The sequence below is a fragment of the Pinus tabuliformis genome, chromosome 5_2, assembly GCF_031772625.1.
Source record: "Pinus tabuliformis cultivar Carrire ecotype Pingquan chromosome 5_2, CPIR1, whole genome shotgun sequence".
Taxonomy (NCBI): domain Eukaryota; kingdom Viridiplantae; phylum Streptophyta; class Pinopsida; order Pinales; family Pinaceae; genus Pinus; species Pinus tabuliformis.
The window spans coordinates 929,671,673-929,815,851 of record NC_142306.1 but is presented as its reverse complement, the minus strand read 5'-3'; the positions used below and the strand labels follow the sequence as shown (position 1 = coordinate 929,815,851).

Here is a 144,179-nt window from a genome sequence, read left to right as displayed (position 1 = left end):
ACAAGATGGGTGTGCCACCTTTTTCTTTGTCATCCTTTTCTTCATGCTTCTTCTTTTGTTCCTTCTTCTGCACTGTGGTCGGGGTCTTCTGGCCTTTTTCTCTCTTTCCCTCGGCCACTGCTTCTTGTTCCTCACTGCTGGAAGAACTCGTTTCTTCAATCAACATTTTAATGTCTCCATCTCTTGTCAAATTCCTGAAGGATTCCCATGAGAGGGGAACCTTATATGAATGCAGCGCATCCTCCACAAGAAGCTTGATTAACCCATGGTGGGCTATTTGATCTGGTATGCCCTCTTTTAGCTTTGTGGCACACTCAATTAGAGACTGCAACAGGAAATAAGGGATGCTCAGTTTTTGTTCTACAGGAAGATCAATCCGGTGCCTCAATTCAGTGAGCAACCGAAAGTGATATGCATACACGATGCTAAAACGGCCTTCACAAGTTATATATTTCATGATTTGCAAACTGAATTCATTCCATGGTGGCAACAGACTCATTCTTCGCACCCCATTTTTGTCCTCCGAGAATTCCTCCTCAGGTGGAAAGAATTCTTTCTTGGCCTGCTGGCTCAACTTCCGTTCTTCCTTATCCCATGGCAGACCCATTGGAAGTTCAGTGATTCGACTGATATATTGCGGGGTGAGCTTGAGGCTTAGGCCCCTGAAATTCACTGTGGCCAGTGTATTGGATTTCGGCCTCAGAGCCTACAAGAATTCTTCGGCCACTTCATCATCATAACCCTGCAGCTTATCACAAAAAGACATCCATTGTGCTCATGTGAAGAGCTCTACCACTTCCTGGTTTTCCCTTAATTTGGCTGAATCAATGGGTTCTCGTCTAATAAACCCACCCGGCATGATAACACAGTTTTGTTAACCAGAGGTGGTGATTTGTGGAAGAGGTTTTGGTTTACTGAGACAGAGCGTAGGATATCATGCACATAACCCACAAACTTATCCCTGAGGAACTTTGACACAATTTAATTACTCGACATCCTGTAGAATGACAGTATAGGCACAGCAGACAACAATTTCACCGTTTTTCTATGACCGGACTGTGGACGACAATCTTGCCACCTTTAATAACCAGTTGCATGAAGAGTTCAAGATTACCTCTTTAATTGGCCACCTTTTTACGTGAGGCACCCGCTTTCCTGTAGAAAACTGCGTTCCTGTAGAATGACAGCGTTCCTGTAGAATGCAGCACGTAGATTTCGGGAGAGATTGCAGTCGGTTTGCGCCTTGGGCGTGCTTCTCAATCGCTCTGATAGCCAAAGGCTCGGCGTATCACACTGCAGAAGGATCAGGATAGCCGCTCGAGTTCAAACTGGTGGGTGATAAATGCATGAATGCGATTGAGCTGATTAGATTTCAAATTCGGCGGAATCCGTGGCGCGGGGGGTGAGCTGTCCCCGCCGGACCGTTGGGTGACGTCACCCCATCATTCAACTGTGCGTTCACTTGCTGCCGCATCAATTCCCGCGGATCTGCCGCCGCCTCTCCTGTTGAACTCGTTTCCTCGACGGGATCGTTCTCACGTGCATGCTGCCCATTCTCTTTGTCATGGCCGCCACCCACACATCCAACTAGACCATTAACTGGCCGACGTGGCCGGCCAAATGGCCACACAGTCGCTCAACCAATTCACCTTTACACTTAGCAATCAATCAAAGTAACATTCATGCAGTCTGATGGAAGGAAGGGTCGAGACACTTACCTGCGTGGCTGTACACGTTGTTTCGGCTCTTTGGACGCTGATGAGTCGATTTACCTGCTGCTGGCGAACTTACACAGGCCCGGAGGTCTATGTTCACGAGCTGCCGTCGATGGATGGGATGCTTCAGTTGCATGCGCCCACGTTTCCCTTCAGATGGCCTGCGCGGTGAATGGTATCCACTCTAGCAGGTTTAACTGTTACAGGACTCCCGCGGGATGTCTTGGAACAGTTCTTCCTCCTTGGGTGCATGCTGCACGACTATGGATGGCCTCACGATCATGCTCTCGGAGCCTCGGGCTGACTGTGATGAATATGGTGTGAGATCTCTAGCGCTTTTTCCATTTACAGGTTGCTTTTTTCCTCGAGACTCATCGATCTGCTTTGCTGGTGCAGGTACTTGGTTGCATGTCGACAAGGACGGTGGAGCAAGATAACAACAATGTGCATGGTTGACAACCGTGGCATGCATGCGTCCAAACCGATCCTTAGCCGTTAGATCGCCTCATGAAATGAATTCTGGCCCGTTCTGAGCTTCTACAGGAAGCTTCCTGTAGAAATACAACGTTTCCTGTAGAAAGGATGCGTTCCTGTAGAGAGTCTGCACCTTCCTGTAGAAGATCTGCATCTTCCTGTAGAAACTCTACATTTTCCTGTAGAAAATCTGCGTCTTCCTGTAGAAGACTCAAGCTGGAATAAAATTGCACATACCTTGGAGAAAATGAGGATTCTTGGAGGAGGTGCTGGTAAGGTGTCCTTGCTGCATGATGAGGACCCTTGGCTTTGAGTTGAGAGGCTTCCTCTCCTCCATAGAACACCTGCATGCAATTTTACATAATGAATCTGCTGACCTTGTTTTTCTTTTGTTTTTTCTCTTTTTTTTTTGAAAGATAACAGGGGTGCCTCATTGAGGTTTTCACCCTTGCCATCTGCCTTGAGCGCCTCAAAGAGGTTTTCACTCAAGGATCTTTTTCCAATCTCCTTTTTTTTTTTTTTTTTTTTGAAAAGACAATAGGGGTGCCTCAATGAGGTTTTCACCCCTATTACTTGCCTTGGGCGCCTCAGAAAGGTTTTCACCCAAGGATCTTTATTATTATTCCCCCCTCCCCTTTTTTTTTTTTTTAGATTCTTCAGGGTATGCCCAAAGCAGAGGCAGAACCCTTCTCTATGACCAACACTGCCTTCTCCATAGTTTTGATGAACTCTTGTCTTGAGGGAGGCTTCCTGTAGATATTCAATCGATGCCCATTGACAAGCATGGGGATGGCTTCCTCATCAATGTTCCTAATAAGCACAGATCCATTGTCATGACATTTTTCCACTGAATATGGCCCTAGCCATCTGGTTCTCAGCTTCCCTTTGAAATCTTTGTATCTGGAGTCATACAACAAAGCCCAATCTCCCGACTGAAATTGCTTGTCATGGAGATGTTGGTCATGCCACACCTTTCTCTGAAGTTGAACCACTTCTGAGTGAAGGAGGGCCTGCATTCGGTGCTCATCCAGGCCATTCAGCTGCAATAGCCTTTCTTGTTGTGCATGGCTGAGATCTAGGTCCAGCTGAGATGCCATCCTCAAAGTGTTGTATTCAAACTCAATGGACAGCAAAGCTTTCTTCCCATAGACCAGCTCATAAGGTGTGAAGCCGGTGGTGGTCTTCCAAGTGGTGTTGTAAGCCCATGTGGCTTCAACCAGGCGATCTGCCCAGTCCTTTCTGCTGCTGCTCACCACCTTAGTCAAGATCCCTTCTAATGCTCTATTGGTGACTTCCACCTGCCCATTTGCTTGAGGGTGATAGGGGGTGGAAGTCCTATGCTTGATCTTGTGATGAGCTAGTAGATCTTCAACCAGGTTGGAGGTGAACTGGCTCCCTTGATCAGTGACCAGCTCTCTTGGATAGCCAAACTTATAGAAGATGTTTTCTCTTAGGAACTCGGCCACCTTTTCTTCTGTTGCTGCTTTGATTGCTTTGGTCTCTGCCCACTTTGTCAGGTAGTCAGTACACACAATGATGTAAGACCTTTGCCTCGAAGGAGGGTTGATAGGGCCCACAAAGTCCATACCCCACTTCTCAAATGGCTCAAGAGTCACCTGAGGTTGGAGAGGCATCTCATCCTTTTGGGTCGGTTTCCCCATTCTTTGGCATTGGTCACACTGGCTGACATATCTTCTGACATCTTGATGAAGTGTGGGCCAATAGTAGCCTGCCTGCAGGATCTTGAAGGCAGTTCTCTTTGCTGCAAAATGTCCTCCACAAGGCCCATCATGACAAGCGAGGAGGATATCAAAGACTTCCTCCTCCCTTACACAACGCCTGAAGATTTGATCGGGGCCAAGCTTGAACAGATTGCCCCCGATCCAAGTAAATGAGGCACTTTTTTTGATGATTCTGCTCTTCTCTCTGGAAGATAGGTGCGGAGGGAACTGTGCTGAAACAAGGTAGTTGGCTATATCAGCAAACCATGGAGAGAGTACTGAAATAGCAAACAGATGTTCATCGGGCATCTGGTCATCCACGGTTCCATCCTCATCTGTAGACAAATCCAATCTAGATAAAAAGTCAGCAACAACATTTTCTCTACCTGGTTTGTCAACAATGGTCAAATCAAACTGCTGCAATAAAAGTAACCATCTAATAATACGAGCATTCACATCTGGTTTATTCATTAAATATCTAATTGCAGCATGGTCTGTATGTACAAAGGTTTGATAGCCAGTAATATAATGTCGGAACTTGTTCAGTGCATGGACCACAACCAAGAATTCTTTCTCGGTTACAGTGTAATTCAGCTCAGCTTTGGACAAGTTTTTGCTAACAAAGTAAATGGCATATGGAAGTTTTTGCTCAACTTGTCCTAAAGCTGCACCTATGGCTTTGTTCGAGGTATCAGTGTGGATGTGGAAAGGTAGGGCCCAGTTTGGACCTCTCAGGATTGGGGCTGACACCAACTTGTCCTTCAATTCATTTAAAACCCTCTGACAATCGTCAGTCCATTTAAACTCCACATCTTTTGCCAACAGGCCAAACAATGGCGAGGCTAGCTTGCTGAAATCTTTAATGAATCTCCGGTAGTATCCTGCTAATCCCAAGAAACTCTGAACATCCCTTACCTTTTGAGGAGGTGGAACCCTCTTGATGAGAGCAATTTTGTTAGGATCCACCTGCAACCCTTGGCAATAAATGGTATGGCCTAGCACGGTCCCTTCAGTCATTAGGAATTCACATTTTTCAGGACTAAGGGACAAGTTCATCTCAATGCATTTGGTTAGGACTTTTACCAGATTGGAAAATGCTTCCTGGAAGTTGGCCCCATAAGGAGTAAAGTCATCCATATAGATTTCCACTGCATCATGGACCAGCTCCGAGAAGATGCTCAAAACAGCTCTCTGGAAGGTAGCAGGAGCATTGCATAGCCCAAAGGGAAGGACTCGGTAGGCAAAGGTACCCCAAGGGCAAGTGAAGGTGGTCTTATCTTGGTCTTCCGGGCTGATTTGGATTTGGTTGTACCCGCTAAACCCATCCAGGAAAGAGAAGAACTTCTTTCCTGCCAGTCCATCCAACACTTGATCTATGAAAGGTAGAGGGAAATGGTCTTTCTTGGTAGCTTTGTTCAGTTCTCGGTAGTCCACACAGATTCTCCATTTCCCATTTTTCTTGGGAACGAACACCAGAGTGGACACCCATTCGCTATCTGAGATGGGGTAGATGAATCCTGCCTCCAACAGTTTTTGCAATTCTTCCTTGACAATGTCCTTAAGAGCTGGATTCATTCTCCTCTAGGGTTGCCTAACCGGTTTACAATCCTCTTTGATGTATATATGATGGGTACAGACCGAAGGATGGACTCCTTTCATTTCCTTATAGCTCCAAGAAAAAGCATCTAGGTGGTTGGCCAACAGACTACACAGCTCCTTTTCTTGGGAAGGAGATAGGGAGGAGCTGATCTTCAATGCTTTCTCAGGGCCAAACTCCACATTCTTGATTCTGGAAGTAACAAGGTTGGTTGTACAAAGATCCACTAAGGTGCTAGCTTGGGCATCCTCCACCAATTTCTCTAAGGGTAGTGCACTGGAAGGTGGATTCTGGATCAAGATCTCGATCAAGTCATCCTCAGTTGGGGGGTCTCTTCTAGTGGTATCTAAGGTGCACAGAGGTGCTGAGTACACCTCGTCTTCCTCTCCTTCTTCCAACCAGAGTGGTAAGTCATGCTCTAAGGAGGGTTGGGCAGGAGGGTATAGGACTAGCTGCTTGGACATGGGACCATTTTTGATGGTCATGTTTCCTGCACGACAACTTATGTAAGCATCTGCAGTAGCTAACCAAGGCCTTCCCAAAATGAGAGGATATCCAGTAAGCTTTGCCTTTGGTTGCAGAACCAGGAAGTCTGCAGGGTATTCCCAAGAGTCAATAGAGACCAAGACATCCTCCACAATCCCTTCGGGAGTCACGGTGGAGCGATCTGCTAATTACAGTACTGTCGAGGTCTTCCTCAAGGAACCCTGAAGATTGAGTTTCAGCATGGTATCTCTGGTCATCACATTAATGGCAGCCCCCAGATCAATCAAGGTGTGAGGTATGATGGTGCCATTGATGTGGACATCTACTACAAGACTTCCAGGATCTAGGTACTTTGGGCAGATGACTTGTCCTAGCATCAGGTCAGACAGTTGTCCTATGACATTAATGGTCGAAGCATCTTTCTTCCGCCTGCCTGGGTGTTTGAAGCACTTTTCCTTAACCAGTTTGTTGTATATTGGCACATCCTTGATGGCTTGGAGAAGTGGTATTTTTACACACAACTGCTTGAGCTCACCCAGAAGCTCATCCTCCTCTGGGTTGGGTTGTGTGGTGGCTGTTAGTCTCTCAGGAAAGGGTGGAATAGCCTTCGATTCACTTTCCTATTTATCTTCCTCATCCTCTGGGGGAGGAGGTTGGCGATCTGGTAGAGTCTTTCCAGATTGAAGATTGATCTCCTGGATCTCCACAGCATAGGTAGGGCATGAGGTTTCCCTAGTGTATACCTGCTGGGCCTGTCTATTATTGGGGTTCGGGTTCGGTTGAGCAGGCATTTGAGGTTGCCTTGGAGGAGCAGGAGGTAATGGCTGAGGTTGAACTGGTGGTGGAGGCAAGATGGCAGGAGGAGTGTTGTATTGGGGCCTCCACCCCGACTGAGGTGCATTCCATTGAGGCTGTGGCTGGGCATGTGAATGATATGAATGAGAAGTAGGTTGAGTGGGGTACTGAGGTGGATAAGACCATGGAGGAGGCATGGACCAGGAAGGATGAGCAGGGGGACCCCATGAAGGCATAGGAGTCGATTGGTTGGGGCTGTAATAAGATTGAGGTGCCCCTTGCATTCCCTGCTGATAGGGTCTAGATCCTTGTGGCCTCCTTTGGTTGAGGTAATAGAGAGGTTCAGTGGGAGCTTCTGTCCCTTGGTACATGGCTTTAAACCCAGGTAAGGTTGGACACTGATTTGTGGGATGGTCCTCCTCACAAACGAAACACACTTCAACCGAATGCAATGGGCATTCGTTCTTAGGGTGTCTCCTTGTGCACCTAGGGCAGAAGACAGCCAAGGCTCTCTCAGCTTCTTCTTTCTTCTGCTGGATTCTGAATGTGTCCAGTTGCATGGCAATGGTTTGTCTCACCTCACTCTTGAGATCTTCTAATTGATTTTCAAGCTCATGTTTGGAGAAAGGGACACTAGTTGAGAGGAGGTTTCCTCTACCTCGTTTCCTAGCTACCCTGGAGTGGTTTCTAAACACAGTCTTGATGTCCTCATAAGGCAGTTGGTAAATGTCCCCCCAGCTAACATGTGAAGGGTATCTAAGAGGTCTTCAGGGACTCCTCGGAGCAGGACCAACTTGAGGGATTCAGGGTCAAGTGTGCACCTGGCCCGCTTATAGCTTAGTTGGAACCTCTCCTCATAATCCTCTAAGGACTCATCATTTCCCATGGTCATCCTAAAGATTTCTCCCTTGGTTTCCTTAGACCTACAATAATCCCTATACTTGGTATTGAAAGCTTGCTGCATCTGAGCCCAAGTGGTGATACTATTCCCAGGTAGGCCCATGAACCAGCGTAATGCTGCATCCTTAAGAGTTGAAGGGAAGAGTTTCAGCTTTTGCTCATCTTCAGTATAGTCATAGGTTCTACAGAGGACAACAAACTCAAACAGGAAGGTATCAGGATCTTCAGTAGTCAGTCCATGGAAGTGAGGTAAGGCGGAGGGGCTAATGTTCTTCATTTTCATTTCTCCATTGGTCTCTCGGATGGGGAAGGCACCTTCTATTCTCTCATCTTCTCTTCTATTGTCAGCCATAGCTTCAGATGGAGTGGTCTCTAACTCTTCTTCTACTATAGGATCTTTGTATATCTCTGGATGTTCACCTATAGGTTCTTCTGGGTCACTGTCACCAAAGAAGAGAGAAGGGTGACTCAGTGATGTGGTGGGGGTGTTTGGTAGGAATTTGCCTGATCTATCTCGGTTCCTACGAGGCATGAAAGGGAAAAGACTTTCTTTTTGATTGTTTTTGCTTTTTCTTTTGTACCTGCAAAACTGAAACAGATTGATCTACAGCTAACTATAAAGATGCAGAATTAAACTGAAAGCAGGAAAGAACTAATCTACTCTGCTCAAATGAAATTGCAGAAATGAAACACTAGTCTACGCTTGCAGAAATGAAAGGCTAATCTATGAAAGCAGGAAATGCTAATCTATGAAAGCAGGAAATGCTAATCTATGAAAGCAAGAAATGTCTATGCTACTTTTGCAGAATGGAAATGAAATAAACTACTTAGCAGAAGATTGTAGTGGAAAATAGAAGAAAAGCGACAATCACCAATACTCTGACGCTTCCATGGAAACGACGCCAAAAAGATGGTGGGCTCCAGTATTGTAGCAATAATGCTACAACTCCTGGGGCTCCCTATCTCTAATTTTATCAACCCGGTAGTTCGTACAAACTTGGAAGCGACGGTGCTGTATGCACAAGTACTAGCTCTTGTCGCAGCTGTCACTTGGTCAGCTGGCACAAGTCCGCTAGGGCTCAAGCCAACTTCTATATGCTCTCAGATGAAGCTTTCTAAATGATGGACGAAGGCTATCTTAAAGGAAATTAATCTATTTTGCAAAAATGAACTGAAAGCCAACCAAAACATGGAAACCCTAGTAAACCCTAATATGATTAGCTTAACCTCTAGGATGCAATGGTGAAAGTGCAAGTGTCTGGAAATGATGCCATTACTTCTAATGATGTGAAATGCATGAACTTAAACTACTTTGATTGAAAAGAACATGTTTTTGGATTTTTGCTTAATTGGTTGGAGTGATTATGAATTTGTCTCTTATTAGGGTTTGGCTGTGCAGAGGTGGTGCGAAGGGAGAGAAAGCTTGGGAAAGGTCAGGATGGCTAGGAGAGGTCCCAGAGGGTCCCTAGCATTAGTCCACAGAGGTCTACAACATTCGGATGCTCGGCAACCAAGTTTGCAGGCTTCTACAGGATGTCTACAGGGGATCCTACAGGAAACTAAGGAATTCTACAGGAAGTCTGCTAACTTCTACAGGATGAGCTGTAAGTGGAAGTTTTGGGTGATGGTGAAGTGATGGGATGGTTTGGGTGGATAGGTAAGGTGGAGATGGAACTTGTGATGACTCAGGGGCAGAGGAACAAGATGGAGAGAGAGTGCACGGAGTTGGTTGGTGGATAGAAGGATGGCAGCAACGAAAGGTCAAAAAGATGAAGCTACGTGGCAATGGATGAGTTGGAGGGTAAACGAGCTGGACAGAGGCCGAGTAGGTGGCTTGAGGAGAGGTCAAGAAGAAGAAGAAGGAAGTCGAATGATATGGAGCAGTGTAAATGAAACAAATGACTTATGTCCTGCACCAAAAACGAGAATTCATTAACCTATGATACCTGTGCCATTAAACCTATGAACAGCAATGTAAAACCGAGAAAAGAAGCCATGCATGGAATGAAAAATGTAGAAGTATGGTTCAATATCAAAAGTGCATGGATGGATCTTCAATGGAAATGACTATGTTGCAGCTGCATGGAAGTAAAAGACTGCGTTTCTTTTTGGTGGTTGATATGGACTGCACCCCAATCCCTAAACAGAGATGGCAGTGATCTCTAACAACCTTTTCTTGGAGCTCCAATGATTACAAACCTCCTATTCTGATCTAAACAACTGAAAGCAAAGTAACCATAAGCTAATCCTACTCAATCACATAAAAACTAAATCAGCAGACTGTAAATTCGAATTGCATGTCAAAGTAAAGAAACAAAGTGCTGGAACGAAAGGAAAATAACACTACAAAACAGAGGAGGTCTATTGCTCTCAGGTTGGGCCCTAACCTGAGAGCTATAGCTCCCTTAAAAACTCAGAACTAGATCCAAATCTGCTTGCCTTTATTCATAATCAAAAGTCTAATGCCATGCCAAAACTGGCTTACAAAATAACAAAAACCGAGCTGTAACTCGTGCTCAGAGATTACAATAGTAATTCCAAAAGTCAAAAAGCTTCTAACAAAGGCTACGGCCTCCATATTTATACAAAATGAGGATCAAGCTGGCTGCCTTCATTCGTGGAGCTTGACTGTCTAACTGAAAGTCAAACTGCTGTAAAACTGCTGATCCTGTAGAACGTGTTGGCTGCCTTTGAGCTCGGTGGGGAGAGCTGTTAGAGCTCGGAGTTAAGGTGAAAAGCACGAGGGAAGTCATTTAAAGCTGTAGACAACCTCCCTATAAACATGCAAGGCCACCTTTGTTGTCTCCTTGTCTCCTTTTGCGTGGTCTTTTGCTCTCTTTAATGCCAAGAACCTGAAATCATCATGTATTAGTCACATAGATATAATGCCTGCCCTTCTTCCTACAAACAACACGAATATACTAAGAAATGAATGCATAAGTGGTAAAAGATGAATGGTTGAACAAGGTAAGTAGGCCAATATGAGCCCAAATTGTACCAAAAATTGGGGCTCGTCAATTATACCGGTGGCTAGCCCAACGTTTATTTTCCAAAATCTCTTGATCAAAATAAATATGATTACGGAACCCACCTACAAAAAGAGTTAACGCAGACCATCTACTTCTGTCGTTGCATTTTGTAATGTTGCAACTAACCAAGTGTTCCACATTTAGTAGACATAGAGAGTTTATTTTGTCGGGTCTGAAAATTCAATGGTCATTTGTTTCTTTGTTTGTTTTTGTTTAATATATATATATATAGATATATATATATATATATATATATATATATATATATATATATATATATATATATATATATATATATATTCATGAGCAGATATTACGTATTCAATAGATACAAAGTGTGTGTTTCTATATTCAAATCCTTTTGTCAATTATCGATGTTTAAAATTTGGATGATCGATGTATTTTAATTTAGCTTATGTTTTTATATTGCTATATTATTGTCAACTTTAAATATATGATGTTTTACATTGTTGTATGTTAAAATAAGTTAATTAATTTTACATGAGGAGTGAGCGTTGAGTCAAGTCAAGTTAATTCATAATCAAACTTATAGTGTGTGGTTGTATGTCAAGTTTTTTTAGGATAGTGACTGGTTGGAAAAGGTTAAATACCCTTCAGCGAGTTCATTGTAATCATCAACTTTTGTGTGATCAATAGAAGAGCCGCAACTTGTTGGAATATCTAATTCATACTTGTCTCTAGTTGTGATTCTTACTAAGTAAAGGAGTCTGTTCCTAGTAGTTAGGATATATTTCCTACATTGGTGTGTGGTTGAGATATTCTCTCAACCAACAGATTGTGTGTGCATGTATATATGTAATTGCATTTGATTAATGAAGACATAGACATTATCAAAGTTTATCATGGTATCAGAGCCCTTGAGGGCCTGGCCCCTCCTGGGCTTGGCCCATCCTGGGGTGAGGAAAATAAAAAATTTAATGAGTGTTTTGTTTGTTTTTCCATTGCTGGTTTGCCCATCATTTTGTTGATGTTATGTAGATGGAGCTAGAAAGAGGGTGGTATATCTGTAGGATCGAGTCGCCAGGTGTCGAGAGCAGTCAGGCTTCGGGAGCAGTGAAGAGCCCCGATGTGACTGTGAATTGTAGATCTATTTTTTTTCTTGACCCGGAGTGACATGCGGCTTGGCCTGGATGCGTTCAGAAAACTCTGATTGCATTGGATCTCATTTGGTGGATCGGTTCTTGGTAATCGACGAGCGTGATTGCAGATCCGAAGCCTGGCCACTGAGGAGGGCTCATTGATCTGCCTAGGCGGACTTCCGTGGGCATTGTTGCATATGCGTGTGTGTGGAGCCACAGAGCTGGTGAACGGTGGTGCGTTGGATGATCGAGTGTAATTTTGTGGAAGGGGATTGGAACCTGTGGCGTCCTAAACACATCGAGTTGCAGAGGCAGAGCAATGGCGGGCTCTGTAACTGCTACCCCCTGCCATCAGCCAACGACCATTTATTTTTACGGTCGAGCTTCAAGCCCGATTTCAGAAGGCTGCCAACAAGAGTTAAGCTGGGAAGGCTCCAGTTTAAAGTCTATGTCTCGCTCGCTGAAGGCGACAGAGTAATGGTGGACAATGAAAAAGACAATCCTGACAAAATGTTCATTGATTACGTTGGCAATGGAGGAGTGTGGAACTTTGTGAAAATGACCATCCCACAGGTCCAGAAGGTCTCATTGTCGTATCCTATCTCCCTCTCCTACATTTTGCTCTGCTCCTAGGAAGGATCTCGATTCCCTTCCCTCTATACTCTGCTCTGCCTTCTGAGATTGTAATGATGGGAATGGGAATTCCAGTGCATTTTCTGACCATTTTGTTGTTGATTATCGTTAGAGCTTGTCTGGTTTATGGGCAAATCCTGGGTGTTTATCAGCCTGGGCCTTGGAATGAAGCACATGCAACTTTCTACAGTGGAAGCGATGCCTCGGGCACCATGGGGAGTGCTTGTGGATATGGGAACCTGTACAACCAGGGATATGGAGTTCAATCCGCAGCATTGAGCACAGCTCTATTCAACAACGGGCTAAGCTGTGGAGCATACTTTGAGATAAAAAGTGTGAATGACCCACAATTATGTCACCCGAGCAACCCTTCGATTTTGGTCATTGCCACCAATTTCTGCCCTCCCAACTATGCTCTGCCTAACGAAAATGGCGGCTGGTGCAATCCTCCTCACCCCCATTTGCGAATTAATGATGCCGGAATGTACAAAGGTAGAGAGGATATACAACTTCAAAGGCATGATATTTATGCAGGAAGAATTAGGAAAAGCCATTTTTTAAATCACTCATATTATGTGTTGGTGATTTTGCATTAATGCATAGTCAATTTTAGATCATGGCTTGTGCTTTGTTTCATATTATTTTGAAGGAGAATATCTCTTGGAAGTTTGTACACATATTGAGATTAGCGACCTCAATATGCAGTCATGTTGTTAGAATTCGCTACTCTAACTGATGACAAGTAAAGCATAGAGATCCAAGACTCAAAAGTACAAAGTCCATGATGGAAATATTCAAACGAGAAAGCAGTCCAGCATATGAATGGTGTGGTATATCCAGCATAAACAATTAAAAGATGAAGGACACTCAAATTTGCTTGAGTAGTTTTTCCGAGTTTGTAGAGTAGACTCATGATTGTGATAAGGTGAGTCACACATTGTAATCATAACAAATCTACATTTCATATTTTTTTGTTTTTTGGACAGTTGTGGTCCCTAAAAAATGCTTTATGTACCTAGTATCTTCTTAAGCTTGGAGTATACTAAAAGGGCATATGACTGTAAGAACTGGAGAGGCATACATACCCCTTTGTTATGTGTTCCCTAGTGACATTAAGTTGTGGAATCAACCATTGGGTAGGTACGGGGGTGGTAGATGTACTCGTATCTAAGCTTGATATGTAATCGGAGAATTGAGTCTTCAATTAATGGGGGAATTGAGAGATGTAACATATCTCATAGTGTAATGGACCGAGTGAAAGAAAGTTCATTAAGAGGTTGGATGAACCATGTATGTGAAGGACTTCCTAGTAGACTGGCGGTTGCAACGGTTGGGAACCCATGCATTCCGGTGGATGGTTGTTCCTTTATATGGACATCGACAATTGCATAAACAAGGTACAAGGTATAATTACGAGACTGGATCAGATGTAGATTTTGTATATTGATATGGAGACAAGTACTCATTAAGGGGGAGTGTTGGAATATCTAATTCCTACTTGTCTCTAGTTGTGATTCTTACTAAGTAAAGGAGTCTGTTCCTAGTAGTTAGGATATATTTCCTACATTGGTGTGTGGTTGAGATATTCTCTCAACCAACAGATTGTGTGTGCATGTATATATGTAATTGCATTTGATTAATGAAGACATAGACATTATCATAGTTTATCTCAACTCGTGTGTTTTGGGTCAATTTTTATGTTTTAGCTTTTCTGCCTTTTCAACAAATTGGTATAGGAGCTAAGGAAAGATCAAAAAATCCGTGGTGCCTGCAGAGAGAGTGAGAAAAAAGCCATTTAATTACGTTATAAATTTGTCAAACAGTTAAAAAGCGCGCAAATTTCACACTTCATTGTGCAATTTTTGTTTAACTAATAATCACAAGCCCTGTCACGTATAGGAAAAAGGTGGATTTAGTGATAATAAGAAGGCAACGTTTGAAATTTGAAACGGTCACGGTTATACGATTTATTTTAAGTGGCTCATTACAATGCGTATGTATGTTTAACTCACGTGGAGTGTTTTCAAAAAAATAGTCATGTGGGTGGAAGTTTGTTAAGAATCGATTTTGATTAAAACATTATTTATTTGAAGGGGATCCATAAAGTTTATTGATTTATAAAGTTTTTTTATATAATTTTTTTTTTACAAAAGTTTTTATATTAAAGGTTTTTTTATATATAAATTATTTTTTAAAAGATTTTTTTTATAGAAAAAAAAATAACAAGGGTTTTATTCATAATGAGTTTTTTTAGGAGCTTTGCAAGTTTATAGAAAGAAAAAAAAGAAATAGGGTTTTTGAAGAAGGATGGTTCTCTCTAATTTTGAGTTCCAGTTCTCATTGTTTACATGGAAAGATTATAATGTGTGGGCCATTAAGATGGAAACCACGTTGCAGGGTCATGATGTTTGGGATTATATCTAGCTTGGGTTTTTAGAACCTAAGAATGAAGTAGAAGAATGATCTTTCACTAAGGCAAAGAGGGAACAATGGAAGAAAGACAAAAAGAAGACTGCAGAAGCATTGTAGTTTATCCAGTAGGGAGTGGCCGAGCAGTGTTCCAGAATATTATGATTACGTCTTCAGAAAATGAAGCATGGGATACTTTGGTGACAAGCTATAAAGGTATGGCCAAAGTCAATATTGTTAATTTGCAGAATACTAGGAGAGATTTTAAAAGTCTGCAGATGAAGGAAACAGAGGAGATCGATCCTTTCATGAATTGGGTCATGGCTGTCGTAAATCAGTTAAAAATATATGGTGATGAAATTAAAGATAAAACAGTGGTTGAGAAGGTCCTCAAATATTTGTCTACGAAATTTGATGTTGACGTAATAGCTATAGAATAAGCCAAGGGTTTGACAACATTGACAACTGTTGAGTTGATGGGATCACTTCTATCACATGAGGCATGGATAGATAGTAATAAGGATTCCACTTTAGAGACCGCTTTCAAAAAATCAAGTTTCTATTTCAAGAGACACCTAGGTCGAGGCAGAAGTAGATCGAGAGGTAGAGGAGGAGGCGGAAGATATGGTGGTCTGAGAGATGGCCGAGAAGAGCATGAACATGAAAATGGAAGCAAAAACAAAAACTTCAGAAATAATCAAATATTTGACAAGTCAAAGGTGAGATGTTATTATTGCAATAAATTTGGTCACTATGCTCGTAATTATAGGAAGAAGATACCTGATCAAGGGAACCAGAGAGCGAATGTCATTACAGAGAGTACTAACTCCATGTTCCTAGCTTGCCATACATTGCATAAACCTTCTGATATTGTGTGGCTATTAGACAGTGGTTGCAATAGCCACATGACATGCAACAAGAATTTGATTGCAAATTTGGATCAATATGTGAAAACAGAGGTAAAATTGGGGACTAACAAGACTATGGACGTAGATGGCAAAGGAGTGGTCGACATTGTAACCAAGAAGGGGGAGCCGAAGACAATCTTAGAGGTATATAATGTTCCTAGTCTCAAACATAATTTGATAAGTGTTGGTCAATTGACACAAAAATGATACAAAGTTATGTTTCAAGGTCAAGAATGTGTTATATATGACAAGCCCCCAAGCAAGCAGTTGACAACGAAGGTGCAGATGATGAGGAATAGAATCTTTCCCCTAGCTATGAATTACAGTGATGAGGTTAGTTCTTTCACAGTGGCATGTTCTGATGATTATTGGCTATGGCACTTTCGGTTTGGACACTTGCACTTTTCTGGTTTAAGATTGTTGCAGCAGAAACAGATGGTCAGAGGATTACCCCCCATCAAAGAACTTTCTAGTACTTGTGAGTCTTGCAACTTGGGAAAGAAACACCGTGAAAGTTTTCCAAAGGGAGTTGCATACCGAGCAAAGCAACCTCTTGAGCTAGTGCATACAGACTTGTGTGGACCTATAAGGACACAGTCGATTGGTGGAAGTAGTTACTTCCTCACTTTCATTGATGACTATAGCAGAAAGAATTGTGTTTACTTCTTGAAGCAAAAGTTTGAAAATTTTGCAAGGTTTAAAGAATTCAAAGACTTAGCCAAGAACCAAAGTGATTGACATGTCAAGGTATTGAGGTCAAATCGTGGTGGAGAATATGACTCAAAGGCATTCCATGATTAATGGAAACAACATGGAATTAGAAGATAGTTTACAACCAGGTACACACCATAGTAGAATGGTGTAGTAGAGAGAAAGAAAAGGACAATTATGAACGTGGCAAGAAGCATGTTGAAAGCCAAAAACTTGTCTAATGAATATTGGGTAGAAGCAGTTGCATGTGCTATTTATGTGATCAATAGCTCTCCTACAAAGAGTGTGATGAACAGAGTACCAGAACAAGCATGGTCAGGTATGTCTTGTAGCGTATCTCATCTCAGAGTACTTGGATGTGTAGCTTATGCACATGTGCCTAAAGAGCGAAGAGGCAAATTGGATGATAAAAGTGAAAAATGCATATTTACTGGTTATAGTGAGAAATCAAAAGCTTACAAATTATATAACCTTGTCACCAAGAAGACCATAATTAGTAGAGATGTTAGGTTCAAAGAACAAGAGTCATGTAATGATAGTATAGACAAAACTGTTGATGCACAAGTGCCACTAATAGAAGAATATGATGTATCAGAAAAGGAGTAGCAAGAATCACAAGTGAAGACACCAAACAGAGAAACACCAACAGGGACTCCAATATTTTCTCAGCAGCATGGATCTTCAAGAACATCAACAGATCGAGGTTCTCCTAACAATCAATTAGGTGATGAATCAATCAATGGTAAGAGAAATATGAGAAGTCTGAAAGATATTTATGATGATTTGGATGTTAGTTCAAATTTTTCATTGTTGTAATTCCAACCTTCTTCGTTTGAAGAAGCAATCGAAGATGAAAATTGGGTACAAGCCATGGTTGAAGAAATTGAAGCTATTGAAAATAATGATACATGGGATTTGATTGATTTACCAAAGGACAAAAATCTCATTGGTGTAAAGTGGGTGTTCAAGTCAAAGTTGAATGAGAAAGGTGAAATTGGCATATTTAAAGCAAGACTTGTAGCAAAAGGATTCTCGCAACAACCAGGAATAGACTTTGGAGAAACGTTTTCTCTGGTAGCCAGATTGGATACTGTAAGAGAAGTTCTAGCTACAGTAGCTCAAAACAAGTGGAATTTAGCATATCAGATGGATGTGAAATCAACATTCTTGAATGGAGAAGTTGAAGGTAACAAAGATAAATTTTACAGGTTGAAGAAAGCGCTCTATGGACTCAAGCAAGCGCCTAGAGCTTGGTATAGCAGAATTAACAACTACATGATCAAGAATGGATTTTGCAGAAGCAACATTGGCCCTACCTTGTTCACAAAGGTAAATGAGCATGGACATATTTTGATTGTTTTCTTATATGTTGATGACATGATTTTTACAAGTGATTTTGAGTTAGATGAATTTAAAGCAACCATGATGAAAGAATTTGAGATGACAGTTCTTAGTCTCATGAAAACTTTTCTTGGCATAGAAGTTGAGAAATCTGAAAAAAGGAATTTTTATTTGTCAAAATAAATATGCCAAAGAATTGTTGAAAATATTCAGGATGGAAAATTGCAAACTTGTCCCTACACCAGTTGTAACAGGTACAAAGTTAAGCAAGGATGATGAACATTCAGATGCCAATCCAACTCTATTCAAAATATTGGTTGGCAACCTCATGTATCTCACAGCTACAATACCAGATATAATGCAAGGAGTGAGTTTGATTTCCAAATTTATGGAGACTCCAAAAGAAACACATTGTAGTGCAGGATTTTTTTTTTTGAGATGCATAGTAGGAACAAGAGATTGTGGCATAATGTATGCAAGCATAGAAACAAATGACTTAATTGGATACACAGATAGTGATTTTGCAGGGCATTTGGATGACAGAAAGAGGACTTCTGGTTTTGTGTTCCATCTTGGGTCAGGTGTGATTTCATGGGCATCTAAGAGGCAGCCCATTGTGACACTTTCATTAGCAGAAGCAGAATATGTAGAAGAGTATTTGATGGACTCAAGCAGAAACAACAAGGATCAACAACAATATGTTGTGATAACACCTCAACAATTGCACTATCCAAGAATAGTGTGTTTCATCAAAAGAGCAAGCATATTGATACTAGATATCACTTTATTAGAGAACTAGTGAGCAATGGAGAAGTTCACTTGAAGCCTTGTAAATATAGTGATCAATTAGTTGATATATTTACTAAGTCATTAGCAAAAGATGTGTTTGAGTTTCATAGAAGAAACTTGAGTGTTGTAAGCCTAGCTGAGACATAGAACAACAGGCATGTTTGAGTTGTTATGCATCAATTTTATTTTAGTGGTTGTAATTAAGGGGAGTGTTAAAATAAGCTAATTACTCCCACATGTGGAGTTGGCTAAAGTTAGAGAGTCAGTTAATTGAGAATTGAGTCAAGTCGAGTTAATTCATAATCAAACTTATAGTGTGTGGTTGCATGTCAAGTTATTTTAGGCAAGTCGCTAGTTGGAAAAGGTTAAATACCATTCGCTAGGTTCATTGTAATCATTAAGTTTTGTGTGATCAATGGAAGAGCCGTAACTCGTGTGTTTTGGGTGAATTTTTATGTTTTAGCTTCTCCACCTTTCCAACTTATAGTAAATTTTAAAAATATGATGAATTGATGTTTTGTTTTTATTTAAACCATAGATTTAATTTCTGACTTTAAGTTTTTGTGATCCATAACTAATATGTCAAGAATATTTTTAGTGAAAATTACATAAGAGAATATTTTTGTTGACGTCTTTCCAACCATCATTCATCTTTAGGACAAGATGAAGAACGAAATCTTGGACTCAAATAAATAGATGTAGAGAGATGTTTTCTAGATGTTATAATATACCAACTAGTTTGACTAAAGAATTATGATTAATAAATAATTTTTTAGTAGTGATTGATAAATACTTGTAAATAGTGAATTCAATTAATTTAAAATTATAGTTATTAGAATTTTAATCAAGAGGAATGTCATATAACTAAAATTAAATAATAATATGGTCAAAATAATAAATTAATAACACTAAGAAAAAATAAAAATAAATAGAAATAATGAATTAAATTGACTGTTTTATTATTATTAATATTTAAATCAAAAGGTCTCGGATCTGGGTGTCACACAGTAAGAGCTCACGAACTATGTGGATGACATGCAATGAATGGGTAATTAATGAGGGACATCGTCGGCGTCCCTCATATCATTTCACCACCCCCCTCTAGGCTGCTCTGCGCGTGAGAGAGGTCGTGGTATGATGGACGATTGCAATATGGTGGTTGATTTGGGGGAGTGCGACTTCATGCAGACTTTTGCCGAGTTTTGTGGGAGCTTGCAGGTGGCATGTGAGCTTGCAGAGGTTGAAGAAGGATCGACAGGTGTAGGGGTTGATGAAATGGACAGGGGCAAGTCTCAGCAGTGTGGTGGAAGGGGTTCTGCCCATCATTACCCCTCTCTCCCGCCGAAGCTCCGGCGTCAAGCAGTTGCATTGGAGGAGGAAGCCATGGAGGTGGAAAGTTCAGAGGTGGAGGCACTATGTTTGGCTTTGGCATGGGTTGTCCATGAAAGGAACGAGGTGCGTAAAATTGTGGAGAACAGGGTCTCTGCTATTGATTTTCTCATGGTTAAACTGGTTTTTGCGGTTCTTATGGTGGTTGGGGCCTTGGAAGTCGACATGCCAGGGCTGGCTAAGCTGTTTTTTCCACCACATGTTGACTTTGTTGAGGGCTCCCATGCCAGCCCCTACGCTCCTCTAGCTCCACTAGACAACTCTCTGTCTGCACGTATTCGTAGTCGAGGCCGTGTTCGTGGTAGTGATTGTGTTCGTGGCAGTGAATGTGTTCAAGGTCGTGATGCTGAGAATGCTCCTCCAGCCAACGAGGATGTGTCTGTGGATTCTGAGAATTCCCATGGAGCTATTCCCAATAGCTCAGGATAAAAGGTCCTTAGTTTGGTTTTGGTCTATTTTGGTATGGTTCTGGTCTGTCCTGTTTTGTTGCTACTATATATCCCTAGTCTGTTAAGGCCCTGTCTTGTTTTGTTCTGGTTAGTAGACAATTTTGGCTTTATGTTCTTCCATGACAGTAGACTTTTCTGGCTCCTTGACATAGAGCATTGTGGCAGTCCTATCACTTGTTGTATCTATGTAAATTCTGCGATTTTATGTTAATATAATTTCTATAACATTACAAAAAAAATATTTAAATAAAAAGGAAGGTCTTATAGAACTGACTAAAATATCTTGAATTAAATTAATTCTATTATTATTATTAACATTTAAATAAAAAGGAAGGTCCTATAGAAATAACTAAAAATGAATAATAAGTTCAAATTTAATTGTCTAAAACAATAAAACTAATGAACAGAATAAAAAAGCAAGAAATAATAATAATGACTATAAAATGAAAAAAAAAAAAATTAAACTAAAGAAGATAGGGCAGGAATCCAACTACCGCTAATACTCCAACCATCGTCTCTATTCAGATTGCTATGCTTCCTTTCAGTTTCCAAGGCTTCCCTAAACTTTCATTGATGAAAATTATCAATTTTTACAATGACCTTGGCCTCCTCAATGCAGATGTGATGTTTTGTCTTTTTTGCATGTTCTACAAAAGTGGAGGAGAGAGACCTTCCATGTTTGATGTCAGTTGCATACTTAAGAATCCTCTGATTTTTTGAGTGGCAAGTTTCACCAATGTACGGAGTCCCATAGGAGCATGGGATGGCGTAAACACCTTTCCCATATTTAGGGTTCACAGTGTCCTTCACAGATATTAGTGAGCTTCGAATCATTTTTAGGGGCCTAAAAGTTGAAGGAACCTTTTGCTTCTTTAGGATCCTTACAATCTTCTTCGTGGTCCCTTTGATAAATGGAAGCTGCACCCCTGAAAACCTATCCTTAAGATCTTTTTTAATTCTAGGACCTTTTTCAGCCTTAAGTAAATTTCTAAGACCTTGGTGCCTACTATAACCATTCTTATTAAAAACATTAAGGAGATGGGTCTTTTCCTCGTTGAGACTGTTATGCTCTTGACCTGCAAGAAATTCGAGAATACCAAATATGTGAAGAAATACAACCCAGAACACAAAACAAAATGAGAAAAACAAGTATTTTATTGTTCACTTGCCTCTTCAAGGGGGAAACCTCCAGTAGAGCAAAGTTCGATTACAAAATACGACTCGATATATTCCTCAATGGGGAGTCTCTATCCTTTATATACGATTCATACACACAATACCATGGGTCATTACCATGGTTCTCTCAATACCATCTATCTAATACCATGGCTCATTTGCAACTAACTGTGGTCCCTTTCTTAAATGTGGGTCAACCACTTACAATTATTAATACGGGATTTATTGACTCTTTAACTAACTATAACTATGAATTGACCCTATTACATAAATAAAGGGTTAGGGTTGGACTCTAACATGCCCTCCCCCATAAAAAATAGCCTTGTCCTCAAGGTTGAAGCTACAAAAACTGCTTAAGAATAGTGGCTGGTTCCCATGTCGCATCTTCTGGAGAGGTGTCTTTCCACTTGAAGAGGACTTCCTTGATGGTGTGACCACACAAATGTCATTCTCGCATATAGAGGACCTGTTTAGGTTGGAGCTAGAGTGAACCTTCTTCACCCAATTCGGGTAGATTGGTTTGAATTCTGCGATTGTTCCCCATCGCTTTCTTGAGGCATGATACATGGAAGACTGGATGGATTTTTAAAGTTGGTCTCAAGGCTAGCTTGTAGGCTACTGCTCCAATGCACTGAAGTATTTGATAAGATCCGTAGAATTTTGGAGCTAACTTTTGGCAGCCCTTTTCTTTGAGCGATTTTTGCTTATATAGTTGCAGTTGCAGGAATACCTGATCCTCTTCTTGAAGTGGTGCTCGGAATGATGTTGGTTTGCCTGTTGCTTCATGCGATTCTGAGCTTGATGGTGATTATCTTTGAGACGGGTTAGCATGGCTACACAGTTCTATAGGAGTTGATCCACTGCTTGCACCTTAGAGCATCCAAGGATATAATAAGTAGGTGGTGGTGGGATTTGACCATACACTACTTCATATGGAGTCACCTTGGTGGCAGCATGATAGTTAGTATTATACCACGATTCAGCTAGAGGTAGCCAATGTACCCATTGATGTTGCTTTTCTAAAGTGAAGCACCTTAGGTATGTCTCCAAACATTTGTTGACTGCTTCAGTTTGACCATCAGTTTGGGGATCATAGGAAGTACTTAGTTGGAGTTAGGTGCCTTGTAGCTTGAAAATTTCTTGCTAAAAGTTACTGGTGAAAGTCGGGTCATGATCAGACACAATGGAAGTGGGCATGCCATGCAGTTTGAAGATCTGGTCCATGAAAGCTTGAGCCACCAAAGTGGGGGTAAATGGGTGGGGTAGAGCGCAAAAATGAACATATTTAGAAAGTTTGTCCACAACCACCATGATGACTGACTTGTTGCCTGACTTCGGAAGACTAGTAATGAAATCCATAGAAATAACTGTCTAGATTGAGGCAGGGATGGGCAATGGTTGTAAGGTGCCTGGTGACTTGACTATTTCTCCTTTGTGGTAAAGACATGCATCACATTCAACTACAAAAGTAAGAATGTCCGTTTTCATGCCTGTCCAAAAGAAGGAACAACGAGTGCGAGCATAAGTCTTCTGAAAGACTACATGGCCTGTAGTGGGAGATGAGTGCAACTCTTCCAAAACACACGTTTTGAGGGTGGATGTCGGTGATATAACTACACTATCCTTGTAGCGAAGAATCTCATCCTTCCAAGAATAGCCAACTGAGGAATTGGGATCTTCCCTCAAGATATTAATGAGTTGGGAGAGAGAGGGATGTGAAAACCATTCCTTGCGGGCTTCTTCAATCCAATCTGGTATGGGAAGAGAGATTGATAGCAAGGTTCTTTCATCCTCAAATTGGTGTGATAAAGCATCTACTACTACATTGTCACACCCTTTCTTGTAAATTATCTCATAATCATATCCCAGCATTTTGGCCAGCCATTTACTTTGCTGGGGTGAGGATAGACATTGCTCCAAAAATATTTGAGCCTTTGATGGTCTGTGCAGATTTGGAAATGTATCCCCAATAAATATAGTCGCCAGGTATCTACTGCATGTAAGATGACCATTATCTCCTTCTCATAGGTAGATTGTCCTAGATGTTTCTCACTCAGTTGTTGGCTGGTGAAGGCTAAGGGTCGACCTTCCTGCATTAAGACAACACCAATACCAATACATGAAGCATCACATTCAATCACAAAATATTTGGTGAAGTCGGCTAGTGCCAATATGGGAGTGGAAGACATGGCCTGTTTGAGAGCCATAAATGCCTGTTGTGCTGCATCAGTCTAGAGGAATGAATTTTTATTGAGAAGTTTATTGAGGGGTCTAGCAATGCGACCATAATTGCAGAAAAATTTGCGATAGTAGCTGGTGAGACCTAAGAATCCCCTTAAACTCTTCAAGGTTTTTGTTTGGGGCCAATTTTGCATTTCCTCTATCTTTTTGGGATCCAGCTGGACACTTTCACGACCCACAATGTGGCCCAAATACTCGACTTCTTCCACGCCAAAAGAGCACTTGGACAATTTGACAAATAATTTATGATTTCAGAGTAGTAGCAAGAGCAGGTCTACATGCTGAAGATGTTTTTCCTAGGTGAGGTTATAGGTGAGAATTTCATCAAAGAAAATGAGGACAAATTTTCAGAGATATGGTTTTAGTAGGTGATTCATGAGGCTTTGAAAAGTGGATGGGGCATTACAGAAACCAAAGGTCATGACCAAGAATTCATAATGGCCTTCATGAGTGCGGAAAGTAGCCTTGGGAATGTCTACTTCTTTCATGCATATTTGGTGATATCCAGAGCGAAGATCTAGCTTAGTAAAGAATTCAACACCATTTAGTTCATCCAATAGATCATCAACAACAGAGATAGGGAATTTGTCTTTGACCGTGAGCTTGTTGAGGGCCCTGAAGTCTAGACACATGCGCCATTCCCCATCTTTCTTGAGCACAATGACCACTGGTGATGAATAAGGATTGATTCTAGGACAAATGACACTGGCTTGAAGGAGTTCCTTGATGATTTTTCAATTTCATTCTTTTGGGCGAAAGGATATTGATGTGGCCGCACATTAGGAGGCTGTGCCCCTGGGACCAAAGTGATTCTATGATTATGTTCCCCTCTAGAGGGTGGAAGCTCTTTAGGCTTGTCAAATACCTGATGGTGTCTATTCAAGACTTATTGCATGTCAGGATGAATATGAAGAGTAGTGGGCTCGATGGCTTGGATGGCATTAAATTGGGCGATAACTCCATGATGGCCCTTTTTCAAGAACTTTTCCATGCGATGCGAGCTAATGATAGAAGGAACACCTGCCTGGAGTCCACGAAGGGTATGCATGTGCTCATTCTGCTTAAAGCTCATATATAACTCCTAGAAATCCATGGTGATTGGGCCTAGTGTGTGAAACCATTCAACACCCAAGACAATGTCACAAACACCCATGTTAATTGTTTAGTCAATTTAGTGTTCCTAAATTGATGTCATTAATTGTCAACCCGGGGCTCGTAAGCTGATGAAGTGAGGGTGTACTATATGTACTTAAGCAACTTTCTTAGAGCTTTTGTCGTTTGGGGGTGTTGTTTATGGTTAACTTATCTTCCTAAGATGGAGTAATGATTATAGACAGATGAGTGCAAGTGTGTGAAAAGTGAGTTCTAGATGAGTGAAAGTGTGTGATTGGTGATTTCTAATTACTTGCTGAATTTGTAAAGGAAAAGAACTTGAAAGAAATGAATAAATTGAAATGACTTGAAAGTAAATGACCACGTTCTAATGGCATTAGTCTCAATCCATATTGCTGCAAATAAAAGAAACAAGAAAATCACTTCAAGGATTGATGATAATGGTTATCTCCTCCTAACTCCCTGCTTCTACCACATAGTACTGCGTAAAACACGATTAGGGGGTAGCTGAAGACAAATCCAAGAATTGATAAAAACTCTAATTGACAAATTGTAACACTACTAAGCCTTTTCCATCATACTGCTTTTTACATATGTGATTGTGTGTAACAAGTGGAAAAAGTATTAGTGCCACAAGCCAAGACTACTCAAAAACAAGCTGCAATTAATTAGTGTTATGTTCTCTTGAAAGATAAGCCATTCATGATAAAGAGAGCATAAATTAGTTAGCATCCAACTTGTAAAACTAAGCTAAAAACTAATCTAGAAAACAGAGTAAAAAGGGCAGCATTATAAATCAGACAACTGCAACTACCATTAGATTTTAAAGCAAACACAACACACTTAATTTCCGGGTTAAAACCTGCAAAGAAGCAAATCTGATCAGTGAAAATAAAGGCTGCAGCAATAAAAAGAAATCAAGCTGTACATAACTCGAGAAAAGGAAATGCTATATGTAAAAGAAAGAAATTGTAGAAGTATAAACATGAAATACTTTACACGGCTAATACGAACAGGGGCCCTCCATTCATATTATCCACAGAAAACTCAGATGCTCTTAAAACTTCAAATCAGCACTATTTCCATTACTTCATGTCCAGAAATACATAGTCAAAAGTGCTGAAACAGCTCTATAAAAACAGAGTTTAAAAACGTGCTAAAATTCTCACAAATGCATAAACTACAGCAGTTCAAAAGTTCACATAAGCGTACGCAGACGCAAGTATATATAGGCATATGCAAGATGACCTAATACGTAAAGCATAAAACAGAAAATAACTGATTGTCATGCGTATTAAAGGTGCAGCTAACACGTCATAGGCTTCATGGTCGAGCTGGAGGTCCTGGTCGATATGGGCAATGAATCCAGCAATAGATCATGTCCCCCACGGCTTACAAAACACGGACAAGTCACCTTTTCCACCGACGTGATCAAACAGCTTACGTATCAACGTTACACTGCCTTTATTTGACCGTAACTTGACCCCCTTTGACCGGAGGTACGGATGACGTGCCTGGCTGAACTGATGGCACATGAACCTCAAGCACGTATATTCCAACATGCCCACGTGGCTCGTTCTGCAAAATAGCACGTGGAACCTTGAGATCAACAAAATGGCTGCGGGATCATCAGATAGCTGCGGAATCAGCAGATGGCTGCGGAATCAACAGATGGCTGCGAAATGCCTGTAAGTATGTCAAAAACTAAACAAAACAATCACCCATTAGCAAAGCTCACTTGATCATGTTTAATGACAACTAATGTAATGATCTGGGTGGAAAATGAGGCAAAAGAGAGGGGAAAGTGATGAAAACAGTAGGTAATGATGGATGATAAGGTGTAAAGTAGAGACTCTACATACCCCCACTACGAGGGCATTACATGTCCTCATGAAAAAACACTGATTAATCAACCTGCTGTGATGCCTCTGCCAAGACATCCAACCTCCTCTTCTTTCTCTGTGTAGACACATTGACCTTTGGCTTCTTTACTAAGCATCTGAACTTTAGGTTGATCAAGGCTCTGTTTAGCTTTTTGCATTTCTTCCTTAACTTTTTGTTACTTCTTTGCCATAGGCCCAAATGTAACATGGTGTTATCATGAATCATCTTATCCAATTTGGCTTGCTCTTTCAACTTCTCATTTTCTTGCATAATATGTCGATTTAGAACCTCAATCTCAAAAATTTCCTGTTTTAAGGAGTGTACTTGTTGCTCTAAAGGCTGAACATTGCTTGGGCCAGCAGCTGCTTGCTCCAATGTTTCCAGATAATTATACACTTTTTGCTGCTCCGGGTCAACTTCAGGTGACTTTTTGGGACTTGGTTCATAATCAAATTCAGATCCATGTTCATGCTCAAGTTCATGTTCAAACGGACTTTCCTCACGTGGAGGACTAGTCTCAATATGCTCAGCGTGTGAAGGACTTTTCTCTAAGTTAGGACTTGTAGCACCTTTTTGAGGTGAGCTTAAGTCAATGAAGAATGACTGCTTACCCTTTGTGGCCCCTACTTTTCTGTTTTGTAATCTGCTGCTCCTTCTTACAGAGATGGTACTCTGTTTTTCTTTTGGTACTTTCTGCTTTTGTTTTTCCTTCTTTTTAGAAAGGGCAGTTTTATGAAGTTTGGCCATTCTTTGAGCTAAGGGCTGAGTGTCTTCCTCATCAGAATTCTCAGGAGTGGGGTGAGGTTCTTGGACCACAGATTTACCTTTGTCTTGCTTTCGTTTCTTCCTCCCTTCTTTTCTTTTCTGAGCAATTTCTTGAGCCAGTTCTGAAAGAGTTTCAGTGATAATTCCTTGGGCTGCTTGGTTATCATCTTCAGTAAATCTAGGATCAATTTCCTGTTCAGGATGTTGTATATCAGTTTCCTCATCAAACTGTTCTTGAACAGTTTCTTCTTGGGCAGTTGTTTCAGGAATAGTGGTATCAGGAACAATAGTTTCTGTTTGGGCAGTAGTTTCTTGGTTAACCCCCTCTCCTCTTTTTCTTCTACTTCTTTTTGGTACTTGAGGGGATCCTCCAGAAGTTTCTCCTAATTCTTGAAAATGATTTCTTATGAGAAACTTCTCCCATGTGTCTCTTTTCAATTTCAATTGTTCCTCCACTAGCAATTTCACAAGACCGTGATGACATAAATGTGCTTCAATATTCCTGGGGTTCTTTTGGACCATTGCACACATTTTCTTAAGACTTGAAAATAGAAAGTAGGGGAGGTTAAGATCATCTCCTAGAAAGTGCATCATAACCTTTGCATGATAAACATATAAGACCCCAAATCTTCCTTCACAAGTGAAAAATTTCTGTACTAACAAGAGTAAAGTGGTCCACTCCTCCTTAACATAAGAAACAGGAATACCTTTGGTAAAGATACTGGTGTCCATACCTGGGTTTTTTAGAATTTGTTTCCACTGCTGATCTTGAACTGCCCGGTTCTTGAACCACCTTTCTCCGGTCTGTGGAAGTGAGGTAGCTTGTGCTATGCTGCTTTCATTGACTGTGAATTGTAAGTCTCCTATTTCCACGTGATTATCTTTTTCTCTGAAGGACCTTGCAAAGGCCTTTGTCACCTCCTTATGGTAGCCTCTGAACTTCTGTATGCATTGTAACCATTTTGCCTTTTGTAATGCCTCTTTGACCTGAGGATAACCCTCCAAAAACTTTGAACCTTCCAGTTCTGCCCTTAAGAGCTTCCCCATTGGCTCTTACAGCTCTGTTCTTTTTAAAACACGGCTTCAAAATGGCCTTACACAGTCAATTCACGGCTTTGTCTTAGAACACGGCTTCAACAAGGGTCTTACACAGTAAACTCACGGCTCTGTTTTGAAACACGGCTCCAACAAGGGTCTTACACAGTAAACTCACAGCTCTGTTTTGGAACACGGCTTCACAAGGGTCTTACACAGTAAATTCACAGCTCTGTTTTGGAACACGGCTTTAAAATGGCCTTGAATTGGTGGATTTATGGCCTCAACACAGTGGATTATGGCTTTGGCTATGGATACGGCCGTAACAGACCTCCACTGGTGTTTAGAATTTAGCGGAGAGGAAAACAGAGTATGGTGAATGCTAGCGGCGTAATGAGCACAACGTAAATGGAATGAAACAGTGTGCGTGGAAATGAAACAGCGAAAGTGAAATGATATGAGCGTAAGAGGGTAGAAGGGTTATGGAATGATGAATGGAAACGGCTATGTCCTCAGATTTCGGTTCCGGAGTTACACTTGGCTGCGTGAGTTAATGTCATAGAGACGTAGTACATTAGGTTACGTCACCTAAGTACGATATCTTAATGGAAGAAGCAGCCACAAGTGAAATTCAAAATCGTGGTAATCAAGGACTGATAGACTTGGGAGATACGTGGGTATATGGTCGCATGACTGGTAATCATTACACTTAGTGGCAAGAAACATAACCTAGAAAACTTTGCATAATGAAATAATTGTAAGCTTAGGATTTGAACCATACCTTAGATTCCCGCTTAGATTTGCCTTTGATGACTTGCCACTAACCCTTCACTGATTTTTGCATGACTATTTTCCATTTATTATTGGTGACTACTGAGCTGTAAAGAAATTTCAAACAGACTGTGTTTTTTTTTTTTATGCAGGTGCAGAGAGCTACGGAATCGTTAGATGGCTGCAGAATCTTCAGATGGCTGCGGAATCTGCAGAAGTAACCTCCGACTGCACAAAAACAACTTTAACTATCTAAAAAAATGACTTTATTGATGGAATGGAATGTAGTGGGTGGATGGATGAATGAAAAAATGAGGTGGAGTGAAAATGAATGAAATGGTGGTGATGATGAAATGAAATGAAATAAGGGAAGAAAGAGATTTTTTTTTTGGAAAACATGAGGTGTCAGGTGACCCTGATTTTCACCTCAGGTTTTCTGTATGAGACTGCCAATCAAAGATTGGTTTTCAGGCTCATACATTTATTCTTTTTTCTCTTTTTTTTTTTTCTTTTTTTTTTTTCAAAAACCAAAGCTTTAGGCTGATGGAGGAGAAGAATCCTTCTCCACCAGCCTGATTGCAGAATCTTCTTTGAACAATTTGACAAACTCTTCTTTTGAGAATGGCTTCTTGTAGATTTTCAAGCGGTGGCCATTCACAATAAGAGGAGTATGAAATTCATCGATATTTTTTACTCGAACTGCTCCATTGCTAAAGACTTCATCAATCTCATATGGCCCAAGCCAATGAGTTTGAAACTTTCCTTTGAAGTCTTTGAATTTTGAATCAAACAATAGAGCCCAATCTCCTTTCTGAAACTTTCTTTCCTTGATATGATGATCATGCCATTTAGATCTTTGGTGCTGAACTAGATCGGTCCTTAGAATTGCATCTTGTCTCATTTCATCTAGCTCATTTAGCTGGTCCATTCTGTGTCTTTGAGCTTCTGAGAGGCTCATTCCCAATTGGACTGCCATCTTGAAGGTCTTGATTTGGAACTCAATAGGAAGCAGGACTTCCTTCCCATAAACAAGTTCATTGGGAGAATGTCCTGTTGTGTTCTTCCATGTGGTTCTATAGGCCCATAAGGCTTCAGGGAGCCTTTCCGCCCAATCTCTTCTATGAAGATGAACAGTCTTGGTGATAATGCCTTCAAGAATTTTATTGGTAGATTCCACTTGACCATTGGATTGCGGATGGTAGGGAGTAGATGTTCTGTGCTTGATCTTATATTCCTCCATCAGCTTCTCCATCAAATTAGATGTAAACTGGCTGCCTTGATCTGTCACAATTTCCCTTGGGACACCAAAACGAGTGAAAATATCCTCAAAAAGAAATTGAACAACTGAATTTTCAGTGGCAGAAGGTAATGCTTTTGCTTCTACCCACTTAGTAACATAATCAGTACAAACCAGTATATACTTCTTTTGCTTTGATGGTGGATTAATTGGGCCAACGAAATCTAGAGCCCACTTCTCAAAGGGTTCGATGCATACCTGAGGCTGTAGAGGCATTTCATTTGAAGGAGTTGGTTTCCCAACTCTTTGGTAGCTGTCACACCTTTTAACATACTGCTTTGCATCTTTAAAGAGAGAAGGCCAATAATATCCTAGAGAAAGGATTTTATAGGCTGTCCTCTTGTCAGCAAAGTGCCCGCCGCAAGGTTCATCATGACATGCCTTAAGAATGTCAGGCATTTCATCTTCCCGAACACACCTTCTGATTATACAATCTGGCCCTGTTTTGAACAATTCATTAGAAATCCAAGAATAATGTGAACTCTCCCGAATGATTTTCCTTTTCTCATTAGGAAATAAGTGTAGAGGAAGTTTCCCTGTAACAAGATAATTAGCCATATCTGCATACCAAGGAGTCTTGGTAGTCACTGCAAACAAGTATTCATCTGGAAACTTATCTTCTACTGGAGAATCCTCATTAGTGTTTTGGATTCTAGACAAGAAATCAGCTACTGTGTTTTGTTTTCCAGGTCTATCTAACACAGTAATGTTGAATTCTTGTAAGAGTAAAAGCCATCTTGTAACTCTACCATTAGTGACAGGTTTGTTCATTAAATATCTTATGGCAGAGTGATCAGTATGGACAAAGGTTTCATAGCCGGTTATGTAATGTCTAAACTTGTTGATTGCATGTACCACAGCTAAGAACTCTTTTTCTGTAACAGTATAATTTAACTCAGTAGGAGTCAAATTCTTACTTGTGTAATAAATGGCATAAGGGATCAAATCCTTTTGTCCCAAAACAGCTCCTAGAGCTGTATCTGAAGCATCAGTAGAGATGTGGAAAGGGAGTTTCCAATTTGGCCCCCTTAAGATGGGTGCTTCAGATATTCTAGACTTTAAAGCTTCAAAGGCAGATTGACACTCAGGATCCCATTTAAACTCACAGTCTTTGGTAAGCAATTTGAAAAGAGGAGATGCTATCCTAGTGAAGTTTTCAATAAATCTTCTGTAATACCCAGTAAACCCAAGAAAACTTCTAACATCCTTTTGGCAATTTGGAACAGGTAACTTAGAGATGACTTCAACTTTAGATTTATCAACCTTAATTCCATCTCCTGAAATATGATGTCCCAAAACAATCCCTTTAGTAAACATCATAAAACACTTTTCATGACTTAAAGAAAGATTTGTTTCCTTACATCTTACCAGTACTTTTTCCAAATTTTCCAAAGCCTCTTCAAATGTATTACCATAAACTGTGAAATCGTCCATGTATACCTCTACACAATCATGAATCAGATCTGAAAAGATTCCTAATACAGCCCTTTGAAATGTAGCAGGTGCATTACACAATCCAAAAGGGAGTACTCGGTAGGCAAAAGTTCCCCAAGGACAAGTAAATGTGGTTTTGTCTTATTCTTCAGGTGCTACCTGAATTTGATTGTACCCACTAAAACCATCCAAGAATGAGAAATACTTTTTACCTACTAAAGTGTCTAGTACCTGATCGATAAAAGGTAAAGGGAAATGATCCTTTAATGTTGCCTTGTTCAATTCTCGATAATCAATGCAAACTCTCCATTTACCATTCTTTTTGGGCACTATAACCAAGGGAGAAACCCATTGGCTATCTGAAATGGGGTAAATGAAGTTTACCTTGAGCAATTTCTGGAGTTCTTCTTTCACGATTTCCCTAAGGTTTGGATTCATCCTTCTTTGTGGTTGCCTAATAGGTCTGCTATTCTCTTCAATGTAGATGTGATGAATACAAGTCTTAGGATCGATTCCTTTCATGTCAGTGTATTCCCATGCAAAGGCAGTGGAATGTTTTTGCAACAATTTAGTTAATTCTTCTTGTTGTGGTCTTCCCAAATTTTTGTTAAGGTTTAATGTTTTTCCTGGGAGGATTTCAACTGTAGAACTACCAAACTCTTCCATTGAGAAGAGAGACATTTGTCTAGAGGAGAGATATTCAATGTCTGCGTCTATCTGAAAATGTTCAGAGTCATATTCTAAAGATACTTCAAAATTTTCTAATGTATTTAGAATTTGACTGTCTTCACTAATCTCAGAGATAGTTAGAACAGGTTGAATAGTATCTTCATCCTCTACCCATTCATCTTCTCCTATTTCTGTTATAGCTTTTGCTGGGGGATACGAGTTGAACTTCTTGGTGGAATTACCATCTGATATATACATGTCTCCAGACCTACAGCTTATGAAAGCATCAGTTGTGGCCAGACAAGGTCTTCCTAAGATAAGAGGATGTCCTCCTAGATTTTTCTTGGGAGTTAAAATCATAAAATCAACGAGATATTCCCAAGAATCTAGAGAGACTGGAATATCTTCCAATACACCATCAGGTTTAATGATTGATCTATCTGCAAGCTGCAACAAGGTAGGTGTAAAGAGAAGGTTAGGAAACTTTAACTGATCCATGGTCTGTCTACTCATGATGTTGATCGCGGCCCCTAAGTCAATCAGAGTATTTGGGATTTCAACCCCATTAATATGAGTTTTGACAATAGGGCTACCGGGATCTACATACTTTTGCATGGTAATCTTACCCATCATTATGTCTGCAATTTTCCCAACTAGATGTATCCTTTTAGTATCTCTGGTTCTTTTTACTGTTTTCTTCAAACTCAACTCCTTTATTGTCTTCACTAGAATGGGAATTTCCTTAATGGCTTGTAACAAGGGAATCTTGATACATACATTCTTCAATTCATCTAGGAAGTTATAGTCAGGAACCCATATCTGCTTTTCCACCCCTTTATCAATTTGCAATCTTTCAGGAAAGGGAGGTGTAGCTGTAGGTGTAGGTTGCTCAACTAGGGGAGTTGTAGAGATTGATTCTTTTTCTTTTTCTTTTTGGATATTTTGGGTTTGAAGTGATACTTCAGAACCTTTATTAGCTTTGAGAGATTCCTCCTCAGAAATGCTTGGTTGTTGAACACTTGTGGAAGGTTGATCTAGGATTCTACCTGATCTAAGTTGTACTTCATTAAGAGGAACAACCATGTAGGTAGGGAATGGTTGACCTTCCATCATGTAAGCATTTTGAGGGTTCCTATTATTTGGGTTTGGTAATGGCTGAGAGGGAAGTTGATTTGATTTCTGCTGGGATTGAAGTGCTAATTGAGAATTTTGATTTTGTGGAGGAGGTTGTTGTTGTTGAGGGTATGGCAATGATAGTTGTTGACCTTGGTTTGGAAGTTGGGGAGCTTTCTGATTCTGAAATGATGGAGGGTATTGATAGAATTGTGCAAATCTCCTATAAGGATTTTGCATGCTTTGCATCCATGCTTGGAAAGCATTTTGAGGTTGAGGCCAAGGTTGTTGCCAAGGATTCCAATTTGGTTGGGATTGAGAATTCATAGAGTTGTTAAACCCTTGATTCTGTTGTCCTTGCCAAGGTCTCCTTGCAATAAAACAAAGAGATTCAAGTGTATCTGGATCCTCTTGAAAGACTGCTTTGAGGCCAGGGATTGAAGGACAATCCTTGGTCTCATGAGTTTCTGAGCAAATTACACATGTTTCTACAACGTGTGCATCTAAGGGACATTCCCTTAAAGCATGTTTCTTTCTACATTTCGGGCAAAAGATAGCCAAAGCCTCAGCTTCTGCTTTTTGTTTATTGTGAATCTTAAGGGTATCAAGTTTTTCACTAAGACTCCCTAAGATGTCAGTTTTAAATTCATCAAGCATACTGCCGATTTCAGCCCTACTCACTGATCCTGTTGCAGATTTATTCGCCCTAAGGAGAGAAGGATCTCTAGGCCCTTTTTGAGTTTTTGATTTGCCCCTTGAGAGATGGATACAAAGTTCTGCTATGTCATTGAGAGAAAGTTGAGAAATATCCCCTTTCCCCATCATGTTTAAGATGTCTATCCATTCATCCCTGATGGCTTTTAACAAGAGGGATTTTAAGGTCTCTTCATCCAAGGTATTCATTTTTTCTCTTTTCAAGTTATATTGAAATCTTTCAAGTAAATCTTCTAGACTCTCATCTTCTTTTTGTATCATTTTAAAAACCTCGTCCTTGTGATTAGTAGGCATGCAATAGTCTAAATACCTATCCAAAAATGTCTGTTTCATCTCATCCCAAGTCCTAATGGATTGAGTGAGTAACCCCATGAACCATTTCAAGGCTTGATCCTTCAGTGTTGAAGGGAACAACTTGAGTTTCTGAGAGTCCTCCAGGTAGTCATAAGTTCGACACACCACTTCAAACTCAAATAAGAATGTTTCAGGGTCCTCAGTGCTTAACCCATGGAAGTCAGGGAGGACAGATGGTGATATGTTTTTCATAGTGGCTCGGGAATCCTCATCAACAATGGGAAACCAAAATGAATTATCCCCATTTCTATTTCCTCCTCCAATGGGACCTCTACCTCCATTATTGTTATTGTTATTTCCTCCTCCTCCTCTACCTCTACCTCTACCTCTACCTCCTCCTTCTTCCTCTGCCATGATGATTCTCCTAGGGATTTCAAAATCTTCTGGTTCCTCTACAAAAGGTGAATGAGAAGAGATTTCTCCTTCTTCTTCAGATGATTCCAATTCCTCAATTACAATTGGTCTTCCTGTAGGAGAAAGAGAAGAGTCTCTTCCTGGTTCAAACTCAATAGAAGGTGTAGGAGAGTCAACTCTTGGCTCTTGAATTCCAGGAATTCTAGGACTAGGAGTTTCGGTTGGAGATAAGGGGGGTGTCTCTGGTCTATCCCTTGAAGCAGATGGACTTGTAAAAATTGAACTTCGAGCTCTAGCTAAAAACCGTCCTCTAGAATCTCTAGCTCTATGCATGTCATTTTTATTTTTTCTTCAAGTCAAGTTAATAGTTCTTTTTCTGATCTTCCAGTTCACCTCTAGGTGCAAGAAGAGAGCATACTCAAGAAACTACTAAATCAATAACTTTCTCCTTTCTGATCCTCCAGATCACTTTAAAGTGCAAGAGGAGAGCATACTTGGATAGGTTATTAACTTCTTTCCTTGAATTTTTTTTTTTTTATGTTTTTTTTTCCTCTAAGTATGGCTACTTAATTTCACTTCCCCGGCAACGGCGCCAAAATGTTTAGTCAATTTAGTGTTCCTAAATTGATGTCATTAATTGTCAACCCGGGGCTCGTAAGCTGATGAAGTGAGGGTGTACTATATGTACTTAAGCAACTTTCTTAGAGCTTTTGTCGTTTGGGGGTGTTGTTTATGGTTAACTTATCTTCCTAAGATGGAGTAATGATTATAGACAGATGAGTGCAAGTGTGTGAAAAGTGAGTTCTAGATGAGTGAAAGTGTGTGATTGGTGATTTCTAATTACTTGCTGAATTTGTAAAGGAAAAGAACTTGAAAGAAATGAATAAATTGAAATGACTTGAAAGTAAATGACCACGTTCTAATGGCATTAGTCTCAATCCATATTGCTGCAAATAAAAGAAACAAGAAAATCACTTCAAGGATTGATGATAATGGTTATCTCCTCCTAACTCCCTGCTTCTACCACATAGTACTGCGTAAAACACGATTAGGGGGTAGCTGAAGACAAATCCAAGAATTGATAAAAACTCTAATTGACAAATTGTAACACTACTAAGCCTTTTCCATCATACTTCTTTTTACATATGTGATTGTGTGTAACAAGTGGAAAAAGTATTAGTGCCACAAGCCAAGACTACTCAAAAACAAGCTGCAATTAATTAGTGTTCTGTTCTCTTGAAAGATAAGCCATTCATGATAAAGAGAGCATAAATTAGTTAGCATCCAACTTGTAAAACTAAGCTAAAAACTAATCTAGAAAACAGAGTAAAAAGGGCAGCATTATGAATCAGACAACTGCAACTACCATTAGATTTTAAAGCAAACACAACACACTCAATTCCCGGGTTAAAACCTGCAAAGAAGCAAATCTGATCAGTGAAAATAAAGGCTGCAGCAATAAAAAGAAATCAAGCTGTACATAACTCAAGAAAAGGAAATGCTATATGTAAAATAAAGAAATTGCAGAAGTATAAACATGAAATACTTTACACGGCTAATACGAACAGGGGCCCTCCATTCATATTATCCACAGAAAACTCAGATGCTCTTAAAACTTCAAAACAGCACTATTTCCATTACTTCATGTCCAGAAATACATAGTCAAAAGTGCTGAAACAGCTCTATAAAAACAGAGTTTAAAAATGTGCTAAAATTCTCACAAATGCATAAACTACAGCAGCTCAAAAGTTAACATAAGCGTACGCAGACGCAAGTATATATAGGCATCTGCAAGATGGCCTAATACGTAAAGCATAAAACAGAAAATAACTGAATGTCATGCGTATTAAAGGTGCAGTTAACACGTCATAGGCTTCATGGTCGAGCTGGAGGTCCTGGTCGATATGGGCAATGAATCCAGCAATAGATCATGTCCCCCACGGCTTACAAAACACGGACAAGTCACCTTTTCCACCGACGTGATCAAACAGCTTACGTATCAACATTAAGCTGCCTTTATTTGACCGTAACTTGACCCCCTTTGACCGGAGGTACGGATGACGTGGCTGTCTAAACTGATGGCACAGGAACCTCGAGCACGTATATTCCAACATGCCCACGTGGCTCGTTCTGCAAAATAGCACGTGGAACCTTGAGATCAACAAAATGGCTGCGGGATCATCAGATAGCTGCGGAATCAGCAGATGGCTGCGGAATCAGCAGATGGCTGCGGAATGCCTGTAAGTATGTCAAAAACTAAACAAAACAATCACCCATTAGCAAAGCTCACTTGATCATGTTTAATGACAACTAATGTAATGATCTGGGTGGAAAATGAGGCAAAAGAGAGGGGAAAGTGATGAAAACAGTAGGTAATGATGGATGATAAGGTGTAAAGTAGAGACTCTACATTAATCGCAAACATGTGGGTCTTCAGGTGGTAGTCTCCCATCTGAAGTTTGATATTTTCGTAGCGGTCTTCACATTTCATTGTCCCCGCATCAACAATCTGGACTTGAAAATTAGAGACTACCCTGACAAAACAATGAATAGCTTCAGTGACTCACTGATGGATAAAGTTATGATTGCTGCCACTATCAATCAATACTATTACAGTGTGATGTTTAATAAATCCTCTGATTTTGAGGGTTTGGGGCGCAAAAATGCCCACCAAAGCATGTAGCGAGATAACTGGTTCCTCTGGTGTAGCTGGGAGTTCATTGTGCTGCTGGGTTTCCTCAACTTCTTCCTATGGTCCCTCAAGGGGTGGGGCTTCCTCAGATGAGTTGTGATCAATAACATCAATTTGAACGAATTTGGGTTCCTTGCATTTATGCCCGGGGGATTATTTGTCATCACAGTAGTAGCACAATCCTTGTTTTCTTCTTTTAGCCATTTCTGTTGGAGACACCTTTTGAACCTTAAGTGTTTGGGTAGGGCCCTGAGCCTGGGTGGGGTGTCCCTTGGCTATGAAATTTGGACGAGGAGACTGGGCAACTAAAGCACGTTCCACTTCGATAGCCTTGTTGTAAGCGTCTATCCATGTAGGTGGGTGGTGCATCTGAACATGTGCTTGGATGGCTTCTTTGAGACCACTTATAAAACATTCCTAGTAGAATTCATCTCCTAGACCTTTTGTGTGGATGACCAATGTATCAAAGGCTGCAATGTATTCTTTTACTGTGCCTGTCTGTCAGAGCTTAGTAAGACAACCCAAAAAATTAGAGTCTCTATCAAAGCGGTCACAAAGAGATTTTGAGAACACCTGCCAAGTTATGTTCCCAGGATAGCATTTTCGATGCCACTGCCACCATTTCCATCTCTCTTGGTCCAAGTAAAGGGCTCCAATGCGTAGTTTAGTTTGATCATCCCGGATATCATTCAGAAGGAAATATCATTCCATTTGTGCTACCCATATTGTCGGATTAGAAACATCAAATTTATACATGTCCCGCTTGGGTGGGCGAGGGTGGGAATGTTGGTGATTTCCATGGAAGTGAATATGATGGCTAGATTCTCCTTCAATGTCTTCATTAAGACCATGTGCTTCTGGATGCAACCTCGATGTGCTCACTTTGAAATTTTCCATGAATTTCTGCATCTAGTCCACTATTTCCTTGAAAGAATCCAACTATTTTTCAAGGCGCTCAATCTTCTCATTGGCCATGGCTTGAGCTCTAGTTTCTACCATACACAAATCTTGGTCACTTGTCGTCACTTTGAAAAAATTTGGGACCGCCCGAAAATTGAAGCTGACAAGTGAATGGTACCACTGCGATCAACTCGTCATCTTGATTCTTATGGGCTAAGTCTCTTATAAGCGTCCTAGGAAGGCCTCAGACTTTTATTTTTATTTTTATTTTTGTATTCTCCGAATGGAGTTTTACTCCCCACTTATCAATACTGCAGTGGCCAAATTCTAGAAAACTTGATCCTGCCCAATGTCCTGAGAGAATCACCCCCGGCTAGAGGAGCCAGAAACCTCATTGCGCAAATGGTTAGATCTGCCTACGAACACCCCAACTGTTGAATGTGAGTTGGACTGCGGCAACGACAAAACCCCAACTGCTAGATCTGAATGGTACTGTGGTGGTAGAACCTCAACTGGTGGATATGATTATTGTGGCGGTGACAGAACCCCAACTGCTAGATCCGGTCTAGAAAATGACCTTCAGAGAGTCGAGGGAACTATGGTCTCAAAGGAGTGTTAGGTGCTACAGATCACAATATACATAAGGGTCCAACAATAGTACTCAAACTAATCTTTCAAGGCACTAACTAAGGAGGATCAACCGTACCCTTAGTCGTACTACCTGACTACCCTATCATATGTGCGAGTAATCTCCCCGAGTGGTGTTCTTGGTGTACTGAAGCAATAAGACAACCGATGATTTATCTAAGGCGAGGTTTCAGGTGAGCCTAGGGGGCTTCCGATATACCTATAGGGTACGTGGAAGGTGGTCCGTGCATAGTTCTGTCTAATGTGCTACTACTCGAAGGGGTACTGACAGGGGTTAAAGGGATTCCAACAAGCGTGACCACCTCTTGTATTTCCTACATGCATGCCTCCCCAAATCCACAGGTTTATGCGCTCAACAATAGATCCCATGGTTTAAAGACACCAGAACATGTCTCTAGCCTAAAAACATTTCTGCCAAAAATGGAGGTACCATCGGCCCTAGAAAGCGCTCTGATAGCACTTGTTATGCTCTTGACCTGCGAGAAATTCCAGAATACAAAATATGCAAAGAAATACAACCCAGAACACAGAACAAAATGAGAAAAACAACAAGTATTTTATTATTCAGAGATAAAAATAATGTTCACTTTCCTCTTCGAGGGGGCAACCTCCAGTAGAGCAAAGCTCAATTAAAAAATAAGACTTGATATATTCCTCAATGGGGAGTCTCTATCCTTTATATAGGATTCATACATACAATACCATGGGTCATTACCATGGTTCTCTGAATACCATCTATCTAATACCATGACCCATTTGCAACTAACTGTGGTCCCTTTCTTAAATGTGGGTCAACCACTTACAATTATTAATACAAGCTTTATTTACTCTTTAACTAACTATAACTATGACTTGACCCTATTACATAAATAAAGGGGTTAGGGTTGGACCCTAACAGAGATGATTTTCATTAGAAACTCGTAACACTCGAGTGGCTAAGGTGTTGAGAACACCTAGCTTCTAGGTAGGTAAATGATGAGAATTCACATGAAGATATTGCTCAGTTTGAGTTTTCTTCCGAAAAAAACTGGAAGGAAAAATAACCATCATCTCTTTTTGAAATAAAAACGTCGAGGAAAGGCAGACTACCATCGATTTCACATTCCATAGTAAACTTTATGGAACTAGATTGATTGTTAAGATGCTGGAAAAAGAGCTCCAACTTTTCCCAACCATGAGACCAGATGATGCAAGTGTCATCCACAAATCGTTTCCAAAGCTTAGGTTGGAATAGAGTTGAGGACAAGGCCTTGGATTCAAAGTCCTCCATGAACAAATTAGCCATAATAGGGGAAAGGGGGGAACCCATGGCTACACCACAGGTTTGTTCATAAAATTCCCCTTCAAAATTGAAGAAAGTAGAGGTAAGACAAATTTCAACCAAATAAGCTATATCTGGATCTGTAATGTGTTTGATGAATTTAATGGCCTTGTTAATGGAAATGTTAGTGTACAAGGAGACCACATCGAAACTCACCAAATTATCACCTAGGATCCAACCTTATACCCTTTAACTCGTTGACAAATGAAGATGAATCTTTGAAGAAAGATTCAATCCGACCAACAAGAGGATTTAGCTTATTGGCTAAAAACTTGGAAAGAATATATGTTAACCCTCCTATGGTGTTAAAAATGGGATGTAGGGGAGCCCCTTCTTTATAAATCTTTGGAAGACCGAAAATCCTAGGGGAGAGAAGGCTACTCTCAATAAGCTTCTAGCTAAGGGAGCTAACCGTGCTACTAGATTTCATGGTTAGAGAAACTGTTTTAGAAATCTTCTTTAAGGGATTCACACTAAGCAATATCTTCATGATAATTCACATCATTTCCTTGGTCAGAAGCTTGGTGTTCTCAAAACCTTAGCCACTCGGGTGTTACAAGTTTTTGATGAAAAATGCCTCAACAAGGGAAAGACCCATCTCCTTAATGTTTTTAATAAGAATGGTTATAGTAGGCACCAAGGTCTTAGAGCTTTGATTAAGGCTTAAAAAGGTCCTAGAATTAAAAAATATCTTAAGGATAGGTTTTCACGAGGGAATCTTCCATTTATCCAAGGGACCATGGACAAGATTGCAAGGATCCTGAAGAAGCATAAGGTTCCTTTGACTTTTAAGCCCCTAAAAACTATTCGAATCTCACTAAGATTAGTGAAGGACCTTGTGAACCCTAAAGATAGGAAAGGTGTTTATGTCATCCCATGCACCTATGGGACTCCATACATTGGTGAAACTGGCCACTCAATAAATCAAGGGATTCTTGAGCATGCAGGTGACATCAAACATGCAAGGTCCCGCTCTTCCGCTTTGGCAGAAATTGCGGAAAAAAAAAAAACATCACATTTGCATTGAGGAGGCCAGGGTCATTGCAATAATTGATCATTTTCATCACCGTAAGTTTAGGGAAGCCTTAGAAATCGAAAGGAGGCCTATCAATCCGAATAGAGACAATGGTTGGAGTATTAGCAAGAGTTGGATTCTTACCCTGTCTTCTTTAGTTTAATCCTTTTTTTTCATTTTATATTTATTATTATTATTATTATTTCTTTCTTTTTTATTCTATCCATTAGTTTTTTTTGTTTGAGACAATTAAATTTGACTTTATTATTCATTTTTAGTTATTTCTATAAGACCTTCCTTTTGATTTAAATGTTTTTTTGTAATCTTGGTACGACTACATCTTCATCATGTACAACTTCTCACCTCGATCGGAGGGATAGCACAAGATTTGAACCCAAGACTTTTGGTTCGATGAGACTTCATTTCCATGATCATTATCAATTGAGCTACCCCAAGCAGAGTTGATTTAAATATTAATAATAGTAATAAAATTAATTTAATTCAATATATTTTAGCAAGTTCTACAGGACATTCCTTTTGATTTAAATATTATTAATAATAAAATAATCAATTTAATTCATAATTTCTATTTATTTTTATTCTTTCTTAGTGTTATTAATTTATTAGTTTGACCATATTATTATTTAATTTTGGCTATATGACATTCCTCTTGATTAAAATACTAATAATTATAATTTTAAAATTAATTTAATTCATTATTTACAACTATTTATCAATTACTACTAAAAAAATTGTTTATTAATCATAATTTTTAGTCAAACTAGTTGTTATATTATAAAGGCTAGAAAACATCTCTCTACATGTATTTATTTGAGTCCAAGATCTGGTTCTTCATCTTTCCATGAAGATATACCACACTTGATGGTTCCAAAAGAAAAAATCTTCCCTTATGTGATTTTCACTAAAAAGATCTATTGGCATATAGATTTAATTTATAATAAAAAAAAACTAAATTCATGAGTCTAATATGCGATGTTGTTAGTTAATACCAATTCTTTACACTAAAATAATAATAATAATAATAATAATAATAATTTTATTGATAATTTTAAATTTATATATATAATAAACATTTGAATTAAATATATTTTAATATAATTTTAAATTAATATAATATTAAAAATTAATAACAAATTTAACATAACAATTTTTTTTATAAAAATGTTATAAAAATAAATTAAAATAAAATATTTTGATTTTCAAATGAGTTATGGCTTTGGAAAGTGGTATTGATAAGACATGGCACTGGCCCATAGTATTGTAACAAATTTTGCTTACAAGTTAATAATATCCATGATAAAATACAACTTCAAATTTCTTGATACAAGCATAATTTAAAAATAACATAATACTAGCATTTGCACCAGATGTTGCAAAGAAAACGCCGTAAGGCATAAAGTGCAGAAATCCATTATCCATGTAGTGTGTGCATTATTCAACAAGGTGGATCTCTTTAAATTTGTTGCAAACATTTATGTTATTGCATTGCTAATTTATTTAGAATCTACTACTACCTCTTCTTCTTGGAATATTAAATTTCTTATCACCCCATGATGACAATCCCTCTAATTATTGGAATAACAAATTTTTCCACTTTAGTGGGTTTACCGTCAACCTAAAGAAACATGAATTTGAGTCAATCAACTAAAAAGAAATTGCTAAATTGCTATTTATCATGTTTTGAGTAAAAACAATTAATAACTCATATTTACAACCCTTGAAATATTTACAACCTTTTAAGTCTTGTATTTATAACTCATATTTATAACCCTTTAAAATGAAACTAACTATCTATATTTTTATTAATAATAAAAAAAATCTTCTTTATAAAACTGACACTCACATGCTACTCCTATTGAAAAGGAATCAATACTCTTTGATAAGCAATATTCTTTGATAAGCAGGGGAAGCATTATACTCGACCTCAGGGAACTCAGTGGGCAAAATTATCAATAACTAGTTAATATTGATTTGCATCAATTTCTTTTGGTCCAACGAGCAATTAAAATCCATCCCCTGCCACTGCAACAATAATACACCATATATCACCTTCCCATTAAAACTGAGAATGAGCTGCAAATAATAGTGAGAACGCGGATGCCTCATAAGCATGGAGTTAAGTTTGATCCCTGAGCTTTGCTACAATCCTCAACTATATAAATATTGAAATTTTTAAGAAGACTCTGGCCATTTCATAAGCAGCTGACTTGACAACAGAGTTTGTCTGTTGCTGAGTCCCAATCATAGAGATGTCTATATGAGTTATGTCAATGTCTAAGTAGAGCTGTTGAATATGGAATGTCGGTGTAAGTCCTCATCTCTGTCCAACTTATGTCAAAGCAAGGATGCTATATAGGAAGAAAGAATTGGTTAATCAGTTGTGGATGATGGCATTTTTCCTAGAATGTTGTTTTGGAGACCAACACACCTATTCCGTATGATCTTGTTAATGATTTGAAAATTTATGAATATGGTGAGCCTGGTCATTTTGTACGAGAATGGAGGGTTAGGAAGTGGTCGCCATCGGGGTCTCAGTCCTCGATACAGGTGTAGTTCAAGTTATGGTCGTCGTTCTCTAAGACGTTGACGTTTCAAACCTATATGGGGACGAAGTATTAGCAGGTCACCTCCACCTTGTCATGATCATCGAGTTCAACCTTGCGATCATGTCTTCTGCTTCTGGTGTGTTCACTGTGCCATGAACTATCACAGAGTCATATTGTTCACTCTGTAGGAGTCCATACAATCATTTTCCAAGAGTGTGAATTTCTTGACTTTATTCTCTTGAAAGAATTTCTTAAGGATTATAGACAAAAAGCAGAACACATACTAGAAGAAGAGTGAAAAATGAAGATATTCTCTCCCGAACTTGATGATCCTGAAACTGCTAAAATCATGTATGGTACAAAGTTGAATGGCTCAGAAACTGCTACAAATTTTAGGGAATCTTTACAAGAAAAATCACTTTTAGAATTGAGCACTACAACAAAAAGCACGGATAGTATTTACTCATCGGTGCTATTAGGAAGGGAACTGAGTCAATGCATAAATCTTCCTATCATCAGAGTGAATCAGTTGATGTTGAAACATAAGTGATCGTTAACATTCTTAAAGGAAATGATGGTCCAGGAGGTGTGTCTTCCAATACAATAAAAGATCATCCAAATACACCGTCTTATTTCATGTAATAAAGTTACAGTGGATGATGTTTTGTATTGTTGCTACAAAAGGTTACTGTATCATCTTATGGTCCTGAATTATGGTCATGTGGTACTTCAATCATGCATTAATATCACTGAAGAGAGAACTCTTAACTGCCAAGTTTTTCAATGGATACACCCTGGAGATTGACCATCTGTTTGTTTAAAGTTGGACCATATCTTGGAGAAAATATTTCCTATAGAATATGCTGAAAGGAAAAAGCCAGTTCTTGTCCAAGAAGAAAAACACCAACACCAACAAATAGAGGGGGATACGACAGATGCCCTTGTGGGATAGGATGTTTTCGCCTTTGATATCAGTAACCAGAAGGCCTCTTGCTGCATCAATTTTAGTATAATTCTTAGGGACATGCTAGCGATTTTGTACGTTTCCTGAATCAATCCCTCGATGTAAATGAAATACTCAATTCTCCTAAACACCACCTTGACTTAATGAATATGGCTGTGGCTGGTCAGAACTCTGGATCCTGAAACTGGCATTGATAATGACAAATTTCTCTAATTAATTCTGAAGTATACGGGCTATTGATCTTGTCGTACCTAATAATCCTGAGGAGAGCTTAGAGATCATAGAACAGCCGTTTAAAGCTCTGAAACAATTTGTAAACTCAACCATCGGAAAAGAGTAACGATATGTTCCTCCTAATTAAACAGGATCTGAACTGCTGATAACAGAAGGAAAGAAATAGTAATTCCTTTTCACATTATCATAAGACGATGAAAATTTCATAAAAACAGAGTACATACACCTTATCATTATCTGCACAAGGCTACGCATGCAGGGAAGAAAGACATGAAGAGTCTCTGTGAAGAGTCTCATCGCCAGCAGAAGAGTCTCATCGCCAGCAGGCAGTCTCTGCGAAGAGTTGCATCGCCAGCAGAAGAGTCTCATCGCCAGCAGAGCAGGCCTGGCCTTTCATGGCCCATTACCATGGGAAAAAAACTATTTTTCTATGAAAAAACAAATTAAACGAACGGCAGAAAACACCCCAATCATCTAACACACAAAATCAATGGCTCAGTATCGCACACGTCACATTTTAGGGATGTCTTTCTCAGAAGGAACACCTTACGGCGTAAAAATGAAAGAAGAATCATATCATTATTATTTCTTTTAAAAGAAAATCAGGATTTCCTCTCCTCGAGAAATTAGCAACGCATTGATTACGCCAAGTTTTAAACACTTTTAAACCTCAAGAATCCTGCATGTAGATAAGCAATGCCATTTTTTAACGAGTTGAATTTAATTAGAATGTTGGTTTAAGAATATTTTAATATTTAATGTTTATTGAACTTAATTAAATTGTTGGTTTAAAACTATATTTTGTTGATTTAAAAATAAAAAGTGAATTGCTTGACCTGCCTTTTGTCATTTAGGATATTAAAATCTAAAATATTTTTGAAATTAGAAATCTATCAATTAAAAATATTAGTGTATTACTTGACCTGCTTTTGTCATCCTGCCTTGTCACTACGACTCTGTATATTAAAATCCAGAATATTCCTGAAATCCACTAAAATCCCTTCCAATAAAGCCATTGGCAATATCAAATTTTTTAAAATTCTAGAATACCTGAAGTCACCAAAAAAGGAACTCAAACTCTTGAGGCACAACCTCCAATTTCTCAGCTTTCAAAGCAGGTTAGGGTTGTGTGCCCTCCTGGATGTAAACACCTGTAGCCCTATATAAATAACAGATCACAAATGCAAACACGCGCGAGGACAGTAGAAAGAAGCAACTTCTATATATATATGCAATACAATGATGTGTTTCACACAGAGTGAGAGTTTAGGCAATTTATATAAAATCCATATGGAACCTGCAATATCTAAAACGAATTCAAATACTATTTTCTGCAAACCCAGCATTCGCGTATTCTGATCTTAGAAAGTGGCCTTGTTCAGCGCCGTAAACGTGACAGAGGACGACTGGTCTATGCTATACGAATTGTATTGCAGGAAGAAGTGCGCCACAAACAACCGCGCCACCATCACACCAATGTCTTTGCCCCCACACTGCTTGTTATCGACCGACGTTTCATCCGTTTCGCGGCCGTTGGACCAGAGAACGTACTTGAGCATCTTCTCCCCTTCCGAACCCATGAACCGACGGGGCACAAACTCATCCGCTCTATCGAACAGCTTTGGATCCTTGGTCGCAAAAGACATGAATAGTATCTGCGAAGAGTCTCATGGCCAGGAGAAGAGTCTCATCGCCAGCAGGCAGTCTCTGCGAAGAGTTTCATTGCCAGCGGAAGAGTCTCATCGCCAGCAGAGTAGGCATGGCCTTTCATGGCCCATTACCATGAGAAAAAAACTATTTTTCTATGAAAAAACAGATTAAACTAACGGCAGAAAACACCCCAATCATCTAACACACAAAATCAATGGCTCAGGATTGGACACGTCACATTAGGGATGTCTTTCTCAAAGGTTTACGGCGTAAATATGGTTTTCTAAAAACTTTTTAATATTATTAATTTTTTAAAGTAAAAATAATTATAAAAATATTAATGTAATCTATTTATATTATGTATTGAAATATATATACTTATATTATGTATTAAAATATATATACATGTGGTTGATAGTGTCTTTTGGATAATGGGTTAATCACTGTGTCAAAAAAGACTTGCTAATTATGAGGGCAGGGGGTGGTTTATATTGGAATTGGAGTTTATAAATCATTATTTCTCAAAAAATAATATAATGTAGAGGGCGTAGATTCCATAAAATGATTCTCAATTTAATACACATTTTAATAAATGAAATAATTTTTTTTCCTGACAATTTAATGGATGAAAAAAATAAAATTCTGTATCCCTTTTTCAGTTTCAAGATCTATTATAGATATTGGCATCCAATTGATATTTTACCAAATATTTAACTCTTCCAGTTCGGTTTGTGTCTTCCATTACTCAATTCACCATTTCAAACTATTCTCATCTTTGTTGTTCTTTAAAATCTACCTGCCAGGTGACATTATATCCAAAATTATGTGTTAAGACGGCGTTGAGCCTGTGGCCGCGATTCGATCAGTGCAAGCAAACAATAAACAAAGCCATTACAGTGCAAATCATGTTTGTCAATTGGGCTCCACTTTCTCTGGCGGTTCGCAGATTATCTTAAAAGCAGGGTTAGTTTTCGATCGCATGTAGAAATTTACGTTCATGCTCCTCGTTTGGACGTTAGATGAGTGTTTGATTGGGATGGTTTCGTTTTTGTCTGTTTTTTTCTCTTCTTTCCTCCGCAACATAGAGGTGAAATGATATCAAATTGACAGAAATAATATTAAACTAAAGGAAAATGTAATTTTAATATATAAATTAAAATGGTTTATATTTAGGAAAGAGTAGAAATATGTTAATAAACTAAAATATAATTTTTTCTGGAGATAAAACCCATCTAAAAAATCACAAACAGATTACTTTATTAGGCTAAAAAATCACAAACAGATTACTTTATTAGGTTTTTTTAATTCTATTTTTCATTTTAAAGTAAAGACAATACAATTTTCTAACATTAAAATCCAATACTAAAATATAATAAAAAAATCAAATATTTTAAACTTAATATTACTAAATTTATTAGTATAATAACCTAATATTTTAAACTCATTATTAAATCTTAATATTAAGGTTTATAATATAAAAGTTAATATTAAAATTTATAAAGTAGAGGTTATATAATAAGGTTTACAATCAATAAAGTTTACAATATTACAATCTATATATATGGATTTATGATGTCATGATTTAAAAATTTTAAATTTATAATAAAATTTAACATTAGAGTTTATAATATTAAACCTAGCCATATAAACTCTATTATAAAACTTAATATTAAATTTTATATAATAAACCCTAATATTAAAAACCTTATATTATAAACCTTAATCCACCTTACTTAGAACCTATTGCTAAAGCCCGATCCTATGAAGCATGCTATGAACTCTTTACTTATTACAAACTCTATATTTAATATTAAGCTTCATAAATATTTACTATACACCTAATAATATGGTTGATATGCCTATTTATATAAATAAACCAGATTTAATAAAGTAGTTTTGTGTTGGTATTGACTAGTGAAATATATATATATATTTCAATATTGTTTAAAAAAAAAGTAAACTGCATTCCATGAAGTAAATGAGTTGTTTTTGGACTTTTAAGTGCCACAGAATTTTCTGAGGTGAAATCTTGATTTCTATTATTTAAACTGGTTTTTTAACTGCATGTTTAGATTCATCACCCTAAAACACCCCTAAAACACTTTGATTGTGCAGGGATTACTCATCAAATTTGTGATTTCCATAAATTGCTGCCAAATTTTAGAAAAATTTGACAAAAACCCACTGTAAAAACTTTCAAAAATATCACACTAAAAACAACTCCTATAATAAATAATAATAAATAATAATGGAAAACGTTTAGTCCAAACACCATTTTCAAATTCTGAGATATATATTGTATTGAACGCAGAGCCATTGGCGGTTCACTTCTTTTAAAAACGAACATTTGCTTGTAACGTTCTTACACAAACGAACATTTAACCGAACACATACCATAGCACACTATCGCATATATCGATATGGACTCTTTTTGAGCGGGTGGCGGCATGGAACGCACCTCTGCCCTACCAACTATCTAGACAAAACTATATATATATATATATATATATATATATATATTTCCACGTAGCCCTAGCCGTACCGCTTCTAGAATTGATTTCCTTGGAAGGTCTGTCCAAATTGCCAGTCGGAGGGAGCCACGTTGTACGAAGTAACCGTTCGGCCACCGCTAGAGGTGACTTGGAAGGAGAGAGCTTGGCCCTTGAGATTGGTATTGCACTGCCAGTTCTGCCCCCAGTTCCTTCTCAGAGACACCCACCCGGTATTCGACCCCTTCACCTTCACGTTTGCCACCGCGCCGTCTCCGCCGACATTGGTAATGAGGATGAGGTAGAAGTAGTAGTTGCCATTAATGGTGAACCTCATTCCTCCTCCTTTCACACACGCCACTATGCAAACAATCATCATAATGTTACCTTATAATCATTTAACCTTTCAAAACTTAGGCGTAGATTTCTACAGAATTAAAGCAGAGAAAGTTGAATATATTATACCTTCTGTATTGGATTGGCACGATTCCAGCCTTCCAGATGGCGAGATGTTGGAATGCAGGCATGGACATGTCGAAGTGCTCTCGGGGAGGATTGCACCATCCGCCATTGTCGCTGGGGTGGGCGTAATTGGGGGGGCAGAAATTGGTAGCGGTGACCACAATAGAAGGGCTGCCTGGCAGACACCATTTGGGTTCATCCACACATTTTATCTCGAAGCACGCGCCGCAGGATGCCCCATTGTTGAAGAGAGCAGTGCTTAGAGCAGCAGTGTTGGTCCCATAGCATTGACTGTATAAGTTGCCGTAACCACAGGCACCCTCTGCAACATTAAACACATTCATATCAATAAAAAATAATCATGGAGAGCTTATCAGCTAATTAATGATGAATTAAAAGAATAAGAACCGGAAATGGTTAGTACCCATGGTTCCCGCAGCATCTGCACCTCCATAGAAAGTAGCATGAGCATACTTCCAACCGCCATTGAGATCCTGAGAAGCAACTAAGGTATTAGCGATGAATATGATAGAGACTGCTGCTAAGGTATTAGCGATGAAGCAACTAAGGTATTAGCGATGAATTTGATAGAGACTGCGGCCGTTGGACCATTGAGCATCTTCTCCCCTTCCGAACCCATGAACCGACGGGGCACAAACTCATCCGCTCTATCGAACGGCTTTGGATCCTTGGTGGGAAAAGGCATGAAGAGTCTCTCATCGCCAGCAGAAGAGTCTTATTGCCAGCAGGGAGTCTCTGCGAAGAGTTTCATTGCCAGGGGAAGAGTCTCATCGCCAGCAGAGTAGGTCTGGCCTTTCATGACCCATTACCATGAGAAAAAAACTATTTTTCTATGAAAAACAGATTAAACTAATGGCAGAAAACACCCCAATCATCTAACACACAAAATCAATGGCTCAGGATTGCACACGTCACATTTTAGGGATGTCTTTCTCAGAGGGAACGCCTTACGGCGTAATAAATGATTTCATAAACCAATACAATGTTATTTTTTATATATATAAAAAAAGACTACCATTAATACATGAGAGCGTCATATTATTACTTCTCCATCATCTTTTTTTACATTTCAAAAAAATATAAAATATTATTATTTATTGATCATCCAATCTATAAAAATAAACCACAATATACAAAATTTCAAGTGAAGTTTCTTTCCTTGCATCACCACCTACACACTTAAAAAAATATAGTAATATAAAAGAATATCGAAACACTATGCTAATTCAAAGTATTAAATTTATAAATAACATGCTAGATACCTATGCCTACAATATATTTAATACAAAAGAATCTTAAAATCGCTAATTCAAAGTATTAAAAATATGAATAACATGGTAGATAAGCTATGCCTACAATATATTTAATACAAAAAAATCTTAAAATCTGAGCATTCCAAATTAAAGATCAATTCTACATTGCAATCTTATCCTACTCTATTGTAAGCTTGGTAGGACTACATTTTCATCATGTCCAACTTCTCACCTCATTTGGGGGAATAGCACAAGATTTGAACCCAAGACTTTTAGTTGAGTGAGACTTCATTTCCATAGCGATTGCCAATTGAATTACCCCAAACAAACTTCATACTTGCAATTTTGAAATTAAGAATGAAATTAAAATATTTTATACGGAAACTATGTTTACACTGTGTACCTTACATTTCACTTAAAGTGTCTGAGCCAGTGATGTATAGTTTTGCCACGTATTAAAAAAAATAATAAATTCAATGTATTGAAAAAGTATGATGAATTCAATGTATTGAAAAAGTCAATACCATGCACTATTTCAAACGCCATTCAGTTTGATTGGAAATTCATAACGATAATGCACTAGGCCAATGATTAAGTTTTAGTGCATGGTCATTCACATCCTTCACATGATATGGTTATACTATGGTGTGGCCATGCACTAAGTCAATGATGGGGGCTTAGAGCATGGCCATTCACATGATATGGTTATACAATGGCATGAGGAATTCATCGGAATTTCCTGCCGCTTCTAACGATCGGAGGAACAAGCCCTGAGATACCATCGCCATTCATCACATCGCCTCTGCCTTTGATATTGATTGCCTCCATCATCAATTAGATCACATTTAAGATATACAATGTATACATATTATGTATGCATAATACTCATAATGAATGCGTCATTTGAATTCTAAATTTGAATTATAAAACCCGCCTAAACAAAAATTGGAAATTTTGTAGAAATTTTGAATAATATAACACTTATTCACAGAGATTATCCTGATTATACACTATTTGTGGAATGCATGCATAATACATAACCTCCTCTACTATTGATCATCAATTTGCAGTATTTAGAAACAATCGCATGTGCACATTGAAGCATCAATCACACATATCAACACAGTATATCACGGGGAAAGCATACAGTTGAAAACCCCCAACTATCTGTATATTAAATTGATTGAGAAAATGTAACAATACATAGTACAATACTCCTCGCAAGTACTCAATACTATCTCCACCTGTTACACACAAACTAGCTCAGATCTGAATCAATCACAGGTTCAAATCTCCTCCGCTACTTGCCTGCCTCCACTGCGCAATCCTGCATGAGAATAGATGAGAATGGCTGATCCAAACTCGTATTTCTCTTGGCTGAACCACACAATCCTCATTGGCAATACTCAATCCATTGATTGTGCGAATCTCATGCACAGCTATAGTCACAACTGACAGCTGTCTTGCCCTTTCAATCACCTCTAACACTTGTCTCCACTGAACTGTCCAGGCACTGGGTTAACTGATGAATTCTTTAGTTGCTTTATGAGTTAATAATTAGTGAATTAATTAATAATTAATTCACATCACTCATCACTAGTGTATTCATCAGTTAGACTAAATACAACTAGTTCAACTAAGTCAAACTAAACACAACTCCATCAACTCCTCAATCAACTCCACCAAACTCAGTCACTTGAGTTCTAACTGAAGTCCATCATGCAATAGCTCAACTAACCCATAAGAAAAGCGTATTTCCTTCTGGCAGCTGCATGTGCCACATCCGTAGCTCGAACTGAAGTGCTCCAAGAGGATAAGATAATGTTTATAGTCCAAATATTATTAAGAGCTAATAATATTCGACTGTTCTATATTTAGACTAGCAGTCTAAAAATAGACTCCGCCCATATGTCTAAAAATAGAAGTCCATCTATTTTTACCAACATGACCAATCATCCACAAATAGCATCCTGCAACTCATAGACCATGATCCATATGTCTAAAAATAGACATAGTCTAAAAATAGACTTTGCGCCAAAAATAGCCTGCGGGCCCACTTAGTGAAGGCAACTTCTTTTCACTAAGCTCCATCATCTTGTTGCATTTTCAACACTCCCTCTCAACAAGATATGGATTATCTGCAACCCCTATCCTGCAACTCTGGAATGTTCTGCATGCAACACATTTGCCCGGTCCACTTGCTCCAACAATACTTGGAACAAAAACACTCCCAACTGAACACTCTATTGGGCTAGGAACATACTCTGATGCTGAAGCTCTACCTGCTACTGACAAGTGCTCCCTCTCTGCAATCTGTGCTACTGCAACATCTCCATGCATCTTGCACCATTGCACACCTCTCTGTGCCACCTAGCACTGTGCAAAACACTTGTGCCTCTCGCATTGCTGCAACCTGCTAGCTATGCGTTGTCCTGGGATTCCCTGCACTGTTGCTCTCTCTGCCGCTCCATCTGCATCTGTCTCTACCCAATCAGTTAGTTCCTGCTACTCCACATCGGGGCTCTCGTAGCAGGGTCTCATCCAAGAGGTTGGGTACCTCAAGGATCCTGCCCCTCCTCCTTGGGATGATCAATCCACATCACCCCACCTCCTACCGGGAGGTATGGCTGCATGCGATCCCTCAGTCCACCTGGCTCGAAGTTTCCCCCTACTGGAGGTCTCTGTATGAGTAGATGTCTCTACTCGATCTCCTCTCAGCTTCACTTGTTGTGGCTGCTCCACAACCTCCTGAAGCTGCTGCACCAATCGTGGCTCCTCCACAATCGTCTGAGACTTCTTCTAGCTCTGCATGTTGAGAGGTAATATACGCTCCCTCTCAACCACCAAGTCTCCATCAGTTGCCTCGCTGCTCAAGGCTTTGCATGCATCTTGAACCTCAAGAGCATACAGGTTCTTGACCCGTGAACCAATCTGCTTCACCTGTCTAGTGATGATGTGTCTAAGGAAAACCTTTCCCTTACTGAAGACTACATCATAGCCTTTGTCTTCCAGCATCGCGATCGACACCAAGTTTCTCTTCAGTCCTGGTACATACTTGACATTGATCAAGGTAAGGCGAGCTCCATGCTCCCTCTGAAAAATAATCGTGCCTACACCTGAGACACTATACTTCTCATCATTACCCATCGCTATGAGTATCTAGAGATCATTCTCCTCCAAAGTACTGAACAAACTCTTGTCACCGGTCATGTGGAAAGAAGCTCCACTTTCAAGAAACCAACCACTTCCCACCATGGATGAAACCATGCATGCGAAGAGTGTGAAATCTAACTCAAACTGTGAAGCATGTGCCTTACCTTCAGATCCCTTCTTGGATTTCCTCCGTGGACAATTTGCAGCATAATGGCCCACCTCATGACAACGAAAGCATCGCACTTTCGATTTTTCAACCTTCTTCCCATCATTGGAAGAACTGGATTCGGAAAGAGAAACCTTCTCCTTCCCCTTCTTTGCTTTGGCAGCCAAAGCGCAATTTTCTTCATCAGATGCCTTTGATGAAGATCCGTCCCTGGTATTCTGCCTGATCTCCTCTTGCACAAGATCCAACCAAAGTCTCTCCCATCCTGGCAATTTCTCCCGACCATTGACAGAGTCCTGATAGGAATGCCAACTCTTCGGAAGACCAAGGAGAGCCAAGCTCACCAAGTCCTCATCATCGACAGTCACCCCCACACTTCCCAGCTCATCCCGACATTGGGTGAACTTCGTGAGATACTTGGGCATACTGTCTCCATTCTCACACTTAATGTTTCTGAGTTTATCCTTGAGTGCCAACTTCCTCTGGTCACTCTTGCTTTGGAATAAATCTGTCAATGCTTTCCACATCAAGTATGGAGAAGTCTTTCCATGCAGGCTGGATATAATGTGATCCTTCACGCCCTCCAACAGAATCCTTCGACACTTTGCTGTCTTCTTTTGCCAAGCATCAACGCGAGCAGCATTAGTAGGCTTTGGGACCTCAGCCTCTATGAACTCCTTCAACCCATTGTCATATAACACCGCCTCCATCCTGTCTTTCCATGCAATATAATTCGAGCTGCCTTCAAGGGAATACACCAATCGCAATCCGTTGAAATACATTTAAACTTTGACACCAAGAAAACACTGCTGCAAATTCGAATTCCACCAGATCAAAAATCAACCGCTTCTGATCTAAAATTCGTGAGAACAAAGTATTTCTCTTACATAGATTGATTGTATGGGCTTTTACCAGATATCTCACCTTCCAAAAGAAGGATGAATCCAGAGGTTACCTGGCCCGATTACAGACTCTGCCTGAAGAAATAAAATGTAATCACTTTCTGAATAATAGATCTAATGATCAACTTCCCTCTGATACCATGTAGAAATTTTGAATAATATAACACTTATTCACAGAGATTATCCTGATTATACACTATTTACGGAATGCATGCATAATACATAACCTCCTCTACTATTGATCATCAATTTGCAGTATTCAGAAACAATCGCATGCGCACATTGAAGCATCAATCACACATATCAACACAGTATATCATGGGGAAAGCATACAGCTGAAAACCCCCAACTATCTATATATTATATTGATTGAGAACATGTAACAATACATAGTACAATACTCCTCACAAGTACTTAGTACTATCTCCACCTGTTACACACAAACTAGCTCAGATCTGAATCAATCACAGGTTCAAATCTCCTCCGCTGCTTTCCTACCTCCACTGCGTAATCCTGCATGAGAATAGATGAGAATGGCTGATCCAAACTCGTATTTCCCTTGGCTGAACCACGCAATCCTCATTGGCAATACTCAATCCATTGATTGTGCAAATCTCATGCACAGCTATAGTCACAACTGACAGCTGTCTTGCCCTTTCACTCACCTCTAACACTTGTCTCCACTGAATTGTCCATGCACTGAGTTAACTGATGTATTCTTTAGTTGCTTTATGAGTTAATATTTAGTGAATTAATTAATAATTAATTCACATCACTCATCACTAGTGTATTCTGCAGTTAGACTAAATACAACTAGTTCAACTAAGTCAAACTGAACACAACTCCATCAACTCCTCAATCAACTCCACCAAACTCAATCACTTGAGTTCTAACTGAAGTCCATCATGCAATAGCTCAAATAACCCATAAGAAAAGCATATTTCCTTCTGGCAGTTGCATGTGCCACATCCGTAGCTTGAACTGAAGTGCTCCAAGAGGATAAGATAATGTTTATAGTCCAAATATTATTAAAAGCTAATAATATTCGACTGTTCTATATTTAGACTGGCAGTCTAAAAATAGACTCCGCCCATATGTCTAAAAATAGAAGTCCATCTATTTTTACCAACATGACCAATCATCCACAAATAGCATCCTGCAACTCATAGACCATGATCCATATGTCTAAAAATAGACATAGTCTAAAAATAGACTTTGCGCCAAAAATAGCCTGCGGGCCCACTTAGTGAAGACAACTTCTTTTCACTAAGCTCCATCATCTTGTTGCATTTTCAACAAATATGAATTTCGAATTCCAAAATGGGTGAATGAGTTTAATCTATGGATTTTTAGGTTCCATAATTCTATAAACTATGCACAGGGACACACATACACCTTATAACAATGGAGGAATGATTTATTTTCTTTATTCAATTGAATTTGATTAAATATTTCACTTTGATTTTGGAATTTAATCCTTTGATAAAAGAAAAATGGCAGTAGATAAATTAAGGAGTGGTGGTGCATAAATTAGTTAAAGAAGCCCTCGGCAATATTGGTCTATGTTCAAATCCTAATTACATCCATGCACTTCCCAACATAAGTGAGCTCTGCATATTAAACCCTACAATGGAAAATATTTGTTTTATTTGTTCAAAGCTTTTAGTTTTGTGAATTTTCTGTGTTATACCTTTAGGTGTTATCTCCTACATGTTTCAGGTTTGTCACCTAGGCACCAACTTTGTGCTAGGGTTCACAGGCTGCCATCTTGGTTCTCTATTTTATCATAGTGGTAAGAAAATTAACAGTATGGTGAGACCTTCCTCTGGAAGAGGCACCAAGACATGGGATGACCTGGGTCAAGGTCATCATGCAGGGATTCAGTGTGGTGGTAGTCAGCCCTAACCACGCCCTTCTCACGGTCGAGGTCATAGAATGACTTACGGGCTCCTTCATGAGGTAGCCCAGGCCTATTAGATAGGCACTCAACCTCAAGGTCGATATCTTATCTCTGGGTGGGAAGTGGACTTGAACCGACAAGAAGCTCAAGAAAATTTAGATACTAAGTAATGGTTGGAGTTAGATCTCCTCCCAGTACAAACAGACTGTTTACCTGTATTGGCTAATGAAAAAAATTGTAGCAAGAGCCCTGTCCCCTCCCGCAACTGCTTTGGCTAAGACAAGCCCTATTCTTCCATAATTTCATAAATAATTTTAGCTTATCCAGTTTCAAATCCAACAACAAAATACCCACTTTAGCCGTATTGAAAAGCATATTTTGTGTTTCCCTCAAACATAGTTACTTGGCTCGAGTGCGAAAGATCTAGCTCCTATAGACTCTGCTGATGATTAGTAGTATATTTAGTGAGTATGTTCTTCTATTTTTGTTAAGTACAAATGCAGGATAGGTACAAAATGATATTATGTATTAGACATTTAGATATTAGACAAGGATACTCAGACATACATAGCTTTAAAAGACCATCTTAAACTATTTTTCTTTTGGTTAGCTTATATTGCGGTAAAGTGGTCAAAAAATTTGGTTTCCCATTAGGTAGATTGAGGCCACCTTACCACCTGATCATGGATGTAATCTTCCCTTTTTGATGAATGAAGAAGGTCCTACCAAAATTATAAAAAAAATCATTGTTCAATTCTAAATCATTTGAAATAGAAATTAAAAAATCAATCTAATTTCATATTTAAAAAATCAAGCACTCTATTTTAATTAGCCCACTTTCACTGATTTTGATTCTCTCCTTTCTCTCCTTTCTGGGTGGCTACTAATGTCATGTTGGGACACACAATTAAAGCTTTGAGTGGGCACTTCACAATCCCTTAATTTTAAATTTGAAATATTGCATATCCACTTGCTTTCTTCATCTGACCCACCCTCACATGCATATCTTTGCTTGCTTCAATGTTCTGCGTGGGGGAGAATTATATTATACTAGTAAAAAATTAGAGGAAGGCATACCACGATCAACCCAAATTGAATGAGTGGCTCATGGAATAGGTAGATTATTTAATCACTCCCTAGGACCACGCTGTGTTTGTCAAAACTCTTGTGGAGTTGCTACCTAGAAGGGACATATGCATATGTAAGTCGTCCAGGGCCCCGAGCCCGCCACTAGCTCCCCATTGTGAAGATCGACTAGCTCCCCACTCATTTGAAAGACGACTGGATCTATACGGATATTTCATGCACTAAATTCGAGAGAAATATCAACAATCTAGCAAACCAGTCGGATGTGTCATCGCGAAAGTTATTTTACCGTGTGGAGAACATAGTCACTCGGTATGCAGATAACCCAATTCCATGTGTGAAGCTTGTGACGAATCATATCAAAATTTATGGGAGACTCTTCATTTCTCAAGTTTTCAAAAGAGGCCTCACCCATTGGTTGCAGATATTGTCTTCTGAATTTCCTATAAACCGATTTTCCTAGAAACCAATCTGTGAAACTCATCTTGAATACAATGAGAGATCACAAGTAAATTTGGAATTATTATATGCACCAAGAATCGAGTGTAGGAGGAGTATCTTTAAGAAAGGTATTAAACGACAGAGACGAACATAACTTCTCATCATCAAGGAAGAGTATGCTTGTTATTTTTCTGGGGAGGAACTGTTATTGGGGATAATTCTAAAAGTAGTTAATTATTATCTTCATACTTGGAAGTTCCAATGTCAAAATGAGACTCTTGACCTCATATTTTAAATGTGGGTACATTGTCTAGAAAAAATAGCACAATGATTCTTTCGAGAATCATGGCAGACTGTTCAAAAGTGACAACAATGTAAATGATTAGTTATCTAGGTAAATCTATTTTAACTGTTAATTAGTTTTCTAACGAGAAGAAGTTATGTAACAAAATAACCCATATTAATTGGGATTGTCTGAGAGGCTTGTAAATAAGGAGAATAATATTTAATTAATAATATTTCCAATCCCTTTCCCTGTGTAGGTTTCCTTGACACACTATGAAGGTTTTACCACGTAAAATTTTTGTTAGTTTGTATGTGATTTTTAGTTTCCTATATTTCTGCATTTCCTTCTTGTTTGTAAATTAATGACTCCAAAACCAACAAGTCATATCAAAGCCTATGTGCTGAGTTAGACTCTGTGTAAAGGGCGAAAGGAAGAGTGTGAATTGAGCTTGGGAAGTTTTTCGAGCATCAAACTGTGGTGACAGTCATAACCGTGACTATTCTGTGCAGCCCATAATCCGTCATTCATTTGAGGGAGCTTGCCGAGACCATTGTGCATGAGTCTGTTTTTTAGAAGAAACTGCAGTCATAAGCCACCATTGACTTTTAGTCACGCAGAGAGAAAGGAAAAGTGCATAAGCATATGTCTCAAGCTGTTTGAATTTTTCCAGAGAGAAATAAGTCCAAGTTGCTGTCGCCGTCAAGGAGATTTTCGGTTCCGCTGGAGAGTAAGGGAACTGCCACACCATTCCAAATTTTTAAAACGCTGAGCCACTAAGTCTGTTAGAGAGGATAGGAAAAAGACCCTGCTCGTTGAGAAATGAAATCACATTTTTCCAGAGGAGGTCGGTTCAATAAGATGAGAGCAATAGAGAGCCCCCTGTTTGAAGCCGAGCTTTCATTTTAAGTAAATTCGAGTGTTTTCTTTCTTTGACAATAGAAACAAAGATAATTTTTTATTGAAGTAGGGAAATTATGAACTAAGGATGAGTACGGTTTATTAAAAAAAGAGGAAGAAGGAATTTTTTATTTTTATTTTGTTTTTTATTTTTTATTAATTTATTAATTAATTAATTTAATTTTATTAGTATTATTATTATTTTTTTTCTAAAATTTTGAATTGAAAAGGATACAAAAGAAATTGGAATATGGTTTGAAATATACCCTGAAAATTTATTAAAGGGGGAATATAATCATAATTTTTTTGTTGTTGTAAGAAATCAGAGGAAATCAAATTTAGAGAAACCCTAGTTGAAAGAAGAAAGTGAACTAATAAACCCTAGAAGGAAAATCTAGAAGCATAATTTTATTAACCCTATAGGAAGAAATGGAAAAAATGACGAATGTTAAATTTGAGGTGGAAAAGTTCACCGGCAAGAACAATTTTTCTTTATGGAAACTAAAAGTTAGGGATTTGCTTGTGCAACAAGGGTTGCACAAAGCATTAGACGGGGTGAAGAAGAAACCTGCTGGCATGACATATTTGGACTGGGAGGACTTGGATGCTTGAGCTCTCAGTACCATTAGGTTGTGCCTGGCGGATGGATTTATTTTCAATATTGTTGAAGAAACATCGACATCAATTTTATGGGAAAAATTGAAAATGTTGTATATGATCAAATATTTAGCAAAGAAAATTTATCTAAAAAGGCAATTGTATAGTCTTCAAATGAAGGAGGTTAAAAAAATTGCAGAACATTTAAATGTTTTTAATACATTTATTTGCTAATTATCAGAAATGGAAGTTAAATTTAAGGAAGAAGACAAATATATCACCCTGTTATGTTCTGTCCCTTAGTCATGGGACCACTTTGTAACTTCTATCAGTTTTTGCACAACTGGTTCTTTGGAATTTGATATAGTTGTGGGAGCTCTGTTATCTGAAGAAGTATGGAGGAAGTCTATTATTGAAACCTCTGAACTAGAGGCCATGGTAGTCAGAGGCTGGTTAAAGGAAAGAGGGAAGAAAGAAAGGAGTTCTTCTAGATCAAAATCAAATGGTAAAAAGTGTAAAGCCAAATGTTGGTACTGCAACAAAATTGGACACCTCAAGAAAGACTATTGGAAACAAAAGGAGTCTGAAAACCCAAAGAAGGAAGAAAATCAAGTTGAGTCAGGTATGATTGATGAAGTTTTATCTATTGAATTGGGTATGGTAGATGAAGATTTACCTGTTTGTAATTTCTCTCAGAATTATGAAAATTGGTTGTTAGATTCTAGTGCTTCTCATCACATGAGTCCACATAGAAATTGGTTTACTTCATATGAAGCTCTGAATGGTAGTTCTGTGTTTATGGGAAACAATGTATCTTTTCAGACTATTGGGATGGGAAATATGAGAATTAAAATGTATGATGATACAGTTAGAACATTAACGGATGTTAGACATGTAACTGAATTGAGAAAAAAATTGATTTCTTTGGTAGTGTTGGACTTGGAAGGTTACAAGTTTATAGGTTAGAATGGAGTGTTGAAAGTTTCAAAAGGTGCCTTGGTTGTTATGAAGGAAGAAAAGATCAGAAAGCTTTACAGACTCAAAGGAAGTACTCAAGTTAGTGAGGCAATGACTGTATCAGAGAAGTAAAAATAAAGTACTTGCCTATGGCATTAACGGCTGGGTCACATGAGCGAGAAGGGCCTTCAGGTACTGAGGAATCTCAAGTTGCTTCCTGATTTGAAATCCTTGAGGTTGGATTTTTGTAATCATTGTGTGTATGTAAAACAATGTAAACAAAAGTTTAAAACTGGAAGTCATAATAGTAAATAAATTTTGGACTATATTCATTCTGATCTTTGGGAACCATCGCCTACTGTATCTTATGGAGGTGCATTATACTTTTAACATTTATTGATGATTTCCCCCGGAAAGTTTGGGTCTATATGTTAAAAAGAAAATCTGATGTATTTAATATTTTTAAGAAATTTAAAGGTATGGTGGAAAAGAAAACAAGAAAATCAATTAAATGTTTAAGAACTAACAATGGCGGTGAGTTTACTTCCCTAGAATTTGAAAAATACTGTAAGGATGAAGGGATTGTTAGACATAAAACTGCTATATATACTCCTCAACAAAATGGCATTGTTGAACGTATGAATCAGTCTCTTATGGAAAGAGCCAGAAGCATGATCAACAATGCTAACTTGCAAAAGAAGTTGTGGGCACAAGCAGTATCTATTGCTTGTTATTTAGTTAACATATCACCTTCAGTTGCAATTGATTGTAAAATTCCTGAAGAATTTTGGTCAGGTCAGTCTTATGATTATTCACATTTAAGGATTTTTGGTTGTGATGCCTATGCTCTTATTCCAAAGAATCATCGTTCAAAGTTAGACCCAAAAGCAAAATGTTATGTCTTTGTTGAGTATGATTATGCGATGAAAGGATAGACGTTGTGGGATCCTTCTTTGTGGAAGATAGTCATTAGTAGAGATGTAACATTTGATGAGTCTTCTCTTCTAAAATCAGATGTTGAAAATTGTGAATAGTGACAGGTATTGCCAAATCAACAAATTCAGTTGGAAGCTAAACCTTTTTTAGAAAATCAAAAGGAAGGAGAGACTTCTCAAGAAAGATATGAAGAAGATGTAAAGGAAACTGTTGAAGTTCTACAACCAGTTCAGTAACCAGTCACTCTAAGAAGGTCTACAAGGAAAAGGAAAACACCCAAAAGGTATGAAGATTTTGCTTGATATATTGCATTGATTACTGAAGATGGGGAACCTTCTTGTTATCAGGAAGCAGTGGATGATGCAGATAGCGAAAAATGGAAAAAGGATATGGATGAAGAAATGGATTCCTTAGCCAAGAACACACCTTGAGACCTCGTAGAACTTCCTGAAGGGAGAAGTGTTGTTGGATGCAAATGGATCATCAAATTGAAGCGAAATCCTGATGGAAATATCGAGAGGTATAAGGCGAGGCTAGTAGCAAAAGAGTATTCAGGGGTTGAAGGTATTGACTTTCATGAGATTTTTTCACCAGTCGTAAAACCTGTTTCTATTCGTATTGTGTTGGCACTAACTACATTACTTGATCTTGATTTAGAATAGTTAGATGTTAAAAAATCCTTTCTTCATGGAGGTTTGGATGAAGAGATTTATATGGAACAACTGGAAGGTTTTGTACAAGGCCGCAATAGAAGATTAGTTTGCAAGCTTAGGAAATCATTGTATGGACTAAGATAGTCTCCTACGCAATGGTACAAGAAGTTTGACTCCTTAATGCTAAGCCAGAATTTTACTAGAAGTGAGTATGATCATTGTGTATACTTCAAGAGTTTCAATGACATATTCATTATCTTGGTTTTGTATGTTGACGATATGCTTAGTACGAGAAATAACATGGAAGAGATCAGTAGGTTAAAAGCCCAACTCTCTAGGACGTTTGATATGAAGGGTCTTGGAGCTAAAAAACATATCTTGGGCATGGAGATATACAAAGACAAGAAAAATTGAAAGCTTTGTTTATCACAACAAAAGTATGTGGAAAGAGTACTTGAAAAGTTAAGTATGAACAATGCGAAACCTGTTAATGTTCTATTAGCTTCCCATTTTAAACTTTCTTTAGTTTTGAGTCCTAGAACTGATGAAGTATATGTCTCATGTACCATATGGAAATGTGGTAGGAAACTTAATGTATGTGATGGTATCTATAAGACTTGACATTTCACATGCAGTTGGAATTGTGAGCAGGTTCATGGCAAATCTAGGAGAACATTAGCCAACAGTGAAATGGGTGCTTCGTGTTGAAAAGTGTGCAACAAGAAATGCCAAAAATAGAAAATGCTAAAAATAGCACTGCTATAAATAGCCCAGCTATAAATAGCAGTTCGGCCATTGGAGGTCTTAGCAAAAATGGGTGAAAAGTGAAAGTGCTAAAAATAACTTTTCTAAAAATAGAATTTTAGGATCCCTTCTTATTTTAGTCAGTCCTTGGACTAAACATAAGAAGTAAAATTCGAATTTGATATCAACAGTAGTTTGAAAATTAATTAATTAATTCATCTTGAGTTAATTAGCTAAGGAAAATCAAACTTGAAGTCTATGTGGGGACATGCAACAGTTTCTACATAATTGAGGAATTTAACCTTTAGTTAAAGAGATAATGATGAGTTGTAATATTGAGTTGTAATCAGTTAACTTAGTTTAACTTAGTCAAGTACAGTTAGATTAATTTAACAGTTTGTTAAATTAATGAGAGTTCAGTTAGTTAATGCTTGCATGCATGTAACTAATGTAATTCAGATAACTGAGTATTCACTCATGGATAACTCATGCATGTCAGTTCAGTCAAAGACCCATTTGAGATCAGATGGAGGGACAATGTACTATCAGTTGTTAGGATATTCCTTGGTGAATATTACTTTCATACAAAAGGAATATTATTCCTTATGGATTGCGCAGTTGGACCTGAGGTTACAGTGAGTGTGATGAGGCCAATTCACACATGTGATATCATTGGACCCCAATCAAAACTGCGTAAGTAAATAGGAGGCTTGGAGGGCTTGAGGAAGATATATTCTATGTCTATTGAGTATGTGAGCTGTATTGTTTGAGTGTAGAGAGAGTAGGATAGCTTGAGAGCTGATTCTTTTTGTAACTTGAACAATATTTCCACTTGTATGATAATACAGAGTTGGGGTTTTAGGTTGGTGCTTTCCCCAGTGATATATCTTTTATGTTATGGTTGATTACTTCTCATTCTTAGTTATATTTTTTCATGCTTGATGTTGCTCATGTTCGATTAAGCTTCCGCTAAATTGTTTGTAGAAGTAGATCAAGTGTTTTTCTTTAGTACATTACATTACCAGGTGATCTACAGTGGTGAATTCTACATGGTATCAGAGCAAAGGTGATCAAGACAGATCAATATACAAGCAAGAGAAGTACAAAGTTTGGTTTATGAATATTGAATTGAGTTCTTATCACATATATTTCACCTATGGTGTTCAGTGGTTTAAGATTCGAATATGCCCTTGATGGCAGTTCAAATTATATATCCTGGAAGGATCACATGGAGGCAACATTAGAAGATAATGGTCTCAAGGAATTCATTGATCAAGAAGTCCAAAAGCCGACTGATGCTACTCAACTGGTAGAATGGAAAAAGTGTGTGGCTAGAGCAAGTAGAATCCTCTTGGAGGGAGTTCGAGATCACATTGTTTCAAGCCTCCATGGGAAGGAGACTCCGTTTTCAATGTGGAAAACATTGAAAGATCTTTATTAGAATAGAAACGATTAGAGGAAGTTGGCGCTGAAGGACAAACTTCGAAAGATCAAGTGTAAAAAGGGCGACACAATCTCTACGTTCCTGAACAAGCTCATCACCTGCAGGGATGAGCTTGCAAGTGCAGGGGTCGTGACTGCTGATGACGACATGGTGAGTCTAGCACTCCTCGGTCTTCTTAAGAACTGGCATATCTACCAGGACTCGGTTAATGGAAGAGAGAAACTGCTAGATTGGGAACGACTTTTGTCAGACCTAATACAGGAGGAGATAAGGTGGAGTACCAGGGATGGATCTTCATCAAAACAAGATGATGAAGAAAATCTAGCTTTAGCGAGTAAAGCTAAGAAAGGGAAAGGGAAGGCATCCCAATCCAAATCTTCTCATGGTGGGAAGAAGGTTGACAAGTCGAAAGTGCGATGCTTTCACTGTCATGAAGTGGGCCATTATGCTATGAATTTTCCAGAGAAGAAATCCAAGAAGGGTTCCTCAAAGGGATCTGATGTTGATGCACTAGCTTCACAATTTGAGTTGGATTCTTGCTTATCGCATGCATGGTTTCATCCATGGTGGGATGTGTTTGGTACCTGGATAGTAAAGATTCTTTCAACATGTCAGGTGACAAGAATATTTTCAGTATCTTGGAGGAGAAGGATCTCCAGATGCAGATCGAGATGGGTGATGATGGAAAATACTGTGTCTCAGGTGAAGGTACAATTGTGTTTCAGAGGGAGCATGGTGCTCCTCTCACCCTATCTACTATTAAGTATGTACCAGGTCTGAAAAAAAATCTTGTGTCTGTTGCTATGCTAGAAGATAAAGGCTATGATGTAGTCTTTAGTAAAGGAAAAAAGTCCCTGAGGCATATCGGCACTGGACAGACCAAGCGAATTGGGATTCGAGTAAAGAATCTCTACAAGTTGGAGGTAGATGACTGTGTTGCACTAAGTTCCAAAGCAGAGGTGGTGCAAAGCCAAGATGTTGGCGAGCTATGGCATAGAAGACTGGGCCACTTGCATCATGGGGCCTTGAAGATCATGCAACAAATTTCTACTGGCTTACCCAAGGGAAAACTGGAGCAAACAAATACATGCAAAGGATGCACCCTGGGTAAGTATGCAAAAGCTTCCTTTCAGGATTGGGATAGTAGAGCTGGAGCAATCCTGGAGCGAGTTCACTCAGATGTATGTGGACCATTCTCTACAGCATCCACCACTAAGAAAAGGTACTATGTTATTTTTATTGACAATTTTTCTCGTAGATGTTGGATCTACTTTATGCAAAAGAAGGATCAAACCTTCTTGAGGTTTTGTGAGTTTAAAGCCTCGGTAGAGAAAGAATTTGGGAAGAAAATAAAAGCTTTGCATAGTGACAATGGTGGAGAGTATGTTTCTCAACAGTTTAAATACTTCTGTGCTACAGAAGGAATTAAATGGGAACTGACGGCACCTCATAGCCCACAATAGAGTGGTGTGGCCGAAAGGAAGAACAGATCTATTGTGGGAGCAACTCGAGTGATGTTGCATGACCAAAGCCTACCACTTTATCTATGGGATGAGGCATGCAATACAACAATGTATCTTTAAAACAGAAGTCCTCATCGTGTGTTGGGGATGAAGACACCTATGGAGGATTTTTCGGGGAAGCAATTAGATGTGAGTCACTTCCGCATCTTTGGATCACTAGTTTTCTGTCATGTGACCAAAGATGCTCGTAAGAAGCTAGACCCAAAAACTGAGTTGGGGATACTTGTGGGGTACCGAGATATACCCCACAACTATTTTGTGTTTCTGCCTGCCAGTCAGAGGACCGTAGTGCGTAGGGATCTGAAGTTTGATGAGAAGAGAGCCATGCGAGTGTCACTTGAGAGGGAGCTCAAGTTGCATGGCGATGAGGAACTTTTACTTCCAAAGGAGGAGGAGCCCCCTGATGATGTGGATCAGCGACATGCAGAGGATCAAGTAGTGGAGACCACCACTACTGGAGAGTCTTCCAGAGACTGGTAGAAACGCTCGCGAGAATCTCACAGATTGATGCAGGATGCGAGAGAGAATGTGGGGCAGCCATCCTCTCAACGTAGACAGAGGAGATATCCTGAGAGATACACTGGCTACATGGCCCTGGTTGGGGAGTGTGTAGCAACCAAACCTTCTTCTTTTCAGGAGGCAGTTGTTATAGACATTTTTGTGTCTCACAGCATGGAGCATGAAATGTCAATAATCTGAGGGATCCAAAGTCCCTAAACATGTTGTTCTTACCCTTGGAGGAACAAGGTCAGCAAACCACAGCTCTGCAAATCAGTTCTCCACTGAAAAACACTCAAAAACAGGTCAATTTTGGATCAAAGCAGCTGCTCCATTAGGCACCTGCGTTGCAAAGCAGGCAGAACAAAGGCTACCTGCGTTGCATAGCAGGTAGGACAAAAGCTACCTGCGTTGGGCGTAACTGGACATGTGGAGGAATCTTTTTCTCAATGTGCCAGTGCCCACGAAGCTTCCAGAAAGGCATGTGATCACAAGATTCGCCTAATGATGAGTTAAGAGCTTCTAAAACTCCAAGTGGAAGGCAGGAACTCTGAGTGAAGGACTGAAGAACAACTGGAGTTGAAGAGCACAGTAAGTCACACACCAACATGACTTACCTTCACTCCAAAACTCTATATAAGGATCTCATCCCATGGGATCTGGAGGCCGGAATTTGGTGCAAAGAATTGCTGTTGGTTTGCAGTTGTGAGCATTGGGTGATTGCTTGAGGGAGGTGAAGAAGAGATTTCTCTCCGTCGGGAAGGTGATGCTGGATTGGACCTCTCATGGTTGTATCACCGCCTGAACCTTACTTCTATATATCAATAAAGCATTTGAGGTTTTTCTATTCGCATGTGTTTCAATGTGTATTGTCTTACTTGCGTCTTTGATTTATGCTAATCCTTGAATCGATTATGCATGCATGCTTCTTGTAGTTTCCTTTTCTTGTCTTATTTGCAGGATCTCATGTAGCTGGGCTCGTGAAAAGACTTGGAGCTGGGAGCAAGCGGCAAACAAAGGAGATTGGATCGACCATTTGCGCAAGACATCGGTAAGTGGATCTATCCTTTTTATCTCTTGCATGTCATAAAGAAGAAACTTTAGATAGCTTTGCTTTCAGCTGTTGCTAAGGAACTGTCACCCTTAGAGTGGGTTAGGGTCATTCTGAGTTGGATACTTTCCCCCACAACAGACTGGCGACTCCGCTGGGGAGCGTGTCTTGTTGGTAGCTTGTGTTTCTTGCTATTCATCTCTTGAACAAAGGGAGTACCGAATCGAACTGCATGCGAGTCCTTCGCATGCACAGTAGAGGGCAGCTACTCTAGCCCAGTGCTGGGCATGTTCATGATTTGAAGAGCTGATCCACAAGGACTCTTTTTTGCTCTTTGTGATAGTGTTCATCTTCCTTAATCATCCTCTAGAGTATACTTGACTGATAGCCTCTGATTTGGCCAAAAACCGTTGATTTTTTAGCAAACTATGACTCGGAATCTGGGAAGGACGAGAGTTGTCTCGTTAAGTGCAGCTGCAACAAAGGCTACCTGCACTGCAACGCAGGTCCCGAAGGGGCTACCTGCGCTGCATCCCTGTTTGACAGTGCAGTACCTGCGCTGATCCAGTTTTGCCTTGTGCAACTGGGGTTCCCCACTGTCTGTTGCCCAGTTTTCAATATTGTTTTTGCAGCTCGCTGTCAACCTGTATACCCAGCTGAGACCACTTTTCTTTGCCCTCATTCCGCCTCAGTTGTATGTTGAAACCGTGATTGTTCTTATTGTATTTCTTGCTTTCATTCACAGTTTCCCGTAGCGAAAGTGAGCTAGTCTTGCTGTGACCTCTTGGATCTAGACCTTTGAGAAAGTGTCGTTGTGATTCTAAGAGCTAGTTTATTGCTGTTCATAGCTGCTTGAGCATTTGCTTTCGTTATCTGGTTCGAATTTCAGTATTTCTTGTGTAGAAACGAGTAAATCTTAAGGTGTTCTTTTGATTGTTGGACAAATACTTGTTTGCTTTCGCTTGAAATTGGATTCGAAATCGTACAACAACTTTCTTTTTGTCATACACAAACATTAAGAGAGAAGAAAAGAAATACTTGCATTGTGCATGTGCATTTTGACAGTTTGCATGTCGATTTAGGGAAAGTGCATTAGTGTGTGCTCCATGATCTGTTTGAAAAGATGATGTCTTTCTTTTCCTTTAGTAGTTAAGGTTTTCATAAGTTGAAAGAATTGAAAAAAGCTTGCTTATCATTCTTAGACTGCATTTAGGAGTTGTATATACATCACGTGGTGATCCATAAAGGAAAACTGCTAAGCAAGATCAACCTAAAAAGAACCGAATTTATCTAACAACGCTTTGAAACATAACGAAACACAGTAGAGGTCTAGGTAGAGACGTGAACCGGCGTCGTTAAACATAGTGACTGTCGATCTCTACGAAGGTGGGTGATTCCTCCTGAGAGACGATAGCACTAATACGGACTTGTGCCCCCGCGTACCGTCGCGTATATTGGGGGACCCCTATAGGAACAAAGCCTTTATCCATAGGAAGCCGTGTCGACTGCCCTACTGATCGCGATGCAGTGAACATAGCATTCACGAAGATCGACCACTCGTACCGTAAAACGTATTCTGTGGTTTCGCGAAAGGTTTGGCACACCCTTGCCTAGAACTCCAGAGTAGTTTCTTTTGGCCTTTTTCAAACTCTATAACTGAAAAAGTCCATCCGAGCATTTGTCACTTCGGGCTCGTTAATACATCGAAGGAGACTAGAGTCATCTTTAGCTTTTTCTCGACTCTTAAAAAGTGAAAAAGCAAGTTGTGTCTAGAGCGTCGTCATATAAAATTCATCTTAAACGGAACATAATCACCCCTATTCCTGCGTTGATCTTCGAAGTCAGTCTTTTGGCATCGTAAGTTCTTGTAGAATCGCTAAGAAATCTTTTGGATAGACTAGATATGTTTGAACGACCGTCGACATCTAGGACTGTGTCGTCTGACACAGCAGCAACAGAACCTCCTGCTACTACTCCAACGATGTTCGCTGGTGTACCATCTGTCCCAGCGAATTGTCAACAACAAGCCGGAGTCCCATCAGGGACGACAATATGGTTAGTTCCTATTTCTTCATCCGGATTATCATCTGGTACTTCTTATGTTGAAACTCAACAAATTAATCCAATGTGTCTTCAAGGGCCAATTTACCCTTTAAGTACTGGATTTCCACCATGTGGAGGGCAGTATGCTCTTTCATTGTTCCCTCCTAGAGAACAACCATATGAGAGTTTACAACAAGGATCAGGTCAAATTGGGATTACATCCAGCGGTGGGGTACCATTACTGCCTCAACGATCAGGAGTTGCATATTCAGTGCGACCAGTACACCCTGTGTCGAATATTACCCCCACACCTGCTATGGCGAATGCGTCGCAAGTACAAGCGCTACCTGTTGTAATACAACAACCTCTTGTCTCAGTGGCTCAATCACAACCTCAGGGTAGTGCCTCCTTATCTGGAGCGACTCAGGCTCAAACAAGTACTGTGACTCCTCATCTTGGTCAATCATCCAGTATTGGTCAACAGCAAATGGTCCAACAACCACAGCTGGTTCAATCTCAACAACCGCCATTCCAGCAATCATATCAAGGACTTGAGCAGCAAGTCTTTGTAAGTAATGGGAAACAATGCTATAATGGTTATGCCCATCAACCTTGTCAAAGTTGTCAGCATTATGCTGGTCTGCAAAGACCCATTGCTCAGGCGATACCATCTTATCCCGGATATGCTTCGCCTAACCTGAACCAACAGTTGCCCTTTATAGCAACTCTAGAATTACCAGATCTAAACCGGCTGACTAATGATCCAATTGCTTATGCCTTTTGGTGGCCAGCGATTCCGCATAAACTTCCATCGGACATTCCTAAATTCAATGGAAATCCAGGTGAAGATCCGTCGAATCATGTGATGACATTCCACCTATGGTGTTCATCAAACACCCTGAATGATGATTCAATAAGACTTCGCCTCTTCCAGAGGACATTGACAGGTCCAGCGGCTAAATGGTACATTGAATTGCCAAGAGCCTCTTTCGACAATTTCAGCTCCTTAGCCACGACTTTCTTAACCCATTTTCAATTACCGATAAGGTATGAAACAGGAACAGAACTCCTTACCAACTTCAAACAGACAACGGCCACTCACATATCTGATCATATACATGAGTGGCGACGTCGTCGTAGGATGGTGAAAACTTACGTTCCCGATCAGCTGTTAGCTGAATGGTTTATAAAGTCGTTACTTCCGGTTATAACGGAAGATGTGGCCAAGGGAGGAGTCGTAACAGAGGAGCAAGTCATTTCTCGTGCTCAATACTTAGACTTAGTATATACTCAGTCGGGCACGCTCTACGACAAAATACCTGACGCCCCTAGACCTGCATTTTCAATTCCTCCCCCTCCTGAATCGAATACTAACTCTCACGCCAGTAATGGAGTTACTGGCAAACGTAAAATTTCTAGTCAGAATGCAAATGAGGAACTTCTTGCCTCAGAAGTAAATTCCATGTCGACCGACAAGGGCAAACAACTGAAGCAACCAGGGGGCAAGAAGAAAAAGAAAAGGAAAGGGAGACCCCCGACAGGGTGTCATATATGGGATGAGGATCATTGGACGAAAGATTGTCCACATATACCTGAAGTTAAGAAACTCTTCAAGAGTTCAAAAACCCCAGCAGTATTGACTGATCCGTTCCCTAATCCAAACCAAAATCTGGTTGCTAATCAAAATGCTTCCCGATCCCAAGTGCTTATGTTGTCCACCTCAAAGCAGCAGAATAATGCTTTGACAAGGAATAAAGGTTACCGGAATCCACAACGGTCGAATAACAAGGCTGATAAACAACCTAGCAGTTCGACAACAACTTTGAACGAAGTTGTGCCACCCATCGTTCCTAAACCAATGATAAAGTCGCCAAAGGGAGTAGTACACAAGTCTACATTTAATCCTCGTGAAAAAATAACACAGGATTATAATATAATAGAGGACCTGACCCAATCGTCGTCCGCTATGTCGACACTTGAGGTAGCACAAAATTTCACCTCCCAAGAGCAAGCTTTATTATCAGCTATAGGTGGGATTGGCCCAATGGATTCCAATCTTGTGGCCTTTGATCATAAAGGATATGACCCTAAGTTACCAGCTCAACAAGCTTTCCTTATTAAAGTGAAAGCCCTCAACAAAACTGTTCATCGAACAATTATTGATGAGGGGGCATCTACATGTCTTATGTCGATGAGTTGCTGGAAAAATTTAGGCTCACCACCCTTGTCGAAATCGTCAACGACGTTAAAAGCATTTGATGGATGATCATACACTCCATACGGGATTTTAAGTGACTTGCAAGTTGAACTGGGGGGAAAAACAGTAGAAGTTGATGTGGAAGTAATCGACGGAAACCTCGATTACAACATCCTACTGGGAAGGCCTTGGATATATGCCATGGCTGCAGTTGTGTCGACCTACTACAGGAGAATTGTATTTCCTTTTCAAGGAAAAATTACAATCGTCGACCAACAAACATTTCTCCCCAACAGTTCTCAAGTTATGGGAAGCAGCACAATGATCCATGAAAGTAATCAATCACTCCAAAATATCGGAGTAGGTCTCCTAAAAGACCCTGCCTTAATGGGTACTTTTTCCCTACCGCCGGCAAGTAATCTGGCGGAAGTAGCCACAGTGGAAACCTACAATATGAAATCTTCTATATCCAACGGATTCAGAAGATTCCTAAATATTTTGTCAGCATGGATCATCGCCCTAATGGAAATACTGTAAATACAGTGGGCCCCGAGGACGGTTCTTATCTCGTGTCAACCTCGTTAAAAAATGAAACAAGGAGTCATGAGGATAGTTCTTTTTTCTCGTGTCAACCTCATTAAAAAATGAAACAAATCCCCTTTTCAAAATTCAAAGGTAAACCTTCATTCCAACCACCAAGTTGAATGCAATGAAGCTTGGGGGGCACCCTCCTTTGACATGCATTATTACGATGCTGGGGGCATGCAAAAACGAGCAGTTTTGGCAAAGTTCATGCTCGTTAAAAAATAAACGCAAAATCTGAGCAGTTTTAGCACATAGTTCATGCTCGTTAAAAAATAAACATAAGGTTAAGCAGTGTTTTGGCGCATTCAAGCTCATTAAAAAATGAACCCAGTACCGGTAAATAACCAGTTGAGACCGTAAATTCATCAGCCATAAAAGCCTTGGTCGTGTTTGTGCACCGTCACCTCCACTTTTCATTTGGCCGATCATTCACATCCACTTGATTGTTTACCTATTTTGAGGAACAGCTGCGAAGAGTGATCTCACCTAGCCATCCTTGTAATACTGCCGTGATTGAAAAATTCCAACCCGTACCTGGAATCTGTAGCTATCCCTGTTTATCACTCGTTCCTCAAAATACGAGTCTTCTTTGAGCTCTTTTCACTGACTCGTAAAATATGAAAAGTTTGCCGAGTTTTGGCCTTCCAGCTCGTTAAAAGGATCGGAAGAGCTATCCCTCCTCTAGATTTTAATCTTTTTGGACCTGAGGGATTATTGCACAAAAAGATCGAGCGCTTGTCTAGTTCGGCTCGATAAAGCTATCGAACATTCATCCCTTCTGTATTGTTTTATACTTTTTCGGACTTAAGGGATTAGATGATGAAAAAGGACCCCTGGAGTCCACTTTATGTACCCTTTTCAGACTCTCTAAAAATGAAAAGGACCGAGCTGTCTTTGTCGTTGGGCTCGTTAAAAATATTATTAGATAAGCGACAAACTTGTCTGTAGACGAGAACGAGTTTCCCTATCGCTAGGCTCATTAAAAACATAGCGATGGGCTTGCCCGAAGGGCAGGTTATAGAACAAGCATATGTTATCCTCCTCAAGCTTGACAAAAATAAAGAGGTACTGGTCAGAAATGACTGGGGAAAAATTGGGAGAACCTCAAAGCTTTAATGGTAGCAAGTCGCTCTTGAACATGACACTTTTGCCTCCATAAATATCGGGTTGGGTTATTATCATTCACCGGTCCCTTCACCATGGTCTCGCCATACCATCCATACATGGGGTAATGCTACCGATCCATCACATCAGTGTCGTTATATGTTCAAGAGATGTCATTCAAAAAGTGTCAACCGGGTCCCATCCACTACCATGCATCATCTTTCATCCTTCCATGACCGCCACCCTGAATCATATTTCACAGATCGTTTTCACCATCATCACTAGCTCCGTTCCGTGTCATTGATGTGGGATTCATTAAGGCCCTCCTTTGACGGATCACTTCTTGTCGACATCAGCTCACTATCCAAGAAGTTGATCTAGGAACACCCCCTCAGTACTTTGAAGCTTGCATGCCTCAATGGCAAGTTTCTCACTCCCGGCGATAGGTATACATTAATGACCTTCGACCGGGGGACTTTGCGTGGTGTTCGACGTTAGATCCTATATTCACGCCACGTGAATTGTGCTGCAGTACCTTGAGGGTCATCATCATTATCGGTGATTCCTCTCGCGCTTGTTAATAGTTTACATTATTGACTGGTAATCAAGCGATGTCTTTCCATGTTCGACTTCAAGAAATTCTCACATGGATCGACTTGTACTTAGTGTGAAGATCGGAAGTTTGAAGACCCCGGATCTAGTTTCATCCATCCGGGCTGCGATATATATTCAGGAGATAAAAACATAGACATGTGCAGCAGATGATCATCCTACTAAAAGGATGATAATTAAAAAAGCAGAGAATTATCAGTCTATTATCAGACGATCGTCTGTTTATGTACATCAAATGTATTTGTAAAGCTGAGCATGGGAAATGCCCGCCTCAGCTAGATCATGAAAAGAAAGTATGAAAAGATAATGTATTGTATTGTATTTTGTTACAGGTCACCTCCCGACGATTGAATGAACTTCGGATCCTCCTAATAAAGCATTTCACCCGATAAACGACCTCATACTTTAGGGGGCAACTGTTATAGACATTTTTGTGCCTCACAGCATGGAGCATGAAATGTCAATAATCTGAGGGATCCAAAGTCCCTAAACATGTTGTTCTTACCCTTGGACGAACAAGGTAAGCAAACCACAGCTCTGCAAATCAGTTCTCCACTAAAAAACACTCAAAAACAGGTCAATTTTGGATCAAAGCAGCTGCTCCACTAGGCACCTGCGTTGCAAAGCAGGCAGAACAAAGGCTACCTACGTTGCATAGCAGGTAGGACAAAAGCTACCTGCGTTGGGCGTAACTGGACATGTGGAGGAATCTTTTTCTCAATGTGCCGGTGCCCAGGAAGCTTCCAGAAAGGCATGTGATCACAAGATTCGCCTAATGATGAGTTAAAGAGCTTCTAAAACTCCAAGTGGAAGGCAGGAACTCTGAGTGAAGGACTGAAGAACAACTGGAGTTGAAGAGCACAGTAAGTCACACACCAACATGACTTACCTTCACTCCAAAACTCTATATAAGGATCTCATCCCATGGGATCTGGAGGCCGGAATTTGGTGCAAAGAATCGCTGTTGGTTTGCAGTTGTGAGCATTGGGTGATTGCTTGAGGGAGGTGAAGAAGAGATTTCTCTCCGTCGGGAAGGTGATGCTGGATTGGACCTCTCATGGTTGTATCACCGCCTGAACCTTACTTCTATATATCAATAAAGCATTTGAGGTTCTTCTATTCGCATGTGTTTCAATGTGTATTGTCTTACTTGCGTCTTTGATTTATGCTAATCCTTGAATCAATTATGCATGCATGCTTCTTGTAGTTTCCTTTTCTTGTCTTATTTGCAGGATCTCATGTAGATGGGCCCGTGAAAAGACTTGGAGCTGGGAGCAAGCGGCAAACAAAGGAGATTGGATCGACCATTTGCGCAAGACATCGGTAAGTGGATCTATCCTTTTTATCTCTTGCATGTCATAAAGAAGAAACTTTAGATAGCTTTGCTTTCAGCTGTTGCTAAGGAACTGTCACCCTTAGAGTGGGTTAGGGTCATTTCGAGTTGGATACTTTCCCCCACAACAACAGTGCAACAACCAGTTTGGGTTGATGCAATGGTAGAAGAGTACGATTCTATCATGTGGAACAGTGTGTGGGATGTTGTCCCTAGACCTGCGGACAAGTTAGTGGTTAGTCCCTGATGGCTTTACAAGGTAAAGTAGACAGCTGATGGCAGTGTTGAGAAATAGAAGGCAAGGTTTGTTGCCTGAGGTTTCTCACAGGTTGAGGGGATCGACTAAGATGAGACCTTTGCTCTCGTATCAAGGTACTCATCTGTCAGATCAATGCTAGCTCTATTAGCACAGATGGGTTGGAAGATCCATCAGATGGATGTGAAGACGACGTTCTTTAATGGGAAGATTGAGGAAGAGGTATACATTGAGAAGCCCGAAGGATTTGAGACCTTCGATCGTGAGTCGCATGTTTGCCAACTCAAGCGAGCACTTTATGGGCTGAAGCAAGCACCCCGTGCTTGGTATACCATGATCAACACCTATTTCACCGGGTTGGGCTTCACCAAGAGTGAAGAAGATGTGAACCTATACCACATCATGGTAGATCGTAAGCCATTGATTATTGTACTTTATGTCGATGATTTGATTTTTGATAGGTGATGACTAGCTGATACAGTCTTGCAAGGAGGACCTTGCAAGAGAGTTCGAGATGAAGGACATGGGCCTCATGCACTACTTTCTAGGAATGGAAGTGTGGCAGAAAGATGGGGAAGTATCTGTGTCTCAAGGCAAGTATGCCAATGAGATACTCAGGCGCTTTCACATGAAGAAGTGCAAGCCCATACAGACTCCTCTAGATGGGAACTGGAGGAATGAGGATGCTACTTCAGGTGAGGTAGTAGCTACTACTGTTTATCGGTAGCTGGTGGGTTCACTCATGTATCTGGTGAACACATGACCCGAATTATGTTTTGTGGTGAACTAGTTGATTCAAGCTATGGTTCAGCCTACCAAGCTGTTTTGGAAGGCAGCAAAGCATGTGCTGAGATATCTCAGAGGCACTACACAGTACGAATTATGGTACAGACGGACAGAGGGAGTGAAGATGTAGGGCTTCATGAATGTGGATTGAGCAGGTAGTCCATCAGACCGGAAGAGAACTTCTGGAGGAATATTCAACCTTGGTTCAGCTATGGTTTCTTGGTATAGCAGAAAACAGAGATCAGTTGCACTTAGCTTAGCAGAGGCTGAATACATGGCTGCGAGTCAGGCAACATGTGAGGCCATTTGGATGCGGAAGATTCTAGTGGGATTGTTTGGTCAAATGATGGATCCTACAGTGATATACTGTGATAATCAGAGTTGCATAAAACTCTCTGAGAATCCAGTGTTTCATGACAGGTCCAAGCATATAGATATCTGTTACCATCATCTACGGGACTGTGTGGTCAAGAGGATCATGATGTTGCAGTATGTTTCGACCGAGGAGCAGGATGCAGATATTTTGACTAAGGCATTGTCAAAATGCAAGTTCGAGTTCCATAGAGACAAGATCGGGGTTGCTGATAATCCCTTTCTTGTTGAGAGGGAGTGTTGAAAAGTGTGCAACAAGAAATGCTAAAAATAGAAAATGCTAAAAATAGCACTGCTATAAATAGCAGTTCAGCCATTGGAGGTCTTAGCAACAATGGGTGAAAAGTGAAAGTGCTAAAAATAGCTTTTCTAAAAATAGCATTTCGGGATCCCTTCTTATTTTAGTCAGTCCTTGGACTAAACATAGGAAGTAAAATTCGAATTTGATATTAACAACAGTTTGAAAATTAATTAATTAATTCATCTTGAGTTAATTAATTAGAGAAAATCAAACTTGAAGTCTATGTGGGGACATGCAACAGTTTCTCCATTAATTGAGGAATTTAACCTTCAGTTAAAGAGATAAGGATGAGTTGTAATCAGTTGACTTAGTTTAACTTTGTCAAGTTCAGTTAGATTAATTTAACAGTTTGTTAAATTAATGAGAGTTAAGTCAGTTAATGCTTGCATGTATGTAACTGCTGTAATTCAGATAACTGATTATTCACTCATGGATAACTCATGCATGTCAGTTCAGTTAGAGACCCAGTTGAGATCAGATGGAGGGACAGTGTATTATCAGTTGCTAGGATATTCTTTGGTGAATATTCCTTGCATGCAAAAGGAATATTATTCCTTATGGATTGCACAGTTGGACCTGAGGTTACAGTGAGAGTGATGAGGCCAATTCACACATGTGATATCATTGGACCCCAATCAAAACTGCGCAAGGAAATAGGAGGCTTGGAGGGCTTGAGGAAGATATATTCTATGTCTATTGAGTCTGTGAGCTGTATTGTTTGAGTGCAGAGAGAGCAGGATAGCTTGAGAGCTGATTCTTTTTGTAACTTGAAAAAGATTTCCACTTGTATGATAATACATAGTTGGGGTTTTAAGTTGGTGCTTTCCTGAGTGATATATCTTCTGTGTTATGGTTGATTACTTCTCATTCTCAGTTATATCTGTTCATGCTTGATGTTGCTCATGTTCGATTAAGCTTCCGCTAAATTGTTTGTAGAAGTAGATCAAGTGTTTTGCTTTAGTACATTGCATTACCAGGTGGTCTACAGTGAGAAATTCTACACTTCGGTATTTGAGAGGCACAAGTGACCATTGCATAATCCTCAATGGTAGTGAAGGATCAATCTGGGTATATGTTGATGTTGATTATGCAAGTGATTTGCAAAAAAGGAGATCTACTACAGGTTATGTTTTTACTCTTGCACGTGGAGAAATTAGTTGGATGTCAAAGCTTCAAGAAACAATTGCTTTGTCCACTACTGGAGAAGAGTATATAGTTGCTTCAGATGCCAGTAAAAAAAAAATCTGGTTAAGAGGTCTACTTGATGAGATTGGAAGGACATAGGAGAAAGTGAATGTGTTCTGTGACATTTAGAGTTCTATTCATTTTGCTATAAATCCAGGTTATCACAAGAAGACCAAGCACATTGATGTAAGACATCATTTTGTCAGACATGTGATTGATGACGGAAACATAGCTCTCAAGAAGGTCCATAGGAGAATAGTGCAAACATATTCATGAATCCAGTTACAAGTTACAGTAGAGAAGCTTCGATGGTGTTTGACTTTTCTTGGCTTGCAAAAGAGATGATGAATGAGCATTGGAAAGGAATTAGGAAAATTGTTGTCAAGGTGGAGATTGTTGAAAAGTGACAAATATGTAAATGATTAGTTATGTGGGTAAATCAATTTTTATTATTAATCAGTGTTATAACAGGAAGAAGTTATGTAACGAAGTAGCCCATATTAATTGAGATTGCCCGAGAACCTTGTAACTGAGGAGAATCATCTTTGATTAATAAGATTTTCAATCCCTTGCTTCATAAAGATTTTCTTGACACACTATCACAATTTTACCATGTAAATTGTATTATATATTATTTTGTATGTGATTTTTAATTTTCTATATTTCTGCATTTGTTTCTTGTTCGTAAATTAACGAATCCAAAACCAACACAAGATCACACTCCTTTCGGCATTTTGCATGGTGTTTGGCCCACGACGTCAACAACCAAAAGTGCGAAGACAAAGAAAATGGAAGTGCCCCATGTGTTTGTGTCCCATTTACATTTGAAATTTGATATATTTGAGATTTTGTTGGACTACTCAAATACTCAGTGTTTTAATTAATTGTTTGGAGATTCACATTTCCGGTGCATGATCGGTTGATGGCACATGTGACTCCAAAGAATTAAGTGTTTTGTGTTTTAAACTACAAGTATTCAATCTTAATAATGTATTTTTTGTGTGCAGCTTTGATATTAAAGCTAGTATAAAAAATCATTATATCCTCCTTTATCGAAATAGTTATGTGCAATCGTGTGTAAATCGAACACTCTCTAGTGTCTCAAGTTCTCGGGATTTTATATGTATATTTTGCGTTTTGATTTATATGTTTTCTATGCTGCTGGTTTATTTATCTACATGGAAAACACAGGACACACAAAAAAGGTTATAATTAAATATTTTATTATATTTAATTTTTATATTTATAAATATTACTTGATTTTACTCTAAGTTAGTCAGGGTGAGGAAATGGAATTTGTGTGAATGTAATTTTTGATTGATTGATTTATTTATTTTCCATATTATTGTTAAAAGTATATGGATTTAATTATTAAATACAATAATATTCTGTTAATGTTTTATGAGATTATATGTTAAAATATATATTTTTTTAAATTATTATTCATTTAGATTCATCTTAATTATATTCCAAAATATCTAGTTTTTTATCCAATCCACTATATTAAAGTTGATATAAAACTTTAAATATTAATAAAATAAAATAAATAGAATTATACAGAAAAAAATATATAAATACTTATAAATATGATATGATAAAATTTTATTTTTAAAAATAATACTCCATAAAATAAAATGTAAAAAAATATGAATATTTCACAAATAAAATTTTATATAAAATGGAAAACAAATTAAATTTTTTTCGTTTATTTTTATGAATCTCATGTACAATAAAAATGAAATGAAGAATTTTTTTAAAAACATATTATTTGTATTATGAACCTTATGTATGTAATGACATTAAGGTTGAACAGACATTAAGGTCTCTCAACCTCAATAGATGTCTTTTAAATTTATATATAAAATTAAATTAAAAGAAAATTATATAGTATGATATAAGTTATTTTAAAACTTATTTTTATTATAAAAATAATATTTTTTTATTTGAAATATATATATATATATATATATATAATTTTGAAACTTTAAATGAGAAGATTAATTGCTTATTTAATTTTTTTTTAATTGAATAAAATGATTTATAATATTATTGTTAAGTTATTTTAATTAAATTGTATTTTAATATTTAAAAATGTAAAAGCAACAATTTTTTTAGCCGGATTCTAATTAAAATCCAAAAAGACGATTACTCCCCATATTATTATTATTTTTTTAAATATTGCACTTCAACATCTTTTCCAAAATACTTTCCATATACTTTATTAGTATTCTATAAATTTAATAAATAATTTTTCAAATTTAAAAAATATATTTAATCTTATATAAGATTAATTAAAAAAATATTAATTAAATAATTTTATTTAAATAATTTTTATTAAATTTATTAAATGGAGAAGTGCTTAACCTCTCATTATAGAAGATGTTATAGTGTTATCAAACGACCGTTAACATTTAAATATGTACTTAATATATGAAAACTCTTTGTAAGGTCAAATAATAACAAATAATAGTAAAAATAAAATGTTAGTTAAATTAAAAAACTAATAAAAATAATAAAAATGATAAATTGTTTTATTTTAGTTTATTATATTATAATATTTTTTAATTAATAATATAAAAAAAATCATAATATATATCACATTAAAATAAATTTAAATATTAATAATTTATATCTATAGGTATAAAATTTTAAAATATTATTGATGATGATGATGATAGTGGTTAACATCCACTGAGACCAAATTGAACTATCGGATCTATAATTTTCTTAGCTTTTAATATTTGGCTTCTTGTCTTTCTTGGTGAGATTGGTGCTGTAGCTTTCCTTTTTTTCTCTACGGTATTCCAACTTCCTTTATCTTGCATCTCCTTTATCTCCTCTGGTTCTTGGGACATTGGTGTCTTAGCTTCGCGATCTATTGTGTTTGTCCTTTTGAAGATAGTGAGAGAAGAAGTTTGGTCTAGGAGATCTATTTTGCTGTTAAATGAAGATTTATTTTGTGTGGTATTCGAATCCTCATAACTGTTGATGCTTGAGGGGTTGTCGGGTCCACTTTTTTGTTGTTGGGCGGGGCTTTCTCCCTGCTTGTCTTGAGAGTTGTTTTTTTCTTGCCCGATTTCTTCTGATTCAGAGTTTTCTCTAGAGTATTCTTCTTTGATGAAAATGTAGTGTTCATTTTGTGCTCCTTCCCACCATGTAGATCTATGGTGATTTTTTCTAGCAGAATTTTCTGGGAGGCTTTTGGGAAATTTTTGGCTAGATGGCCTATCTCAAAGTAGGGTCAACATCGGAAGAGGACACTTTCATAATCGAGTTTCTAGTTCCACACATCGTCTTTAATTGTTAGGTTTATTTTAGCTGGGAATCCGGTGCTAAAGTCCATTTCCACACAGATGCGTGCATAGGTGGTTCTCGCATATTCCTCTATTTCTGGGCACCTCTAGTAAAATTTCCCAATTGCATTTCCAATGGCTTTTAGCGAGGAGAGATTCCAAAGATGCAAGGGTAGGTTTGGCAATCTCACCCAAACTAATGCTGAGGTTATGACTGTTGTTGAGAGATCGAATGATGGGTTCCATGGCTTCATGAATAGGCCTGAGTTTTCCCAAAACCAAGGGCCAGAATTTAGAATACATTCTCTGCTTTCAGGAGTTTCAAAATCTACTATAAAGAAATCCCTAGCACAGGGGTATATATTAATTTCATCAGAAATGATAGGCTTCCATACCTCCAAGATCCAATTGTGGAGAGCTGTCAGCTACGGCCAAAAACCATTAAACCCACAGATTAGGTCACTTCAGAAAACTTCAAAGCCTCATCGAGTGAGGCCTAGACCACCTAGACAGTGGGAGCTGGGGCTTCGCTAATGATATGGGCAGGAGCTTGCCCTCCAGAAGCAGACGGAACTAAGCCAACAGCTATTTCGCGAAGCTGGGAGCCATAACCCAGCCGCAGAGAAATAAGGTAGAAGATTAGATCTAGATCTAGCCACAGAAGATTGAACAGGTGGTTCGTCTATGAAATTGGTTGTTGCCTTTGATAACCCCATAACTTGAGGCAGCGGAGAGTGCTGAAACACAGCGTGGAAGCCGAGACCCACTCGCAGAGAAATAAGGTAGAATATTAGATCTAGATCTAGCTGCAGAAGATTAGATCTAGAGCCCAGCCGCAGAAGATTAGATCTAGAACCCAACCACAGAGAAATAAAGCAGACACAACTTGGGAGCCGAGGCCCAGCCACAGAGAAATAAGCCAAAAAATTAAATCTGCAACGACAACTCCACAAAGCAGCAATGACGACGATTGACCCAATCGCAACAATACGATTGACCCAGCCAAAGAAACAATGACGACGATCAACCCAACACCCTCACATAGGCATTGTTGCATGCAGCTAGAAATGCAGAGTTTAATTTAGTGAATTAAACTCTTAAATTATATATATATATATATATATATATATATATATATATATATATATATATATATATATATTTCTAAACTTTATATTTAAATTTAATGAGTAAGTATGTAAAAAATTGATATTTACATTTTTTTTTTAATAAGTTATAGATCTATTTACCTATATATACTATCTAAATATATATATATCATTTTGTGGACATTAATCGCTATATATAGAGATGTGAAATTTATATAAATGTAAATAATATTATTAAGTTTCAATATATATTCATCTTAATTCATAATCTACCAAGTGCCTAGAGGAATCAAAATTCTCTTTTTTTAGGAGCAAATCTTTCCACAAGCTCTAGGAGCAAACCTTTCCACAAGTTTTTCACTCAAAGAAAGCTTCCATCTTGAAATATTTGATCACTCTAGTCACTTGGTAAATCTAAGAGTTAAGATGAATCTATAATGATATTAATGGAATTATAATAATTTCAAAATTCACTTAATAAATCGATAATAAATATACATGTCACACTTAATACTGATTTGTAAAGTTATGAATTTAAAAATAACAATACTAAATAAACTAATAATAACATGCATATTCAATTGATGTAAGCATTTCAATGAGGAAAAAGAAACTATAGGTTATGAATTATAATATCATTTACTTGAAAATATTGTCTATATTTAAGCGTATTAAATATGTTTACTTATATTATTTTAAATGTATTCTTATTATTTTTATTACAAGCCTAGATCCATTTTAACTGAGAATCTACAAGCACCGAGAGAGATCAAATTTCCTTTCACTTGAGAGATTTAATTCCTCTCTATACTTGGTAGATCCAGAGTTAAGATGGATATAGACTTGTTTAATTCTTAATTATAAATAATTATAATTATAATTATTAAATATTTATTGAGCCAAAAGGCTCATTCTTTGAGTTAAAAAGCTATTTTTACAACCCATCTGTAAGGGAGATGTGTAAGTATGTCCATGCTCAACCTCGAGTTGACATGTGTTCTTTTCATATATATATATATATATATATATATATATATATATATATATATATATAACTAACAATAATAATAACAAAAAATTTATACATGTTTTAACCTTGCTCTCAGCCATAAATAACATATTTGGATGTCCATATGAAATATCATAATCTAATACCAACTTTATAGATAAATGAAGTAATGAAAAAAAGTTTATAGAGAAATAAAGTAACTTAAAAAAATGAAAATTATTTTAGTGTTGATCATAATAAAATATTTTAATGTTTAAATAAGAGTAATTAAAAGTAAAAAAATTCAAGGAGACAATTTTTTAGTCAAGTTTTTCACTCTTAAATAGGTTCACCTTAAAGGATTTGATCCCTCTAGACTCTTACTGGATTCATGGTTAAGATGAATCTATACATGTGTATTTTAATTGAGTGAATATGTTTTATTAATAATTATAATTATAATTTATTTTATTTTACTTTTATTTTTATTGTACCGAAAGACGCTCTCTAGTTAATATAGTAGAGATGTTGTAAAATTAAAAAATAAATTATCTTAAATCAAATTAACTAATAATAAAAGTAAAATAGTTAATTTAATGTTGGTAGTTCTTGGACTTGTTGACCACGTTTTTGTCAAGAGTCCACGGAAGAAAAATGCGAAGATATGAAGATATTTGTTCAAATTTCAAAGCCGTCAGTCACCTCAGTTTTTATCGTTGTAAACCCAAGTTCTGCAAGTTCTAATGTAAATGATGCTAGTATGATCACTTATTTATGTAACAACACCTAGGTAAGCCTCTAATTTTGGCGAAAAATTTAATCTTAGGAGGTTTTTTAACCTCACCGAATTATGTATGTTTCTAGACACAGATAATTGACAAAGTTTTTCCTCCAATTTAAACCCCAAAGCTAGGGTGGAATTCATTCACAAGGTCTTATGTGAGTTTATTGTTATATCAAATTTATGTAAAAGTGGTTTGCGAATAACTTAAGCTATTTGGATAAATTATTTTATTACAAATCACTTGGCATATACTAGATCATATTGAGTTGCAGAATTGGATAATGTCATGAGGGTCTATATTTAAAGGTGTATTCCCCCTTTGAGGGTTGAATTAATTGTAATATCTAATGTAAAAAAAAATTATTGCATGGTCCTTCATATTTAGACACCATGGTTAAATATTTGAGGGTGGAAAAATTATTAATCCCCTCTAATGTCAATTAGTCAATTTTTTTGGAAAACATAAAATTAAATCATAAGTGAGAAAATTAATTAATTTAGAGTAAAAAATAATTATAGAGAAATTACTTTCTCTACAAGTGGAATATATTAAATAATTGGTGGGTCAAAGGAAAATTAATATTTGGATGTCCCCCACTAAGGAAAAAATGGATATTTTAAGAAAAATTAAGCCCTTGGACCTTGGGGGTTGAGACAAGATCATTTTTTTGAGAAAATTAATCCATAATATTTATTTTTGGATTAATTAAAAATGTGTTTTAAGAAAGAACTGAATTTTCCTCAAAAGAAAAAGTTAAATGGTGGAGATTAAAAGATCATCAAGCTATTTTCAACAGTCGAGATTATTGTGATGGGGATAAAACCAACTAGTCGTTAATTTCCACTTGAAGGGATTTCTCTATAAATAGAATCCATTTTTCTTCTCAAAATATTTTGATCTTAGGTGATCTCTGGATGATGTAAAATTTGTAATGTTTGTATTGAGCCATTGCTCTGCTGGGAACGTTTTAATATCATACTAGAATTACCTTGGGGTTCATTTCATGGTGTTCTTGTTCCATTGATCCATGGTACATGCTAGTTAGGTGTTGATCCTATATTGTGCTAAATTATTATATGAATTATGATTTCATTTGTTAGTGATAAGACATTCTATTGGTAATTTTTTTATTTTATTTTATTTATTTATTTATTTTTATTTTTTTAATTTTATTTTTTTAATTTTAAATTTTGTTTAATTTTATTTATTTTTTATCTTAGGTATCTTATTCACCATATGATATAACAATTCAATTTGAGAAAAAATATAGATATCTACATCTACACTAGCCCTTGGGCTCCAAGTTCACAGATTGTGGGGAAGAGCTGACTATGCTTGGGCTCTAGGAATTTTTATATTGTATTCTGACTTTAAAGAAGGGTTTGTGACCAATATTATAAATTTTCGAAAAATACATTTATGCATTGCCATTATCCAAAATTTATTTCTAAAAAACTGTGATTTATAAATATTTTTTACATAAGTTGTAGAATAATTTTGTAAATTATTTCTAACCCTTGTTTCGCAATAGTTGGGGTTTTTTTCCAATTTTGTATATATTTGGGGTTTTTGGGAAACTTTTCTCCAATTTGTGTAGGTGAATTCTCAAGCCATCAAAGAAGGTTCAGATTTTGTGGAAGATCTTAGCCCTAAGGCTAGGGTTTGAAGGTTTCTCTCACCCAAGTGATACATCTAGCATTTTTGAAGGAAATCATTGGGGTTTTGAGGTGGATTTAGGCCTAGGAAGGCAAGATCTAGCCTCTAAATTCCTTCCAAGCTCAATGCTCAAGAAAAAGAGGAAGTCTCTAGCCCTCAAAGGAGAATTCATGGTAATTTTGTGGTTATTTTTGAAGATATGGGTCAAAATTTTGATTTTGCATGGGTTCAAATTTTGTTTTAGGGCTCCTAGGCCTAATGTAGCCCCAATCTGTCCTTTTTGTGTCCTTTTCTTCCTCCTTTGGTAAGCCACTAACCTATCTTAGCCTTCAAACCCTTGTCGCGTCCCTATATACGATGTCACCACCATTAAGGGTTGTTAAACCTTGACTGTAGGCCTTCCCAAGGCCTTAACCCTCTCCTTAAGCACCCTCCTCCCTTCTGTGACTTTCTCTCCTTCTAGCGAAAGCCTCCAGGCATATTTTCCCTCCTCGAAAACCATTCTTCCCTTAGTGAAAACCTATAATATCTTGGGAAAAGTAGCTATGTTTGGTCTTCAATATTGTACTTGAGTCATTATGTAATGCACTTGTCAAAAGAATAAAGAAAATATTTATTATTATTATTATTGTGACTTATTAATGTATGGGTTTCATGCTTGGGTCACCATGTTTTAGGTCAATGTCCCCATTGAGGAATTCTAGGATTTATTCTTGGTCTATAGAGTTATTGTACATTTAATGAGACCCTTGTTGGGCTTTTGAAACATGTAAAAAAATTTAGTATGGAGAAAAATATGAATTGTGTAACCTCCACGTCATGTTGGCTTAAGAGAAGATCAAGTTGGCCTAAGGACCCATTCTACCCCACAAGAAGCTTATAAAAGGAAGGATTATGAATTCATTTGGAGCATCATTTCTCATTCTCTCTCTTGTGGGAATAAGTGTGAAAATCTATTTGCGGGGCTAAAGTGCAAAGTTGGAGGCTGGGAAGTCGAAGTGAATGCGAGTTTGGGGGAGTCTAAGGAGTCAAGGAAAAATGAAATTTTGGTGGTGGTCTCTCTGTGTTTCGTGCTCTGGATTGAGAGAATGAAGTATCCCAAGTTGGACTACTGTCGAAAGCTGTGAGCTACTGCAAGTTGCTGCATAGTCGAAGTTGCTGAGAAGAGATCAATCTTCTGGAGGATTACTTGGTGTGGAGGGAAGGTTTGGTTAAGGTCTAGGGCGAAGAGTCTCAAGGAATACTATTGAAAGGAAGAATTAATTGGATTGGGTTTTCCCCTTGTGGGGGTTTTTCCCTAACATGTGCCTACATCTTGTGTCCATTATTTTATGTGCTATTGCTTTTATGTAATTTCTTGATGAAATAAAGAAACAAGATATAAATAATCATAATAATAAGTAACATCACAAGTAATTATCAAGATAAAGAAAATATTCACTACCTTTTTTATTTTCCAACATGGTATCAAAGCTTTGGTGAAGAAAGAAGAAAAAGACAGATCCATTCAGAGGCAACATCTCAGGGAGGGAATATACCATATTCAAGGAAGATGTCTAACTCTATCAAGGGTTAGAAAAAACTTGAAGGAGAATCTAACTTTATATCCTGGAAGAAGAGGATTGACCTAATCCTTGAGAAGAACAAGGTATTAGATATGGTAAAAGAAAATGTAAAGAAGCGTACTAAAGAATCCAGTGATGCTGACAAAGTGAAATTTAGGGATCTAGAATTGGTGGCTATGAATCTAATCGTAGAAGGGATAAAAGATCATCTTTTCCCATTCATAGCTAACATCAATCATGCTCAAGGGATGTATGAAGCCTTGTCGAATCTATTGATTATTAAGAACCTCAGTCAAGTAGCAAGTTTGAAGAATGAGCTGAGGAATATAAAGATGAAAATGGAAGATACCATGGCAACCTTCCTTTGAAAATAGCTAGAATCAGAGATGATATTTTGTCCATCGATGAGATTATTCCAGAGAAAGAATCGGTGATCACTTCTATGTTAGGATTTCCACCCTCTTGGAGTTCATTTGATTCACGTCTCGACATTTGGAAAGTAGCTCCTACCTTTGAAAATTTATTAAGGATCTCTATGGTTGTCGATCCTGAAGAAGTATCAAGTGCTTATGTTTCTCATCATAAAGGAAAGTGATCGAAGGGACCACAAAAGAAAGTTGACATGTCTAAGATAGAGTGGTATCAATGTCATAAAAAAGGACATTATAAAAGTGACTATCCCGAGAATCAGAGAAACGAGAAGAGAAGAAGAGATCAAGCCAACTTTGTTGAAGAAGGAGACTCAAATAAAGCCAAGCCTCAAGAACCCGATATTAGGGACACACTATTAATTCCCTTGCTTATATATATATATATATATATATATATATATATATATTGTTTATAGGTTTTTTAGAATTTATAGGGAAAACACATTTTTACTATCTCTGTAAGTTTGTAGGTATGCCTCTAACTTTGGAGGGAGATTTCAACAACTACCTAAGATAATTATCCTATGTCTTTTCGAATTTTGGGCCCATGTACTCATTTAGTTTTGATTATGTTAAATACTAATCACCTTTCTCCCTCTGTTTTCTTGATTAGGAAAATATCCACAAGAAGGAGGATCTCTCAAGATAAGGTTAGTCAAGAAACAAAGGTATGCTTTGAATTCATTGATTGAAAATATTATTCATTTGATGATCTATTACTAACCTTGTTATGACTAGCAATATTGAATTGTAGTGATTCTTGTTTGGGTGATTCATCTCTTGATAAATCTACCCACTGCACTCTTATTTGATTTGGTAGAACCCTAGATAGGTTTTGGAAAACCCTAACCAAAGGGTATGCTGTTGTGAATGTATGAAACCCTAAACTAATTAGGGATATTGTGAAATGCTAGTTGAAGCCTTTATTGATGATTTCATGTTTGGGATTTTGGTATGATCGGGAAATACTAACTTGTTAGGATGGAATGATAAGGTATAAAATCCTGGAACCTTTGAAGTTGTGTAATATAGGGTTTGTTATGTGTTCCACATTGGAACCCTAGCTCATTAGGATTCAGTGGAATGTGTGAGAAAGAACCTTATATTGCTTTAGAACTGATTTTCTTGGTATGTGTGTATTGTCTGGTCAAACCCTTGTATAATCAAATGATTGTGTGTCTAACTCTTATTTATTATTGTTAAGAAGTTGGTTTTGAATAACATATGATAAAAAATGTCTTTGCATGATAATGAACTTGAGGCATATATAGATATGTCAATTTGGTTTAATCCCTAGCTTGGTCTAGGCAAGATGTATTAATGTTATTGGACATATGATATGCTTATGTATGGTTAGGAATTCCTAGATATGTGTGATGATCTAGTCATTGATGGTCATGATTCTCAGGATTTAATGAAATCCTTGTCTAAGATTCTAGGATGTTGATGTTTGGAAATCTAGGGTGTTAAAGCTAAACCCTAGTGAAGTTAAAGGTTGTTTAGTATCTGTGAAATATAACAATCCAAGATTTATGCATGAAATGATTGTTGATATTGGAAATCTAAGGTTTTTGAATTCAACCTTAGTCGAATTAGAAATCTCTGATGAATATTTGAGATTTGTGAAAAAGATTTTTCAATTTGTGAAAGTGGAAATCTAGGATTTGCAAGTAACCTTAGTAGTAGTTGATCATGTTAATGATTGATTGATGGTTGATTGAAAATCTAGGGGGTTGGAAATAACCCTAGTGGAAGCTAGTTAGGTTGATGGCTAATATGCAATTGACTTTGATTAATTATTTTGTGTGAAATCTTGGATTTGTATGAATTCCTAGTAAGATGTCGAACAAATGTATTTTGGAAGGTTGTTAGATGATTTGTAGATCCATATTTGTGTGAATGGTTTCTAGGGTTTGACATATGTCGTAGTAAGGTATGTCATAACTTTGGAATACATATTGAAACCCTAGATAGAATGAATGTTGTTATGAAGTAGTCTAGGGTGTATAAAGTCCCTAATAAGATGTTGAAGAGTATATGTCTCTTGTTTGTAAAATCTAGGTATCTGATATGAATAGAATTTGAAATGCTTCTATGATTCTGATATGGATAACATCATGCTTCTATATATTTGTTTCTACTTTCTATCTAATTTGTGCAAGTACACAATATTCAACTTGGTGAAGATGCTCGTTGTAACAAGAAAGTTGTGCTAGTACACAGTCTTCAACCTGGTGAATATTTGATGAGCATGATGGAGATTATGATAACTGTGATGAAATGGTTGGAAGCCACAAAAGATTCTCCTATGTTGAAAAAGAAGAAGCTAATCTCCCAAAGGAAGCATGAATAGAAGACATCTCCCTAAGATTAAAAGGGAGCCCAGATAAAGAGGTGCTTCCTAGTTGAGAGGGAGTGACATACATGGTTCTCTGCTTCATGTGTCATGCACTAAGCTAGGACTAACAGTTGGAAATCTGAGTGAAGGCCATGAATAGGAAAAGGAAATTGGAGAATGAATTTTGTATTGCTTCTGAAGGAAGGAAAGCAGAATTTGATTGAAGAATATGCTGTTGCATATGAAATAGGAAGGAAAACATATGATCAAGGAATCATTTTTCAAATATTCGGTTAATAGTCCTATTATGAAAAGATGAGAAGCGACATCTATTGTATGTAAGACCCCGAAGGTTTTTTTTTTATTATGTACATGTGAAAGATTGGGGTTGTTTTTGTATAGATGAATCTATTGAAGGAAATGTTGGGCAACGGATCCCCCCATAGCGGTTTTGGGTCTTAAAGCCCGCGTTTTGGTCAATGTGATGTAAAGACTCCATGAAATGTGGGCGCGGAACGCGAAAGTTAAGGATGAGGCATAGGGTTGTCTGCCCTAAAATAATGTAATTTAATGTAAAGTTGGGTCGACCTACCCATGGTCCGCGGACCATGGGATTGTATAAATAGAGCGAGGCTTTAAGTGTAAAGATAGTTTTTGAAAAGCAAGTAGAAAATAGATAGATGCAAAGGCACGGTTAGAAGATAGAAGTGGATCTGTAGTGTATTGGGTCGTAGTAGGAGGTAGAGGCTCTGCAGTAGAGTGTGCAGATTCCTAATAGAGTCCGCAGCTGAGTACGCGTACCCCTGCAGCTGTGTGCGCAGGGTGGAGTTAGTTTGTATTCAACTAAACTTGAAAATGATTATTAATAAAGTTAAGTTGATTTTGCATATTGTGCATCTATTTCGTAGATCTATATTTTGATGTTATGCATTAATGGTATATGTTTATTTATATGCACGCACTTGTATGAATGCTTATATATGAAAACCTTCGAAGTAATTAAGTGAACAAAACCTAATTAAGGAAGACTTAGGTATTTAACACTGGTTGCACAACGGCTAGAGCTACGCGAAGGTAGTACCACAGGACACAAGAAGCTCGATGGTGCGCGTAACTTAATAAGCGCGAAGGTTGAATCGTGTACTTATTGCCCCATATTAGACATCCCAGGTGCGGAAACCTAGTTCCAACACCCTCCCATACTACTTTGGGTGAGACCTCAGTCCGTGCTCTGTGGCCTGTTGTCGGAAGGGCTAGTAGTACCAGGATTTGCTTGGCTAAATCACTTCTGAACCTAGGTCAGGCCCCACATAGCCAGCAAATGGTTCCATTGCCATGACCAGGATCTACCTAAGGGATGTCTAATGTCGTTCCACTAGAACCAAACAAAGAAGGAAATTGAAGAGTAGTTGGACAAGAAGATTCATGAGTTCGCAACATAGGAAAACAAAACTCCGCAAGTATCTAAGAAAAGGTGGCTGGATTGCTACGTGTATATAGAAATCCACGAGATTTTCTTTGCATCCTTTCCTTCTGAACTATATGAGTGGATCGTGAGGTTAGCTGACAACTAAGGAAGGTGTAGGCTCAACCAACTGATAGTGTCGACTCCAGAATTAGTGCACATACTAGAGGTGTTAGAAGATAAGATCGCACAAGCTGTGGACCATTGGCTTGACCAGATAATAGGGGGATTCATCACTGAGTTTGTGGTAGACACAACCATGAGCTATAGCAAAGAAGAATGATGTTTTCTCAAGGGACCGCGACGTAAGTATATTAAATCTTTGAATACCTGGATTAATATGTTGTTATGTGAAAAACGGGTTATGCAAATACATTAATGTTTGGGATGACGCGGAGCATAAATATCTACAAAGGTAGCGGGGAATTCTAAAACAATCCCTTAATTTCACCTTTGTGAGAGAGCGAGGAAGAGCTCGCTCAGGTCTCCCCAAGAAGTGTGGTCAGTTTGATAAGGCAGTGCATTCTTCAGTTACCACCTCCACCCACGTCACCACCTGCTTCACCTCCCTCACCTCCATCTCCACGCACTCCACCTCCACCACCCCTACAGTTTAGCATGGTGAGCACGATCAAACTACTCACATTCATAGGTGTAGGGAATGTAGATCTAGACCAATTCTGGTTCGTGGTAAGAGTAGTGTGGGAAGCGCAAGGGGTCATGGATGACAACATTAAGAAGGCTACATTGGTGAGTGTGTTGCAGGATTGTGCATTGACATGGTATATCAAGCACTCTAACGACCACCCAAACGTAGGGATAGCAGAGATCTAGAATGCATTGATCAGAGAATTTAGCCGGCCAAAATCAGAGACACAGTCAATCATTGGGTTTAAAGAGATCGCGATGCTTCCAGGCAAGCCCCCCTGGGATCTGGATTAGCGGCTGAAGAGTACGATCTGTGAGGCCGATATGAAGCTAACAGATGCCTAGCATCGTGCATGGTTTGTGGCATCCCTGACACTGCACTTGAGGAAGACTCTGTCACAACAAAAAATTTCCACCCAGGCCAAAGTGTTGGAAATGGCAATGAGGTTGCATGAGACCCCGATACAAGACCCTGGGTTCGGAGTTCAACAAATCCACGTGCAACTACAGAATCTATGCCTGGAAATGCAAAGTTTGAAGCAGGATAGGGCATCACGACAAGAGGCACATGAGGAGGTATGGTGCATAAAATGCAAAGGTCAGGGCCATGACAAGATCATTGTCCAGTATTCACAAACTACTTGGCAGGAGGCGGGCCAATGCCATTGAGACCAAAGGCACAAGAAGTTCCAAGTACGATACCCACGTTATGGTGCGCAATCTGTCAGATAAGAGGAAAACACACGAAGGATAATTGTCATTTGTTGTAGAAGTATACACAGACTCCCAAGTAGTTGCTTTGTAATTTCTATAGGTCGATAGGCCATGACGAGCGCACTTGTCATAGCTACGAGCTAATGATGGATCAGACCCTAGCTGTTATGAAACCAACTCAAGAAAAGATAGAAAAGATAGATCAATGCCTTATAATTCAGCCTTTTCGAGGGGGAAACCTCCTTTACATTACATAAATGAACAATTCTTGGATGATACAAATGAAAAGACCTCCTTTATATATATAGGAGTATAAGGGGTCATAACATAATCAGAGCCGACATAACAATAATAATGTAAGCGCGCAATAATAACAATAGTGGGCTTCTATGTGGCACAATAGTAATAATATGGGCACTACATGGGTACATCAATATAATAAGTGGGTTGTACTAATAACAATAAGGGGTTACACTAGTAGTAAAGGGGCCTAACATGCCCCTCTCCTCCAAAAAGCGTTGTCCTCATCACTTGAGTAGTTCTTGATGCTTCTGTATAAAATTCTTGTCCTCCCATGTGGAATCTTCGGCGGGTAAGTTCTTCTACTTGATGAGATGCTCTAAAATTGATCGATATCATAGCTTTCAGGTTCTTGTTTCTATGACTGCTCCAAGTTCCAATATGATTTTTCCTTCCTCTTCAATTTTAGGCAATATTGTTTGAATTGGGATCTTTTGCAACTTTTGAATAAGTGGCCATACTTCTTTGTCCTTCTTCCATTCATCCCTTGCTTCGTTTATCCAAGCTGGTTGGATAATAGAAATGGAACACAACAATGCTTCCACATCCTCATCCTTTCTTGAGAGTGCATCTGCCACCACATTTTGATTCCCTTTTTTGTGATGATTTCAAAGTCATAACCAAACATCTTTGTGACCCACTTTTGCTGCTCTTTAGAGGATAAACTTTGTTCTAAAAATTATTTAGCGCTATCATGATCCGTTTTTACCTTGAAGTGTCTTCCCATTAGGTAGGGTCACCATTTCTTAAGTGCATGGAGTATTGCCAACATTTCCTTCTCATAAATAGCTTTTTGTAAAAACTTTCCCTTGATTGGACGACTTTCAAAAGCAATGGGTCTTTCATCTTGCATTAAAACAGCACCAATTCCATTTCCTGAAGCATCGCATTCCACAATAAAGGTTTTTGTGAAGTCTGGTGTAGCTAAGACTGGTGCTTGGCACATTGCCTCTTTAAGATGTTCGAAGGCCTTTGTTGCTTCTGAAGTCCATGAAAATGCATCTTTCTTCAATAATGTTGTTAGAGGTGCTGCTATTCTCCCATAATTTTTAACAAACTTGCGATAATACCCTGTCAACCCGAGAAATCCTCGCAGATGCTTTATGGATGTGGGGATTTTCGATTCCTTAATGGCTTTAGTTTTGCTAGGGTCTACCTTAACTCCTTCATGAGATACAATATGACCCAGATATTCCACCTCTTGTACTCCAAAGAAACATTTGGATCTTTTTGCATATAATTGTTTCTCCTCCAATAGTTGTAGCACCCTGTCAACATGTTCAACATGATCCTTCCAAGACTTGCTGTAGATTACTATATCATCAAAAAATACTAACACAAATTTTCTAGGAATGGTTTGAAATTAGAATTCATGAAACCTTGAAATGTTGAAGGTGCATTGGTAAGGCCAAAAGGCATGACCAAAAATTCATAATGACCCTCATGAGTTCTAAATGCTGTTTTCGGAATGTCTTCAGTCTTCATTCTGATTTGATGATATCCTGAATGAAGATCCAACTTGGTGAAGTAAATTGATCCATGCAATTCATCCAGTAATTCATCAATGACAGGAATGGGAAATTTATCTTTAATAGTGAGCTTGTTGAGCTCCCTATAATCTAGATACATGCACCGTGATCCATCCTTCTTGTGCACTAATACTACTGGAGTAGAGAAAGAACTTTGAATCAGTTTAATTATACCAGCCTCTAGCATTTCTACAACCATACGTTCAATTTCACTCTTTTGGGCATAGGGATATCTGTACGGCCTGATGTTTGGAGGAACACTTCCTGGAATCAAATGAATAGCATGACCATGATCACGAATAGGTGGGAGACCTTTGGGAGTCTCAAATACCTTGGAATGATTGTCCAAGAATTTTTGGAGATCTGGAGAAAAAGATGATTGCAATGTGGAAACATCTAGCGAACATAATTGTGCAATTACACCCCTTTGTTCCTTTTTTAGAAGCTTTGTCATACCATTAGAGCTAATTATCTTTCCTGGTTTCCTTGTAATACCCCTTAATTCAACTTCCTTTCCTTCCACGGAAAATTTCATGAAAATTTCTTGAAAATTGAAAGCTATTGTACCCAAGGATTGTAGCCATTGTACTCCTAGTACAACATCAACACCTCCCATTGAAATGGAAAGCATTGGGCTAGTCAATACATATTCTCCCATCGATAGCTTGATATTATGGCACTTTCCAGAGCAATTTATTGTTCCTCCATTTGCAACTATCACTTGACACTCTGGTGGTGGGTATAAGAAGCAATTCAATTCTTTTGCTACCTTACAATGAATAAAATTGTGGGTACTTCCTAAATCAATCAACACTAGTACCTTTTTCTTCTTGATTTGTCCTTCTATCTTGATGGTTTGAGGAGTGGTAATTCCCGCCAATGCATTACAAGATATGGTCGGATTCATTTCTTCTTTATCTAGGCTTTTTTCTGGAGTATATCCTCTTCTTTTGACCTTTCTTGCTCCTTTTCTTCTTCCTCTTCACAATCTATGTAGAGTAATTTCCTCTCAGCACACTTATGACCTTTAGTGTATTTGCTATCACAACTATAACAAAGCCCTTTTTCTTTTTTTTCTTCCAATTGTTGTGGTGTCAACCTATAGGTTGTGGAAGACTAGGAGCAACCACACTTCCATCTTTATAGTTGTGAGTGGTATGCTTCCTGGTTGCCATAATTTTGCTTTCCATTTTTCTTTCTAACCTAAATGCCTTCTCTAATGAATCAGGTTCCCAAAGGTGAACATCATGTTGGATATTATCTTTTAAAGTACCTATGAACACATCAATCCTATGCTCCTCTAGAATATCTTTTACCCTTATGTTCAATTTTTGGAACTCCTCAATGTGCTCCATTATTGAACCCTTTTGTTTGAGACTTATCAATTGGCTAAAAAAAGTGTTGCTTTTTGTATCCTCATAATGTGCTATCAATTCTTCCGTAAAAATTGCCCAAGTGATAATTTTTTTTCGGAGAAAAGCCATTGATACCATACAAACTAATTTGGTTCCAGATATAAAGTTGCAATACGTACCTTTTGTGTGTTTTGCACATTATTGAGATCGAAAAATTTCTCCATTTGTAATATCCATGTTGCGGGATCCTTGCCATAAAACTTCCTCATATCGATTTTTGGAATATGGTTGGTTTTAGATCCCACATTAGAGTCTAAGAAATCATGATTAACATTTCTTTTGTTCACATCATGAGTTTCCTTTACTACCTTTTCACCATTGGTAAATATTTCTTGTAGAAAATTTGTCAAATCTATCTTCAAATCTGCCATGCCTGTATTCAAATTTGTGTTCAAATCTATCTTCAAGTTGTCCATCTTAGCTTCCATGCCATTTATCTTAGCTTCTGTTAGCTTTTGTGACAATGACATTTGTTGCACTTGTGCTTGTAATTTTGATATATCATGTAGCATTTCTTCCTCTTCTTCATGAGTCATGCTAGAGCTTTCGGGTTCCTTACTAGGTGTTTGCATTTTCTTTCCTCGAGGCATCAGTTACTGATAATAATTCTCTACTATGCCCTTTGAATTCCTTCAAAATAAATTTTCAAATCAAGCTTAAGCAAAAATTTAAGAAAATCTATACACCTTTTTTCACTTTGTAGGAGCTCGATATTGCCTCTGATGTATCTCTGTACTTTCTGATCATCTAGTTCTAAATTTATGATCTGCAGTATCCCTCTGTGTCCTCTTTCCACTACCATAATTCTGACCCAAATTGGATTCTCCAAGGAAGAGTTATGCGAAATCTCCCACAGTGACTTGATTATAGACTAGTTCAGTAGAGTGAACTTGTACGACGTGCCACGAGTCACTGTTTCGACCTTTGGATCTAAAAAATGCACAAAAGAAACTACAATCCGTCCTATTTCTATAACTTCTTGCGAAATTTCAATCCGATCCCCAGAGAGAAAGTTATGATGATTTTCCACAGGTCACTTGTTTGGAATGTAATTCAGGAGTCTGCAAAAAGACCAACTTACTCAGATCATATCTCCGCAAATATAGTGCAAAAAGCTCTAAAATTTGGACCTAAGGTTCAGCATGATTTATTCTCAAATGGGTTTTTTTTGCAACTTCCGAAATGATGACCTGTTTGGAGCAGGGAAACCCTAGAATCCAAAGCTCTCATGCCAAATGTTATGAAACCAACTCAAGAAAATATAGAAAAGATAGATCAACGCCTTATAATTCAGCCTCTTCGAGGGGGAAACCTCCTTTACATTACATAAATGAATAATTCTTGGATGATACAAATGAAAAGACCTCCTTTCTATTATAGGAGTCTAAGGGGTCATAACATAATTAGAGCCGACATAACAATAATAATGTAAGCGCAAAATAATAACAATAGTGGGCTTCTATGTGGCACAATAGTAATAATATGGGCACTACATGGGTACATCAATATAATAAGTGGGTTGTACTAATAACAATAAGGGGTTACACTAGTAGTATAGGGGCCTAACACCAGCCTATAGGATGCAGACAGAAACGTGAGCCCTCGACCTAGCTGCGGGGATGGGATGTGTTGGATTTCAGGGGCAAGGTCGAGGATGAGGAGGAATGGGACCAAGAAGAGGTTGGGGTCAATTAATTTGGTACAATTGTGGAGGACCAGGGCACTATGCCTGCGATATCACCAACCCGATGAGGATCTCCTATTCGTATTATGCTCAGTTTGATTATGAAACAATAGATTGTCCTACATTGATCACACAAATGTGCGAAAAAGGGGTATTCCAGCCTCCTCTGAATCAGAATATACAAATGATGAGGTTTGAACCACGCGAAGAAGACCCGAATGTAAACATGATGCTCAGAAATGGTGTGACCACGGGAGAGGATAAGGGAAAGAAACTAAATGAAGATACATGGATTCACAAGGCTACTGCAAAGGAACATGAGTTTTACTTAGAGCACGCGAAGGAGACATTCATGGAAGCTAAGAAGAACTTCATGGAGGCCTCCACTTCAAGTAGTAAGGATCAACCAGAGTGAGGAATGGATCCTTCAATGCTTACTACCTTTCCGGAGACATGCATGAAACTACTGCATGACAACAAGGTAGTTAAGGGACTACAAGAGCTGATCACTAGGTGCGCGGGGCCAGGAGAATTGCATGTAGTCCAAAAATTAGGGAAGCATGCATTGCACACTGGGAGGGAAATGAGATTGACTATGTAGATTGGTGAGTATGAAATGGATCAGGTGATTGTAGATCTGGGTTCAAATGTGAATGTGTTACTGAAGCAAACATGGGAATGCATGGGTAGGCCCATGTTTTAGTGGTCCCCTATTCAATTACGAATGGCAAACCAATAGAAGATTTTTCCCATGGGGAGGTTGCAAGGGGTAATAGTTGATATTGAAGGCGCGAGCACACAAATGAACTTTTAAGTGATAGAGATTGTCGATGATAGAAATCCCTATCCCACATTGTTAGGAATAGACTGGGCCACTGATATGAACGGTGTCATCAACCTAAAGAAGTGGAAGATGATATTCGAGAAAAGGTCACTATGTGTAGTAGTCCCACTAGACCTAGCCGAAGGAGTGTGCTACACTAAACCAATGCGCAATGATGAAAGCGACGACGAGCTAGATTGTATTTTCAAGATAACTGTGTCAGATGAGGATTGGGTGAATCCAACTGCAGATGGGAGAATCTCATGGGAGTGCGAAAGCTCCTGCACTTTGGATTCAGATGAGGAAATAGAATGATGGAAAAATCAGTTGCACGAAGTGACAACGTTGAATTGGAACATGATGATTAGATCACTGCACTGCATGACAATAGACGCAAGGGAACTACCAACATATGATGGAGTGATAGTGGTGGATGAATTCCTAAACAAATTTGAAAGCACAGTACCATAACAAAAATGATTCGATGCGTTGAAATAGGCACTACGCGCAACACTCACATGATGGTGGAGTATATGTCAAAGTAAGTTTGAGGACTGGCACAGATGTAGAAGGATGATGTGCCTGTAGTATAAAAGACCCTAGCTTTGACCAAGAGTCGGGCATCCAGGATAGAGTAGCTTGTGTGCTCACTTGTGTCGATGGGTACAGACGCATGCTGTGTAGTCCACATGAACATGCTCCAAACTAGGGATCAAAAATCGGAATAGAATGCAATAACAAGAAAAGCGACGCACACCACAAATGGTCCATGCAGAAGCATTCAAGAAGGCATGCAGAATCATGAACAGGGTTCACCAGGAGAGACGAACTGATTGGGACCTTCGTGTACCAACAGTTGGATGGGCCTATAGGGCCATGTGCAAAGACCTAAGCGTGAAAAGGACTCCAATGCTAAAGAGCAGAGACGAGACCATAAGAGTAGAGAGGAATCCTAATGCAACAAATCCTACAGTTGGGACAGTACGCGAGGAACCGAATGAAGGAATTATGTGGTTACAGGAAGCCATTCAGTGAGGGAATATTAAACTTCACAAACTCGAAGAAGATTGGGTACGACTGAGGAAGAAAAGTAGGTTAATGGATGAAGAAATCAACAAACTAGAAACCAAAATCACGCAAGATAAACTAAGAATGACAGGACAAGATATGAGCGGTGATACTACTGCATTAGAAGATTTCCACCGAGAATTTTTGGCTCTGCTACCATGGCTGTGACCACACCTTACCAGAAAATGTAACCAGGGGAGTGCACCACATAAGGAAGAATGTGCAGCGCTAACTATCGTGAGGGAAATTGAGGAGTGCCCATGGACTAGGCTGGAAACTAAATTAAAGCCTCGCATAGGTGGTGTGACCACCTGACTATCTGTGGGGAGCACAGTCTCAGTGCTCCAAGCAGTTGAAAGAGAGCGTGGGACTATAAAAGAGTTTGTAGGGGAGTTGCGCAATAAGGGGGTTGTGCAAGGTCAGTATGTCATAGGGTCCACACCCGCGCATAGGGGGCTGTGCTGCTGCACGGGTAGGTTGGGAGGTGACCATTGGTGTCACTGTTCATGACAAGTGGTCCAATTTAAGGCAAAAAGGAGTGGGCGGTGGGCAATTAAGACAGGAAGTGAGAACTAGATTTGGGACGATCTGTCGCCAAGAATGCATGAATGACTCAGAAATGGGGGGAATGGTCAACCTGCAGATTTATGAACTATAATTAAAGGTGTAGTCGTCCACACCGCTAGAATTTTGGGAACAGCGCGCTGACACTATCCAAAAGGGGTTGGAGGAAATAGGACAGGCAGTGCAGACCTGTACAACTCTATTGGAAGAATCCTTTGGGGTCCTCACTGCCTAATAGGAGGACCCCACCATAAAACGCCTAGAAACAGAGGCATGAGAGCTTCAAATGCAATATGACAATGTGTGCAGGATGATGCAGACAATGATCCTCACTCAGCGACTAGTGAAGCTACAGCAGGCGAAGGAATTGAAGGAAAAAGTGGATGTCGCATGCCAAAAGGAGGCAGTACTTAAAGCACACGTCCAACCTTGGATTGATGAGGCCTTCATCATCATTATTGATATTGAAGGAAAACTCGCACAAATGAAAGTGATGCAAGCTTTATGACAGGGATTTGCCTCTGACAACGAGCATTCAATCGAGGGAGTAGAGAAAATCCAGCAGACGACAGAGCAGTGCGCTGCAGACCTTCGCGCAACCTAGACACAGTTGGAAGGGCTTCTTTTGGGTCCCTATAATACTAGTGATTACCCCATTACTATTGTAGTTGTATCCCTTATTAATATTGTTGTGCCCCTATTGTCCCCATATTTTTATTACTGTGCCCCATAGAATCCCTCTATTATTATTTTTGTGGCTTTAGATTATTATTGTTAGGTCGGCTAGGTTATATTGTGACTCCTTAGACTCCTATATATAGAAAGGAGGTTTTGTCATTTGAATCATCCAAGAATTTTTCATTTATGTAATGTAAAGGAGGTTGCCCCCTCGAAGAGGCTGAATTCTAAGGTGTTGATCTATCTTTTCTATCTTTTTCTTGAGCTGGTTTCATAACATTTGGTATTAGAGCTTTGGATTCTAGGGTTTCACTGCTCTAAACAGGTCATTGTGGAATTTTCGCTATAAATTATTTCTGCGATGCTTCAGAAGCTAAAAACAAAACCCATTTGAGAATAAATCGCGCTGAATCTCGGGTCCAAATTTCAGATGTTTTTACGCTATATTTGCGGAGATATGATTTGAGGAAGTTGGTCTTTTTGCAGACTCCTGAATTACATTCGAAACAAGTGACCTGGGGAAAATCGTCATAACTTTCTCTTTGAGCATCAGATTGAAATTTCGTAAGAAGGTACAAAAATAAAACAGACTGTATTTTCTTGTATATTGTTTTCAGAGCCAAAGGTCAAAACAAGGACACATGGTATGTCGTACAATTTTGCTCTACTGAACTAGTCTATAATTAGGTCACCGTGGGAGATTTGACATAACTCTTCCTTGGAGAATCTAATTGAGATCAGACTGGTGGAATTGGAAAGAGGACACAGAGGGCTACTAAAGGTCGCAATTTCAGAGCTGGATGATCCGAAATTATAGAGATACATCAGAGGCAATATCGAGCTCCTACAAAGTGAAAAAAGGTTTGTAGATTTTTTTTAAATTTTTGCTTAAGCTTAGTTTGAAAAATTATTTTGAAGGAATTCAAAGGGCATAGTAGAGCATTGTTATCGGTAACTTATGCCCCGAGGAAAGAAAATTAAAACACCTAGTAAGCAACCTGAAAGCTCTCACATGACTCATGAAGAAGAGGAAGAAATGCTACATGATATATCAAAATTACAAGACCAAGTGCAACAAATTTCACTGTCAGAAAAGCTAACAAAAGATAAGATAAATGGCGTGGAATCTAAGATAAAGGGCATGGAAGCTAAGATTGACGATTTGAAGACAGATTTGAAGAGAGACATGACAGATTTGAAGACAGATTTGACAAATTTTCTACAAGAAATACTTACTAATGGTGAAAAGGTAGTAAAGGAAACTCATGATGCGAACAAAAGAAATGTTAATCATGATTACATAGACTCTAATGTGGGATCGAAGACCCACCATATTCCAAAAATAAATATGAGGAAGTTTGATGGCAAGGATCCCGCAACATGGATATTACAGATGGAGCAATTTTTCGATCTCAATAATGTGCAAAACACACAAAAGGTAGGTATTGCAATTTTATATTTGGAACCAAATCAGCTTGTATGGTATCGATGGCTTTGCTCTCGTAAACAAATTATCACTTGGGCAATTTTTAAGGAAGAATTGATAGCACATTATGAGGATACAAAAAGAAACACTTTCTTTAGCCAATTGATAAGTCTCAAACAAAAGGGTTCAATAATGGAGCACATATAGGAGTTCCAAAAATTGAACATAAGGGTGAAAAATATTCCAGAGGAGCATAGGATTGATGTTCATATGAACTTTAAAGGATAATATCCAACATGGTGTTCGCCTTTGGGAACCTGATTCATTAGAGAAGGCATTCAGGTTAGCAAGAAAAATGGAAAGCAAAATTATGGCAACCAGGAAGCATACCACTCACAACTATAAATATGGAAATGTTGTTGCCCCTAGTATTCCACAACCTATAAGGTTGACACCACAACAATTGGAAGAAAAAAGAGAAAAAGGGCTTTGTTACAGTTGTGATAGCAAATGCACTAAAGGTCATAAGTGTGCTGAGAAGAAATTATTCTACATAGATTGTGAAGAGGAAGAAGAAAATGAGCAAGAAAGGTCAAAAGAAGAGGATATACTCCAAGAAAAAGCCTAGATAAAGAAGAAATGAATCCGACCATATCTTGTAATGCATTGGTGGGAATTACCACTCCTCAAACCATCAAGATAGAAGGACAAATCAAGAAGAAAAAGGTAATAGTGTTGATTGATTAAGGAAGTACCCACAATTTTATTCATTGTAAGGTAGCAAAAGAATTGAATTTCTTCTTATATCTAGCACCAGAGTGTCAATTGATGGTTGCAAATGGAGGAACAATAAATTGCTCGGGAAAGTGCCATAATATCAAGCTGTCCATGGGAGAATATGTATTGACTAGCCCAATGCTTTCCATTCCAATGGGAGGTGCTGATGTTGTACTAGGAGTCCAATGGCTACAATCCTTGGGTACAATAGCTTTTAATTTTCAAGAACTTTTCATGAAATTTTTTGTGGAAGCAAAGGAAGTTGAATTGAGGGGTATTGTAGGGAAACCGGGAAAGATAATCAGCTCTAACGGTATGACAAAGCTTCTAAAAAAGGAACAAAGAGGTGTAATTGCACAATTATGTTCGCTAGATTTTTCCACATTGGAATCATCTATTTCTCCAGATCTCCAAAAAGTCTTGGACAATCACTCCAAGGTATTTGAGACTCCCAAAGGTCTCCCACCTATTTGTGATCATGATCATGCTATTCATCTGATTCTAGGAAGTGTTCCTCCAAACATCAGGCTGTACATATATCCCTATGCCCAAAAGAGTGAAATTGAACGTATGGTTGCAGCAATGCTATAGGCTAGTATAATTCAACTGAGTCAAAGTACTTTCTCTGCTCCAGTAGTATTGGTGCAAAAGAAGGATGGATCATGGCGCATGTGTCCGGATTATAGGGAGCTCAACAAGCTCACTATTAAAGATAAGTTTCCCATTCCTGTCATTGATGAGTTACTGGATGAATTGCATGGATCACTTTACTTCACCACGTTGGATCTTCGTTTAGGATATCATCAAATCAGAATGAAGACTAAAGACATTCTCAAAACAACATTTAGAACTCATGAGGGTCATTATGAACTTTTGGTCATGCCTTTTGGCCTTACCAATGCACCTTCAACATTTCAAGGTTTCATGAATTCCATTTTCAAACCATTCCTTAGAAAATTTGTGTTATTATTTTTTGATGATATACTAATCTACAACAAGTCTTGGAAGGATCATGTTGAACATGTTGACAGGGTGCTACAAATATTGGAGGAGAAACAATTATATGCAAAAAGATCCAAATGTTTCTTTGGAGTACAAGAGGTGGAATATTTGGGTCATATTGTATCTCATGAAGGAGTTAAGGTAGACCCTAGAAAAATTAAAGCCATTAAGGAATGGAAAATCCCCACATCTATAAAGCAACTGCGAGGATTTCTAGGTTTGACAGGGTATTATTGCAATTTTGTTAATAATTATGGGAGAATAGCAGCACCTGTAACAACATTATTGAAGAAAGATGCATTTTCATGGACTCCAGCAGCAACAAAGGCCTTCGAACATCTTAAAGAGGCAATGTGCCAAGCACCGGTCTTAGCTACACTGGACTTCACAAAAACCTTTATTGTAGAATGTGATGCTTCAGGAAATGGAATTGGTGCTATTTTAATGCAAGATGAAAGACCCATTGCTTTTGAAAGTCGTCCAATCAAGGGAAAGTTTTTGCACAAGGCTATTTATGAGAAGGAAATGTTGGCAATACTCCATGCACTTAAGAAATGGCGACCCTACCTAATGGGAAGACATCTCAAGGTAAAAACGGATCATGATAGCCTTAAATTCTTTTTAGAACAAAGATTATCCTCTGAAGAGAAACAAAGTTGGGTCAGAAAGATGTTGGGTTATGACTTTGAAATCATCTACAAAAAAGGGAAGCAAAGTGTGGTGGCAGATGCACTCTCAAGAAAGGATGAGGATGTGGAAGCATTGTTGTGTGCCATTTCTATTATCCAACCAGATTGGATTAACGAAGCAAGGGAGGAATGGAAGAATGATGAAGAAGTGTGAGCACTTATTCAAAAGTTACAACAAGATTCCAGTATGTCTGATACATTTAGCTGGAAAAATGATTCATTATGGTACAAAGATCGCTTATACCCTTGTAAGAATTCCTAGCTAAAACAAAAGATTCTTATGGAATTGCACACTTCTCCCTTAGGAGGTGTTGAGGGCCCCAAGGTCGGGTCAACAACAAGGGGGATACCCACCTGGTCCGGAACCTGGTTGGCGGCTCCTTGCCCGTTTGGAGTAGCGGGTCCGACTGGGGGTAATGGGACCAGTTTCCCAATGTGATGGGTGTGTGTGTGTGTGCGTAGAGTCTAATGGTATTAATCTAAAAAAGGGGAGGGATTCTTCTAAGCTAGTCTTAATCCTAACTGCTAAATTAACTCTATGCTAATGTAATCTAATGAAGAAAAATACATCTAATATACGCTAACCCGGGGTGTTTTTCTTTTGTTATACGATCTAGAAAGATTTCTAACAACAACCGGTAATAAAGATCATTCAACTGATATCAGAATATAAATCAATAAAGATAAACCATTCTGCATAAGAAGTTAGGCAGAGTAGTTGTGAACAGCATATCGCATAATAATTTTTCTATATGTTAAACATAAATAAATGATCCCACCGTACAGAAGTGCCAAATGGTAATACAGACATTCATGCAATAACATACAAAGAACTCAGCCACATATCACTTTAGGAATACTAGCAGAATCTAGCCAAGAGATAAAAGTACCATTTATGACTAAGTTCACTAATAAACTTCAAGTAACAATGATTTATTTCTACTTGTTCTAACATCTGCTAAGAGTACAGAAGTGCAACATCAGTAACAGATATTAAAATTCAAACATAAATAAATCTTGATCCATCCATTCATCAAAAACCTCCTCTGAGGGTGCAGAAGTGCATGTTCTGAGGATAAGTTTTTTGACAGATTTCCGGACCCTTCTCCAAAAACCATGAGAAGGGTTAAATACTACTAACTAATCAATATTAATTACATGAAATTAGGGAATCGGCCTCAAATGACCGCCCTTTTACTAAAGGAAACTTTATTTCTAAACTTAAAATCTAATTTCTGACCGTTTCTGTATATTCTCTTTAGTGCTGTCAACAGTGTAATGCTTCCCTGGGAAGAGTCGGCTAGCCACCTTCTTGTTTCGCTCGGGAGATAAAAGTGGAAATAGCAGGAGCTGGCACTTCCTTCCGGCAGACCAGAAGATATTTTCGAAAACCTTTCTCTAGCTGGGTGTATTCGCCGCGTGTATACTTAGCGTGTCCCAGTTTCTTCTCGAACTGATTTTGCTGTTGCCATTTTCGGTTTTCGGTCGTGCGGTGGATTGAGTGGGTTAAGAGTCATGCTGCATGGGCAACTCCCTGTTTCGAGAATTTCTTCCGTTCTTTGTTCCAGGTTTTCCTGAAGCGTTCTCCTTCTCATGCGCTTCTTTCTCTGCTTCACCAAGTATTAGCTTCAGGATCTTTTCTGAATACGCTGCTTTTGTGCGCCTTTGACTCTGAGTCTTGGATAGCCTAATTTCATCAGTGCCGGTTGGCTAATAGCCTGAAATCCACGGTTCTGCTGCATGCGGCATCCGTTTGCGAAAGCATTCTCTCTTTGCTGATTGACGCTTTCCTCTTTCCTTCAAATGTTTCATGCATATAAACTTATATCAGTTGCGTGTCTTGCAGTCTACGCAAAGGAGAAGTGAAATGAAAAGACTTGACGTGAAAGCATTAATCTCTAATGAACGCACAATTCTGACATCCATCATTACTCGACTCTTCGATAAATGTAACACAATCATTCCTAGATACTTAAGCATGCGGTCATTAAATTCTTTCAAGGCGCGCGCTTAATGCATGGGTCTATCGTGTGGTAAGTCTTTTCAGATCGCAGGTCGCAGATCGCCGCCATCGCAGATCGCAAATCGCAAATCGCAAATATCGTAAGCTCTCGTTTAATGGTTACGTCGTATAGCGTAATGCTTGCGATTTGCGATATCGCATATCGGCGGTCGCATTTCTCGAAGGTTTTTCTTTTAAGGGGCGCGTGTGAAGTATGCGATGCGATGAACTTCGCATCGCAATTTCGCAGTATTTGTTTTTCGCGCTCGAGTTATGCTTTGGCCTTTCCTTGCGATGCGATTTGAGCCTTAGGGAGAGAAATACAAAAACTTTAGAAAAAATATATTTTTGGGATTTTCGTTCAGGGTCCCCTCTTCGCTTGACGTTATTGCTAATGTCAAGTGAAGAAAGGGGGGTTGTTGGTGACCACAACAATGGCGATTCACTGTGAAGAACCAGTTATCTCTGCTTGTTCCATTGCATTTTCACTTCCAAAACAGAAAAGTTTTCTTATGCCTAAATTTTGTTATGGACAGATAGAGTATTACCTTTTATCCTGTCAATGATGCTTCGTCACAACTTCTTATTTGATTCTGATTGTTTGTTTCCCCTGGGTTATTTTTTGTATTCATACCTAGTTATTACTCAGTCTCCTCAAAGACAAAATAAGGTCTTCTCTGCGTACTGGCTTTGTAAAGTATGCTCATTTGTCACAGGTAGAGCCTCTGCTGCCCGCAAGCGTCCATAGCCTCGACAGGGTTACCATGTTATCCAGCAATGATCCTTTTTCCTGCTTGAGGTTATTTACAACATTCCAGAGAAAAATCCTTTTGACACTTTTTCTTTCTTTTTTGATTTTTTTTATTCTCTAAAGAACAATGTCTTGGTTTGGTGGCCAAATTATGACACAGTCATTCACTTGATTTATACTTTTTGCTGAACAAGCTGGCTCGTGATGAGACCCCTTGTCTTTCGATTGCACAATCTTGAGTCGTTGCCCTGTTTTGGTAGACAGTAGTGGCAAAGTCAGCAAGTTATAATATCTGTGATCATGATAAGCCGGCTCGTGATGAGACCTCTTATTCTTTGAGATATAGTGTTTTCTTGGATTGTCTCTCTGGATGCTGCGATTTTCCTTAGCAGGGAGGAAGTCATTGTTTTTCCTTAAGAAAGCTCTGGACGACAATAATAGAGTTTTAAGAACAACAGTTTTGCAGAGAATACCTATTTTGCTATCGATGATACCTTTCATAGCATTGGCATAAAACAATTTTTTGCCAAAAGTTACTCTCATCCTAGGCTTCTTTGTGAAGTTTGAAACTAACATCATATTCAGGTTAAAGTTAGCTCTATTTGTCAATAATAAAAGTCAGATTTTTCGAAAAGTTTTGCTATTTATACAAGTGAAATCAAAATTTGATACAGAAATGGTATGTTTCTTCATGAATACTATTTATGATCATTCACAACCTGCCCTATCTATGAAAAAATTAAAACTAACATGAAAATTTAAAACTATCCTACAAAAACAGAAGGATGACCTTCTATGGGAAATACATTTTGAGGATTTGTCCGTTTACAGGCAGAGAATCTCTCCTGCCTGTCAAGTCCTGCAACACAAAAGTCGACGGGCCTATGACTTCTACGATTTGAAAAGGACCAAGCCATAGCTTCTGGAATTTCGTGTGTTTGCCCTTTTCTTCGTGAGCCTTATCCCACTTCAGAACTAGATCACCCATCTGGAAGTTTTTTCTGGTCTTTATGTTCGAGTCAAAAGAGGATTTTATCAGCGCTTGGTGATGAGCATGGGTTTTCCTGGCCTGTTCTCGTCGTTCTTCTAACTTGATTACCTCCATTTGCCTTAGTTGTAAGGGAGAAGTAGGTACTTCATCAATGTATTGTACTAAGGACAAAGAGGGAATGAGTAAGTGAGTAGGAAGAACTGCTTCTCTCCCGTAAACCAAATTAAAGGGAGAAGTCCCGATAGAGGCTTTCTTGGTAATTCTGTCTGCCCATAAGGCGTTTACCAGCGCTTTGTGCCAATTCTTTTGGTTTTGGTCAACTGTCTTTTTGATAATCCTGATTAGGTTCTTGTTCGTTGATTCAACCAACCCATTGCCTTGCGGATAGTAGTTGGCAGAATACTTCAGTTTGAACCCTCTTTTGAGTGCGAACTCAGTCATGGTATTTCCAGAAAAATATGAAGCGTTATCAAATATTAAGGCCGTTGGCAATCCAAACCTAGTAATGATAAACTGATCTATGAATCCAACAATGTTTTCAGAATTAGCTGTCTTGAGCGGAACTGCCTCTACCCATTTAGTAAAATAGTCAGTTGCAGTGAGGATATACCTATGCTGTTTAGAGGAGTGAGGAACGATCTCACCTATTATGTCCAGGCCCCATTGGCTGAACGCCTGTTCGATGTTAACCAGCTGCAGTGGCATGGATGACTTCTTTTGTTTTCCTACAACAGTTTGGCAGACTTGGCATTTTCTCACATGATTGTACGAGTCTTTGAACAGCGTGGGCCAGTAGTATCCTGCACGTAAGATCTTGTGTGTGGTGGCTTCTCCAGCATAGTGTCCACCTGCTGGTCCATCATGGAGTTCCTGCAAAACCTTTTCGGCTTCAGTTTTCTCAAGACATCTAAGAAGCACAAAATCATAGTTTATTTTAAATAAGACATCATTTACGAGCTGGTATTGTTTGGCTTTTAACCTCAGGGCTCTCTTTTTTATGTGATCCAGGTGAAATGGAGCATATCCGTTCTTTAGGAAATAAATGATGTCGGCATAAAATGATTCTGCGTCGTTTAGGCTTACCTCATACGCGTGTACCTCTTCAGGTGACTCTTCGGGGATTTGCGATGCTCCAGCTAACATCTTGCAGAAGCCTTGGCCTCTTACGATGTGTGCCAGCTTGATTTCCAAGTCATATTCTTGCAAGGCGGTGATCCAATTCGCTCTCTTTTTGCCCACGTCTTTCTGAATCAGGAGGTTTCTTACCGCTGGGAATGGTACTATGACCTTGGTATGGGCCTTTAGCAAGAAGGGTCTGAAATATTTGACTGCTTTAAAGACGGCATATGCCTATTTTTCTACGTCCGAATATTTCAGCTCAGCACCTTGTAAGTTGGAGCTAAAGAATGCGATTGGGGCTTCTGCCTTTTCTTTGTTTGCCTGGGTCAAGATCGCAGCATAAGAATGCTCTGAGGCAAACGTGTATAAGACAAATGGTTCTGAAAAATTTGGGGTTGCTAGGGATGGAGCGTCGATGATGGCTTGTTTGATTAAGTTAAATGCTTCGTGCTCGTCTAGACCCCATTTAAAGTTTGAATTCTTTTTTATCATTTTTTGTAAAGGAGAAATAATACGTGAAAAATCTGGGACAAATCTTTTCACAAAATTGATCTGTCCTAGGAAAGATTGCATGGTCTTTTTGTTATGGGGCATGGATATCTCGGAAATTTCTTTGATTCTGGCAGATTCGATGTGAATGCCCGATTTGGACACTATGAATCCTAGCAATTTTCCTTCACTCAACGCGAAAAAAAATTTCTTCGGGTTAAGCGCGATTCCATACCTTAAACATCTTTGAAAGATTTGCTTCAAATCTTTGAGATGGTCGCTTCGTTTTTTGGAGTACACAGTTATATCATCCAGGTAAATCACTACTGATTTATTGATTAACCCTTTGAACGCAATATCCATAGCTCTTTGAAAAGTAGCGCCGGCGTTGATCAGACCGAACGACATCTTTCGATACGCGTAGGTACCCCACTTAGTTCGGAAGGTGGTTTTTAGCTGATCGTCTGGGTGTACCAGCACTTGATTATATCCTGAAAATCCATCCAGGAAAGACATCAATTCTGAGCCTGCTACAGCCTGTAATATTTGCTCCATAGGTGGGAGGGGAAAATTGTCCTTCTGACAGGCTTTGTTGAGATTCCGGAAGTCGATGCAGATTCTAATATCTCCGTTTTTCTTCCTAACAGGTACCATATTGGATACCCATTTGGAATGTCTGACCGGGAAAATTATTCTGGCTCTCAACAACTTATTAAGCTCAGTTTTTATCTGATTTTCCAGGTTGGGGTGGATTTTTCTGAGCTTTTGTTGGACGGGTTTCTCGTTGTCGATCATAGGGATAGTGTGCTGAATGATAGAAGTGTTATAAGTTTTCAGCTCATCGTAGTTCCAGGCAAAGACGTTTTTGTACTGTCGTAGAAGACAGATGTATGCTGATTTTTCTTCAGGAGCTAGGCCTTGGCCTAGGTTGACGTTTTGGGGTTTCTCGTCGGTTCCTAAGTTCACTGATTCGTAGTTCAGAGTTGAACTGTAAAGTTTGGCGTTAGCTGACCTTTTGAACCGACTTTTTAAGTCATACAAATCATCTAATTTGACCATTGATTTGGGTATAGCGTTATCAGTGCTACTTTGTTGTATTTGGTGGTCATGACAGTCCTCGTCGATTATCTGGTTTGAGTAGGATCCTTCGGAGGTAAGGAAACTTACGATGTCTGGGTCGTCGTTGAATACTCTCCAGTTGGTGATGTTGTCAGGGATAGACGGTTTAAAAATTAATTCTATCGAAAACCTATCTGGACTAAAGTCTTCGGAGGGAATGAGTCTGGAGGCTACGTTTGCTAGCAGGTCTGCGCTTGCATTGTGAAGTCTTGAGATTGATGAAATATTGAATGCTGTAAAATGCGCAGTGAGATCTTGCACTAAAGATTGGTAGTGCTTTAAATGACTAGACAGGCAATGTATGGTGTTACGTACCTGTTTGACGATGATCTCGGAATCTCCAAAGACTTGAAGATATTTGACGTTGGAGCCGATTGCTTTGTATAGGCCTTGCACCAAGGCTTCGTATTCAGCTGTGTTGTTCGTGCAATCGAACTCCAGTCTGCCTGTGAGCATGGTCTTATTTCCGTCTGGGCTAATCAAGACGCATCCTGCTCCCGCTCCCTCGTTGGACTTAGAGCCATCAAAATATAATTTCCAAAATAAAGAAGTATTTACAGGGTTATCTAAGAAACTAACACATTTTGAATCATCAGTCTGGGAAAAGTTTTCTACTTGGGACACGACTGAATTTTCTAAATATGGTGATATGTGAGCATTGAAATTTCCAAGGAAAGAGTCTACCGAATAGTTGCCTATGATGCTGCTGTTGTATGCTATGGCTTCGTTCTCTCCCTCCAGGTCCGTCACTATGTACTTTTGGTGCAGTTCTCGTTCAACCTTTATTTGATTTGGCTTCCCGTTGAAGGGTAACCACATGTGCGACCATTCAGTCGAAAAATATCCGTGTAGCTTCTCGGACCAATCCCTGCTAAGAATTAGACCATAAAATTCAGGGATGTCAGCAACTAGAATATCGATGAGCTGGCACACCTTGGGGTTGGATGATAGTCTTATGTTCACTTCATTTAGTTCGCCTATCACTTCGACTTGTGATCGATCAAGTTGAACTATGCGCACTGCGGATTTTTGCGGTTGAACATTAAGTTTGGCACATATTGACTTGGGTAGAATATTGGTTGAAGCACCAGAATCAACCAAGCAGTTATGCACGTTTCTGTTAAATATCTCGTAAGTGAGGAGGAAAGGGAGAGTGTGAGATCTAGACCTCCCTCCAATCAAGGCGATGTCATTTGGATCGATTTTATCGATCGCGTTGATTGGGGGTCTTCCTATATTATGGGAAGCTATAGCTGTAGGTAGAGGCACAATAGGTACGGTGTGTAACTCTTTCATCATGATCTTCTGTTGGTGTTTCAATTTGCTCAGCTTGTACAGGGTGATATTAGCCCTAGTCTTCTTCATGTCGTCGATGATGTTATACTCCATTTCATCTGACACTATTAGTGTCTTTGATGGAGGCGATTGCTCTGATTGGACTGGGCTAAATGAGGTCGCTTTAGGGGTTGTCTTCTTTGTTGCGACCTTTTCTCTTGCTGGAGGGCTTGCGGCCTTCTGTTTTGGGGTAGTCTGGGGAGGATCAAGTTGATTTCTGCTTCTTGTGCTAACGGGAAGTGCTTCTTGATCTTCCTCTTGTGGGAGGATGAAATCCCACATTCCTTGCAGTTCCACCACTTCCTCATCGTCGGTATGTGTTTCAACGGTGTTCTCTTCTTCTTCTTCTTCTGATTCCACGTTAGAGACCACGCTAGGTGGCTTCGTCTCCATAGGAAGATTTCTCTTAAAACTCCTAAAAGGCTTTCTTGGGGACGATTCTGCTACTTGTTTCCTGATATCAATCATCTCATTTGACATGGCCTTTAATACCTTTTGTAATCCTTCCATGTCGAAAGGATCTTTCATTTGCTTCTTCTTGGTTTCTTCTTTGAAAGAGATTTTCTTAGATTTACGCTCTTCGATTGTAGATCTCTTTTCTAGGGCTACTACGCGTCTTTCGACTGCTAATGCCTCAGCCAAATTTTCGACTAAGGTTGTCTTGCTTGCCCTATCTACGAAGATGGCCAAGTTTGAAGGTAAGGCTGTGATGTACCATTCGCATCTTACTTCCTCGCTGGGTTGGGAAGCAGCGGGGATTTTATTGAGGATCTTGTTGAACCGTAAGTTAAAATCTTTAATGGGTTCCCGAGCCTCAGCTTTAAGATTGGACAGATCATTGATCAGTGTCGCTGTCGATCTATCATCGCCGAATTTAGTGAGAAATTGATTTTGAAAAATATCCCAGCTGGTGATAGATCCGGAGGGTAGCGAGAAGTACCATGACCCGGCCGTCCCTTGCATCGTATAGGGGAAGAGTCGGACCACGGCGTCTTCATTGGTAACTCCGTTGAGATTAACAGAAAGCATGGAATTATTGATATGTTCTTCAGCTAGCATTCCAGTTTCTGGATTGAACTTTGGTAACCACTTCTCGGGATGGGCAGGTATTGGACTTAGGGGTGGAGGCATTAGAACCGCCCCAGGGTTGTTCCATGGAGATTGTGCCATCGCTAAGTTGCTGGTTAGTAGAAGTGTAGAAGATGATCTTTGAGGTTGAGAAGATAGAGATGTTATGATCTTTGACGATTGTGGAGGAAGGGTTGCAGAAGATGGATGAGTGATTTGAGGTGGAGATGTGGGTGGTCGACTTCGCAGAGAGGGAGTTGAAATGGATGAGGTGGATGAAAGAGTCTCTCTGTCAGACTCTTGAAATGTTTTCCTTGCTCTTTTCCTAGTGGGGAGAGGGATTTCAGTTGGCTGAATGCCAAACTTTTCACTCTTCAATCGGGTCAGGGGATGAGCAGGGTTGTATTGCGAAGTCAAGCTGCCTTTAGATTTATCAGATTTCTGGTTAAAAATAGAGAATCCCTGGAGTTTACGGATCAAGGTTTGAACTTTAGGGGGATCGACAATAAGTTGTTCTGATGTATCGGGATGTATAGCAGCGGTGGATGTCCGAGCGACTTCCAGTTCCGAGTTTAGTCGTATTGGGGAAGTTGGGGAAGTTGGTGAGGGTGATTTGCTCTTAGAATGGTATTTGGATTTTGAATTATGTGCCATTAATAGCGGTTGCCCTCCTTCTAGCACCAGAAATGTTGAGGGCCCCGAGGTCGGGTCAACAACAAGGGGGATACCCACCCGGTCCGGAACCTGGTTGGCGGCTCCTTGCCCGTTTGGAGTAGCGGGTCCGACTGGGGGTAATGGGACCAGTTTCCCAATGTGATGGGTGTGTGTGTGTGCGTAGAGTCTAATGGTATTAATCTAAAAAAGGGGAGGGATTCTTCTAAGCTAGTCTTAATCCTAACTGCTAAATTAACTCTATGCTAATGTAATCTAATGAAGAAAAATACATCTAATCTACGCTAACCCGGGGTGTTTTTCTTTTGTTATGCGATCTAGAAAGATTTCTAACAGCAGCTGGTAATAAAGATCATTCAACTGATATCAGAATATAAATCAATAAAGATAAACCATTCTGCATAAGAAGTTAGGCAGAGTAGTTGTGAACAGCATATCGCATAATCAGTTTTCTATATGTTAAACATAAATAAATGATCCCACCGTACAGAAGTGCCAAATGGTAATACAGACATTCATGCAATAACATACAAAGAACTCAGCCACATATCACTTTAGGAATACTAGCAGAATCTAGCCAAGAGATAAAAGTACAATTTATGACTAAGTTCACTAATAAACTTCAAGTAACAATGATTTATTTCTACTTGTTCTAACATCTACTAAGAGTACAGAAGTGCAACATCAGTAACAGATATTAAAATTCAAACATAAATAAATCTCGATCCATCCATTCATCAAAAACCTCCTCTGAGGGTGCAGAAGTGCATGTTCTGAGGATACGTTTTTTGACAGATTTCCGGACCCTTCTCCAAAAACCATGAGAAGGGTTAAATACTACTAACTAATCAATATTAATTACATGAAATTAGGGAATCGGCCTCAAATGACCGCCCTTTTACTAAAGGAAACTTTATTTCTAAACTTAAAATCTAATTTCTGACCGTTTCTGTATATTCTCTTTAGTGCTGTCAACAGTGTAATGCTTCCCTGGGAAGAGTCGGCTAGCCGCCTTCTTGTTTCGCTCGGGAGATAAAAGTGGAAATAGCAGGAGCTGGCACTTCCTTCCAGCAGACCAGAAGATATTTTCGAAAACCTTTCTCTAGCTGGGTGTATTCGCTGCGTGTATACTTAGCGTGTCCCAGTTTCTTCTCGAACTGATTTTGCTGTTGCCGTTTTCGGTTTTCGGTCGTGCGGTGGATTGAGTGGGTTAAGAGTCGTGCTGCATGGGCAACTCCCTGTTTCGAGAATTTCTTCCGTTCTTTGTTCCAGGTTTTCCTGAAGCGTTCTCCTTCTCATGCGCTTCTTTCTCTGCTTCACTAAGTCTTAGCTTCAGGATCTTTTCTGAATACGCTGCTTTTGTGCGCCTTTGACTCTGAGTCCTGGATAGCCTAATTTCATCAGTGCCGGTTGGCTAATAGCCTGGAATCCGCGGTTCTGCTGCATGCGGCATCCATTTGCGGAAGCATTCTCTCTTTGCTGATTGACGCTTTCCTCTTTCCTTCAGATGTTTCCTGCATATAAACTTATATCAGTTGCGTGTCTTGCAGTCTACGCAAAGGAGAAGTGAAATGAAAAGACTTGACGTGAAAGCATTAATCTCTAATGAACGCACAATTCTGACATCCATCATTACTTGACTCTTCGATAAATGTAACGCAATCATTCCTAGATACTTAAGCATGCGGTCATTAAATTCTTTCAAGGCGCGCGCTTAATGCATGGGTCTATCATGTGGTAAGTCTTTTCAGATCGCAGGTCGCAGATCGCCGCCATCGCAGATCGCAAATCGCAAATCGCAAATATCGCAAGCTCTTGTTTAATGGTTACGTCGTATAGCGTAATGCTTGTGATTTGCGATATCGCATATCGGCAGTTGCATTGCTCGAAGGTTTTTCTTTTAAGGGGCGTGTGTGAAGTATGCGATGCGATGAACTTCGCATCGCAATTTCGCAGTATTTGTTTTTCGCGCTCGAGTTATGCTTTGGCCTTTCCTTGCGATGCGATTTGAGCCTTAGGGAGAGAAATACAAAAACTTTAGAAAAAATATATTTTTGGGATTTTCGTTCAGGGTCCCCTCTTCGCTTGACGTTATTGCTAATGTCAAGTGAAGAAAGGGGGGTTGTTGGTGACCACAACAGGAGGGCACTCAGGATTTTTAAAAACTTACCACAGGGTTAAGAAGGAATTTTTTTGGGATGGCCTTAAATAAGATATTCAAAGGTTTGTGGTGGAATGTTTGGTTTGCAACCAAAATAAAGTTGAAACAATTAAGACACCGGGTCTATTACAACCTTTATCCATTCCAAGCCAATGTAGGGAGGAGGTTTCAATGGATTTTATCACAGGTTTACCCAAGTCTGAGGGAAAGAGTTTCATCATGGTGGTAGTTGATATACTTACCAAATATGCACACTTTTGTGCATTATCACATCCATTTAAAGCCAGTACAGTTTCTTCTGCGTTTACGGAAACAATTCAAAAGCTACATGGAAACCCAAAGATTATTGTAAGTGACAGAGATCCCATTTTCACTGGAAATTTTTGGACAGAATTATTTTCTTGTCTTGGTACTTAGTTAGCTCATAGCTCATCTTGTCATCCTCAATCTGATGGGAAAACTGAGATAGCAAACAAATGTTTGGAAGGATATCTTCGTTTCTTTGTATCTGATAAACAGACACAATGGGTCAAATGGTTGCCTCTGGCTAAATGGTGGTATAACACATCCTTCCATACAACAACAAAAATGACCCCATTTACGGCACTTTATGGATATCAGCCACCATCCATCACATCATATTTAAGAGAAAATTCTAAGGTTCAAGCAGTGGAACATCACATCAAACATCAACAACAAGTTCTCCAACTCTTAAAGTATAACCTCGTGTTGGCACAGAATAGAATGAAACAATAGGCAGATCAACATCGTAGCGAAATAAGTTTTGATGTAGGTGATTGGGTATTCCTATGGCTACAACCATATAAGCAAATTTCCCTTAAGAAAGCTAAGAAGGATAATAAATTATCACCAAAGTATTAAGGTCCATACAAGGTGTTGCAAAATATTGGTACTATGGCATACAAATTGGAGCTTCCTGCAGCTTCTCGATTGCACCCAATTTTCCATGTTTCATGTTTAAAGAAGGCTATAGGCGACAAGCTCCCAGTTCAAACAATATTGGCAGAACTTGACGAGGAAGGAAAAATTATATTGGAACCAGAAGAAGTCATAGAAACAAGAACTCGACAGCTACGAAATCGATCAATTTCAGAGTATCTTATCAAGTGGAAGAACTTATGCACTGAAGATTCCATATGGGAGGATGAAAATTTTACACAGAAGCATCCAGAACTACTCAATCATTTAGGACAACACTTTTTTGAAGGAGAGGGGCATGTTGGGTCCCTATAATACTAGTGATTACCCCATTACTATTGTAGTTGTATCCCTTATTAATATTGTTGTGCCCCTATTGTCCCCATATTGTTATTACTGTGCCCCATAGAATCCCTCTATTGTTATTTTTGTGGCTTTATATTATTATTGTTAGGTCGGCTGGGTTATATTATGACTCCTTAGACTCCTATATATAGAAAGGAGGTTTTGTCATTTGAATCATCCAAGAATTGTTCATTTATGTAATGTAAAGAAGGTTGCCCCCTCGAAGAGGCTGAATTCTAAGGCGTTGATCTATCTTTTCTATCTTTTTCTTGAGCTGGTTTCATAACAGCTTCGTGCCAAGATTGCCGCACAGTGACTCTGGATGAGTCACGATGATTGTGTTGGGGGATTTTTGGGTAGCGGATTCCTCCACAACAGGGTTTTGGGCCTTAAAGCCCGAGTTTTGGTCAATGTGATGCAAAGACTACGCGAAATGCAAGTGCAGAGCACGAAAGTTTAGGATGAGGCATAAGGTTGTCTTCCCTAAAATAATGTAATTTAATGTAAAGTTGGGTCGGCCTACCCATGGTCCACGGACCATAGGATTGTAAATAGAGCAAGGATCTAAGTGTAAAGATAGTTTTTGGAAAGCAAGTAGAGAATAGATAGATGCAAAGGCATGGTTAGAAGATAGAGGTGGATCTGAGGTGTATTGGGTCGTAGTAGGAGGTAGAAGCTCTACAGCTGAGTGTGCAGAGGCCAGTAGAGTCCGCAGATGAGTGCGTGGACCCTCGCAGTAGAGTGCACAAGGTGGAGTCAGGTTTGTATTGAACTGAACTTGAATAGGATTATTAATAAATCTAAGTTGATTTGGCATATTGTGCATCTATTTCATAGATCTATATTTTGATGTTATGAGTTAATGGTATCTGTTTATTTATATGTGCGCACTTGTATGAATGCTTATGTATGAAAGCCTTCTAAGTAATTAAGCAAACAAAACCTAATTAAGGAAGACTTGGGTATTTAACACTAGTCACACTACGGCTAGAGTTGCGCGAAGGCAGTAGCACAGGACACAAGAAGCTAGCTGGTGTGCGTAACCTAATAAGTGTAAAGGTTGAATCGCGTACCTATTGCCCCATATCAGACATCCCCAGGGTGCAGAAACCTGGTTCCAACACCCTCCCATAATACTTTGGGTGAGACCTCAGTCTGTAATCCATAGAATGTTACCGAAAGGGCCAGTAGTACCAGGATTTGCTTGGCTAAATCACTGCTGAACCTGGGTCAGGCCCCACATAGTCAACAGGAAATCATGTTGGTTACCAATCAGTTTGATTGGGAGAGATTGATTATTATTTATTTGTTGGATCAAAGGGTGTTAAGGCTTTATGAGTGAAGCCTTTCCCGAGGAGACATATGGCTAAAACTTTGTGTTGATGTTTGAGTTGCCAAAGTTGGAAAGGTGGCATTGGTCATTGAGATATGACACGCACTTGGATTTTGGGTTGGTGGTTAGAAAGTAAAACTTATGGTACCTAGACGGGCTAGAATATTGAGTCCATCTTAGTCCAACCTTGATATATTTCCCTGGTCAAGAATCTATTCCATGGCATTACGGTGCCTAAATTGTTGCGTGTCTAGTTGGATAAATTACCCTGGTCAAGAATCAAGTCCATGAAATTGCGGTGCCTAAAGTTCTTCATGGTTCATATAGTTTGAGATCTTCAATTGTATATGTACATTATGAATACCTCCCTAGTTAAGAGGGAGTGTTGGGAAAAGTAACTATGTTCGGTCTTCAATAATGTATTTGAGTCATTTGTAATGTACTTGTCAAAAGAATGAATAAAAGATTTATTAATATTATTATCGTGACTTATTAAAGCACAGGTTTCATGCTTTTGTAACCATGTTGTAGGTCAAATTCCCCATTGAGTACTTCTATGATTTATTTTGGGTCTATAGAATTATTGTACATTTAATGAGACCCTTCTTGGGCTTTTGAATCATTTAAAAAGGCTTAATATTGAGTAAAATATGAATGATTGAATCTACACACCATGTCGGCCTAAGAGAAGATCAAGTCAACCTAAGGACCCATTCTACCCCACAAGAATCCTATAAAAGGAAGGACTACGAATTCATATGGAGCATCACTTCTCATTCTCTCTCTTATGGGAAGAAGTGCGAAAATCTATTTGATGGGTTGAAGTGCAGAGTTGGAGGTTGGGAAAGTCTGCTTCCGAGAAGTCGAAGTGAATGCAAGTTTAGGGGAGTCTAAGGAGTCAAGGAAAATCAAAATTTTGGTGGTGGTCTATCTCTATTTCATGCTCTAGATTGGGAGAGCGAAGTCTCCCAAGTTGGAATACTGCCAGAAGCTATGAGATGTTACACGCTGCTGCATAGTCGAAGTTGCTGAGAATAGATCAATATTCTGGAGGCTTACTTGGTGTGGAGGGAAGGTATGGTCAAGGTCTAGGGTGAAAAGTCTCAAGGAATACTATTGAAAGGAAGAATTAATTTGACTGGGTTTTCCCCTTGAGGGGTTTTTTTCCTTGGCATGTGCCTACATCTTGTGTCTATTGTTTTATGTGCTATTAATTTTGTGTAACTACATGATGAAGTAAGAGAAGGATATATAAATAATCGTAATAATAAGTAACATCACAAGTAATTATCAATATCAAGAAAATATTTACCCTCTTTCTGATTTTCTAACATAAGAGGCCCTCCTTAGGTGCTGCAAGCCCATCCTAGGGCTAGCGTTGGCCTCTAGGCCTCATCACTGCCCTGTTGTGTCCCTCTTTGCCTAATTTACAGTCATCATTTGGATTATCATTAAGTTTTTGTCACTAATACTTTGTGGATGTAGGGTTTTGGAGCTAATAGTTGTGATTGTAGGTGGCCAATTTATTGGAGTAGTTTTAGGCAAGAAAGTTAATCATTTTCAAGGCTTAAAGCCCTATTGATTTGCCTCCTCAAACCATATTTTAATATCTATTTTACTAGCAACCTCTGATCATGTTTTTTACAGTGGTATACAACTCATCTAAGTAGCATAAATCTAATAAATAAATAACAGATCACATTGATAAGTCACTTGCATCAGTTGGGTAATCATTGTTTGGCTTATTTCATAAATTTTAATGAATTCAACATTGTTTAGAGAATCATAACAAGGTTTGATCATGCATAATAGTGGCATCTAAAAAGATCCTAAACTCATTGAGAATTCATCTCTTGATTTCCCTTGCATCAATGTTTATAGTCTTATGATGGAAAAAGTGGTTTGATTCAGTTTCCTTTCTAGTTCTTCCTTGGCTGCCTCATTGGTAGTTGAATGCAAGTTTCTCTTACACTCATAGGAATTTCTCATTGTTTCCATTTTAAGTTCTCTCATCTATTCAAGAAGCAAGTATTTGGATTGATTTGACATAACTAGCTTACTATTGTCATAAAGTTTGTTCCTATGCAATTTTCTCTTACACTCATAGGAATTTCTCATTGCTTGCGTTTTAAGTGCTCCAATCTATTGAGGAAACAAGTATTTATATTGTTTTGACATAACTAGCTTACTGTTTTCATAAAATTTTTTACTCTAATGTCATTTGAGCATAAATTGCATAAGGGTTCCTAAAAATTAGTTAACACTCTATTGTGGAAAATATTGCTAGCATTGGTAATATTTGATTGTTAAGAAATATTGACTATTGGTTGTTACATTGCTTCCTAATAAGAGATCTAACTTATTTTTTTCTTGTGAGTTTCATAATCTCAAATTTTCACTAAATAACTCACTCATAAAATGACTCGACAAATTAATCTCAAGTTCTAATATCTTCTTGAATGGTTAATATTGTTTGAATTGGTCACCGGACTTGGGCATATTCACATTTCTTGTTCGTTCTTTTCTTGGTAGGTAAGAGATCTAATTGTTACACATGAAATTGGCATTGTGATAATTTGTGCCATAAATTCAAGAGGTGGTAATTGTGTTTAAAGAACATAAATCATCTGAATTGTCTTCTATTGAGTAGTTGTTTATTGATATCATTTTGCTTCTTGTATTGTCTGATATAAGTTTCCTAAACTAACTAATGGAAAATTTGACTAATTAGCCTAAGTGATATCATGGATAAGTGCACTAATATCTCTTATTTCCATTATTGTCATTGGATTTATTGTTCATGGTTAAACTGAATATCTATTTGTGATAAGATGTATAATTTTATCTTTGACATGTAATTGTGTTTAAAGAACATAAATCATCTAAATTGTCTTCCTTTCAAGAAATTGTTAATTTGATATCTTTTTCATTCTTGTATTGTTTCATATAAGTGTTCTAAACTAATTAATAGGAACCTTGGCTAATTTTTCTAAGTGATATCATGGATAATTGCTCTATTCTCTCTTATTACCATTAATATCATCAAATTATTGATCATGGTTAAACTTAATATCTACTTTTGATAAGATCTCCAATTATATCGTTGAGATATTGATGAATTATTATAAAGAGTAATAATGTTGTCTTTTATTTAGTGTTTGAGCAATTATCTCTTGGTTAAATTGAATATATCTTTTGGGCACTGTTGAATTTCAACACTTTCTCTTGTGGTTGAGATTATTGTTCATTTGTTGTTAAGTACTTTGTTGTCATAGATAAAGATCATTCTAGCTAAGTACTTAAGGAACATTAAGTAATCTCACCTTAAAGAGCACTCATCATCTTGCATACTAGGCATAGTCTTGCACTAGTAAATTTACCTCCAAGTCTAAGATTGGTTGATAGAACAATAGGGCCACCCTTCATTTTGTATCTTGTGAAGGAGAGATCCTCTCTATTTGTTAACACAGTGATCTTGTAGTCATCAGAGCCACAATCTCTATAGTGACAGAGGCACCGTGTAGTTATATTTCAAGGAGAGGTATTGTTAAACAAGCCATTGATTAATTTACCTTAACTTCTCTCTACAAATTACTTTAGAGACTAGCCTAAAAACAACTAAGGATTATTGTATACACTTATTTAGGAATTTAACTAAAATAAACCAAGTCTTTACATCTTACCTAGGTTGTAGGACTTGCATAACATATCTGTTAACAAAGCATCTTCAAGCAACAATTTTTCATCAAGTCATTTGGTATATAGTTGATATGAAGCAAGTCATTGACTCCATAAGGCACTGGTCTCACACACTAATATAATATAATCTCCAAAAAGATGCTAAATCAACCAAGTGGATAGGACATTTAGTTGTGTCTCCAAGTTTGTTGGTCACCAATGAGCCTTGCATTCTCATATTAAATAGCGACTACCCCCATAGCATGTTGTTGGGAGATGACTAGAATTGAGAGTTCAGGGATCAAAGTGTCAACTCTCAACCTAAGTTATTGTTGCATCGTGCCTGTACATTTTGAGCAACAACATAATTGGTGTCATTGTTGTGGATATATTTTTCTTTCCTTGGTTCTCATGAAATTTTTCTAACACCTTCTCATTCTCATATTTCCTTTGTATCTTATCATCTTATTCTTTTTTTGATCAAGTAAGAGTGGAACCTTCCATTAGTCAAGAGACAATACATATTGTACAACAGTAAACCTAGCTCTGTGAACCACTCAACAAACAACTGGGTTGACTAATCAAAACTACATCAGGACTATTGTTAAAACAATTCATTCACTAGAAAGTACATAGAAACTACCCCATCTAACTAACCATCCTCAGAGTGGCACTCTGGATAACCAGCACGCATGAACCCTTAAGCTCTTGATGACAAAAATCTCGCTTATCACATAAACCTTCTGATCGCGCTATATTTCTATTATAATCCGTTTATAATAAAAATAACCACAAACACGCAATAAATTACCTTTTCACTCTTTTCACCAGACTTCAAAAATAATTCACCCACGTTAAAAACTTCATCGGGTTCGCTCCATTGCTATCGGCACATCGCTTAATAGCATTGCATCACACCTTCACTTAACCTTCCTATGATCACCGATTAAACCGATCTCCACTGACCATTTATTTCCATGATCCAACAGTCAATATCTTTTCCTGCTCAATCAAACTGCATGACACTTCTCCATCATTGATCTGCGCTTAGTGAAACTGACGGTCCACATTGATTTCGGGTTGACAAACAACAGGGAGAAAACCCACCTAAAAAGCGGTTTTTTATTTTCCTCTGTTGCTACGTGTCGTTTGATTAGTGGAATCGGGTGAGTGCCCTTCAATACCACTTACCATCCTTCCTCCGCCCAAAAAACCACTTAAGGTTTTGGGAAACCACCTCTTCGTTGCATTACCTTTTGCACTCTTTCACCGTGCAATGATTTTTGATCTGTTTCTTTGTTGATTGGATGGTCGACATTTATTTATTCCGCCATTCCTTAACCTTTGATTGTCTTTGCAACCCAACACTGTGTGATCCTTCCTTCTGAGATCTAGTGGTCAATAACTCATTTCGGGCCATCAACTTGCCCACTTGATACTTTAATTGATGGACCCGAAGAGAAACAAAAGCACCTCTCTAAAAAATTTTCGGGTCCGCTATCAGAGGAATAACCATTGATCATCTTTTCACCTTGAACACCGTGTGATCCCATCCTTGGAGATCCGACGGTCGAAAGCTTGTTTCGGGTTGGTAACTTGCCCATGCAATAATTTATTTTTCGGGCTTGATGAGTATCATAAATCACCACACTAATGCTTTTTCGGTCCGTTTGAAGATTTAAACCCCATGTGGTTTTCTGCCCAGAATCCATAGGATGGTGGAGTTCAAGGAAATCTATGGTTAGTTGCCTACCAACCAGCCCACTGTTTACCTCTTGCGCTTGGTCCATTTTCCACTATTTTCATCAGTCCCTGACTGTTGAATTTACATGTTCTAAGAATACTCCCTATCTATGGTCAACTGCCTATGACAATCCTCGCACAAAGTCCCTGAGGGTGTCATTGCCCAAGTATATCTTCTATTACATCTTGAACAAAGCACTCCTTCATTCGCCAAGCGATCCACTATTATGTTGGCTATTCTGTGTATGTAAACAAATTGGAGTGTTCTCAGGGTTCTCAGGTGGGATTGTATACGTTGATAGACCTGCAATAACTTCCATTTTCTTGACCGAATTAATTATCAATTCAAGTCTGCTTCTACAATAGCATTGTGTAAATCTGACTCAATCAAGATTTCTAGGCATTGCTCTAAGGCCATGAGTTCCACCATATTATTAGTGGCATTCCCCAAATGACTATTAAAGATGATTTGTATGTATCCCTTCTCATTTCTTATGACACCGCCATAACCAACCACTCCAGGGTTTCCTTTAGAGGCTCCATCTACATTGAATTTCAGAAAACCAGGTGGAGGAGGTTGCCAGAATTCCTTACCCATTGTTGCATAGCTTGCACTCTTGCTTATGTCGCAAGGGATCGGCAACTGGAGACCAAATTGCAAAAGTATATGTGTATGTTGGTTTAGAGGAGGGTTTTCGGGGGGTTTCTTTAGACAGGTACTTACAGTTTCTTTGAGTTGTCTTATAATCTGAGCTATGATGCTCTGTGTTGAGCCAAATCTTTTCTTGAAAATCTTGTTATTGCGTTCTTTCCAGACATCCCAGATAAACAAACCTAGAATCAAAGTCCAGGATTTGTTGACTATTTCATTTTCTAAGAAATATTTCTGCCAATTCTTTAAAGTGCCAGTAATGCTGGAAGCGTCCCTTGCCAGTTTTCCTGAAGATTGAGGCTACCCAATTCCACAAGGTAGAGGTGAATGGGCATAGGTTGAGTAGGTGATCCATCGTTTCTTCTTGAAGACCACACAACTGGCATCTAGATGGACCAACTAGACCTCTTTTCTGAATATTTTCCCAAGTCAGAATCTTTGTATGATGCACCAACCACATGAACATTTTAATTTTCATCTAGTGCGAGTTCTGCCATAGATCCTTCCATATCTTATTAGGGTTTAGAAAGTGAAGCCCAACGAAAATTCTTTTGGCTTCTTTGAGGTTGAAGTTGCCTTCATTGTTTCTTCCCCATCTTAGTTGGTCAGACAATGGGCCATCAAAGGGGTTTCTTCATTATATCCCAGGGTCTTCCATGTTCTCCATTTATCCTTGTGTCTTGTTTGATCCCAGAAATCACTTACCATATGTAAACCTTTATTGTCAGTGTCATTCTTAAGATTGGCTAATTATTCTCTACACAGGTTAGGTTCCTGCTGCTAGTTATCCTCCCAAAACCATGTTAGGTTTCCATCTTTGATCTCCTAGAAACTGTGCTTCTGAACTATGGCTTTATTCTCCCAAGCACTGTTCCAAATGTGGGAGACCTTGATGTGCCCAGACATCCGAATATGATCCATTTCTTGCCAATTGTTTGCATACTTCTGTTTCTAGAGCTTGGCCCATGGGGTTGCCGACTCCTTTAGCCATCTACACCAAATTTTTGTCCCTAAGGCTTTGCTAAGGGTTTCAGGGTCATGAAATACCATACCCCCATGGTTCTTAGGTTTGTAGAGCTTATACTAAGCTACCAAAACCCATTTATTTTTCTCGTCTCCTTTGCCCCAAAGAAAATCTCTTTGAATATTTTTGATGAGTTGCAAAAATCCTTTAGGAGCAGGAAGTGTTGAAAACATGAAGGTGGGAATAGTTTGCAGGACAACCTTTGTAAGCACTAGTCGTCCTGCTAAATTCAAAGACCTGCTTGTTCATTTCCTGATTTTATCTTGCGGTCTATTAGTCATTAGCTCCCAAACTTCCTTGCTCAGAGGTTTATCAGTGAGAGGTATTCCCAAATATTTGGATGGTAACTGATCTCTTTGAAAGTCGAGAATTCTGCAGAGGTTTCTCTGAATAGCAATGTTAGTATTAAAAAAGAAATTTTTTTATTTGGTGAGGCTTACCTCTATACTAGCGGCCATAGAAAATTCATTCAGGATTTGTTTGAACGCTTTAGCTTCCTTGATTATGGTTGTACCCTACAACATAGTGTCATCCACAAATTGTTGATGAGTCCAAGCATCCCCATTCGGGGTGAGTTTGAGACCCTGAATTCTTTCTTCTATATTGGTGGATTTAATTGCTCTGCCTAATCCTTCCATCATGAGAATAAAGAGGAAAGGGGAGAGAGTATCTCCTTGTCGGAGGCCTCTCGAAGGCCTAAAGGTTTTGGATGGAGAGCCATTAAGTAGGATTGAAAAATTAGCTGTAGTAACAAGGGCCATTACCCATCTTATCCAGTTGTGGTCGAAGCCGTATGCTATTAGTATTTCCCTGATGTATGACCAGTTGAGCTTGTCATAAGCTTTCGCTAGGTCAAGCTGTATGATCATCCTCGCTTGCTTATTTCTCTTAAGAGAATGAATCACCTCATGAGCTTGAATGATGTTGTTTAGAATTTGCCTTCCTTCCACATAACCGGTTTTCTTCTTAGACACAAGCGTTGGAAGTAGGGGCTTGAGTCTATTTGCAATTACTTTGGAAATAATTTTGTACACCACATTGCATAAAGCTATGGGTCTAAATCTATTTGGTATCATGGCTTTTTCCTCCTTTGGAATAAAAGCTATGAAAGAAGTATTAAGCGCCCTCAAAACAGTTTTGGATTTTCTCGAGTCCTCCACAACTTCAAGGATATCTTGTTTGACTATTTCCTAGCATGCTTTTAAGAAGTCAACATTGAACCCATCCAGAACTAGAGCTTTCCCATTTTGCATTTCTTTAATGACTTTAGTAACTTCATCTTCAGTCATTGGCCTATTAATATTGTAATTGTCTTCCCTGGTTACAAGCTTTGGAATGTTCTTTGTGAAGTTGTTGATAAATTATGATCTCTCTACGAGAGGCTCCTCTGCTATGCTTTGGAAATGTTGTACCAGAGCACATTCCATTTCTTTGTGGGTGCTGAGCTCTTTCCCTTGAGTGTCTCTGAGTTTTGAAATCCTGTTATGTGACCTGTGACCCATGGTTGACTTGTGAAAAAACTTTGTATTTTTGTCCCCTTCTTTAAGCCATTGCACTCTCGATTTTTCCTCCAGAAGATCTCCTCTTGCTGGCATCTGTCTTCCCATTCCTATTGAATAGTATCAACTTGCATTTTTCTTTCCTCAGTAAAGCCATATGTGATAAGGATTTGATTGGTTCCTTGTAGTTTCTATTCAACCTCTCTTTTAGCTTTGAAAATATTTCCAAACTCCTTTTTGTTCCATTCTTTAAGCCTATGTTTGATGTGTTTCAATCTTTGTTGTAGAAGGAACATATTAGTGCCTTGAACGGGAAAATATTCCACCCACCATTTACCAATATTACTCATGAAGTCAGGGTGAGTGAGTCAGACATTTTCAAACCTGAAAGGTCTGTTCCTTGAAGTGCCTATAAAAGAAGCTTCAAGTTGGATAGGATAGTGATCTGAGCCTCCAAAAGGAAGGATTGATGCAGTCAAGCCAGGGACAGTGAGAAGGAGGTCCTCCAAGATTATAAATCTATCTAGTTTAGAGGCAACTTGAGAAGCCCCTCCCCTCTTATTATTCTAGGTGAAAGTACCATTTATTGTCTCTGTGTCCTCTAGCCTCCTATCATTTAGGAAGTTCTAGAAGGAAATGGAGTCTCTACCCAGTGTTCTGCTCCCACTTTTTTTTTCTATAAGAGATTTGATCATATCAAAATCCCCTCCTAGAATCAGGGCATAACAGGATGTCTCTCTCTCAACTCCTCCAGTGAGGTGAGAAGCCTGCATTTGTCTTCAAGTTTTTGAGGACCATAGACATTTGTGATCATATATATTTCCCTATCACAATTGGATCACCATTGAAAGGTAGTTCTTGGATACTTCAACATCCAGGATTCCAAGTTTCTAGGGATTACAAAGTGTGAGAATCTCGCATGCTGTGTTGTCTGATTTAACTTCTAGATACTCATACTTAATGAGCCATTTTCTATGAATCTCTCTGATTTTATCTATTGAACATTTTGTTTCCTGGATAAACACCATGTCTAGTTTTTCTTCTTTTATTTTATTGCTAATATTTATTTATTTATTTCCTTTTACTTCCTAGACCCCTAATGTTCCAGGTTGTGAGCTTCATTATTAAATATTTGTAAATGAGTAACTAGTAAGATCTTTCATCTTACCTGAGTTAATCATGAGTTTCCCACACTCAGTCAGCATCTCATTTTGTCTTTTCCTTCCTCTTTTCCTACCTGGCTTCTTGGAAGAGTGTCCTGATGTTGCCTCCATCGTCTTAACCCCTCTATTTTCCTGTCTGTCATGGTTTCTTTTGACTCCAGAACCCTTTGCTTGAGATCTCTAGAGGAAGAGCTATTGTACTATGTCAAACTCCTCTTGTGGTAGAGAATCAACCCCTTTGGCGGTTCCCTGCTCCAATAACTTTTCTAGATTGAGATTCTCTCTCTCAAGAATCTCCAATAGTTCATGGTCCTTTGTTCCAGCTAAATTTGGGGTCATCTCATGGTCCCTGCCAAGTTCCATGATGGTTTGCATATCTTCCTTTAGTTTACTGTTCTCAGGTACATCCTCCATGCTAGCATCTTTTTCCTTCTCTGCGGGATTATCCTTCGATGCTTGGTTCATCGCATTGTTCCCAACTTCTTCTTCTAAAATCTTGAAACTGTTATGACTTGGGTGTTTATCCTTGCTATTTTTCCTTTGGTACTTTTTTCCTCCTTTCCCTTTGCCTCCCATATTGGTAAAGCCTTCAGGGTCTTTACCTTTGTTGGTTTTCATATTGTCCTCTAGTTTGTTTAAAGGGCAATCTCTGATGAGGTGCCCGTGTTCATGACATTTACAGCATCTGAATGGGACATGTTCATAGTCCACCACCTGCACCCATTCTTCATCATAAAATTCTAGAATGATTTCATCCGGAAGTGCTCCTGATAGGTCCATTTCTACACATATGCGAGAAAAGGAGGTGTATTTTCCTCGCAGAGTCGCCTTTGATATTTTTAAAAAATGACCTAATTTATTGCGTATTTCCTTTAAGGATTCAGGCAGCGAGTAATCTAAAGGTAGGGAGTAGAGTCGTATCCATACCGGTGCTGATGTGAATGTTTCTCGTTCCGGGACAAAATTCATCACCCATGGTCACATGTAGAGGCCAGCTGCAGCATAAAAGTATGGTCCTCCTTTGAACACTCTGTCTTTGTCCTCTAGGTTTGTGAACACCACTATGAAGAAACCCTTGGACCCAAGGTGGAGGGTTATTTCCCCGTTAGGTTTCCATTGGTTTCTTATCTAGACCTGTAAAACCTTCTCCATTGGCCATGTCCCCATAAATTTACATATAACTGTGTATGCTGCCATGTGATCCCTGTGCTCCTGTAGCACCACATTTTTTAAAACAACCCAGGGTTTAATGGCCTATATATTGAGGCCTAGGTAGTCCATGATTTTTATCTTCTGATTGAAGATCATCAGAGTACAGAGAGAGCAGGATAGCTATTGAGCTGATTCTTTTTGTATGTTGAAGAGGATTTCCACTTGATTGATAATACAGTGTTAGGGTTTTATGCTGGTGCTCTCCCCATTGATATATTCTATGTTATGTGTGATTGATTTCTCTTGATCAGTTATGCATTTTTCTACTTGATGTTGCTCATGAATTTGATTATGCTTCTACTTAATGTTTTGTAGAAAGTATTATGCTTTAGTACATTGCATTACCAGGTTGATCTACAGGTGGGAAATTTCTACATGGTATCGGAGCTAGCTAATTTGTAGAAAAAGTTCTACATGGTATCAGAGCTAGTTGATTTGTAGAAAAATTCTACAAAATTCTACATGGTATCGGAGCACTAGTGATCAAGCAAGAACAATATACTGAGAAGAGATTTCAAAGTTTTGAGTTTTGGGCTGAGAGTTCGCAGAGAAGATTTGAAAATTCCTCTACAAAATTTTCAGAAATAAATAGTAGATTTGGATTCTTTGCAGAAAAATACCCAATATAAAAAAAAAAATCGGCTGAATCGGAGTTTGGATGAGGGAGATATCGTTGAATTAAAATCAGCTCATTTTCTAGAAAATTTCGTGACGGCGGGAAAGTGGAAATAGATTGGTGTGCTAGCCAAGAACCTATATGCACTCGAGGTACAAGATGCATGCAAAGCCTTAAGGAGCAAGGCAAAGGGTAGAGACTTGGTGGTTGAGAGGGAGGGTATATTACCTCTCAACACGTAAAGCCAAAAGAAGTCTCAGACGATTGTGGAGGAGCCACGATTGGTGCAGCAGCTTCAGGAGGTTGTGGAGCAGCCACAACGGGGGAAGCTGAGAGGAGATCAAGTAGAGAAATCTACTCATGGTGAGACCTCCATTAGGGGGAAACTTTGAGCTAGGTGGGCTGAGGGATCACATCTAGCCATACCTCTAGGTAGGAGGTGGAGTGATGTAGAGTGACCGTCCCGAGGAGGAGGGGCAGGATCCTTGAGGTACCCAACCTCTTCGATGAGACCTTGCTATGGGAGCCCCGATGTGGAGTAGTAGGAGCTGACTGATTGGGTAGAGACAGATGTGGATGGAGCAGTAGAGAGAGATACAGTGCAGGGAATCCCAGGACAGCGCAGAGCATGCAGGTTGCAGCAATGCGAGAGGCACAAGTGTGTTGCATAGTGCAGGGTAACAAAAAAAAGGGTGCAATGGTGTGAGATGCATGGAGATGTTGCAGTAGTGCAGAGGTTAGAGAGGGAGCACTTGCCAGCAGCAGGTAGAGCTTCAGCATCAGAATATGTTTCTAGCCTAACAGAGAGGTCAGTTGGGAGTTTTTTTTTTACGAGTGTTGCTGGAGCAACTGCACTTGGTAGATTTGTTGCATGCAGAACAAAGTTACAAGATCGGGTTTGAGAGGAAGCCTTTCTTATTGAGAGGGAGTGTTGAAAAGTGTGCAACAATAAATGCTAAATTTAGGAAGTGCTAAAAATAGAATTGCTAAAAATAGCACTTCTAAAAATAGCAGTTTGGCCAATGAGCATTTTGGCCACCTTTGATGAGAAGTGAAACTGTTAAAAATAGCATCTTCTAAAAAGAGCATTTCTGGGTCCCTTCCTATTTATAGCAGTCCCTGGTCTATCTATAGGAAGTAAATTCGAATTTGGTCTTACGAATAGTTTGGAATATTAATTAATTAATTCTTCATGAGTTAATTAGTTATGGAAAAGCAAACTTGAAGTCCTTTTGAGAACATGCAATAATTTCTCCACTAATTGGGGAATGTGTCCTTGATTTTCTCCACTAATTGGGGAATTAAGGATGAGTTCTATATTGAGAGGATCAGTTGACTTAGTTTAACTCAATCAAGTTTAGTTAGATTAATTTAATAAGTTGTTAAATTAATTAGATATAGTTTGTTGATGCTTGCATGCATGTGACAACTATTATTTTCAGATAACTGTGTATTCACTCATGGATAATTGATGCATGTCAGTTCTCTCAGAGACCCAGTTGAGATTAGAGAAGGGACCATGTAATATCAGATGCTTGGATATTTCTAGTAAGTATTCCTTGCATGGAGAAGGATCTATTATAGGAGATTGGAGCACTTGTGGCCCATATATTGAGGCCTAGGTAGTCCATGATTTTTATCTTCTGATTGAAGATCATCATAGTACAGAGAGAGCAGGATAGCTATTGAGTTAATTCTTTTTTTATGTTGAAGAGGATTTCCACTTGATTGATAATACAATGTTGGGGTTTTATGCTGGTGCTTTCCCCAGTGATACATTTTGTGTTATGTGTGATTGATTTCTCTTGATCAGTTATGCATGTTTCTACTTGATGTTGCTCATGAATTCGATTATGGTTCCACTTAATGTTTTGTAGAAGTAGAACAAGTATTATGCTTTAGGACATTGCATATGTCTGTTTGTTCTACAGGTGAAATTCCTACAACAAGCGGAAGAAGGAAGAAAAGTTGAAGAAATCATGACGAAGCAGTATCTTGAAAAGGAAGAGCAATATCATGTTGAGGTAAAAATACTAAAAGGTAAATTAGAAGAAAAGGATAGATTGTTATGATTTCAAAATAGTAATAAGATTTTGGATAATATTCTTAGTAGTCAACGGTATCCTACCATCAAATATGGTCTTGGATTTCATGAAAATGTTAAAGGTGAATCGAGCTCACAAACTGAAGAAAGGAACTCTAATGCAAAATCTGAAATGCACAACAAGGAGATAAGAGATCAATCGCATCAACAACTAAGGAAAGACAATCTTCAAAGAAAATCCTTTACTCTTAACCATGGAAGTGTTAATCGACTCTTTCCTCTGATGAGTAATGTTGAATGTTTTATATGTCATAATTTTGGACATGTTGCAGCAAGATGCATAAGTAGAATGGTTCAAGCTAATAACTGTCACACAGAAAGATCATCAGCTTCTAGGTAGTTTAAGGGATATTGTTTTTCTTGCAATATGTTTGGTCACAAATACATTGATTGATTTAGAAGGAATATGAAACATATAAGATGTTATGCTTGTAACAATTTTGGGAATATAGCAAAATAATGCAGGAGCAAATTTTGGCCAACATACCAAAAGGAGCAAACATCATCACTCTCCAAGGTATGGAAGAAGAAGGAATTATAGACAGAAAAATGTGGCATAACTCAATATACAGATAGAACAGACTTAGGAGGAACTGAAAGTATGAAATATCAGTGTTCTAATTCTCATACACAGTTATCATATATACAAGTCTTGTATATACAAGAGTTAGAAGCTGCATAGTCACGTATATGTTGGTTTGATGAAGATGTAGTAGGACAGACTCCGAGAAAAAAGGGTCTGATATGGTTCAAACAATTATCAATTATTCTTCATGTCTCAATGATTAATGAATACAGTCTGTGGATGTTATTTGGAAGTTCTGTTGATTCTCATAAGTTGTTGATGACTTGATGTATAACTAGTTGATGATGATGCCTTGATGATTCTTACTGATATTTGCAATGATCAGATCTAATAGTGAACAGTTGGCACATGTTCAGGGGCATAATATGCTATACTTCTAATAATGAATTGTTGGCATTATGTTTAGAAATCTTTCGTACAAAACGAATCTTATCAATGGTGATGATGCTTATGCTATTGAAGTGTTTATACGATACATCATATGCTGCAGTCATGAGTTGCCTATTATGGAATCTTAGATATTGCTTGAGCCACATACTTGTTATTCAGATCAAATTTATGGATGATTGTGCATGAATCTTTTGATGATGCATATAGTTATGTTACTTACATGGTGATCTTCATAAGGACAAGGAGAAGAAAAAAGCTTGAGTATACAACTTCATTATTTGATAAGTGTTATTTCTTTTATGCTATTGTCATCATGCCTTCAAAGATGCATAAACTTCGTATGGTGCAGTTATGGATGAGGATTCCTATAGTTCTTGGCTCTCACATGGTTGAGGATTGCTCCTGTTGATGAGAATGGTTTTATTGCAGGTCTCATGAAGACATGGACATTCAGAGACATGGCTTACTTAGTCACATAATGATGATGAATTCTTGCTTTATGATGATAGGCTTGATACTCACATATGTTGATTATCATGTTTGATGCTTATCAGATGTGGGATGTTCCCTAGTGAATATAAATGGTTGATATATTGAGGTTTGTTATGGAAATATCATGCAGTTCTTGGTACAATGATAATGGTATAGTCATGGATGATATTTATGGTTTTGTGTTACTTCTTGGAGATATGGCATATGCTTAGCTGTTTCATGGAAGACTAAGGAAACATAGCAAGTTGATCTTGATGAGATCAAAAGGATGAGTAGATATCTATATGCAGCATATTTTGTCAATGGTTGATGATATTAAAGGTACATTGTCATATCTTGCGAACTGATGTTGGACATATACATGTTGCTGGTATAGATGTCATTGATAGATACTTATGGGGCATAGCATATATGGTCTATGATAGTTGCTGATGACTATCATGGTCTTGTTTAGATCTGTGGTCTTTTTTTATAAATGTCATGTATATCATTTGATGTAAAGGTAATGTAAAGATCTATGATGTAATAATTGTCATATTCAGTCATGTATGGACTTTTGAGATCATGTCAAATATGTAATTCCACTTGGATGAGTGGTTGAGTCATTTGGTATATCCGCACATTGATGGATGAATGAGTCAAATTTGGTGTATCCCCACTTGGCTGGGTGATTGATGTATGTATGAGTCATTGGTGATAGGAAGGTCATTATAGAGTCATGTTATTATTTTGAAAAATATTTTTGTAGACTCTGCATGTGCTCAAGGGGAGCATGGACGATATAGTGCATCTCATCATGTACAAAGGGGGAGTTTAATAAGAGAATTCAACATGTGCCTAGGGGAAGCATGATCAATGTTCATATTCAGTTGTTCAGATATGGAAGTCTTCTTTTAACATTGGTCAGTCAACCCTTTTCCCTTGATGTCAAAGGGGGAGAGTAGCTTGGTGTTTGGAGAGTTGTTTTTGGACAGTAGCTTGATGTTTAGAACAACTTGGTGTTATTTAAAGTTTGTGGTGACCAAACACCAAAATAGTTGCCATCAAGTTGAAAGGTGAAGATTGTTGACATTATGATGCATGTGTTGCGCTTGATGGAAACCCCCTTGTAGCAAAACAAGTATATGGAAACTAGATGAATCTACAAGGTAGATCAGAGGTGAAAAAATAATGGAACAGAGATTAATCTACAGGTCAGAGGTGACAGAATGATGGAAGAGAATAATGGTCAAAGGTTTGATACAGGGAGATTGTTAGTGTGTGTTGTCCTTGATATTTGATGAATGAACTAATTGATAAAAGTATAAGTAGGATGTGACAGAATGCATGACAATTGTGTTGACAAATGTGACAAAATGCAAGGCAGTTAGAAGAAATCAGTTCAAAAGTGATGTATGATGGAAAATCAAACTATAACAGGTCAATTCAGAGGTAACAGGGAAATGGTATAGAAGAACAAGATGTTGGAACAAAGGACTATAGATCAGAATCAAGAAGTTGAAGAAAGATGATGTTTTCAGGTATGTTAAGTTGTATATGTGGGTTCAATGTACAATAAGAGCATATACATGTGGGTTCCATATACAAAAAGAGTGTATACATATGCACACACTTTCGCAAGAGGAAAGTGCGCATGGGATGAAAAATTAAGGAAATCAAGATTAAAGAATACCAAGGGTCTATACCATGGTATTAGCCAACAATATTAAGTGGAGTAGCGACTATTTGATCCCGTTCAAGAATACCATAGGCTCTAAGTGTTGTTTTGGTCCAAGGTATTGAGAAAGGCCAAGAACTGTACAAGGAGGAGAAGATCAAAGGGCCAAGTGTGCAAGTGAAAGGCTTTCTTAGGAATACTTGTATTTGAAGTATATTTTATGTATCAGGGGCTATGATTATGATGTAATTTGAAATATTTTGTGCACCTTGAATTCAATGTTGGATCAGGATCATGAGACCTGAAATGACTTATCATTGAATGATCTGATATTGGTTGGGCTAGATCTAATTACTTACACATGTTTTATTCTTTAAATGTCATGATCTGGGTATGTTTGAAATCTGGAATAGCAACGAAGATGTAAGTTAGTATTTGTAGATATTTACACTGGTTCACCTTGGTGAAGGCGTGTATACATGCTGGTTCGAAGATTCCAAGTAGCGTATACAAAAGAAAATCCTGTTATTCAAAAATGAGTGATCTATCTGATCAGTGCTGCTGGTTTACTATTGTTTGTCAATGATGTCTTCTTAGGTCTAAAAGTAGACCTGAATGCTTAAGGAGATTGAGTCTGATTGATTAATTGATTAAGTGAGAAGGGTGATCTTTGCTGTTATCTATTTAAATATCTGCAATTTGAGAGTAGATATTCAAATTTTTACTGGTTGGTACAGTTTTGATTGAGAGGTTTTTATGATTCAGTAATTTTGGAGGTATATGCAGGTTTTCTTAACGGAAATAGTGTATACACACAGGTTGGCTTCATTAAAGTAGAGTATACATTCTGACATGATTTTTGATGTTACAGTTGGTTCTGGTTGTTGATGTTTTGTTCTTGGTTTAGATTTGGGTTTTGGTTATAATGATTTGTCTATTCGAGTTGACTGGTTGAATTTTTATTAAGGTTTGAATGAATGGTTGATTCAAATGTGTCATAGGTTCAATGATTGTTTGATTCAGTGTGTCAGAGGTTTCAGATTGATTCAGTTGTGGTTGATTCAGATTTTGATGACTGGATTTCAGTGACTGGTTGATGAAGATGGATTTGATGGTTGTATCGCAGTGGTGATTGAGTTTGGGCTTTATTGTCACGGATGGGTCTAGTATGAAAATTTGATGAAACATGGCCTTCATATTGTGTTGTTGTGTACCAAGAGTATCCATTATGAAAATTTATGAAACGTGGTCCTTGGAGGATACTGAGGGTTAGAGCCTTCAGTGAGGAAGTCGAAGCTTCCTACCAGTAGTGGCTGGTGATTTGATAAGGGTGTTGGAGCTACCTTCCAGTAGCAGCTAGAGAATGATTGAAGGTTGCAGCCTTCTGTAGGCCGACACCTACGTACTAGTAGACATATCAACTAGTACAAGAGCTAGGGGGTTGTAGCTCCCTTCCAGTAAAAGCTGGGGAATGAGAGAAGGTTGTAGCCTTCTACGGTGGGTGTCTGCATACAAGTATGAGTCTGCCCCTGTAGAATATTGTAAACAGATCATTCTTTATATTAAAAGAATACAGAGACAACAACAGTAGGTGGTTTTTCTCCCGCATTGGGTTTCCACATTAAATCTTGATGTTCATATGTGTTTCTTATGTGTGAAGGTTTACTCTCTTATTTTTGCACATGGTTACTGTTTAATGTTTAATAAAGTATTGATGCATGGATTAAAGATCAACATATGATGAATTAACTGAATCATAAGTTCACTGGATATACATTGGTTGCCTTAAGAACAGTTTCCTGCACACGCAAGTTCCTTTCACTAAAGTAGCGTATGTAAATTTGATTATGAAATTGGAAAAATTTATTTATTTGTAAACATTGATTCACCCCCCCCCCCCCTCGCAATATTATTTCCAACAATTGGTATCGGAGGAGGTCCTTTAGCAAAATCTTGATCACTTGAAGGAGATCCATAGTAACAATGGGAAAGAAGTAAAAGAATAAAGCACCTCAAAAGAGGAAGACATCTCAAAGGAACTATGATTGTGGGAGAGACAATTGGCTATTATGTGGAAGAAACTCTTAAAATTCAGAATCACCTTAGAATGAGGATGAACAAGTAAAAGAATTATCATGTACAAATTTGTTGTCCTCTGGTGATACATTTCTCTGTTCATTTGAAGATAATTAAAGTGACAACGAAACAACTGAATTTCCTCTTGTGGGTGAAAGAGAAAGAAATCAAATGGAGGCAAAATTTAAAAAAATCATAGACACAATTAAAGATCAAAAAGATCTAATTTATAAAATGGAATGTGCCTACAAAGAAGAAGTTACCAGGTTAAATGCTCAGTTGGAGGAAGGAAACAAAATAAATAAGCAGTACAAAGAAAAGGAAGAACAAAGTCAAAGGCTGTAGAATGAAGTGATATCATTGAGAAATGAAGTGAAGGACACAACAACCAAGGAGTTTATAGAAAGAACAAATTACTGCAAAGGCCTTGAAGCTGTGGTTGTTTCTCTAAAATAAGATATTAAAAATTCAAATAAGAATAATGAAGAACTACTTCAAGCATTTGAAGAACAAGAAAATAAGGTTCTAAAATTAAGGCAACAAGTGGAAGATGGAAGAAAAGTTGAAGAAATCATGAAGAAGCAGTATCTTGAAAAGGAACAACAATATCAGGTTGAGGTAAATATACTAAAAGGTAAATTAGAAGAAAATAATAAATTGTTACAATTTCAAAATAGTACTAAGATTTTGGATAATATTTTTAGTAGTCAAAGGTCTCCTACCATAGAATCTGGTCTTGGTTTTCATGCAATTATTAAAGGTAAATCTAGCTCACAAACTGAAGCAAGGAACTCTATGTTGGCATTATGACATAGGTTTGGCGCTATGACACAAGTGTTGTCCTTGATGGCAACTCACCCAGATGACAGATCATAGTTCAGGCTCATAGAATGAAGGAAAAAAAGGTATGTGTAGTTTCCGCTTGACCAAGCCGTGTATACATGCGGGTTAGCAGACCAAAAGGCACGTATGCGTATACACACACTTTCATACAAGGAAAGGTGCGTACATGTTTGAAAACTTGGTTTTGGTCCATGGTATTTTGACCCATGGTATTGGTCCAAGGTATTGATTCTAAGTGGTTTTGGACCATGGTATTGAGGAAGGCCTAAGACTATAAAAGGAGGAGGAGATCATTAGGCAAAAGCACTCAATTAATTGAATATCTAATGAAGAGAAAGATCTAGAATACTGATCATTGGGTTATGGTGAATAGTTGGACCTGAATAAAGGAGGAACCTAAGCGCTTGATGAAGGATAAGTTCTATTAATGGGTCGAGATCTTAAGGCTTGAAGAGAAGTATCTTTGTGTGGTTTTGATCTTTTATCTGAATAATTGGCACATGTCGTAATCTGTAAATCTAATGATCTGGGTATAACTGATGTCTGAATAGTTGTAAAGGTTAAATCATCTTTTACAGATCTATACACAGGTTCATCATAGCAAAGGCACGTATACACGCTGGTTCGGCATTTCAAAATAGTGTATACACAGGTTCGCCTTGGGAAGAATGTGGATGCACACAGGTTCGACACATTGAAGTAGCGTACACCTCATAAAATATGTTTTAGCTACTTTTGTTTTCTATTCCAATGTTTTGGGTTTTGTGTTGGGTTCTAGTTATTGTTACAGTGTTCTGGTTACAACATTCATAGAAGTGATTGGTTGATTCAGTTTTGATTGGTACAAAGGAGATTGGTTGATGCATATATATTTGATGTTTGATTGATTTTCTTGATGGGTCCAGTATGAAAATTTATGAAATGTGGTCCCTGGAAGAAAAGAGAAGGTTGTAGCCTTTTGTAGGTCAGCACCTACATACTAGTAAACACATCAACTAGTACAAGAGCTAAGGGGGTTGTAGCTCCCTTCCAGGAAAAGCTGGAGAATGGGAGAAGGTTGTAGCCTTCTGTAGGTAAAAGCCTACATACTGGTATAAGACTGCACCAGTACAAAATTTGTAAGAATAAGTTTCTTATTAAAGAAAGATAGAGACGATTACAGTAGGTGGTTGTCACCCACATTGGGTTTCCACCTTATATATTGTGTTCATGTGTGTGATTTTCTATTCTGTTTACTGCACCTGGTTATTGTTTATATGATTATGATGCACAGATTAAAGACCAAATAACTAAATTACAAGTTTGTAAGGTATACACTAGTTTCTCTATATACAGTTGCGTATACACGCAAGTTGCATTAATAGAAGTAGCGTATATGAATCTGATTATGGAAATGAAATATTGTTAACTTGCTAATACCGATTCACCCCCCCTCTCAATATTATTTCCAACAATTGGTATCAGAGCAGGTCCTTCAGAAGAAGCTTGATTGCTTGAAGGAAGATCTATCTTCATGAGTACCTACAAAAGAGAGGGATCCATTAGATCACCAATATTTGATGGGAGCAACTTCGTCTATTGGAAGGTAAAAACCATAGCCTATCTTCAATCTCTTGGAACAGATGTTTAGGAAATGTAAGAACCACAACCTATCTTCAATCTCTTGGAACAGATGTTTGGGAAATCATGGAAGGAGGATACACATTTCCATCAACTATTCCTACAAATACAACAGGTAAAAAGTAGTATGAAACAAATGCCAAGGCTGTCAATACATTATTGGGGAGTATGTCATAATAAGAATTTGTCAAGGTTATGCAGCTCAAAATCGCCAAAGAAATATGGGACAAGATCATTTTAAGATATGAAGGAGACAATCAGGTAAAATGTGCAAAACTACAATATCTCATAATTCAATATGAAACTCTCAAAATGCACAATGATGAAAGTATAGCTAATTACTTCTTACATATAGATGAGATTGTTAATCGCATGAAAAACTTGGGTGAAGAGATAAAAGAAGTTACTGTAGTTGAAAAGGTTTTAAGATCCTTGTCTTCTAAGTTTGAATCAAAAGTTTCTGCCATAGAAGAAAAGCAGAATCTTTAGAGTATTACTATGACACAGCTGCACAGAATCATAACTGCTTTCGAAATGAGAAAAGGGGGTCCATTAGATATGAGAGAAGCCACATTCAAAGCTTCAGGAAGAGAAGAACTCAATGAATCAGGACATATTTCAGAAGGAGAGGAAGAAGCAAACTTTGTCAAGAACCTTCAACGGGGTTCTGGAAGATTTAGAGGTAAGCTACCTTTCAAATTCTTTGCTTGTGGAAGAGTTAGTCATTATGTGGCCAAATGTCCTCATAAAGATAAACTTGATAAAGGTAAGGAATTGGCAAAATGGAATAGAAAACATATTGTAAATAAGAAGAGCTATTATACGCATGAAGATAACGATGGTTTATCAAATAGTGATGAAGATGAACATGGTAATTACTATAGACTTCTGATGGCTTTTGAAGATGATGGTTTCTTGGATGCTTTAGATGAAGATGGTATTTATGAAGAAATTTATAAACTTAAAGTTTGTTTATAAGAAAAGAATATGATTATAGATACGCTGACATTCCAACTTGCTGAAAGGGAAAAACAAAATGAAAAATTAGAATGTGAAATTGTGGTTCTAAGAAAATATATTGAGAAAACAAAAGCTCTCAATCTCAGATTTGCTAAAGGATCAGAAACTTTAGATGAAATTATCAAAGTGAAACATTCTCCTCTGATAAAGACAGGTCTTGGATATACTGAAGAAGTATCTCAAGCACAAAATCCGTCAACCTCCAAAAGCTATGTTGATGCAGCAAGGAGAAGTGAACAATTTGACAATCGTCAACAAAGGCATGAAGTAGATCATCAAGTAAATCAGGTTCAATCTACTTCAAGGATGAATAGAAGCTACAACCAACCTCAGTTAAATAATACTCAATTTGCTTCAAGAATGAATGGAAACTACAATCACTAGGTCAGTAGGTTCGATAATCGCAGAAATTTCTTTAATGGCCAATATTTTTCATGTCATAACTTTGGACACAAATCTACTTTGTTTATTACAAGACCATCATGATTAGAGAAGGATGAAATCAAAGGAATGTGGCTGGGATCATGAAAATAACCTACAATAATTTTTCTGCTCTTGAAAATGAAATAGAATTCTCTATCTGTAACAAATTCGGTCATGAAGATTTAGAATGTAGGAGTAAATTTCGGCAAACATCTCAGAAGGAGAAAACTTCATTGGGTACCAAAAAATGGAGAAAGAAAGAGCCGCAAATAGAAATATGTGGTATATCCTTGTATGTATAAGGATAAGAAAATCAGGGGTACATCGACAGTGGATGCTCGAAACACATGACAGGTGATAAAGAAAAACTTTAGTCATATAATGCCTTAGAAAAGGAAAAGAAGGTCTCATTTGGAAATGACACTCCTGCAGTGATAAAAGGTAAAGGCTCTGTTTTCTTAAAAGAAAAGGTTAAAGCTGGGAATGTTATGTATGTTGATGGTCTAAAGCATAATCTATT

The 144,179-nt window shown here is 38.5% G+C and overlaps 1 protein-coding gene and 1 pseudogene across 1 annotated transcript; one reads left to right on the top strand and one right to left on the bottom strand.

Annotated features, from left to right (window-relative positions):
* Nucleotides 1-12,506: 12,506 nt before the first annotated feature.
* LOC149162310 (expansin-A4 pseudogene) lies at nt 12,507-13,046 on the top strand (annotated as a pseudogene).
* Nucleotides 13,047-49,894: 36,848 nt separating this feature from the next.
* Nucleotides 49,895-131,196, bottom strand: LOC149162309 (expansin-A16-like). Its single transcript, XM_089435153.1, has 4 exons — nt 130,855-131,196; nt 50,733-50,802; nt 50,312-50,630; nt 49,895-50,208 (listed from the first exon to the last, which is right to left on the bottom strand). Exons 1-4 carry the CDS (start codon nt 131,194-131,196, stop codon nt 49,905-49,907), a joined length of 1,035 nt encoding a protein of 344 aa, XP_089291279.1. The 3' UTR covers nt 49,895-49,904.
* Between the last annotated feature and the right edge of the window lie 12,983 nt (nt 131,197-144,179).

What these genes read in the sequence shown, in the direction of transcription:
- LOC149162309 (XM_089435153.1), bottom strand. Translation starts at nt 131,196, where the DNA reads ATGGGAGGCAAAGGGAAAGGAGGAAAAAAGTACCAAAGGAAAAATAGC. An exon ending in AGATGCTGCGGGAACCATGG is followed by an intron (nt 50,631 to 50,732) that starts GTACTAACCATT and finishes TTAATGTTGCAG; the next exon opens with AGGGTGCCTGTGGTTACGGC. An exon ending in GTGCCAATCCAATACAGAAG is followed by an intron (nt 50,209 to 50,311) that starts GTATAATATATT and finishes GATTGTTTGCAT; the next exon opens with AGTGGCGTGTGTGAAAGGAG.